We start from the raw sequence: 144,179 nt of genomic DNA, 5'->3' as shown, positions 1-144,179 counted from the left end.
TGTTTGGAATGTAATAAAACCGTCAAATTTTTACACGAAATCAGCTCTGCAAACAGCAAAACTTAAGTCACTCTTGTGTTTATTCTCTGCCAGTATTAAAACATCAATTGTTGCTTCCAGAGAGAAAATAAAAACAAAGAAGAGAGGCGCCCTCTTGTGGAGAGAACCAACACTACCGCTTCAAAATTGCTAGCTTTCTCCAATTCAGACCATGCCCCCAAATCATGGGTTCATTTTTAAAGGTACTCGCCTTCCTAATTCTTGCTCAAGTGAATAGCTGTGCTACTAAGCAAAGGATTCGTAGTTTCATTTGCTCTGCAATCAGAGGCCTTGCCTCCCAAATTCTAGTTCTTGGGTTAACTTAGCTGACCCACCTGTGAGTTACCATAACCCCATGACCTCACCAAGGGCCTATATACATTGTACCTCCTTTACTGGAACTTCCCTCAACACCTGGGGTCAGCCTGGCCAGGGCAGTGACTCTTGAGGGTCTCACTTCAGGTTCTGCCCCTCTGGGTACATACTGAGGCCTTCTTACTACATGTCTGATGAACTGGTCTTTCTCTGTGTTGTACATTAATTTTATCTTCATTATAAACCTGCTATCAATAAATCTTGCAGTCATTGTCCTAAGAGCAATAATTGTGCTGTTCTTATGTTTCGAGAACAAGCTAGAGCGAGCAGTGTTTCATAGCATTTATTATGATTGACCAAAATTGCTGAGCTATTTCTGTCTCTCCTTAGATGACGAGCACTGGAAAGGCAGAGACCCTTCCCTCCTTTGACTTCCCACCGTCAGGGCCTTGCATGGTTTCTGGTATACAGTGGGTGCTTAATAAGTAGGTGTTGTGCAAATAAATCCCATTTCCATATCCAAATTTGATTTGCTGAAAGCAGCAGCCAAGACAGCCGCACGGGTAGGAACGCGCACAAGGGAGCAGCAGTGCAAAGAGGAACTGTGGCTGAGGTGCCCAGAAGCTCTGCTTTGCAAACCGGGGACTGCAGGGGAGAGAGGACGGAAAGGCCAGGGTGGCTGAACTTCTGAAGCCGAAGTGACACATCCACCTCACTCTGCCGCACCCACACTTCAGTGGGATCAGGCTCCCCTGGAGGGCTTGTTAAATGCAGGGTGCTGGGCTCCACCCCAGAGGCTGTGAGTCAGTGGCTCTGGCATGAAGCCCAGAATGTGCATCTCTACCAAGTTTCCAGGTGATGCTCTTGGTCTGCACAGCACACTTTGAAAACCACTGATGTAAAGCAGTGCTTGATTCACACCCCGACTGCAAAGAAGGAACACCTGGAGACTTCTGAAAATGTGGGTCGGCCACACCACATCCAAGACAACTGAAATCCCTGTGGGGGAGACTCAGGCGGCAGTCATCATCAACTCCACCCCCACCCCACCTGGCAGAAGACGATAGCCAGAAAGTCTTGGCCAAAGTCCAGGGCTCTGTGTATATGTTATTAGTTTCGGGGACAGAAACATACAATAACATGTCACTTGACTGCGAAGATTTCCCCTACGTTGTCTCATTGGCACCTCAAGCAATCCTGGGAGGAAAGGAAAGCAAAAAATTTAGCTCAATTTTAGAGAAAAAGAATGAATAAATGGCAGCCCTTGGACTTAAGTCAGACGATTTCTTTTAAAATACCACCTTTAGAGTTAAGTAAACTTGGAATCGAGGTCAAGGTCCAGGTAGGGAACCAGAAGCCTCTTGGAGAATTTAATAAACAGCTTGGCTACAGAGGGGATGGAAGAGCTGAGCAAAGGAATACAGGGATTAGCAACACCAGGAAACTGCCACCAGCCGGAAGAAAGCGCGGGAGGGGTGAGTGGCCTCCACAGTCACCTGGTGCAGCAGGACCCCTGATAGGCCTAGCAAAGCCATGGCAGACAGAGAATGACAGGGAGAGATTCACTGGCTTCTCCCTTCCTGCCAAGCTCCAACCAGTGTCTCCTTTTAACCCAGCCAATGCAGAAGCCGCCTGACCTGGTGCTTGGGAAATGCAGCCGGGCAGGCTCAGCAGAACTGTGAGGGTCCTAGCACAATCAGGCCCAAAGCTGGCCACATGGACTTGAATCTCAGGTCTGCCCAGGTAAACTGGGTAACCTCGGACAAGTTACCTGACGTCTCAGAAATGGAATTCTTCACTCCATAAAATGGAGATCGTATCTAGATTGAATAATTGACCCTAGCATGTCGCTGGCACTGAGCAGGTGCCTCGTAAACATTAGTTTCCCTCTCTTCTCCCTGCTCCTCTGCTATCAAAGCTGTTGGTCTTCTCTCTATCCCACAATTAAGAAACCACTGGAAATGATGGGTCCACACTTCAGTGATCTCTATGCTACTTCCACAGTGAGAGTTGAGCCTTTCCCAAGGGGCATGGCTGATCCTGCTGAGTAACCGTGGATGTCATTAAACCCCAGAGCTGCTGTTGCTGTCACAGGAAAGCTAGAACAGGACTACAGAACGGTAGCTACCATAAACTACAACAGACAGCATCTGCTAGGGTGCTTATACTAGGGCAATGGTCAATTGAAGAACCTTCTTACAACACAGCCCAGAGAAGCGATGCCTCTGGTGAATAAATTGACACAAAAGTGTGAGGTACAGACTGGCCCCAAAAATATTGTTACCAGGCCATCAGGTTGGTGACCACAAGCTATGGAGCCAATCTCCCAAAGTCTTCCAACAGAATACCCAGGAGGTAAAACGTTTCCTGAAGACATTTTCAGGGACATGTAGGGCATTTATTTTTGTATCACTATTTATCATCAATAAAAGCAGTATTCGGCCGGGCGCGGTGGCTCACGCCTGTAATCCCAGCACTTTGGGAGTCTGAGGCGGGCGTATCACGAGGTCAGGAGATCGAGATCATCCTGGCTAACCCGGTGAAACCCCGTCTCTACTAAAAAAATACAAAAAATTAGCTGGGCGTGGTGGCGGCGCCTGTAGTCCCAGCTACTGGGGAGGCTGAGGCAGGAGAATGGCGGGAACCCGGGAGGCGGAGCTTGCAGTGAGCTGAGATCGGGCCACTGCACTCCAGCCTGGGCGACAGAGCAAGAGTCCGTATCGAAAAAATAAATAAAATAAAATGAAATAAAATTAAAAAGCAATAGACTCACCTTCTTGTCACTTTCCCATTTAAAGAAACTGGATGCACATTTTACAAGAATTAATTAGTAAAGACAGGTAAGAAAAAAGAAAGTGTTGGAGGTAGGAAATATAGCTTCACGATTTTTTGGTAAGAAGTAAACAAGACTTTCATCATTAACATCTAACATGCTAGGCTTTGTTTTTATTAGTCTATCTTAGAGAATGCTAACTTACTGAAGCCTAACAACAATTGGAGTTTTTTTTAAAAAAGTAAAATCTTCACTTAGAAGAAAGTGCGTAACTAGGCGTCAGTAGATCTGGGTTTTATTGCTGGATCCACTGCAAAAAATTCGAGTCTCTGGGTTCGTTTTATTTCCTTTTTAAAATTAAAGTTAATAAATAATCTCAAAGATTTCTCCCAGATCTAAAATTATACAATTCCTTTAAAATTGGAGAAGTAATTTCAAATTTCAAATGTTACCTATTATCCCACTGAAAATTCATTAGTTGGGGTGGGAGGTTAGTTTTAAAAAGAGCGATATATCAATAGTGTAGTTCAATGACTCTCCTTGAGAAGTAGCACAACACTGAGTTGAAAAGGAAGACTGAGCATGGCACGGTGGCTCATGCCTGTAATCCCAGCACTTTGGGAGGCTGAGGCAGGCGGATCACCTAAGGTCGAGAGTTTGAGACCAGCCTGGCCAACATAGTGAAACCTTGTCTCTACTAAAAATACAAAAATTAGCCAGGTGAGGTGACACACTCCTGTAATCCCAGCTACTCAGGAAGCTGAGGCAGGAGAATCACTTGAACCCAGGAGGCGGAGGTTGCAGTGAGCCAAGATTGCGCCACTGCACTCCAGCCTGGGTGATCAAGCAAGACTCTGTCTCAAAAAAAAAAGCCAGGTGAGGTGGCTCACACTTGTAATCCCAGAACTTTGGGAGGCTGAGCCAGGCAGATCACCAGAGGTCAGGAGTTTGAGACCAGCCTGGCCAACATAGTGAAACCCCGTCTCTACTAAAAATACAAAAATTAGCCAGGCGAGGTGGCACATGCCTGTAATCCCAGCTACTCGGGAGACTGAGGCAGGAGAACTGCCTGAACACGGAAGGTGGAGGTTGCAGTGAGCCGAGATCGTGCCATTGCACTCCAGCCTGGGCGACAGAACTCACCTAACTTCTCCGAGCCACCGTCCTCAGCAGTGAAACACGGTGACTTCCTCCTAGGGCTTTCGGATCAGTCAGTGAGCCCAAACATGTCGGGCACTGTATCAGTGCAAAGCATGAGGTATTGCCCATGTTGGCTTTCGTTATACCACAGTGAAGTGCCAACAAAAACCTTTTCCTTTTAATTGGTCATTATTTAAGAAATCTGCAGAATCCTATACCATAATTTACTTTGGGAAAGAATATCTTAAAAATTTGATGTCGATTTTACTAAAAAGTAAAATTAATTTCTAGAAAAGTCAAACGTTCATATAAATGCACATAATGAAAAAGACAAGTCTTTCTCTCTTGTAGTTAGTACGAATGTTAGAACAGTCATACCTTTTCCTCTATTCAGATACCATCTCTTTTCCCAAAGAATTTGATGTATTTTTCGTATTTAAGCATCTTGACTAGAGGATATAATCCCAGTTAAAATATGATGTGCTCGGTGGGCACAGTGGCTCACACCTGTAATCCTAGCACTTTGGGAGGCTGAGCCAGGTGGATCACCTGAGGTCAGGAGTTCGAGACCAGTCTGGCCAACATGGCTAAGCCCTGTTTCTACTAAAAATACAAAAATTAGCCGGGCATGGTGGCAGGCAAATGTAATCCCAACTACTTGGAAGGCTGAGGCAGGAGAATCACTTGAACATGGGAGGCGGAGGTTGCAGTGAGCTGAGATCCCGCCGTTGCACTCTAGCCTGGGAAACAAGAGCGAAACTTCATCTCAAAAAAAAAAAAAATACGATATGCTTTGTTGGAAACAATAATTATGATGTAGTTTTACAATCTTAAACTTTATTGAGGGAAAAATTGTATATACTTTGTCATCTTCAATATTATTTTTTAAAGCACCACATTTTAAGATAGACTTTACTATTAATTATTATTATTATTAGCAATGATAAATTATAATCATTGGCCCTTGGCAGCTGCTCAGACAAAGAAACTAGAGACTCAATAAGCTACTTTGAGCTTAGCATTTTTATGCAACATGTAATTTTAAAATACTGAAAATAGATTTAAACACTAGTAACTCTGTATTTGCTTCCTTAATAGTGTTGTGACATAATAGATTTCTTTCCTGTTTAAGTTGTTTCTTCCAGCTGCATACAGGGCAATTATTCAAAACTCTTTAACTCACATTAGACTTAGAGACAGAGATCCTAATAAGCCTTACTAGAGTTTGGAGTAAAATGTATCAATTAACTTTGTTAATCTTGATGTGTTTTATTGTGCTTCTTAATTTAGCTTATTTCAGAGCCTAGGGAAAAATACATATAAACTTCTATCACAACATGTTTTTTTAAATCAATAAAAGAAGTAGAAATATTAATCATCTTAATAAAAATTAAAAAGAACTAATTCCACTGATACACATCCTTAATGCTCTGGAATTAATGATTTCACCTGAGTACCACTATTGATACTTACCTGAAAGGAATCTGAAAATGCTCAAAAGATAGTGGTGAATTATACATTTTTCCAAAAATTATTTATCTTTCCCACTTTGGTTTAATCCATGTTTTTTTGTTTTTTTGTTTTCTTTTTTGAGACGCTCTGTCGTCCAGGCTGGAGTGCAGTGGTGCGATCTCAGCTCACTGCAAGCTCCGCCTCCTGGGTTCACGCCATTCTCTTGCCTCAGCCTCCCCAGTAGCTGGGACTACAGGCACCAGCTACTCTGTTTTTAGTAAAGACAGGGTTTCACCATGTTAGCCAGGATGGTCTCCATCTCCTGACCTCGTGATCCACCTGCCTCGGCCTCCCAAAGTGCAGTAATTACAGGCATAAGCCACCGTGCCCGGCCTGTTTAATCCACATTTTAAAAAAAAATTCTTCCTTTATATTTATCCAACGTACTCTATTCTGTCTCCGTCCAAACTCATATCTACTAAATTCCATTTATTAAATTTAAAGAGTACAAGTTTTTGCCCTTAGGTAAATAAAATTAGATAATATCTCCTAATTCCACACACCTCAGAAGAACTAGTCAATTAAATTTTTTAAAATCAAAATAGGGCTGGGAGCGGTGGCTCACGACTGTAGTCCCAGCACTTTGGGAGGCCAAGGCAGGCGGATCACAAGGTCAGGAGATCGAGACCATCCTGGCTAACACAGTGAAACCCCGTCTCTACTAAAAATACAAAACAAAATTAGCCGAGCGAGGTGGCGGCGCCCGTAGTCCCAGCTACTCGGGAGGCTGAGGCAGGAGAATGGCGTGAACCCAGGAGGCTGAGCTTGCAGTCAGCCGAGATTGCGCCACTGCACTCCAGCCTGGGCAACAGAGCCAGACTCCATCTCAAAAAAAAAAAAAAATCAAATAGGATTTGCGACACCTATTGCTTCTCAATCTTAGTGCCACATCAGAATAACCTAGGAATTTCCAATCCAGCAGATTGGTAGGCTAGATAGTCTGGTAGGCCCTCTCACTGTGAAACAAATAAATTCTGCATAATATACAATTTTTGCTGCATCTCTAGGCTTATAGTAATTAAGATGTGGCAGGCATTACTAGGGTTCCCTGACACCTAGTTCTTTATTCTGTCTTGGGCACATGGAAAACTGTACTTCTCAGGTCCCCTGCAGAGGGAAGTCACATAACTAGTTCTGTATGGTTAAAAATGAACAGATGGCAAAAACATCACTTTTGAGTTAACAGAGTAAAGGTTGCATGTAGAATTCTCTACACTCTTCCCTATATGCCATGAAGTTGAGGCCTCACCTTAAAATAGTGGAGTCAAAATAACAAAGTAACCTGGGCAGGTAGATCATGGCATGGAAGACAGGTATACTGTAGATGCAGGTACTCTGACCTGGAGCAGACCTTGAATGGCTAAGAATTCAACTTGTATTGTTGTAAATCACTGAGATTTTTCTGATTTATTAAAATCATGCAAACTGTCCTGCTCTAACTGATTCACAATAAAAACCCACAAGAATAAAAAATAAACAGTGAGCTACAAGAATAGGTAGGGCAGCACTGCCCCGGGGATAAACGTTAACATTAACCTAGCCTGCACAAAGGGACGGGAGTCGACTTAAAATACAATGGTTTGGCCAGAGAGTCAACAAGGGCCTCATGAAACCCCTGGCTTCCAGCAGAAACCAACAACCTCAACTTAGGTCCCCAGGTTTTCCACACATTAAGATCAACCAAATATGAGCCCCCAATCAAAAAATCATGAAGTCAAAAAAGAAAAGATAAATCATCAAGAGTGGGAGTCAGCAGAAATAACAAACAACAGAATTGGACACTCAAGAACAATGAAACATTTATAGTTTATAAATAAAAGACAGCAATTGTCAAAATAAAAATCAACATATTAAACGGCAGAAAACATGGTGGAAGAAAAAATCAGTGAACTGGAAGGCTGATCTGAAGAAATTATTCAGAATACAGCATAGAAGGCAAGAAAATTTGAAAAAGGCATTAAGAGATACAAGAGAATGGAAAATAAAAGTCTAATAGAAGGAGGACATAAAATGGAGAAGAGACAGTAGTTGAAAAGATAATGACAAAATTTTCCAGTACTAAAGAAAGACATGACTTCATAGACATTGGAAGCACCACATTATATAAGAAGACAAGAAAAAATTTACATCTAGATACATCTTAGTAAACTACTGATCACTACAGATAGACTTTTTAACAGCAGAAAGACAAATCACTAAGAATCAACACTTGGATAGTGAGTAGATATCTCAGAAGCAATAACGGAAGCAACAATGCAGTCAAATATCTTCAAAATGCTGAGAATAAGTAATTATCAATCTAGAATAACATGTCCAGAAACATTGTCTTTCAAGAGTTCAAAATAAAGAAATATTCTGATAAATTAAAAACTGGGAATGTTTACCACCAATAGACTATACTAGAGGAACTTCTAAAGGATGTATTCAGAAAAAAGAAAACATTATCTCAGAAGGAGGAACTGAAATACAGGAAGAAATGGTGGGCAAATAAGTTGTTTAAATTGTGGGAAAATCCAAGGAAGTATTTGTCTTTTGAATCAACAGCAGTGTCTGATTTGTAATGATAAGCAAAAGGATAAAATGAAATACTGGATGAAAATCACATGTAAGCTGGGAGAAAGTGATCAGTGCTAAAGTGCTCTAAGGACCTGAACTGTTCAAAAGGAGACTAAAATATTAATTGGAAGTGTTGATAAAGTCAGTACAGTCAGCCTTCTGTATCCACAGGTTTCACATTCGTAGATTCAATCAACGACAGATGGAAAATAGACTTCAGCCTACAATGGTTCCATCTATATGGAACATGTACAGACTTTTTTTTTCTTGTCATTATCCCCTAAGCAATATAATGTAACTATTTACATAGCATTAACATTGTAATAGAGATTAAAGCATATGAGAGGATATGTGTAAGTTATAGGCAAATACTGTACTATTTTATACATAAAGGACTTGAGCATCCAAGAATTTTAGTATCCTTAGGGGTCCTAGAACCAATCGCCCATGGATAACAGGGGATGATTGCATGCATAGTAAGATTTCAAGCATGAAAATAGATGTAATGGTTTCCTTTTTTTTTTTAATGTAATAATTTTCAACCAGTAGACTGAGAAGTACTGAATTAAATGAATAAAAATTTTAAAATTAGTATTTAAAAGGCAAGAGGGAAGGGGTAAAAGCATAGGAAAAGCTAGACAAATAGAAAGTACCAAGTGAGATTATTGAAACAAAATGAAATGTATCTATAATCCCAATAAAAGTGGGCCAAATTTTCCAATAAAAAACAGGCAAAAACCCAGCCATATGCAGCTCACAAAAATCAGACCTAAAACATCTGGACTATGGAAAATTTAAAAGCAAAGATACAGAAAAAGAAATTCCAAATCACTGCAATTCTAAAATGTATGTATTTCAAAGTGTATCAAGCAAATGTTGCTAGAACTGCAGGAAGAAACTGAGAAATTACCATCATAAGCTGGGGGCCACGGCGAGTTCAACGCATCTTTCTCAAACAAAGAGAAAAGCCAAGTCAAGGAAACAAACAATAAAAACCAGCAACTATAGCTATAGAGAATTCAAACAACGAGCAAACTTGACTTATTGAACATATTCAGAACACAGCCAATAATTAGAAAATATACATTCTTCTCAAGCACAAATGAGATAGTTACAGGAAGTAAAATAAAGCAAGTCTCTATATTTTAAAGAAATATCACACTGGCCACATTCTCTGAACTTGAGAAACACAGTAACAAAAAGATAAACCAAAGTCTATATTTGGAATCTTTAAACCTTGAAAAAGGGGTAAAAGAAGATATTGTAATGGAAGATTTTGAGTATGTGTAAATGAATGCTAGAAATACTATATTTGAAAACTTGTGAGGATATAGCAAAATCGGTACTTCACAAAAATTTTAAGACATATGCTTATATTAGAAAAGAATAAAGACTAGAATAGGTGTGCCCTTAAGAAGTTAATAACAAATAATGAAATAAATAAAAAGAAAATCAAAAGAAGCAAGCAATCAAGAGAAGTACAAACATTCAATCAATATAAAAACAAAAAGGTTAACAAAGAATCGATGCCCTAAGCACGTCCAATTAAATTAGTGGCTCTCAAACTTTACCTTGCAATAGAATCACTTGGAGTGCTTCTTAAAGCAAGGATTGCTTGGTCCTATCCCTGAAATTCTGATTCAGCAGGTCCAGGACAGGTCCAAGATTCTGCATTGCTAACAAACACCCAGGTGATGCTGATGCTGCTGTCCAAAGACCACACTTTAAGAACCACCTATCTAAGTTAATGTTATGAATAACACAAATAACCGTAAAACTATTTTCAGTTCTAGTTAAAGAAGACAGATTGCACACATGCATTTATCTTCTCTCTTTTCTGATACTCTGTTAAAATGCAAACCTAAGTAATAATGAGATCAGGAGAGACACATCAGCAGGTGAGAAATTACAAAATTCTGGAAGAAAGCAGTTGGAATAGTGGTAGCAGAAGTGCACAACGAAGAAAAATGCAGGTTTCTTACAGATAATAAGCATACTGAATTACTCCTGACAGAACCCCAGACAGGATGAGAATCCATTTAAGATGTGTGATATCAGACTAAGAAGGATTCAAGGATTGGGGAAGACAGAGAAAGTAGAGCAAAAAATTAACAGTGAAATAAGAAAGGAATTTGGCTTCAAATATCTTAGCATCTACTTGGAGAGAGATATATACAAGTAAAGACAATTATCAAACTCAGGCAAGCTGGGTAATTAGGAATGTTAGGAGTGATTTTATGAAAAAAAAAATTTGACCTAATATTTAAAACCACCATATGTTATATGGGTAGTGTATCTTTCTTAAAGTTATTTTTTAGTGCTTCACCTTTCAAAGTATTTTGTATCATTGATGAGTATTAAGGTTAGGTTACAAAACTTATTGAACTGCTAATGAGAATTACTAATTTTAAGTATTCGATTTAAAAAATTAGGATTTGAGATCTAATCATAGCTTCCATAGGCAAGCAAGAAAAGCAGATAATAGAAGAAATATTTTATTAGCAAAAGATATTGAAGTAATGTGCATATATTCAAAGCAACATATTTTTATTCCAAAGACCGTAAAGTCCAAAAACCACCTCAGCCATTCTATACCCCTGCAGACGTTTGGCATTAGGAAAGATTCAAAATAAATTTGTCAACCTATAACTAGAGGGGAAAAATTCAAAGAATTAACTTTAAAGTATTCATAATAAGATACTTAGTTGTACTTGGGTGTTTGTATTTCCTTAATTCCTGCTCTAAATCATATATCATTCTTATACAAAATGTCATACAACAGTGGAGGAACATTTAAAATATTCCTCCCTTGCATTTCACAAAATAAAGGAGACTCAGAGGTATTAAATTAATCCATTGATTGTTGTGTTCTTATTTCAAGAAAGATTTTAGCTTAAAGAGAAAATGTAAAAGCAATTAGATTTTTACAAAGTGATGTACAATTAAATTTAGCTTATTTAAAAAAGAAACCTTTGTGTAGTGAAGGTTGGCACCACTTTGGTGATAAACACCTAAATTGCATTAATTTCTTGAGAAAAAATTAATAAAAGGGTGGGGCACAGTGGCTCACGCCTGTAATCCCAGCACTTTGGGAGGCCAAGGCAGGCGGATCCCTTGAGGTCAGGAGCTAGAGACCAGCCTGGCCAACATGGTGAAACCCTGTCTCCACTAAAAACACAATAAAATTAGCTAGGTATGGTGGCGGGTGCCTGTAACCCCAGCTACTCGGGAGGCTGAGGCAGGAGAATTGCTTGAACTCAGGAGATGGAGATTGCAGTGAGCCAACCAAGATTGGGCCACTGCACGCCAGCCTAGGCGACAGAGCAAGACTCCGTCTCAAAAACAAAGAAAAAGAGAAAGAAAAAATTAATAAAAGTAAATTTTCACGTGTGCTAGTTTTGCAAATGCAAAACTGTGACGAGAAACGTTGTATAATTGTAATCAATAGTTCATCTTCATGGGTTTTTTTCTCCCCTGAGGACATTTTCTTAGTCATCTACGTGATCAGCATGCTTTTTATACATGTTAGGAAAAAATAAGCAGAAAGTATGTAACACTTTTTTTTTGAAGTTTCAAAGTACTGGGGCATTTGATTATCATCCTATTTTTACCCTTCTTGCTTTTTCTTCCCTACTGTCTCTTGCAGCTTCTACTTCTGTGAGTGTTGCAGTGGGACACACAGGTTCAACCACTGGTGTCCTCTATTCTTCAGAATTTATTTTCAAAAATCAGAAAGATTTTCTGGTTAGACATTTCCCAAGAAAGCTTGTTTTGCTTTTCGTTTTTCTCAATAAAAGACCAAACTACCTCATGTATTTAGGCGCTTACGTCCATGGTTTGAAGCTCCTACCCGCTGTAGTACAACTCTTACTTCACATGGCTCCCCTACATACCAGTTCATCAGAATTGAATTCATTGCTTTCGAGCATTTTGAGTATTTTCTATTTCTCTTCTATCTCTTGGTATTTCTGTTGGGTTAAATACAGATGAGATGCTTGTGTGCTGGTGCCACCTATTGTTAGCAAAGTAGATGTATGATGCTTGCTAACGAGACTACACATTGAACTAATATGAACGCTAAGACTACAAAACGGCAAAACGAGGGAACGACGATCTTATTTTTAATTTATTATAAAAGCACTAATGGAGTAGAGGAAGATACTAAGTAGTTATATTTTATCTTTATTTCATATTTACAAACACTGGCTGGGCATGGTGGCTCACACCTGTAATTCCAGCCCTTTGGAAGGCCAAAACAGCAGGATCACTTGAGCCCAGCAGTTTGAGACCAACCTCGGCAACACAGCAAAACCTCCTTACGATTAAACCGAAAAACCTATTTATAAAATGTTTTTAAAAAGATTCACTAAGGCTGTTTTCAGTTTTTTCCATTTGCACTTGGACTAATTGTAATAGTCAGCATAAATACATATTTCAAACACAGAAAAGCAATTAAAATTCAAATAGGCCTGGCAGGGTGGCTCGCGCCTGTAATCCCAGCACTTTGAGAGGCTGAAGCAGAGGAATTATAAGATCAGGAGATCGAGACCATCCTGGCTAACACGGTGAAACCCCTTCTCTACTAAACATACAAAAAAAAATTAGTCCAGTGTAGTGGTGGGCGCCTGTAGTCCCAGCTACGCGGGAGGCTGGGACGGGAGAATGGCGTGAACCCGAGAAGCGGAGCTTACAGTGAGCAGTAGTGTGTCCAGAGTTTGTTCCCTCAGATGTTCAGACGTGTCTGGAGTTTCTTCATTTTGGTGGGTTGGTAGTTTCGTGGTCTTGCTGACCTCAGAAGCGAAGCTGCAGACCTTCACGGTGAGTGTTACAGCTCATAAGTACAGCAGCAAAATCTACTGCAAAGAGTGAGAGAACAAAGCTTTTACAGCCTAGAAGGTGACGCTGGGGGTTGCCACTGTTAGTTTGGGCAGCCTGCTTTTATTCCCTTATCTGACCCCACCCACATCCTGCTAATGGGTCCATTTTACAGAGAGCTGATTGGCCCGTTTGGACAGGGTGCTGATTGGTATGTTTACAAACTTGAGGTAGACACAGAGCACTGATTGGTGCATTTACAATCCTTCAGCTAGACATAAAAGTTCCCCAAGTCCCCACCCGACTGAGGAGCCGAGCTAGCTTCACCTCATGGATCTTGTGCTTGGGCCACAGGCACAGCTGCCCGCCTGTCCCTCACTGCATGCCCACACTCAGCCCTTGGCGGTGCCCATCTGGGAGGCTCGGGCCGCACAAGAGCAGGGAGGGGGCTCAGGTTCAGAGCACTGCCCTGCGGGGAGGCGGCTGAGGCCTGGCGAGAATTCAAGCCAGGGGCCTGCGGGCAGGCAGTGCTGGAGGATCCGGCAAACCCTCAGCAGCTGCTGGCCCGGGTGCTAAGCCCTTCAGTGCTAGGAGCCGCTGCCCTGCCGCTCTGAGTGTGGGCCGCGGAGCCTGCGCCCACCCACAGCAGCCCTGGTTCCCGCCCATGCCTCTCCCTCCACACCTCCCTGTAAGCAGAGGGAGCCGGCTCCTGCTTCGGCCAGCCCAGAGAGGGGCTCCCACAGTGCAGTGGCAGGCTGAAGGGCTCCTCCAGTGCTGCCAGAGTAGACACCGAGACCAAGGAGGTGCCGAGAGGGAGGGCTGCTAGCACGTTGTCACCCTCTCAGTGCTACTCACAGCAGGGCAGAAAGTTGAAGGCAAAGCAGACACATACCAAAGGGGAAATGCACTTTCAAAGATACCGTTTAAAAATAAATGTTCTCTTTATGGCCCCTTTCAAAATTTAAACAAAATAAAACAACCATTAAAACATGTTTTCATTCTTACTGTTCACACCCAGGAACTGAAAACGTTAAAAGGTTAGAAAATAAGAATTGGCCGGGCGCAGTGGCTCAAGCCTGTAATCCCAGCACTTTGGGAGGCCCAGGCAGGCAGATCCCGATGTCAAGAGATCGAGACCATCCTGGCCAACCTGGTGAAACCCCGTCTCTACTAAAAATACAAAAATTAGCCAGGTGTGGTGGCAGCTGCCCATAGTCCTAGCTACACAGGTGGCTGAGGCTGGAGTATCACTTAAACCCGGGAGGCAGAGCTTTCAGTGAGCCCAGATTGCACCACTGCACTCCAGCCTGGGAAACAGAGCAAGACTGCATCTCAAAAAAACAGAAATAAACAAACAAAAAAAAACTTCAGATACCACTGGACCAAAATGAAATTGTCACTATCCCTTCTTCACCCCATCTCTTTTCCTTTCATAAAGCTGCTCCTCCCTGGGCTCTTCCTCGTTCGTGGCAATGCAATGCCAAGATTCTAATTGCTCCATGTTTCCCCTTATCTTCAACATCCTATCACCTGCCAGGATCTTTTGATTCCACCTCTACCTTATGCTTCTAGCCTCCCCATTCACCACATCCTCTGCTCCTGTCCTCAGTCAACTCTTCATTTCTGGACTCTTAGACCATTTCAACAGCCTTCTAAGTGATCTCCTAATCCTCCAATTAGAAACTTTGGTGATTCGCCACTAAACATAGAATTCAAAGCAAAACGCTTCACTCTTGGATCTTTAAACTTCTTTTCAGCCTTATTTTGCATGAAGCTTCTCTTGAACCACACTCAACAGTTGTTGGTGTTCTCCCAGAATATAGTCTATTGTGTCCTTCCTCGGCAACCTTGCTCAAGTAGCTCTAGTGGTAACGTCTTTTGAGGAACGTCTACTACTGGTGTACTTGCCACTTTTGAATTCGCAACACAAACTCTATTACCTCTTCTAAGAGCACTCCCAGTCATAATCCCTTCTTTCTCAAATACACCCCAAACACTTTGAACCTTTATTGCAGCATTTATCCCATTTTACCTTATATAAGAGTTGTTTATATGTATCTTTCTCCCAAAACTGCAAACTTCTTGAAAGCAGGGACTGTCTTATTTATTTCTGTATCATCCACTCACGGTAGCAAAATCCTTTGTTCATAGTGGGCACATTATAAATATTTGTAATAGGAATGACCAAAAGTCTCATTGAAATCAGGGTAGATTAACCAATAACATGAGCCAACCCTTTAAGAAATGTTAAGAGATGTCCTTCCTGTTTTCTTAATTTGTTTCTATGTCTATATATTGATTAATAAGATACTGTACATTGCTACCAGGTGCTCTGAAAATGAGTAAGACAGGATGGAAGATTTAAGAAAATTGGCTCAAGCAAACCTTGGTTAACATCAGGCACAAATAACTTCACAAACCTGCTCTACAGTTTGTCCTCAAAATGCTGCATTTGAGTTGTTTTGTTCATAAATGATGAAATTTCATAAAATACTGATAATCAAATGGGGAAACGTAAATGTCCTTTGGAAGTTCTTTGATCACATAATATATTTCTTCCTCGCTTTGGGGCTCAAAGAATGAGGATGACAGAGAGACTGAATGGAAAATGGAATGGTGAGGGCAGAGAGAGAAGAAGCAAGTGGTAGGAAAGAGCAGAGGGAGAAAATAAAAGGCACAAAAAGCAACTTAAAAGGCACAAAAAGCAACAGAAGTGATTTATGATCCATTTGGTGTCTAGCGTGCTCATCACTCTGCCCTCTGGTCCCAGACTGTCTTTGATCTTCCTCACGGCTCATCCCATCTGCTGCCTGGAGGAGCTGGAAGGACCAAGGGTCAGAGTAATGTTATTTCTTCTCTTGTTAAACCTCACACTCTCCTCTCTCTGCTGTCCTGCTTCCTTACTACTTGTATTAGGGCTGAAGTCAATGACCTGCATGTATAGTCTATGTATATATATTTGAGGGAACTGTCATGGGTTGAACTGTGTCCTCCAAAAACATATGCTCAAGTTATAACCCCTGGTACCAGTGATGTCATCCAGTTTGCTGATGCAATCAAGCCAAGATGAGGTCCTACTGGATTAGAATGGACCTTAATCCAGCGATTGGCATTTTTTTCTTTTTAATCTTTTTTTGAATCTTTTTCTTTTTTTAATTTCAACTTACGTGTTAGATACAGGAGGCCATGTGCAGGTTTTTTACATGCGTATGTTGCACCCACATAGTGATGATAGTACCCGATAGGTAGTTTTTCAACCCACGCCTCCCTCCCTCCCTTCTGGTGGTCTACAGTGTCTGTCGTTCCCATGTTTATGTCCATTTGTGCTAAATGTTTAGCTCCCACTTATAAGTGAGAACATGTGGTATTTGGTTTTCTGTTCCTGTGTTGATTCACTTACAATTATAGCCTCCAGCTTCATTCAGCGACGGGTATCTTTTTAAGAGAAAGGAGAAGGAGACTGGGCACAGACACACAAAGAAAGCAGCCCTGTGGTGAGGGAGGCAGGGACTGGAGCGATGCAGCTGCAGGCCAGGTGAGAGTCAAGGAGGGCCAGTAATCTGCAGAGCTGGGAAGAGGCAGGGAGGTAAGCGTCCCTCGAGCCCTTAGAGAGCCCTGCTGGCACTTTGACTTCAGACTTCTAGCCTCCAGCACTGTGAGACAATGCATATCTGTCACTTTAAGCCCCCCGGGGTGCAGTGATTTGTATGGCAACTCCAGGAAACTGATACAGGGACTTAAGGATGTTGAGTAATCAAAAGAGATCTTAGACCAGAGCATAAAGCTATAAAAGTTTCTCAGCTCCTGAGATAGATGTTAATCCATTTGGCCCAGATCTCTAAACAATGTGGTTTGCTCTACTTAGAACATATTTTGTAATATTAAGTTCTGGCTTTGCAATTTCATTTTATTAATGTTTAAAATCTCAACCAGAACAATGAAGCTGTCACCAAAGAAGAGAAGAAAATAGAAGAGTCAGCAAATGTCTGGTATCTAGTAGGTGTTTAATAAAAATACTTGTTGAATGAATGAATGGAAACAATTATCAGAAAATGTCATAAGACATAAAAGCAGAACCTCTGATCCTGATTCCTGAGCACCAGACTAAGATTTCACAGGCTGAGCTGAGTAACTAAAGAGCTGCTGTCTACCACAGGCAGAGCCACAAAATCTAAGAGTAGAGCACCCACCATAAAAGGTATATAAAGTAGACTAGACTACAGCACCGCAGAAAGCACTATATGCTCAGGTGGATAGAATGTTTTCCTGAGAGGCTGGATTCTAGGACGAATTGGTGGGGTAATGTGGTGTGTACCCACTGCTCATAGAAAATATGAGTCAAAATGTGAACAAGTAATGTTTCATCTTTCTTTGTTTTTCCCCCGTACTTTACCTTTTCATCATTTGTGTGTTGCCTTTCTTTCGAGACAGAGTGTCCCTCTGTTGTCCAGATTGGAGAAGAGTGGCGTGATCTCCAGCCTCAGCCTCCCAAGTAGCTGGGATTACAGGTGTGCACCACCAAGCCCAGATAATTTTTTTGTATTTTTAGTAGAGATGGGGTTTCACCATGTTGCCCAGGCTGGTCTTGAACTCCACCCGCTTTGGCCTCCCAAAGTGCTGGGATTACAGGTGTGAGCCACCGCACCCAGCCATAAGTTGCCTTTCAATAGATAGAAGATGTATTATTGTCAGAGGCTCTGAGGTACTGAGCCATTCATTATCCCTGGCTGACTATGAGAACCTCTCCCTCCCCTGTACACAAATACCCTTACTGCCCAGTCTAAACCTGCCCATTCCATTAGCTTCCTACTCCAGTTTACATGCTGTCATGAGAGCAACCACTGCCTAGTTAAACATTCTTCAGAACTTCCAGCCACCACTCAAATCAAGCTTTCATTCTTTCTATCTCCCTGAGTAGCAGCGCTGTCCAGTAGAACTTTCTGTGGTGATAGAAATGTTCTGCATCATACTTACCTGGCAGGGGAGATACCATGATCACAAGAAATGTTCTGCATCTGTGCCGTCCAGTGCAGTAGGCACTGGCCACATGTGGTCATTGATCACTTAAAATGTAGCTAGTGAGACTATTGAACTTGATTTAAGCTTTCTATTTAATTTTAATGAATTAGAATTTTAAAAGCCACAAGTGGCTAGTGCCTACTATACTGGACAGTGCAGCTCTTAACTATTTTTGAGAAAACCCCAGTCTTTTTCATTGCTTCCTTACCCTCAGACTCTGGTCTAACCAGAGACAGTTCACAGCCATTCATCTACAGACACTCTGTCCATTGGCCTTGAAATCTGCAGAATCTCCCAGGCATCAAAGAGATTGCCTGCCTCTATGCTGCCTCTGAAGTGGCAAATACTTGGGGAATTAGTGAAGTTGCAAAGAAACCCACAACCCAGTCGTTTGGATAATCCATTGCTGAAAGGAATTTTATCACAAGAATGAATTAACCAGGCTCCACCTGGAATTTTCATCTGATATTTCCAGTGATCTATGATCACGTCAGTCAGGTGGCATTTATTAACAGGGGTTTCTACACACCCTGTAAAAAGTGAAAAAGGTATTGACTGGGAGGGGCTTCCATCTAATTGGGAAAAAAACCATCATTCACAAAGAAATAATTTACATGTAAGAATCAGATGTTTAGGATATATTTATGTGTCATCTTACTTTTGCTTACTTGTTTTGTCGCCTACTGTATATGTCACCTGCCTAAGGTGAAAACCACACCTTTCCTAGAGCACATAGACTTTTCCATTTCCTCCATTCTCAGTGTAAACTTTTGCTACTTGAAGTGGTCCTCAGACCAGCAGCATCAGAAACTCTTCAGAGCTTCTTAGAAATGCCAGCTCTACTTTATTCCTACAGAACCTGAAATTACATTTGAACACGGTGCCCAAGTTATTTTGCTTGCACGTTACAGTATTGAAAAGCACTAATCTAGTCAGAATTTTCCACACTGATTCCAGTAAATATCTGTGCTTATTAGAAAGAGAGTAATAGGCTGGTCTTCAGCTGTACTGTATTTTATGGAAAGTTTTAGTCATTTGTAAAAAGCTCATCAGCTAATTAGTTGTAACTTGAATTTGAAAAGTAGTATGTTGTTGTGGGAAGGGTGCTAAATTGATACGAGGAAACCTGAATTTTCTGTTTTTGACTCTATTTTTGTTCAGTTTCAGTTATTTTGGTTTTAAGTACTATTCATTTAAATCTATAAAATGAGGTTTTTCTACTAGTTGCTCCCAAACTGGGCTTCGCAGCTCTTTAGAATTTTTTTTTTTTTTTTTTTTTTTTTTTTTTTTTTTTTTTTTTTTGAGACGGAGTCTCGCTCTGTCGCCCAAGCTGGAGTGCAGTGGTGTGATCCTGGCTCACTGAAAGCTCCGCCTCCTGGGTTCACGCCATTCTCCTGCCTCAGCCTCCCGAGTAGCTGGGACTACAGGTGCCCGCCACCGCGCCCGGCTCATTTTTTTGCATTTTTAGTAGAGACGGGGTTTCACCGTGGTCTCGATCTCCTGACCTTGTGATCCGCCCGCCTCGGCCTCCCAAAGTGCTGGGATTACAGGCGTGAGCCACCGCGCCCGGCCATGCTCTTTAGAATTTTACAAAACAGAAATGATAAGACCTCAAACAACTTTTTGTATATAAAAAAAGCCTGACATTGGAATTCTGCCTTTAAGCATGATAAGGTTACCCAGAATTTGCACTTTAGCTACCACATCTTCCTTGCTGCCCCAGATTAAAGTCAAGATTTAAGCTGTCTCAGACATGTGAGAAGTTCTCTCATTTTTAAAGACTTCCAGAATTCACATGGAACTGATATTTAACAGTCTTGAGTGTAAATGAACCTAAACCCCTCAATCTTTAAGCTGTCTTTTCAGCCTGTGTCCCTGCAGTCAGCGGAAGTTAGGGACGGCAAGTCACCCTTTTCTGAAAAGAGCCTTTTATATAGACCTTACCAGGGATTAGCTGTCAGCTCCGGGCCAGACCCTCCAGGAACGGTACACAGGCTCGTTGTTGGGGGATGTCATGAAAGGAGGAAGTAAAATATGACAAAGGACAAAAGTATTCGCTGCACAGTATTGCCTAGGGTCAAAGGCCTTTCCAGTCAAATACAAACAAAAAAGACGGACACGTTTTTTTTCCTTTGCTCACACTTTTGTTTGGCTTATTTCTTTCTTGGCCTTTACTTTCAACGTGAAGCCTTTTTTTCTTTTCTTTTCTTTTTTTTTTTCTTTTTTTCCGTTTGGTTTCAGTGACTCCATACAGTCACTCTTTTGTAAAATCGAAAGCAGATCTATCCCCGACAGGGATTCCTGAAAATTTTCCAGTCCCTGAATGTTCTAGGGACATAGTAAAGGTTGTATTTAGATGCCACACTACATTTCAGAGAAAACGTGATTTTCCTTTAAGGGTTTGCTTCCACATCTCCCACCTACACCAAATACACTTTCAAGTTAATAAAAGCTCTTCCTGCTGAGGCAGCAAATCAGGCTATAATTAAAAGGGAAGAAACATTTTACACATGAAAGTGTGTGGTTTGGTTTAAGCATAAATATGAAAAAAAGGCATGAAAGCTGATAACAAGATATAATTTGTATTCATTGTTTTTATTTATTGAACAAACTGTTAGAAGAAAACTTGTTTTAACTATTAACTTACTATATTCTAATACATCTTTAATGTTTCACATAGCTACTGCATTGGAGCTTGTAAAAATAACTTCAAATTCCAGTGTCAAGTGGAGCATAAGGTTTGGTTTCATTTTCAAAACTGCTTTGCTGAGAAATATATCCTAAAAAGCAATTCTCATTTTACTTCCTTACAGCTCCAACAGCTGCAGGACGAATTATAAAATGTATTTAACCCAATCTGAAAGTTAGAATTTTGATCTCTGAAGAAAGTAGTTTTGAAAGTCTCGCACATGCCAGAAAAAGGATTTAGAACTTTGATAAGGCTTCAGAAAGTAAGAAGCACTGTGAAATTTTGACAAAGAGCTACCTTCTTTTTTTTCCTTTTTTTTTTTTTCCCAAGAATGCTTCAGATCTATACTATACGATTTAATACTGTATTATACATGGATGAGTAGTACTTCACTTTATTCTTGAATTTTTCATCCTTCTGGGCACATCGTATTACCACGGACAAAAAGATCTTTTAGACAAACAAATTCAAATGAGCATTTATTTGTTCTCAAATAAGCAAGTGTTACACACATACATATACATCAGCATATATATTTATGTTTTCTGAATATTCATTCAGAATGATTATGCTTTCAAACACTGTGTATCTTTCTGAAGCTGCAGACAGCTCTTTGAGGAGTGGCTGGTTAATAAGGACCCAGAGCCATGGTGATTTTTCAAAGCCTGTCCCAGGGGAACACCACAAATCTCTAGGGAAGGATGGAAATGGTTTACAACACCTTCTGTATGGACTGGTTGCCTTTAGGATGCAGAGCTGCCTTCCTATCCAATACTGGCAGCCTTAAGATAGGACTAATGCCATGTCCTTATCTGCACTTACAGTGCTGTGTCATTCATCATTGCCATCATCTTTGGAAAAAAGTCACAATACAGTGTGACAGTATGTGTTTCTCTGCAGCTATGATAATTTTGGTATCTGCACTAGGGGAAAATATACTTAGACAATCCTTATAATAAAAAATGTCCCATACGCACATATGCTATCTCACTGCTTTTCTCCTTTTACTTTATTAAAAGATTTTTAATGAAATTTGTGAGCACTATGTTCTGCCTAAATAGTATCTTAGGTTATTATGCTTCTCAATATATACATTTGAATGACAAATTAAATGTTTCTTACAAAATGATTGCAATACATTCTGAGATCCTTTGAACTGAAATATAGAAAATATGTAACAAAAGATGTGTGTACCATCTAAATACAGCTATAGATTTGTTTCTTCTCTCTAATTGTTTAGTATCATAATGTCCCCTTTCCTAAGTTCTCCTGTTCCATTAATCTCATCTAATTCCTTTTTAAATTTAACACTTTAAATCAACACATATACCAATATCTTTATTAATCAATCATCCAATAAATACTTCTTAAAAATTATGAGGAGAGCTACAAAAATCTAGAAAACATGTTGCAAACTATCAAGCAGATAATAGCCTAACTGAAAAATATGACAATCCAAAAATTATTGGCCGGGCGCGGTGGCTCACGCCTATAATCCCAGAACTTTGGGAGGCCGAGGCGGGTGATCACCTGAGGTCAGGAGTTCAAGACCAGCCTGGCCAACATGGTGAAACCCTGTCTCTACTAAAAATACAAAAAACTATCCCAGTGTGGTGGCAGGTACCTGTAATCCCAGCTACTCGGGAGGCTGAGGTAGGAGAATTGCTTGAACCCAGGAGGCAGAGGTTGCAGTGAGCCGAGATCCCCCCATTGTACTCCAGCCTGGGCAACAAGCACAAGACTCCATCTCAAAAAAATAAATACATAAAATAAAATGATAAAAGTTTATATATTTTAAAATATCTTTCTATCACTTTCTTTACCAAAAAACTGTTTGGGGCCGGGCGCGGTGGCTCAAGCCTGTAATCCCAGCACTTTGGGAGGCCGAGACGGGCGGATCACGAGGTCAGGAGATCGAGACCATCCTGGCTAACACGGCGAAACCCCGTCTCTACTAAAAACACAAAAAATTAGCCGGGCGAGGTGGCGGCGCCTGTGGTCCCAGCTACTCGGGAGGCTGAGGCAGGAGAATGGCGGGAACCCGGGAGGCGGAGCTTCCAGTGAGCTGAGATCCGGCCACTGCACTCCAGCCCGGGCGACAGAGCGAGACTCCGTCTCAAAAAAAAAAAAACAAAAAAAAAAAAAAAAAAAAACTGTTTGAGCCATTTGAATAAACGCCTAAAAAGGATTTGTTTGTATTTTTTAGCAAGAAATTGTGGTGTCGCAGGGAAACAAAGCTAGGAAGTCAGAACAATGCAGATCAGAAAGCCTATACAATTACTAGACATAAGCCACAGAGTCAGCACTGAGGAAAACATGATCAATTACAAGACGCAGAGTATCCAAAAGAGCAGGCTGGGTAAAAGGTGAGAGGTCTTTTATTATCACTAGAACTAAGAGAAACTTCCCTATGATTCTTGTCAGGGGATACAATATGGCTTACTGAGCTACAGCCTCAACAGTAGTCTTTTAATAATGTAATATTGAGCTTCATTTTGCTGTACAACGTTCTTCAAAGTGATGGCAATGATAGACAGTAAATAACTGAGAGTCGCATTGGAGAATTTACATAGGGAATATTAATAGATAGCCAGTCACGGTAATCCAGGCCAGCTGCTGTAACAACCAACCACAAAAACCTCAGTCTCTTAACACAAGAAAGTCAGTGAAATGTAGATTGTGTGTTTCTCTCCAGCAGCTCTCCGTCAACAAGTGACCTACCCTAGCTATCCCTGCTGGCATGCATGGCCTGTAAGACCCCTGCAGAAGACGAAGAGGCGGGGCCTGGAGAAAGGTACATTGGCTCTTAGCGACTTGGGCTCAGAATGGACACAGTCAGCTCTCCTCATTGGCCAGAGTGTGAGAATATGGCCACACCTCACTGCAAGGGAAGCTGGGAAATATATCTTCCGTGTGCCCCAGAAAAAAAATAAATAAAATGAGATTTGGTGAATGTATAACATTGCCTCTGCCACAACAGAATGCCAGGCTGAGGAGATTGGATGTCATGTAAAATGCACTAGCCTGGAGTTCTTAAAGGGAAGTGTCAGACCACATGGGATAAACGAATGGTATGAGAACAAAATATTAAAGCTTTTAATCCAACAGTAACAAATATGTATATTATATATTTTATGTATGTATATATATATTAAGAACTATAGGCTGGGCGCAGTGGCTCATGCCTGTAATCCCAGCACTTTGGGAGGCTGAGGCGGGTGCATCGCCTAAGGTCAGGAGTTTGAGACCAGCCTAGCCAACATGATGAAACCCTGTCTCTACTAAAAATACAAAAATTACCTGGGTGTGGTGGCGGTTGCCTGTAATCCCAGCTACTCTGGAGGCTGAGGCAGGAGAATCGCTTGAACCTGGGAGGCATAGGTTGCAGTGAGCCAAGATCGAGCATTGCGCTCTAGCCTGGGTGACAAGAGCGAAACTCCATCTCAAAAAAAAAAAAAAAAGAACTATATCTATATATATTATATAGGCCCTAAGTAAGAAGGCCTCATGTCATGATATGCAAGACAAAAAGAGTATAAGTTCTGTGACCTGAAGCATTCATGAGAGATGTCCTTACCTGACCGTGAGCTTTCAATAAATTGTCAGGGGTGCAGTTTCTGTGCACCCAGTTAGGTGGATTTACTGGTTATATTATCTAGTGTTAATGAAAATAAGCCTGATGAGAATGGATACCTGGATTTTTTTTTTTTCTTTTTTCCGTTTTACAGAGTGCTGATTGGTGAGTTTACAAACCTTTAGCTAGACACAGAGCACTGATTGGTGCGTTTACAATCCTTTAGCTAGACATAAAAGTTCCCCAAGTCCTCACCCAACCCAGGAGCCCAGCCAGCTTCACCTCTCACAAGGACTACGACTGGGGCTGACCCTGTTTGACCCATGGCAGGCCCGCTCCAGTGCCCAGCGCCCACTCTCGGGGTCCTGGTGCTTCCTCATGGCGCACCCCACCAGGGGATCTGGCACAGGTCCGCAGGTCGGGGAGCGGCCCAGCCCTGCCAGCCACTAGCCTGCAGGGCTCAGGCACCCCAGGGGGTCAGGGGACCTCTTGGGCCTGGCGCCCACCCTCAGAGGCCCTGGGTGGAAACAGATCACGCCTCCCGCACATTCTGTGGCTGTCTCCTGGAAGACAGACCTCCATGGTCACTCCTTCCCCCAAGCAGCTCAGAAGGCCCTTCGTTCTACCATGCTGGCGCTTCTACCTAGGGAAGCCCCCAGGCTGAGGTGCCCCCAAACTAGGTACAGCTCTGCACGGACCCCGCTGTCCCGGCATCTGGGCTCCACATGTGAAGGCCCCACAGATGGCAGGAGCTCCTGTGGGACAGCTCTTTGTCTCTGCCAAACATGTCCTGGGCCCTAGATCTTTGCCCCCATCTGAAGCACTCCCAGCAAACTCAACACCCAAAGGTTGCCATGAAGTCCTCACAACTGGAGGAGTTCACCGTGGCCGTGGCCAGAGGAAGTGATGAGGCGAATGAATCAAAGCTGTGGTATCACCTGCCTGCAGGCCAAGCAGGTGGCAGCGATCGCCAACACTCCCCGCCACCAGTCTGCTTGTGTGCCAGGTGCAGGCCTGCCCACCTGGGAGTTCCCTATCACACCTGGCTCCACCCTCCTTGCCAGGTCTCCACTGTCTTTAGCTGGAGACAAGACCTATATAAGGTCGTTGTCTGTCTGTTGAGAGCCACTGAATGGTGACCATCTCAGTGTATTTTTCCGAGTCTCGGAAGCACAAAAAAACTCAGGGCAACCCAGTCAACTGGAGAAAAACCAGATCCTGCTGCCAGATGCCCAGCCTCTTGTCCTGCTGATGGCCTCTGGGTGGTGGTGCTGACACCACGTGTTCACACCATGCCATAGACTAAAGACAGCTAACTAGCAGACTGGCTTTGGGGAAAAGGAATGAATGATGAAATTGAAATTTTTATTTGGGTTTTTAAGAAACAAATAAAAATGTCAAAGCATTTGCATTTACTCAGTGGCTTGGTCTTCTGCACAGTTAAGGACAGGCTATGATATTCTGGATGTCTCAGTGCACAAGAATACATATCACAGGCTTGAACATTTCTGTGGAAATCTTGCGATCAAGGAATATTTCATGAAATTATTTAGATCTTGTCCCTTGCTCCTCTGGACATGCTGTATTTCTTAATTCTTCTCTGTCACCATCTTTGATGTGCGTGAGATGTACATTTTACAGCTGAGAAGGAGCAAAGGAAAGAAAGTGTGAATTGTCTCCTTTGGTGGGCTACACCAAACTTTGGAGATATTATAATGGACTTGAAAATACCAATTAAATTCTTCTGACATACACTATGTGTTCCATAAATGTATTTCCAGAAAAAATCTTTTTTTGCAACCTCAAATGTTGTGCTGTCACTAATTTTCATAAGTGTCCTTTATGACAACACAGACCTCTCTCTCTGAGATGTGGAAGTGTTACACAACACTCATAAAACAGACTTCTTAATCTTCTTTCTGTTGGTGTCCCCCCAACCTCCTAGCATTTTAAGCAATTTATGCTACTTTTTTTTTTCAGTAAATGTTTGTGTCCATTGGATTATAAGCGTTATTAAGAAATACAAAGACAAAATATTGGTGTTGGGTTTTCTTTTTATGAGTGCTCATCTTTTAAAAATACATAATGAGCTGGGCACAGTGACTCATGTCTGTAAACCCAGCCCTTTGGGAGGCCGAGGAGGGAGGATCACTTAAGGCCAAGAGTTAGAGACCAGCCTGATCAACATGGTGAAACCCCATCTCTACAAAAAATACAAAAATTAACCTGGCATAATGGTGCACGCCTGTAATCCCAGCTACTCAGGAGGCAGAGGCACGGGAACTGCTTGAACCTCGGAGGCAGAGGTTGCAGTGAGCTGATATCACGCCACTACACTCCAGCCTGGACAACATAGTAAGACTCTGTCTCAAATACACACACAGACACACACACAAAATAAAAATAAAAACACATAATAAAGTATGTAGAATAAAATTGTGTGAGCCTAGGGGCTATGCCAACATAATCTAATTGAGGGAAAAGGAGAAGGTGGCGATGAACTAAGACTGGCCATGAGTTGGTAATTGTGGAAGTCCAGCTCTATGTACATGGAGACTCATCATTTTAGTCTCTCTAATTTCATATATATATGAATTTTTCATAAGAAAAAGCTAAAAAAAGACAAGTATCATGGTTTCATTACCTCAACTAATAGTACAGTCACTCCTTCCATTCCGATTAATATATTTTTGTGAGGTACCTGTTTGAGCTATGACAGTCATCAAAAACTAATGTATAAATTAACTCAGCATAATACCAAACCTTGTATCTCATAAAACCTAAATCAGCATTTTCCAAGTTAATGAAGCCAATTTAATCACATAGACCTCACTAAAATACTAACAGTTTTAGAACAAAACATTCATTGCATCTTTAATAATAAAAATACAATTTTATTTTGTAAATACTAGTTCATCTTTACATCACCATTTACATTCTTACTATGCGGCTTTTAACATTTAGTTGTAAATGTGTAGATTTAAGAAATAAACATACATAAATGGGGGGTTACATACCTTTAAAATTTTTCAGCATAGAGGGCACAGGTCAATGTGTGAGAGCACAGCCCGTCCCCGGGAAGCTGTATCCTATTTGTCCTTGCTGTCGTCAACGTGTGGTTCCATGCCTGGCACACATTTCACATTCGATACAGTTTGTCAACTAAGGAGAAAAAAAAGACACTTTGGAGTGGCATACAATAAGAATTTTAGAAGTGTAAAAATAAACTGAAACCCATCTCCTCATTTTCCAACAGGGAGACAGAGGCTTAGGAAGGGTAAATCACAGAGCTAATGGATGTATGGTGAAAGAAATGTTTTAGGAAGGTTAATCTAACATAGACCTGTAGGATGCTTCAGAGAAGAAAAAGACGAAGCAAAGGCACACGTTAAGAGATAGCCACAATCATTATAGTGCAAGGTAATGGGAGCTGCACTGGGAGGGAGGGAAGGTAATGAGATGCAGAGGAGGATCTGAAAGACACACAAAACGTTCCTCTGGGCACTGCTTTCTCACTGTCAGTAAGATTTCACTTTAACCTATTTCCACACATGCTGGTATCAATCATGATACCCAGATATTTTTACTCATGGCCCCAAACTGCACAAAAACACATAATTAGCAGTTCTTTTGACTCATCTGGGGCCTCTGAGAGTGATTCATACCCTCCGCTACACAATTATCCACCATAAATATAGTTCAACCTCTGTCTATTCTAAGCAATGGTTCTTTATAATGTCCATTCGTATGCTTTTTACTTCATCCCTATAGGAGTCCCACCTCTTTAACTAGTCTTTTGAGATCTCCCATATTTTTTCTCCTCCACCTAAGATAATCTGTCTCAGTGCACATTATTCTGGAATAGAGCAGTAAACAATCTTTCAGAATCCAATGGCAATTTTTGTTTTTCTCCCCCACACGTGCTAAGATCAAAGATGTGTTCAAGTTAATAATTTCTCTTAAAATGGAAATATGAAGGAGTAAATATCTTCAGTGAGAAAAACTAGTTGACCTCTTTTGTTCAAGACCAGTAACCCAGAGGGAATCGAAGTTTTGATTGTCCGTAAAAAGGAAGATAATTTGAAGAAGCGTGTGGATAGTGGCTAAGAAAGGCCAGGATAAAGTCTGGGCAAGCAGAAGAAATACATTGGTGAAGCATCTGAGATTCAGAAGAGGAGCTCAGCCTCAAGGTGGGTGGGGACGCTGGAATGGGTGGGTGGGGAAGCAAGAATACCCCAGTGACAAATGTACAGAGGGACAAGGGGGCTGCCAACTGTTCCATAGACTGGAGATCATTGTGTGGCCCCTGCCTGGCCCCCAAGACACTCCAAGCCAGTCCTCAGCTAGCCCTTCTGCTCCAAGCCTGTCAGCACACACTGTATGCAGCCTTCCCCAGGCTTTCACCCTACCTCAGACCCCAGCAAGTTCCAGATCAAGTCTTCTCTCTTCCCTAGATGCTTTTCTGCCTGTGCCAGCCCACTACACCCTTGCCTCTCTGTACAGGATAACCGTCAGAGACAATTGTTTTGAAATTCAAGCCTAGCATCTCCAGTGAAAATAAAGCTCGTTAAGAGCAGTGTTTCTGACATACCATTTTTGTTCTTCCTTCAGAAAAAAGAGCAGGAGTAAATGAATTAAGAATGATACTTTAAAACAATCAGTATTTCCATCCTGGTTTTGTCCAGCTATTTAAAACAGTATACAATGTACAGCTTTAGAAGCAGCCTCTTATTTGAGGGTTGGTTTATAAACTGCATGGTTGAAAATACATCCCAGCCCAGGACTTTACAGCTGATGATCAAGAAATGAACAAAGCCGGAGCCCAAAAAGACCAATATAGTCAATGTCCTTGGACAAATGTCAGCAGCTGCCAAGGAAGATTTCATACTTAGAATGGTTATTCGACTAGAGATTAGTTCTATTATAAGAATTTGTTTCCTCTGCATAAGAAAAGTTTGAATACATTAAATAAGTGAGAGTTCTAGATGCCTGGGCACATAATGAAAGTTTTAAAAATAACTAATTACACTGTTTTCCAAGTGGCTTCAAAGATTTTCAGCAAAATAAAAAGAAGTTTTGTTTTTAAAATAAAGTACACCAAAGGAATAACATACTTCTGTATTTCGGATGGCTAAAGCTTAGAAATATGAACCCCAGAGTTTCATTTGTGCCATTTATTTATTCACTTATATACTCACTCATTGAATGTCTATTACATGCTGGGCATTGTACTAGGTGCTAGAGAAGCAGGGAAAAGGAAGACATCTCACCCACAAGGATGTCAAATTGTGGGAGAAAGACATTGTTCTTAAATATGCCACGTTTTAATAGGAATCTAAACTTATCTTGGGCTTGAGGCAATAACTGAGTAATAGATGCCAGGTTTCATAAAATACCTAGAGGAACTGTGTGAATTAGGCAGTTAGAATTATACAAGTAAAGACTGTGGTTTCTGGAAATCAAGAATAAGCTACAAGATAAGACATCCAGGGTGTCCAAACCTATCCTAGAAGTCCTATAATCACCAGGAAACAAGCTAGATGCCAATAGTCCAGAAAAGCAGGACATGTGCCAAGAGCTACCAGAGTTAGCAGAGGTGAAAGACAGTCCAGAGGTTGACAAAGTCAGGCTAGATTCGAAAAAGCAGGAAAGTCTCGGCTTAAGATGGGCTAGTGATCTAGAATCATGGACATTCAGTCAAGCTCATTTGTGTTCACAGGGCAGAAGTAAACCAAACCTTGACCACAGTAAACGCATATCTGTCATAAGCCTACCACGTGCCAGGCATTTGGCTAGTCACTTTATATAAAATATCTCATTTAGCTCCCCCACCCCAAACTGTAAGAGGGTTGTTCACAGATGAGAAAATTGAGACTCAAAGAGATGAAATACCTTACCCCAAATAGCAATGATCACCTGCCGAATCGTGAGTTATTTACAAATGAGAAAATGGAGACTCAGAAAGATTAAATAATTTGCCCCAAACCACAGTGATCATCCTGGTAGAGCTAGGATTCAAACCTTGAGGTCTGGCTCACAAGTCTGTGAAGTGAGGCTTATCTCTCTACTTCCTGCCTGGGAAAGCACACTGAAAGTGAGTCCAGAAGCTGAGGGAAAAGTGAGGAACCTCTGACTGCAGATGAATGTAGACAAGCCAGCTAAGAGAAAGGGAGCAAGGATTAAGGGCAGATAATAACAAAGTGATCCACGGGACTTCTATTGAATGATCAAATTAGATTTCATGTGACAGGTTTTTGTTTTTGTTTCTTGAAGTTTTGTTTTGTGCAAAATTTCAAGACAGCAGTGATTATGTGATTAGGTGTCTTGGCCCCTTTGATGTTGGCTCCGTTACTGCATGCCCAACTAAAGCTTCTAATAGCTGGGGACATTTCAGAGGCTGAACAAAGAGTTTATTAAAGAGAGTTACTCAGGAAAAGTGAAGACCAAAGAATGGAAGATTGGAGGCTGTTAAATAAAACCAAGTAGTCTGCCTCCGCTACACCACGTATCACCAATGGAACAGCCAGGACTAAGCCTGCACCAGGGAAAACCTCTGGGTCCCTGCTGATAGACACATGGGGCTGGTGTGCGGCTCTGTCTCCATGACTTTTAGTTCTAGGTAGGATGCGCGCTACTATCAAACCCTCTGTTGAAACTGAATTTAAATTCAACATTAGCAAATAGTGAGTGACTGAAATAACGAGAATGCCTTGTCTGAGAGTTCTTTTAGCAGAAATTAAAGAATAGTCAAGACTATGAGCATAGGAAGACATGAACACAGATGCAGAAGAGGCTATTTCAAAAAACGTTTCACAGTTTCACAAGATGAAAAAATGAAAAGGAGAAAGAAACCTGCCCACACAACCGAGGGCACTATCTTGTTTTGGACTAGGAAGCCATATTATACTGTCTTCCTACTCTTCCTATCATCCCATCTCCACAGCCTTAGAAGGCAGCCCCGGAACCAAAGGCCACCTCCCGCGGTTCCGAGCGTCGCCTCAGCAGCCGCACCCACGGCGCAGGCTCGGTAGGCGGGGCTGAAGCCTGTCGAATGTCGCGAGAGTTCCCAGCGCTGGCGGTGGCGCCAGGAGACAAGCGCCGTGTAGCTGCGCTTCCGCAAAGATGGCGGCGGCTGCGGGGAGCTGCGCTCGGCTGGCGGCTTGGGGCGGAAGACTGCGACGGGGGCTCGCTGCCAGCCGACGGGCTCTGCCGAGTCCCGGCCCCTTGGCTGCGGCAGTGGCCGGCGCCGCCCTGGCAGGAGTAGGAGCGGCCTGGCACCACAGCCGCGTGAATGTCGCGGCGCGCGACGGCAGCCTCACAATCTCAGCACAGGTACTGGACGAACTCCTTCTGCTATAGCCCCAGTCAAGCTCCTCCCTCCCCTGACGCCCTTGGCGGGGAGTGGTTTGGCGCTGGGCGGCTGTCCCGGAGCCGTGGGTGGGGGCGCCGCTGCGGGTCGGGGCGTCCTGCGACTGGTGGGACTCGCTCCTTCCTGGACTGGCCCCCGCCCTGAGCCCCCGAGGGCCTTCGATGCCGGTGACGGGAGATTCCGCCTCCCTTGGGAGAACCCCGCGGACGCTGAACACCACAACCCGCAAACTGGCCGCACTAATTTCGTGGCGATGAGTGTGGGCGGGTCTTAATTCAAGCCTCCTAATTCAGAATCTCACTGCGCCTCGCCCCTTCCTCCTCTATGGTCTTTGAAGTGGCGTTCACATCCACAGGTGTTTTGCGTCCAGTTACCCCGCTGGGATCTACCTTTGTTAACCTTTGTAAGTTTTACGACCTCCTCTTTGCATAGCATGAAGAAGTTCTGTCGATTGCTTTTTTAAGTCACGAAGGTGTCAGCCATAAAAATTAACCAGTTGATTTCCAGATTTTATTATCAACTTTAAGGAACATTATTGCATGATTATAAACCTTAATATCTTAGTGGACCATTATAAGTTCTAAGCAAAAATTGCTCCTAAAACCTCCATCTATTAAAGATAAGAGTCGGCCGGGCGCAGTGGCACACGCCTTTAACCGCAGGACTTTGGGAGTCCGAGGCGGGTGGATCACCTGGGGTCAGGAGTTCGAGACCAGCCTGGCCAACATGGTGAAACCGCCCCGCCTCCCCACGTCTCTATTAAAAATACAAAAAAATTAGCTGGGCATGGTGGCGGGAGGCTGAAGTGGGAGAACCGCTTGGGCCCGGGAGGCGGAGGTTGCAGTGAGCTGAGATCAACCCATTGCACTCCAGTCTGAGCTACAAGAGCGAAACTCCGTCTCAAAAAAAAAAAACAACAGATTCAAGTTCCATGTTTCAAGATAAATAATGTAACGCATTTGAAAATTTGAATGAGTAGTACTTTAAAATTTTTGTAGACCTAATAAGTTTTTACGTATGAGCTTTTTTGAAAATTGAAAGTAGTGTTTTATTATTTTCTTTTTTAGATTTACATTATGCCTTTCTAGCGAAAAACTCAAGGAACATTCAGATACAACAAAAAAGAGAGGAAAGAAGGCCTTATGAATTAAAATTAAGTATTGGCAAGTGATATTCCTTATTTGTATTAATAACAAATTATTATAATATAAATTATATTAATGTAAACATAATAGATATAATGGAAAGGTCTATCATCTAGTGTTTTTATAGCATTTTTGTGAATCTTGTACCAAGGAGTTCAGTGTATTCATCGTTAGTTTCTCTCTCTCTCCCCTTGATTCATCCTGTTTTTAAGACCCTTAGATTAATCTTCTGTGGAGTATCACTTTAACCACACAGTGTACCCTTCTTCAGAAACCATTAGTGTCTCATTTTGCTGACAGTAAAATGCACTTTTTTTTTTTTCTGAGACGGAGCCTCCTCTCTCTGTCGCCAGGCTGAAGTGCAGTGGCGCGATCCCGACTCACTGCAACCTCTGACTCCCCAATTCAAGTGATTCTCCTGCCTCAGTCTCGCGAGTAGCTAGGATTACAAGCATAGGCCACCACGTCCAGCTATTTATTTTTATTTTTTTGTATTTTTAATAGCGCCGGGGTTTCACCATGTTGGCCAGGATGGTCTCGATCTCCTGACCTCATGATCCGCCCGCCTTGGCCTCCCGAAGTGTTGGTATTACAGGCGTGAACCACCGGGCCCGGCCAAAATGCACATATTAAAACTTTGTCCTTCAGAGCCCTTTGAGTCACCCTCTGACCTGACACTACTCAGGCACCGTCCCACTAAAGTGATTCACTCACTATCCCTAGAACAAGACTTAAATACCACTCACCCCCCAGCAGCAATTTGTAGACTCTTGATTTCACTTACACATCTAACTGGTTTTTTTCTGGCCCACTTCTAGTCTTTCTCCTTTTAAATCCCTAACTTGACTCTGAAAACTTCACACTAGTGTAGTTATTTTGGATTCTCTTCCCAACTCTCAGTTCTCCTTCCCTGCAGCTTTGTAAGTTTAATCTTAGCTAAAGTAATACAGAAACGATTTTATTATCAATTGTTTAATAAAGTCTGTTGGCATAGCATTTGCCTGATCTACTGTTGGACCGAGACAGTGGTTCTCATCCTTTTGCCACCACGGTGGACATTCCTTTCAGCATCAGTGGCTGAATACAGTAAGGATTGAGAGGACTCGTAGCTTGAAAACTTTGCCTTCACCTCAGCGATTTTGATACATTTCCCTAAGATTTGGGCCTGTTAATTCTCCTCTGCCACCACTACTTTGGGGACAGGTGTGCATAGTTGAACTAGATACGTACTAGAATTTTGATTTGTGATGAATCTTCCATCGCCATACAGTTTTATGCATTAATACGATTATGTTGGTATTCCAAGTTGGTAAAGTCTTCCTGACGTGGCCCTATAATGATAGTGAACACGTCTGGCTGGGCGCGGTGGCTCACGCCTGTAATCCCAGCACTTTGGGAGGCCGAGGCGGGCGGATCACGAGGTCAGGAGATCGAGACCATCCTGGCTAACACGGTGAAACCCCATCTCTACTAAAAATACAAAAAATCAGCCGGGCGTGGTGGCGGCGCCTGTATTCCCAGCTGCTCGGGAGGCTGAGGCAGGAGAATGGCGTGAACTTGGGAGGTGGAGCTTGCAGTGAGCTGAGATCCGGCCACTGCACCCCAGCCTGGGCGGCAGAGCGAGACTCTGACTCAAAAAAATAATAATAATAATAGTAGTGAATATGCCCTTCATTTTCAGTCGTTATACTAAGTGCTTTTTTCCAATAAAAATATAAATTTATATTAATGAAGTCCTACACTTTTCTAGTTCCCATTGTGACCAACAGCCTGCGTTTTTGAGGGTCAGTCAGGAATTAAGGGTAGAGTTTCATGTCGTGAAACAGTAGATAAATTGGGACCTTCCTTTTTTCTTTACTTTCTTCCTTTCACAAGTATTGAAATCTTACTCGGTCCTTGACAATATGCCAGGAGCAGGGACTGGAGACACAGTGTGTGTGCTTACAGTTTAATGGGGAAGGGCAGTTTTAATACAGTGTGATCAGTGCTGTGGTCGGGTTAAATGCTGGCTGCTGTGGAAGCATAGTGGAGGAGTATTTCACACAGTCTTGGTTTCCTGAAGGAATCATGTGTAGGTTGACACCTGGAGGGTGATTGCAAGTTTGCTAGGCAAAGAGAAGGGGAAGAGTTTCGTTGGCAAAGGAAATAGCTTTACAGAGGTCTGAAAGTAAGAGTTTGACTCAGCAGAGTAAGAGCTGCGAAAGATGGGGTTCAAAACTGGGTTTGAGCAGTGGCTGGGAATCAGATCATTAAGTGTCTCATAAGCCATGTGACGTTAATTTTTATCTTGAGGACAGCAGGAAGCCGTTGCAGGATTTCTTAACCCTCATGGAGCCCCATATGTCCATGCATAGAATTTAGGGGATCTGTGAACTTAGAAAAAATACTACATTTTTGTTTTCATTGACAAAATTTCATTGACAAAAATTTTGTTTCATTTTTGTTTTCATAAATTGTTTGATGTTTTCTTCAATTCATTTAATGAATGTAGGGAACAAGCTATAGTAATATTACAGTAACTGCCTTTGTCATCAACAGGAATCTCAGATATTTTCCTACTATATTAGAGTTGTTATGGGTATTTCAGAGTATCACTTCTTCAAAATGAAAGTGCTTTTTAAAACTGCCACCATATCAATTTAATGCGTAAATAAGTCCATGTAATACTGTATCACAACTTTGTTTGTGACCTTTGGAAAGAGTATTGGGACTTTAGTAAAGAGAGTGAATTGAAAATTAGATTTAGGGAGCTGTTGCAGTAATTCAGGAGAGAGTTGATGATAGCTAAATTAGTGGATGAATTTAAAATACATTTAAAAGATAAATTAGTAAAGACTCTGAATTGCAAGTCTATGTATTGTATTGTTACACCTGGCCAACAAAATAGTGCCTCCAACAAAGAAATTCTTAGTGGAACTTGTTTTAGATCATGTCAGCACATCAGTTACTTCTATGTAAACTGCTGCTTTTGAAATAACATTTGAAAACTTTTTTAAGCTTTTAGTATTACTCCCATTACAATGTTATATTTGATTCAGACATGTAAAATCAGAAACCATAGGAGGAGATAGATTTATTCTCTTGTTCCAGTCCATTCTGCTGTAAAAGGATAGCTGCATTCTTAAGCCTTGATACATTTTATGAAATTATAAAAAGTTATTTCAATGGAGAAAGGAGGTTTAGGAACAAGAGAGTTTTAGAGTTGCAAGGGTGAAAGTATTTCTTTCCTGTAGGAATTTAAATAATAAGTGTTATGGCAGTGGTCCTCAACCTTTTTGGCACCAGGGACTAGTTTCATGGAAGACAATTTTTCCACTGACGGAGATGGGGGTGGTTGCGGGATGTAACGGCTGCACCTCAGATCATCAGGCGTTAGTTCGATTCTCGTAGGAGTGCAGCTCACAATAGGTTTTGCGCTCCTGTCAGAATCTAATGCTACTGATCTGACAGGAGGGGGAGCTCATGCGGTAAGCTCTTTTCACCCACCACGGACCTTCTGTTGTGTGGTCTGGTTCCTAACAGACCATGGACCCTTACTGGTCCATGGCCCATGGGTTGGGGACCCCTGTGTTGTGGTTACTATTGTATTTTGTTATTAGAAGCTAGAATCATATATTGGCAAATCCGAACTGATTAAAACAAACCTCCATTTCACTAAGTAGATATTCAACAGTAGATGATGAGACTAAAAGTAAAGCTTTCTGAATCATTACTTCTTTTTGTTTGTTTGTTTTTGGAGATGGAATCTTGCTCAATCACTCAGGCTGGAATGCAGTGGTGCAATCTCGGCTCACTGCAACCTCCGCCTCCCGGGTTCAAGCAATTCTCCTGTCTCAGCGTCCCGAGTAGCTGGGACTACAGGTGCATGCCACCACGCCCAGCTAATTTTTGTATTTTTAGTAGAGATGGGGTTTCACCATATGGGTCAGGCTGGTCTCGAACTCTTCACCTCAGTTGATCCATCCACCTCAGCTTCCCAGAGTGCTGGGATTACAGGCATGAGCCACCGCACCTGGTACCATTACTATTTTAAGTCATTGTAATAATGCCCTAAACTGGGGAAGAAAAGTAAAAACAGCAGAGCCAAAGTAAAATACAATATAGTTCACAGTTGACAACAGTGATGTTTTATTTGTTATTATTCACTTGTTAATTGCATGAATATTTCATTTACTCCCTAAATTTTCTTTCCAAATTATGCATAATATTGGTTAGTTTAGGTTTTTTTTTACTTCATAACAGATTTTTGTTGTTGCTGTTTGCTTTTCAATAGAAAATTTTTCCACTACTGTTTGAAAAGTAAAATTATTTTGCATAACATTGTCTATAATGCTGTATTTTTTATTCTAAATAAATACAAATTCTTTATACAAATTCATTGATATTTTCTTGAATATGTTTATTTACATTCATATTTATAAATACATAAAACTCTCCTCTGTTATCATTTTTTTTTCTTTCATAGTGCTTATCGCTGTTTGAAATTTTTTTTTAATTATTATTATTTTGAGACAGAGTCTCGCTCTGTCACCCAGGCTGGAGCGCGCGATCTCACTTGGCTCACTGCAAGTTCCACCTCCCGGGTTCATGCCATTCTCCTGCCTCAGCCTCCTGAGTAGCTGGGACTACAGGTGCTGGCCACCACGTCCAGCTATTTTTTTTGTATTTTTAGTAGAGACAGGGTTTCACTGTGTTAGCCAGGATGGTCTCGATCTCCTGATCTCGTGATCTTCCCGTCTCGGTCCCCCAAAGTGCTGGGATTACAGGCGTGAGCCACCGCACCCGACCCTGACATTTTTTTATATGCTTGTTTATTTTGTCTTCCCTTGCTAGAATGGCCTCTTGTCTTTTTCATCTCTGTATTCTTAGTACCTAGAATAATCACAGTCACATAATGGCACATCGTCAATGTTTATCTAGGGTGAATGAACTGAAACGCATTAGATAACAAAGTGACCTTCTCTAACTTTGGTTTGATTGGCGTTTATAGAAATATTAGACAACCGATATCTAGAAGTGGTTAGAATCAGCTAAGTTATAACTGTCCCAGATATATTCAGTTACACACTTAGAGCCATGGAGACATGTCATGCCATATTCCCCTTAGAAAACGTAAGTAAATAAGAGACTTTGCTCTTACCTGCTGTGTCCCAAGGGCCTAGAAAAAAGTCTGGCACATAGTAGGTGCAGTAAATATTTATTGAATGGGTGAATTAATTGATGACATCTATAATGTTTTAATAATAGATATACCTTTGTCCCTGAAGTTTAAAGATGGGTCCATTTAACCTGTTACTACATATAAGATTGCATTTTTAATATATATTATTAACATTTATATTTGTCTTTATATAGCAAGCTTTTGTCCTTTGCTATCACATTAAAATATCAAATATTCATTTTAGAATTTAAGTAAGATTATATTTTCATTTCAGTTATTGAGACGCTTCAACTGGTAAACCTCAAGCCAATTAAATTAGTTTTAAATTTGGAAAATAATCCTGACATGGCAAAAACCAACTATATTAATAAACTATTTCTTTTTTTTTTTTTTTTTTTTTTTTTTTTGAGACGGAGTCTCGCTCTGTCACCCAGGCTGGAGTGCAGTGGCCGGATCTCAGCTCACTGCAAGCTCCGCCTCCCGGGTTCCCGCCATTCTCCTGCCTCAGCCTCCCGAGTAGCTGGGACCACAGGCGCCGCCACCTCGCCCGGCTAATTTTTTGTGTTTTTAGTAGAGACGGGGTTTCACCGTGTTAGCCAGGATGGTCTCGATCTCCTGACCTTGTGATCCGCCCGTCTCGGCCTCCCAAAGTGCTGGGATTACAGGCTTGAGCCACCGCGCCCGGCTTAATAAACTATTTCTACAGCTTAGTTGAGTGCATGTTACACATTTTACACCAACTGAAGATATAACAAGCTCTGTATCTTAACAATTGGCTGAAAATCCTGTTAGCAAGAGAATGGCTTTGGTTTACATACTCTGTGTTTGAGGTAGAGAGTAAGCCCTGTAAGAACCTGAATGTGAGGCCGGGTGCAGTGGCTCATGCTTGTAATCCCAGCATTTTGGGAGGCCGAGGCGGGTGTATCGCTTGAGGTCAGGGGCTCAAGACCAGCCTGGCCAACATGACAAAACCCCATCTCTACCAAAAATACAAAAATTAGCCAGGCATGGTGGTGTGTGCCTGTAGTCCCAGTTACTTGGAAGGCTGAGGCAGGAGAATCACACTGCACTCTAGCCTGGGTGACAGAGCCAGACTCTGTCTCCAAAAAACAAAAAAACAAAAAAAAGAACCTGAATGTGGCTGACTTAGGCTTCAGGGGTGAGAGAAAGCTACTTTGCATAATACAAGCAGAAGAATTTGGAGCATATAAGGGAAATGTGGGGGGAAGTGAGTACTAAGAGTGGAGATGGAGGGAGAAGGAAGGACAGGATTGGAAAGGCATTAGTCTTAAGATCTCTCTAGTCTTAAGAAACTCTGTAGTCTTAAGATGTCCCCTTCTTTCATCCCATCATAAGTAAAGTCTGGCAAATGCACAAGTGCTTGGATAGAGTTGCACAAGGCTCCCGTGGTTTTAAGCAGAAGTAGCGCTGGATGGAAGTGATAAAAGAGGAGACATGGAGAATGTAAGTACCTCCACTGCCCCAGTTCTTAGCAACAGTCCTGGAAGGATTTTGAATATTCCTAGATTGTAAAATTACAGGTAGGATTGATCTCTGTCAGAGTCCAATAAGGAGACAGAAATCAAACCAGTAATCTGAAGAAGGAAATTTAATGTAAAAAAGTAGTAGAAGGTAATTGACTACTAAGGGAGTAATACTCACAGAGGTCCAGAAGTAGCAGGTGTCAAAAAGTAGCTCCTGCCTCTAGGCTGAAGAAGAGTGGACCGTGAAGGAACTAAAGACTTAGGAGAGGTATCCTCCTCCACCCCAAAGCGGAGATTCAGCCTTTTTCAAGAGGCTGTGCCTATCACAAGAGTATAAAGCCTGCTGCAGCTGAAGAAGCTTGTCACATGGTGACACAGCACCTGACAAGAATAAGTACACCCATTAATGGCTGTGGGGGAAGTAAGAATTGAGGCTATCATTCCTTTCCATTTACGAAAAGACTTTTCCAGCCATCCTGTAAAGGGGTCATTTACCCCGAGTTGCTGGCTAACTCATTGGACAGAGCAGTCAGACCTTGCAATGCCTTTGTTATAGTTCCATTAGGGGCAGTGTTGTTTGGGACGAAGGTGTAACATTGAGTTTTAATCATGATGCAAACTCCTCCTCTTTTTGCTAATATCATGTCTAAGGCTATCTGATTTTCCGAAGCCATCTGGCTAGTAGCCCTTAATTGTTCAGCTATTCCTTTAATAGCATTTTTAGTGTAGTTAATAAATTGCTGTTGGTTGTAGTAGATGTGGGTTATCTAATCTACATTTTTATTGTTACCTATCAAATAGTGACATAAATCCTGCAGCTATTTGATTTTGGGCTTTAAATTGATCTGGAATTCCCTGTGGGATTCTAATTGTGTCTAAATAGATCTAAGAGTCTAAAGACCCATAAGGGGCTTCTCTCACTTTACGATGTCTTATTTTTCCTTCCTGTGGTTGACGAAATGCCAGGGTGAAAGGGATAGCCAGTTGGACTAAAGCACAAGTGCCACTCCAGTTATTCAGCAGAGTGCCCAGTAAAGGTCCACCACAATACCACCACACATCCGCTCAGGGATGAACAAGGGCTGACTGATTGATAAGCTCTTGAAAATTCTTAAGGTCACTGCATCCCTTCAGGTCTCCAAAGAACGCTAAGTTTCCTCCCTGTCATGAGAGACATGAAGTGAACTTAGTGTTGGGAGATGGAAGCTGGAGGGCCCTTGGGGGCTGACCCACAAGGTGCTGGACTTCGGAATATAGCAGAGAGAGAGCTTGGCATGACTTATTACTCCCGGCTATAGAATCCTGGAAAAGAACTACCATGCCGCCCACACCTGGTCAACTGGAGGACCACCTTAGTGGAAAGGGGACAGTTTGGGCCTCTGACCTGCCATGTGCACAAGCATAATAGTTGCTTTTGTTTAACGTTGTGGATGGAATATTTGAGCCATTCCAACCAGGCATTTGCATCTTGGTATCCTATTTTAATTGCCAAAGTTTGTTTTAAGTCTTTAACTCCTGTGATCCTCTAGTAAAATGAATGTGTGGTTTTAGGAAATTACAAAAACCAGTTGGGGCAGTCCGTCCTTGCTCTTTAGTGGTCCACAGAACGTTGGACCAACTACGGCATAAAAGCTCTACATCGTGGGGCAAGACTCCTGTTTGACACTGGGGTCTGTATTGAAATGCTGAATTTGATATTATTTACTTAATAAAATTTAAGTTGGATGTCTTTTATGTTCAGAGAAAGCAGAATGCCTCCACCTGTGCAGTTCAAAGTCTGACTTCTTTGAATCTATCAAAAAAGAAAAATCAAGATTCAGTGTTCACTGAAATTTCATCTACTTTAAGTGCACATTTAGTGTTTAGTATCTTATAACTACCATTCTAAAGTACTTATACCTATTTAGCTTTTATTCATCATTTTACTAATACTTAGTGTAGTCTTTAATTCATGATAGGTACTAATAACTGTTAGTGAATAAGTGAGTGAATGAATGAATGGTAAGAGTGTCCAGCTAAAGCTGTGCTTAAAATGGCTAAATTCAGTTCAAAGTCAGCATGCTTTTCCTCCGATCTACAGTCCATTCATATTGTTCCTATACCTACTTGCATTTGCAGTTTTAAAGCATTTTCACCTATCACTGAGTAGTGGCTACTCTCCAGAATGTTCCTTAATTTAGGTTTAGTTGATGTTTCCTCATGATTCTTGCACTTTTTTCACAAATGCCACTAAAGCCGTGCTGTGCTCTTTTCAACGCATCGTATTAGGAGGTACACAAATTAGATTTCTACTGGTGATAATTACGATTACTTTTATCATTTGGTAAGAAGACATCTGCCAGGTTTCTTCATTAAAAATTTAATAAGTTCTTTATACTCATTAATAAGTATTTTGAGGGGAGATAATTTTGTGGCTTCATAAGGCTTTGTCCTCTCCAGTGTTTACTCATTTATTCATTTATTTATGTATACGGACTCATGGATTCCCATTTTACTCAAAGAGTTTCCATTTATTTTGATACTCAGTCGCCCCATATGTAACCAGTCTCCTGAAAGCCGGTGCCTTGAATACTCGGTTCTCTCCTCCCCTCGTCCCTGGCAAAGGGGAGGAAGGAAGAGAGAGTGCAGCCAAGTCTTGATTAACCCATCTGAGAGAGGAGAGCTTTTAGCTTTGATGTACAAAATGACAGTTAATTTTCCTAAGATATAGTAGATTATACTCTCTGAAATGTCAGACAAATAATGTTCATAATGGGAAAGGGAAGAAGATGCCTGGGAGAGCAGCTTCTAGGAAAATAAAATTAAGCATCTTTTCTCACCAACTTTAATGCATCATTTTTATATGCTATATTTAAATGTTTGTGTATATATGCTGACCTTGGTACTGGAAAGATTTAAAGTGACTTAAGAAAATGCTGCTGCAAGTTAGAATTTTTAAATGGAGAGAAAAATGAGAGTAATAAACATAAGCCATAAAGAAGACTAAAATATATGCTGTAACACACCAGGTGTGTTGGCTCCTGCCTATAATCCCAGTGCTTTGGAGGCCGAGGCGGGAGGATTGCTTGACCAGGAGTTTGAGGCCAGCCTGGGCAATACAGCAAGACCTCGTCTCTACAAAAAAAAATAGAAAAAAAAAAGGGCCAGAATTGGTGGTGCGCGTCTGTAGTCCCAGCTCTTTGGGAGGCTGAGGTGGAGGGATCTCTTGAGCCTGGGAGGCTGAGGCTACAGCGAACCATGATCACACCACTACAATCCAGCCTGGATGGCGGAGCAAGACCCTATCTTTAAAACAAACAAACAAACAAACAAAAGACACAAGTAGAAAAGTTGGATTTTCATAGCAGCAAGGATATTTTTTCCGTTCCAACAGGAATGAAAACAGAGGGTATGGTAAATCCTAGAAGCTGATTATAGACTAATTCCACATTTTCCTGCTGGAAAAAAAAGGCTTAAAAAAAAAACTGATGTTGAACTGCTCTGAAAAATAAAGAAGTAGATTCAGGGATCTGTAATCGTCAGAGGGATCTGTAATCTGCTACTGGAGTGGGTAACCCAGATGGTTAGGGGGAGAGGGAATAGTTTACAGAGCTGTGAAACTGAACCGTGAGAGCGGAGATGCAACAGTTTTGCTGAATATAGGACCAGTTGCCACAGACTTCTAATGGCTTTCTTCTAGTGAGTCCACTAATTCGGGTTTCTTAATGTTGCTGTAAAGTATTATCTAAAAAATGTTTTTTCATAAACCTTGCTATTTGACTTTAATACAAGTAATATATTGGGCATTAAATTTAAAAATTGTTAAAATTCTAAAATGAGAATACCAGGTGGTTTGCTTTTGATATTATGTAAATTCATATTTTGAACTCATTTTTTATTTTGTGAGTACAATCTGACTAAAAGATGGTTACAAATTTTAAATAAAAGCAAGAAATGTGGACCATTATGTTTAAATAAGCAAAACTATGTTATAACTTAGGAAGTGAATTTGCAGTTTCATTAGATGTAGAATCTCTTTTTCTATTCCATGTCAGTGAATATTTGAAACACTCAATGTAGTTAATAAGATTAATCTCTTTTAATTTGCTCTAAGAGCCATAATCATAAAATTAAATTGGCTTTCTTTTATTTCAAGCTGTCTGACCATAGATTTGTGGTGATTATTTTTGTGAAAAAGAAAAAAAAATATGCTAATAGGACATTAACAATAGGTAAAACTGGAACTTATTGGAGTATACCGTTAGTATATTTGTGTGCAGTGCATTGGTTTAATAACAGTACATGTAAAATTGATATGCCAAGAGCAGTAAACTTTATAGCAACATACAGAAGTTTAATAACCGTGAAACATTGTAATCCCAGTGAAAACTAAAGCTTTCTTGCAACAGTAAAGGAAGAATGCAAAGAAGTTTTTATACTTTATTGCCTCAGGTAAAAAATGTCTATAGAAACAGGTAAGTGATGACAAAGCTTTGATGTTAGTAAACCCAAATGGAAGTAAAAAATCAAAGTGTGTAAATGGCTACATTATGAAAAGAGAGATGACAAAGTTATACCCTGTAATTAGATGTAATTTGTGCTTTTGGCATAGCTGTTTGTCCTGCATGAATGAGAGGTTGTCTTACTTTCCTTCCTTGTATAATAGGACAGTAGTTAACGATCCTGCTGTAAATCTGTGGAGTGACTTTTCTGGGGGAAAGAACAACAAATTGTAATATCAAAACAAAGTATATTTAACCTTTTCTTTTGCATTTATATTGTTTAGTGGAATCCAAGTAAATATTACTGTTTGTTCTTGTTCTATAAACCATGTGTGTTTTATTAGCTAATATATACAAATTCTGCTTCTGTTACTGTGAATTTTGGAGTTTTATGAATTACAACAGTGCATAAACATACCAAAAGCCACTAATAGTAGCAGTATATGAATCTAAATGTTTTATTTATAGTTTAAAAAGCAGTAAATATTTGGTAGAGTAAATTAGTAGTAAATATATTCTCAATAATTCTTCATAAATAACATTGTTAAATGTTTTCAGAGTATAAGTAATTTCAATATAAAAATAATATTTAATGAGTCATATTTTTTAAGTATAGCCTGGCCTTAAAATCCTCATAGATATCTGTGAAACCTACATAGATATGTGGTTCCATAGATAGTTCCATAGATATTTCTAAGGAAATAAGATGTTATAAAATCTTAAATTTATCCACATGGATATCATTTGTTTTGTGTGTTGTGTACTAGAAACTTGATACCTTAAGATCGCAGGCATCTTTGTCCTCAGTCCCTCATCACTTAGCTGTATGTACCCTGCTCACTGCCAGCTCCGCCTCCCAAGCCATTCTCCTGCCTCAGCCTCCCAAATAGCTGGGACTACAGGTGCCCGCCACCACGCCCGGCTAATTTTTTGTATTTTTACTAGAGATGGAGTTTCACCGTGTTAGCCAGGGTGGTCTCGGTCTCCTGACCTCATGATCCGCCCGCCTCGGCCTCCCAAACTGCTGAGATTACAGGCGTGAGCCACCACTCCCGGCCAATGCAAACCATTTTAAAATTAGGCAAGATGAACCTTAAATATGAAAGCACAATGTGTTTCCACAAACTGTTCCAGATATTTCAAAGGAAAATACGGATAATGCAGCATATCTACTGTTTGGAATTGCATCATTTTTCTCATTCACTAGTATATACAATTAGACAATTATATACAGTAAGAAGCTATAAATGGGTTGATTTCTGCATTTCTTGAATGTCAGGAGATTAAATGACACTGTTGAGTGTTTTATGGACAAAACCTTTTTCATTTTAACTTGGTCATAATTGCCCAATTAAGAAACCAGCTCAAATCAGCACATTTTCAATATGGCTCTGCCTCCATTCAGACCCAGTCCTGGGAAGTTCTGGAATGCTTGGAATGCTCCAGGATTGAATTCCAGGTCAGAGAACTGCTCTTTCAGTGGTGGTGGTGGTACTGCTTTGACTGTTGCTTTAGCGGGAGCCTGGTGAATGGAACTGTGACTGCCCTACTGCAAAGAGAAAACAGGAAAACAGCTGAGCATTTCCCAAAGGCTCATTTAATTATCAGATGATAACTGATCCAGCTGCCTACATATGTTGAAGTATATATGGAAGACTTATCTGTCCTAGTAGTTCCTAATCTCAGACATATGAAGTGTAAGATACTTTAATGGCAAGCCAGAAAATAATGATAATGAGGAAACATTGGGGTTTAACCAGGAAACCATTGCAATACCAAGAAGACAATCAGTAGCGTATGTAGTAGTGTATGTTACAGAGACACACTTCTAATTGTTAAACCTAATACTGATCACTTTTTATCAGTGATTGAAGCATGTTTATTTATTTAATACTGGAACTTTTTTGTTTTGTTTTCTACTTGTAGAGACAAGGTCTCGCTCTGTCACCCAGGCCAGAGCATAGTGGTGCGATCATAGCTCAAGGCAAACTCCTAGACCCATGCAGGCCTCCCCTCCTCAGTCTCTCAAGTAGCTAGGACAGGCATGAATGAGCTAGTCCAGCCTTTTTGTTTTTAAACTAGTACTTTGTATTTCATTAGTAGACTTGACCCATAAGGCAGTGCTTAAATCCATCTTAAATTATAGTCGTGAAAAGATTGCTTCCTGAAACACTGAAGAAATTGTTATAAATGAAGTTTCGGTGCCACAAAAGAAATAGCACTCGAAAATAAACTTTTCTTTTTACTTCTCAGCGAGGCAATGTACTTCTATAGAAGAGCGCGCCCTTACAGATAGAGCAATGGTGAGCGCACACCTGGACAAGGGAGGGGAAGGGGTTCTTATCCCTGACGCATGTGGCCCCTGCTGCTGTGGTGTTCCCCTATTGGCTAGGGTTAGACCGCACAGGCTAAACTAATTCCCATTGGCTAATTTGAAGAGAGTTGGGGTGAGTGCTTTGGTGGGAAATATGCTTATGGCAGAGCAGGAAATTGGAATGAGTCAAGGTGGAGAATGAGCAGGTAGGTAATCGGAATGAGTCAGGGTGGAGCCGGTAACTGGAATGAGTCAGGGTGGAGCAGGTAATCGAAAAAGGTTTCTTTAGAAAGAAGTTAAGGCCGGGCGCGGTGGCTCACGCGTGTAATCCCAGCACTTTGGGAGGCCGAGGCGGGCGGATCACGAGGTCAGGAGATCGAGACTATCCTGGCTAACACGGTGAAACCCCGTCTGTACTAAAAATTGGAAAAAACTAGCCGGGCGTGTTAGCGGGCGCCTGTAGTCCCAGCTACTCGGGAGGCTGAGGCAGGAGAATGGCGGGAACCCAGGAGGCGGAGCTTGCAGTGAGCCGAAATCACGCCACTCACTCCAGCCTGGGAGACAGAGCGAGACTCCGTCTCAAACAAAAGAAAAAAAGGAGCACCGGAAACCCAGCAGAGGACAAGAGCCGAACCCCGGCCTCCTCATTAAAATAAATGTCACTGGCTAAGGAGACAAGATGCTATGTACAAGGCGGTATCCTGGATTAGATCCTGTAACACAAAAAGGGACCCCAGTGGAAACTTGGGGAATCCGATTAAATTCGGCCATTCAGTTAATAGTATTGTACCAATGTTAATCTGTTAGTTTTGGATAAATGTACCATGATGTTAACATCATGTAATGTAAGATGTTAACATCGAATGAAGCTGGCTGAAGGGCATATGGGAACTTCGTGTACCATCTTTGCAACTCTCTGGAAATCGAAAATGGTTGATTTCAATTGAAGTTTAAAAACAAATAAAAATTTAAAAAAAAAAGAAGTTTAAAAGTAGAAAGCAAATAATTGAACGTACATATTGATTCTTTGAAGAGAAATTTAGAACTCATATCTAACAATAATATTATGATTACTGAAATTCTTTGATATATATCAGGAAGGAGGCTAGAACTGTTGCTTGTTTCTCAATTCTTTTTTAAAAATTACTTACGTTGGCTTTTTTTCTTATTGAAATACGTGTATATTATAGAAAAATTAGGGAAAAAGTCAAAGGACACTTGTAAAAACCATCCTTTTCCTATGATGACTTGAGAAGACTAGTTACTATTAAAGTTTTGGCTGTTGTATCTTGAGTAGATAGATTTTTTATTGGAAATAAAGCTATTGGTGCTGAAGCTGAGAAATGATTATTGTAGTTCCACATCGTGTCGTTAGAGGGAAACTGAGCTGTCCAGGCCCTTTTGGAGACTAGCCCTTGCCCTGTCTCCTTGCTCTCCAGTCTCTTGTCACCCATATTTCTCTTTAGTTGTTTCTCTACTAAAAGCTGTAAGTATTTGTCATACTTAATGTGATGGCTGCTTTCTTATATAGAGCAGGAGAAGACACCCCGCAGTGGCTTTGTTGCCACATCCGGGAAAAGGTATAGTGAAAACAAAATTCAGAATTATGCAGATATGCATGTAAGGTTTTGTTAAAGACCAAGCTTTTATTCCAAAATTTTGTGTAGCAATGATTTCTTGTAGTTCCTTGCTTTATTTGTGCTAGATAGCAGTTGTGTGTATTCTTTATTTTAATTAATCTGCTTTAGCTGGTGACATTTTTAGATGACCTGGAATTAATAGATTTTACATTTCATACTTAGTCATGTTGGGGAAGCTCTTTTCATTTAAATTTTAAAAGAGACCTTTACTGCTAGATATCAAAAAGGGATTGAGTCAAATATTCATCTCAGCTGTTTAAACTTCATTAACTATATACATTATTCTAACATGCATACTTAAAATAGGGAAATTTTATTTTACTAATCATTGTATTTTACCGTTTATCATTCATCTTTGTCATTTTTCCTGAACTTTGAATAGGGTGTGAATCTGATTATGTGGTAAGTTACATACGCTCTTTCCCAAAAAGAATGCACATGCATGTTTCACACAGATTTCAGGGAGTTATGAACCCCAGAAGTGTGATTATGTCATGTGAGGTTAAGAACCTCTGCTATAGGCAGAGCAGTGGCTCACATCTGTAATCCCAGCATTTTGGGAGGCCGAGGTGGGTGGATCACTTGAGGCCTGGAGTTTGAGACCAACCTGGTCAACCCGGTGAAACCCTGTCTCTATTAAAATACAAAAGTTAGCCTGGCGTAGTGGTGCATTCCTGTAATCCCAGCTACTCAAGAGGCTGAGGCACAAGAATTGCTTGAACCCAGGAGGTGGAGGTTGCAGAACTTCTGCTCTAAATTTTCAGGTTACGTCCTTGTCCCTTCCTGGTTCTTAATATTTATCCTTCACATTATAAAATGTTTCAAAGGCTAGATCTAAAATTTTTTTCCACTTCACTGCTTTGATTATGTCATTGTATTGCTCTAACTTTTACATGCTGTTACCTTCAGATCAGGGAATTGATGATGTTTGCCTCTTGCTCTTCACCAGTACATCTCTTTTGTTCTGACTCTGTACATTCTCTATTCTAACCCAGTTAGCCCTGTTTTACTAGCTTATCCTGTTTACACCTTTATAAATGGATCAGACACCTTTGTTGCCACTAGCCTTCATTGTTCAAGGGAGCTTCTTCAAGTTTATTGGTCCTCCAGCCTGTAAGTAAGTTGGGGTATTCAAGTTCTCACAGCCTGAGGAGTTTACCCATAATTTCAGGAATACTGGTAATAATATTTGTTACTTACATGAAGTTTTATAAAGTTATAAGTTAAGAGACTAAACAATAGCCCATACATATTTAGAAACTAATTTTAGACTAAACAGAGTGACAAAATTCATTCGAGTTTTCAGATATTTAAGAGTTACTCTTTCGTACTTCCCAAGCAATTCAAGGTTGGAGATTTAGGTTGCCTGGATCATTGTAGAATATCAGGCCCTGTCTATTCTAGTCTACAAATATCTGCTCCACTCTCTTCCCAAGATCTAACTAGGATTATTCTTGGTTATAAAGACACAGGAGTAGATTCGCCAACAAGTTTTAAAAGGGAAAGATTACCCAAATGCTAGTTCTGTCCATGCCTACCCTTAAAAGTATGTATATAACAGCTTATAAACTGCAAGTTTTCACTAGTTTTGTTTCTCATATAAGATTCCAAAATTCTTGGGGATCAAGGTAAAGATTTTTCTTTAACCTGCACCAGAGAACCTTATATTTGCTATAGACCTCACTGCTGCCTGGGCAAATGCTAACAATTTTACTTAGTATATGATTCGCTGGCATAATTTTATACTGCTTCCTGTGCTTGAGGTTAAGATGTAGCACTCACATTTCTCCATTTGACACCAACTGTTGTAAAAGAAAAATGGGTAGAGGCGGTTGAAGGGAAAAGTGACCCTGATTCTAGTAGTGGTGGCAATTGAAATAGTAAAGTGAGAAATGATTTTCTACGTATTTAGTAGTAGTTTTACTTTAGTTATGCTTGGTGCTACTGTAAAGCAAAACAGAAAAATAACCAAAAAACCCCACAAAACTTGTTTGGTTTTTCAGTCGTTATACTGCAGATTCTGCAATGACATTTTTTAGAATCTTCACTGTTAAAGTATCCTCAGATATTACTGAGAGCATGGATTTTTTTTTTCAGTTAATAATGATGTATTTTATTGGATCGTATATTTAATGTATCTGTTTTTTGAGACCATGGATATCTTATGAAATATTTCAAAAAGAATAAGGTGAAAGCGGAAAGGGAGACTTTGGCAAATTTGTTCTAGATCTTCAATGATTTGCTCTATATTTGTTCATAACTGATATAAAGCAGAGCTTTGAGCCGGGCGCGGTGGCTCATGCCTGTAATCCCAGCACTTTGGGAGGCTGAGGCAGGTGGATCACCTGAGGTCAGGAGTTCAAGACCAGCCTGGCCAATATAGTGAAACCTGTTCTCTATTAAAAATACAAAAAATTAGCTGGGCGTGGTGGCGGGAGCCTGTAATCCCAGCTACTCAGGAGGCTGAGGCAGGAGAATCTCTTGAACCTGCGAGGCAAAGGTCTCAGTGAGCCAAGATTGGACCATTGCACTCCAGTCTGGGCAGCAAGAATGAAACTCCATCTCAAAAAACAAAAAAAGCAGAACTTTGCTTAAATAATACATTAATTTTCCAGAATATTATATAATCATATCTGTATTACTTTATTTTTGTATTGTGCAATTTATATGTTTATTTACTGGTGATTTAATTTATAAACATGAACAGAAATATGAATTGCATGTGTCTTTGTACCTTTGCTAGTAAACTACCTGTTTTGATATAATATCTGGCTCATTCTCTGCTCATTTCCTGTAAGTACATTTTATTAGCAGAATTTTATCTTAGAAATATTTCATTACAGTCTGTCAATGTACTCCAAGATGAAGCTGAAAAACTCCACTAAAACCTTAATCCACCATGGTATAAGGCCTGAAATCCATCAAGTCATTCATTCAGATTTACAGAAGGAGAATGTGAAGCAGCTGGTGTAATCCAGTTTCAGAGCATTCTGTTTCTAAGATTCCATGATTTCTATGCTAAGCAAAAATTAAGGCAGTATCCTTTGGTACAATTAACACTGCCACCACCTGTCAGTGGCTTTACTTCTTTCCTCTTGTTACAAAGGCATTTTTAAAATCTAAAGTAATTAGCAATATACAGTAATTTACAGTTAAAGGGAAACAGAAGGGCCCCTATTTGTGTGTATCTTTAGTGAGGTTGCACATAGCAGAGTATATACCTGGCTGTCTAAAGATATTTTAATAAATTATTAATAAGGCTTTAAAATACATCAGCATACCCACTTTTGCATATTGGTTCACAGACTAAACATTTTTTTTTTTTGAGATGGGATCTCAGTCTGTCACCTAGACTGGAGTCCAGTGGCACAATCATGGCTCACTGGCTCACTGCAGTCTTGACCTCCCAGGCTCAAGTGATCCTCCCACTTCAGCCTCCTGAGTAGCTGGGACCACGGGCATGTGCTACCATCCCTGAGTTAATTTTTTAAATTTTTTGTAGAGATGGGGTCTCCTTGTGTTCCCTAGACTAGTCTCAAACTCCTGGGCTCAAGTAGTCTTCCTGCCTCAGCCTCCCAGAGTGCTGGGATTACAGGCGTGGGCCACCAAGCCCAGCTCTAAAATTATTACTTTTTTTTTTTTTTTTTTTGAGACGGAGTCTCACTCTCTTGCTCAGGCTGTAGTGCAATGGCGCGATCTCGGCTCACTGCAACCTCTGCCTCCCAGGTTCAAGCCATTCTCCTGCCTCAACCTCCCGAGTAGCTGGGATTACAGGTGTCACCACCATGCCCTGCTAATTTTTTGTATTTTTAGTAGAGACAGGGTTTCACTGTGTTGGCCAGGCTGGTCTCGAACTCCTGACCTCGTGATCCACCCGCCTCGCCTCGGCCTCCCAAAGTGCTGGGATTACAGGCGTGGGCCACCGCGCCTGGAAGCTCAGCTCTAAGATTATTTTTTAAGGACACATTTTGAGTTTGGAATTGATTCCCATTCATAAAAACCCATGAATGTTACCATGTTAGCCATGCACTAGGCACTGGAGATACAGAATAAAAAAAAAGATACTTTCTATTCTTGAGGACTTCAATGTAGTAAACAGGCAATTTCAGTGCAGGGTTACTAGAGCTTTGATAAAAAACTTACTCAGGGTTCTATATGCCCACAAGGGAGGACACCTAACCCAAAATAGGTACTTCTGGAAGGACTCCTAGAGGAGATAACTACTGGAGTTTTTTTCTTTTAATTAATTTATTTTATTTTATTTTTTTAGAGACAAAATCTATCACCCAGGCTGGAGTGCAGTGGCACAATTATAGCTCCTGGTTACCTTGAACTTGTGAGCTCAAGTGATCCTCCTACCTCAGCCTCCTCAGTAGCTAGGACTATAGGTGTGTGCCACCACATCTGGGTAGTTTTTTTTTTGAGACAGAGTCTCGCTGTGTCATCCAGGCTGGAATGCAATGGCATGATCCTGGCTCACTGCAACCTCTGTCTCCTGGGTTCAAGCGATTCTGCCACCTCAGCCTCCCGAATAGCTGGGATTACAGGTGCACACCACCACACCCAGCTAATTTTTTTGTATTTTTGTAGAGACAGGGTTTTACCATGTTGGCCACTGGTCTTGAGTGCCTGACTTTGTGATCCACCACGCCCGGCCTCATCTGGGTGATTTTTTTATTTGTTAAATTTTTGTAGAAACAGGGTCTTGCTATGTTGCCCAGGCTGGTCTACAACTCCTGGCCTGATCTGATCCTTTCCCCTCAGCCTCTCAAAGTCCTGGGATTATAGACATGAGCCACCAAGCCCAGCCCAAAATTAACTGTTAACAAGTAAGTTAGCCAGATTAAAAAGGGGGCTATATTACATGCTTAGCTTCGTAAGGTGTTTTAATTAGTCAGAGGCAAGTACGTTGTTATTAACTCTGTCTTTTGGAAAGGTTTACTGAAGTTAATATAAGTCAGTCAAGTGAATACTGAAGCTCTAAGGACACCCCAGCAAGTCAAATCTGTTTTAGGACAATCTTGTTAACAGTGATCAAAACTGAGATTGACATTGAAGAGAGCTAGTACAATATTTGTTTTACACACGTTTTGTTTTCTGAATTGTACAAAGACCAATTCAGAAAAAAATACTATCAATGGAATTTTTTTAAAAGAAATATAATTTTTAAAGTAAGAAATTTGCAAATCTGCTGAATTCAAACCTTCGTTATTCCATTTACCTGAAAGTTTTAAAATTTTTTGTTCAATTTTTGTTTTGGATAAAATTGTTCTGTTTGTAGAGCAAAACTCCGTCTCAAAAAAAAATCTATTTGTATGCAATCAACATACATTGCAGGGCTTTATAAAAAATAATTTCAGTATTTAAGCAAATTTTGTATAGGGTTGAGGTGGGGCGTGAGAGATTTGATGATAGGCAAACTGCTCTCAGTCAGTGTTCAGCCATGAGCTTTAAGAATCCTCACTGTCAGTTTCCTATAAGCTGGGGAAGCACATGGAGGTGACAGCCATTTGCTGAGGACTGGGATATGGAAGTCTGAGTGGGTCACAGAAAATGTGGGAGCAGGGCAAAATACTATATGAATGAATCACTTTTCTACTGCAGTCACAAACTGTAAAATACAGCTACAGACTGCAGCTGTTCCCCAAGAAGGGCTAGAAGGAAGAAGAGAGGGATCCTTTAATCCATCTCCTCTTTGCTTCATACTGTGTCATATATTATAGGATATAATATCCTAAATGTTGTTATCCCTAGTGGTAGCCTCTGTTTATGACTCAGCCCCCCGACAGCACCACTTACTTGAAGGTCTCAGTTTCCAGGAAACCTTTTTGCATGGGTACATAAGATTCCTGAAATTAGAGCTCATATCACAGAAGTTCCTTGTTACTGCTCTGCATCTACTTCTCAGCTGCCCAGAAAAGAGAGCTCACAGTCAAGATAAATCAAGATACCAGACCTGTTGCTAGTTTTCTATTCAGATTTATTTATATAACATTAAAAAATGTTAGTCTGGTGCATATCTCATTGTGAAAAGTAAGAAATCAAAATATCATGGTTAAGAAATAATGTGTGAAAAATACTTAAATTTATCCTTGTGGAACATACACATTTGCTAAATGCGTGTTGTTCCTTTCATACTTCTGCTGTAACATCACCTGTTATGCCTTCCCCACTAGGGAGTGAGTGCCTCTTCACCCACCATTTTGTTTCTGTAAGATGTTTGGTCATGGGAGACAGTTTTATTAAATAAGGTGATAAGGTTGAGTAGTTGTAGAGAGTTCACAAGTAGTATTTTACCTTCTCCTGTGGAGGAAAATAAACTAAAGTAGCTCATTCAATTCTTAAGAAAAATTTAGTTGTAGTTGCCATAAATGAGACTGATGATACCTTGGTGGGAGTATTGAGATTTTAAATTAAGGCCTTTTTTTTTTTTTTGAGACAGAGTCTCATTTTTTCACTAAGGCTGGAGTGCAGTGGTGCGATCTCAGCTCACTGGAGCCTTGACCTCCGAGGCTCAAGCGATCCGCCCACCTCCACCTCAGCCTCCGAAGTAGCTGGGACCACACGTGTGAGCCAGCATGACCAGCTAATCTGTGTGTTTTTTTGTAGATACGATGTTTTGCCATGTTGCCCAGGCTGGTCTCGAACTCCTGGGCTCAAGGGATCCTCCTCTTGGCCTCCCAACATGCTGGGATTACAGACGTGAGCCATCCTACCTGGCCTAGTCTTTTTTTTTTTTTTTAATTCGGAACCTAGTTTAAACTTTTTTAGTTTAAACTTTTTGTTTCGAACAGAAACAGAAATATATGTAGTTATGATGTACCTCTTGGAAGGTAATTATGGAAGAAGCAAAAATGAGTACTCTGTTCAGTTACTTAATCAGGAAAGAGAAAGCACTGGAAGGGAAGATGCTTGTTTCTTTACTCATCAGCATCCCCTGACAGTGGCCACTGTTCTCCAGATAGAAATCTATGGGGTTAAAAAAAAAATTCTGTGTGTCTGTGTGTGTAAGCATATGCCATTTCATCTTACCATCCTCATCTAAAACAAGCCATGCTAGCTTTCTTCAGTCTCTGGGACAAAGTCTAGACTAGACCATCATAGATCAGACGATATTTCAGAAGCCAGAGAGAGTAGTTCCCAGAGCTTCCAGGTTTCCCAGGAATGACAGTTGTCTCATTGGCTGTCATTTTGTAGAATGTATTGTGAGGCACAGCTTATGCAGTGAATATTTTTAATTTAGTCTGGCAGTATTTTGTTTCATATACAATAAAATCTCTCTAATTCAGAACAAAATGGAAAAGTTGTGTCTAATGAAATGAAAATTGCTGATTGTAAACGTTTCTTTAAGAAGGTGGGATAGTCATCCAGTTACACCACAGAAAGTTCAAAGACAACAGAACAATTTTATATTTTATCCAGATTATTACAAATTCCAAAATAAGGGCCCCAAATGAATAGGTCTCACTATATTTTGGCTAATGCTGTGTATATATATTCAAAGCTATAGGGAAGGCCCTTTCTTTTCTCACTTTCTTCCTGAGAAATGTGGAGACCAAAGAATGTTAAACAAAGAACAGAGAACTAACTTTTTCCAATATGTCACTTCATGGATAAAAAGTAGAGACAGAGTGGTGAAGCACCTGTTGCTTTAAAGGCAATAAACTAGTGAAATGTTTTAACAGAAGTCATCAGCTTTCAAAGATCTCTTTTATCCATTTCACATCACTCATTGCTCTTAATTCCTTTGTCACATTTTTTACTGTATTACAAGTAATCCTTGAAATCCATGGAGCATTTTATATCTAACTAGAACCATGTGGATGGTTCTCATGTGTTCAGTATAGCCCCAAATCCCAGCATTTCTTCTGCTCCTCTTTTTCCATATATTTAGTAGTAGATGCAGGTTTGAGAAGCAAATCATGGCAATAGAAGGAATCCATCCCTCCACTCCCACCACTTTCCACCTCAGAAGACTCTAAGTTGCATCTGGGGTAGGGATAGGATGGCAGCCACCAACAGGCCCTCAGCAGCTCTTTGATCTCCACCACTGCATTCCATACCCTTCCTCTCTTCCTGACCAGCTAGTTCCTCAGGCAGCTGCTTCTCCTGCCAGTCCATCGGTTATTTATATGTAACTGTATACACTGCCAACCGAATAGGTTTGTAGAAGCAACTTAGGAAATCTCTTTCAGATAAAGGTTAAGATTAATACTTTTTATTCCACTGCTTTTATTTCTCCACATAATATATGAAGGCAATGTGTGCCTTTTCAGAATAATCTTAATTATGTCTAATCCTCTACTTTTTTTTTTTTTTTTAATAACTCCTTGGACAGCAGTTTTTAAACTGTTGAATCCAGCAATCAAGGCATTATGGTTCTAACCTTATTTACATTTTCTGAGAAACTAAAACAGATCAGTTTCCCCTGAGGTCCTCTAGAATTCTTCATACTTAGTATGCTTAAACATAAGGTGGCGGCAGGCCGGGCGCGGTGGCTCAGGCCTGTAATCCCAGCACTTTGGGAGGCCGAGGCGGGCGGATCACGAGGTCAGGAGATCGAGACCATCCTGGCTAATATGGTGAAACCCCGTCTCTACTAAAAATACAAAAAACTAGCCGGGCGAGGTGGCGGCGCCTGTGGTCCCAGCTACTCGGGAGGCTGAGGCAGGAGAATGGCGGGAACCCGGGAGGCGGAGCTTGCAGTGAGCCAAGATGGCGCCGCTCACTCCAGCCTGGGCGGCAGAGCGAGACTCCGCCTCAAAAAGAAATAAATAAGGTGACAGCAAATAGAGTAGTAAATACAAGTCTTGGTTTCAATAAAGTGTATTTTCCATTATATGTTTCATTTTATTTATTTATTTTTTGAGACAGAGTCTCGCTCTGTCGCCCAGGCTGGGGTGCAGTGGCGCGATCTCGGCTCACCGCAAGCTCCGCCTCACAGGTTCAAGTGATTCTCCTGCCTCAGCCTCCCGAGTAGCTGGGACCACAGGCGCCGCCACAGCACCCGGCTAGTTTTTTGTATTTTTAGTAGAGACAGGGTTTCACTGTGTTAGCCAGGATGGTCTCGATCTCCTGACCTCATGATCCGCCCGCCTCGGCCTCCCAAAGTGCTGGGATTACAGGCGTGAGCCACCGCGCCCGGCCAAGCAATTTACATCTTAAATAAATTGCTTAAAATTATGGTTTGCCTTACGATACTGAGAGGTGAAGCCAGCTGGGCTTCTGGGTCGTGTGGGGACTTGGAAAACTTTTCTGTTTAACTGGAGGATTTTAAATGCACGGGTCAGTGCTCTGTGTCTAGCTAGAGGGATTGTAAATGCACCAATCGGCACTCTGTGAAATGGACCGATGAGCAGGACATGGGTGGGCCCAAATAAAGGAATGAAAGCGGGCCGCGGGAGCCAGCAGCAGCAGCCCCGTGGGATCGCATTCAAGGCCGTGGAAGCTTTGTTCTTTAGCTCTTCATAATAAGTCTTGCTGCTGTTCACTTTTTGGGTCCCCACCAACTTTAAGAGCTGTTAACACTCACCACAAGGGTCGAGGGTCGGGGGCTTCATTCCTGAAGTCAGTGAGACTCCGAACCCACCATGAAGAGCAAATAGCTCCTCCGGCGCCACCTTTAAGAGCTGTTAACACTCAACTCGAGGCCCGCGGCGTGACAAAGAACCCACCAGAAGGAATAAATTCCGGACACAATACTTTTTATCTTTGTAAGGAATTGACTTAGTCCTAGGAGATAGCAGTCCAGTTTCTTTTGACACCCTGAAATCCCTAAACTTGTATGTCAGCATACTGAATTGTTATTCATATAGATGCGTTTCCTGAAAGTGATACCTCATTATGACTACGACTAAACTAGTGGTAAGTTCTTTAAAAAGTGTATGTTAACAGAAAGGTGAAAGCATTTGCATCATGTGGTCTAATTTTATTTGACAGTTAACAGTATTTGACAACCCCAAACTGTCTACCTTTGTTTTTCTGAAAGACAATACAGTTCCACTTACAGCTCTATTTTCAGTTTATGTAGATACAGCCCTGGTATTTTTATATAACATACGTTCTATGAAGTACTTTGAATATATAGTAAAATCAGACAGTAATGTTGAATTTATATGGCATCAGGTGGAGTATGAGGCATGTAGTATATGTGAATCTTCCAGGTAACTAAAATTACCTGTGTAAACAGGAAAACATTTGTTTTTTATTATTTACATTAAAAACAGCTAGAATGTATTTCATATTTTTCTACATTCTAATATTCCCTAATAATAAATTACTCATGGACAGAAGATCATCACCATGTGTAGACCTGGGGCTGTTGATTGCATGTAATAACATTGATTGGTCCAGGAAATTGCAGCTACGTCTACTATAAAGAAAAATTTGAAATCCCAGGACCCCCAAACTTAAGCCTAGAGGCTGAATCATGCAACAGAATACTTTAGCAAGGTCCTCCTGGAAAGGAAAAAAGCCTTAGGCATGTGGGAAGGGCTACCCCACAGACTATTCATAAGGAAATTCTTTGCTAGCCTCCCATAAACAGGGGCATGCCAATTACAACTTTAGGTGTACAGTCTAAGTCTAGCTCCTAAAACTAAAGTCTGTTAAATTCCACACTGATAATGTCGATTACAAATGTATCTCCCCAGGGGAAGAACAAAGAGAAAACTACTTCTGCCTTTGTCTCCACTCACCTTACCTTCTGTAAAATGTAGATTCACTGGGCGCTAACCGAAGTCTCACAGGAATGTAACCATTTGCCTTACCCTTACCTGCCCCTCTTCCTACATGCCTTCCCCCATTTTAAGGAAATGTATAAATGTATAAATACTAAAACTCCTGAAAACCTCCAGAAAAACAGCCACAGATGTGTTTGTAGCTTATGTTTTTCCCGGATACAGCCTACAGCTGGCTTAATAAACCTCAATGATTAAAGCTTATGCTGCAGTCACTCATTTCACTTGTCACTGTTTTGTATTATTTTTGTCTCCTGCCTTACTGTCAGGCTGTTAGGTCTGCCTTCTGCCATTAGCGTACTTTAATCTAGCACTTATAATTTAATGTTTTTAATATGGCAGGGTTTTCAAACTAACCAAGTTTATTAGATTGATAGGTAGATTAAGAGTGCTGAATCATGGTATCAAATATCCAATTCCAAATTTCCATATAGGCTCCAGTGTCTTACATATATGGTGGCTATTTTATAGATTAACAAAAGAAAATGTCAAAATTCATGATGATCTTTGCAGTATTGTATGGCTGCTGTTACTTTCCTCTGTCCGTTATTTGTCACATACCCCATAGATCCTCTGCATCATGAATCTGGCTCCCCAAATGTCAGAGCCAACTTTAGCATAGCTTGCTCTACTATTGTTCCCAGTCTTGGCAAACTCCTGCTCATCCTTTAAGATCCAGTTTAAGTATCTCCTACTCTGTAATACCTTTCTTTTTTTTTTTTTTCCTTTTTTTTTTCTTTTGAGACGGAGTCTTGCTCTGTTGCCCAGGCTGGAGTGCAGTGGCGTGATCTCGGCTTACTGCAAGCTCCGCCTCCCAAGTTCAAGTGATTCTCCTGCCTCAACCTCCTGAGTAACTAGGGTTACCGGCACATGCCACCACACCCAGATAACTTTTGTATTTTTAGTAGAGACGTAGTTTCACCTTAAGTCTACAAGGCAGTCTATTGGCTCTCTGCCTTCTCATAGAATTTATGTGTAGTTCTGTTAGAGCGTTTGTTAAAATTATCTATCATAATACTAATGGCTAACCTTCTAGAACATTTAATGTGTGCTGGGCACTATGCTGAGTTTTATGTGTATTATTTCATTGAAGGCTCATTAAAAAAAAAAAAAACCTTTGAGATAGATACTGTTGTTTTTTGCATTTCGCAGATCAACTGAGGGGTAATGTTGCCCAAGTGACAGAACTAGAATTTAAATCTAGGCAGTTTGAGTCCCCTTTACTCATTTTTCAAATGAGTCAGGTGAGGTGCAGAGAGATAATTTGTCCAAGGTCACATACCTAGTGACATAACTAGAATTTGAATCCCAAGCAGTTTGATTTCAGAGCTAGTACTTTTAACTGTTTATTTGCTATCCAACACTTCCCTTTGTAAACTCCTTAAGGGGGAGACTTCATAGTATCTGTCTATATATTCCCAGAACAGTGACACATAACAGTTTCTTAAATGTTTGAGAATGAATTAATGAACTTTTTCATTGCCTAATACGTAAACAATATTAAGCTAGGTATTTGTATTTGTACTGTTATTAGATATAATTTTTTTTTCTTTTTTTTTTTTTTGGAAGGAGTCTGGCTCTGTCACCCAGGATGGAGTGCAGTGGCGCGATCTCAATCTCGGCTCACTGCAAGCTCCACCTCCCGGGTTCACTGCGTTCTCCTGCCTCAGCCTCCCGAGTAGCTGGGACTACAGCCTCCCGCCACCACGCCTGGCTAATTTTTTTGTATTTTTGGTAGAGACGGTGTGTCACTGTGTTAGCCAGGATGGTCTCGATCTCCTGACCTTGTGATCTGCCCATCTCAGCCTCCCAAAGTGCTGGTATTACAGGTGTGAGCCACCACGCCCAGCCTAATTCTGATTTTTTAAAAAATTGTAATTTCTATTCTTTTTATAGAGACAGAGTCTCACTACATTGCTCAGGCTGGTCTCAAATAACTTTGATATCTTGACGTTTATTATACCTCCTGATCCTCCCCATCTAAACTGATGTGCTAACTGTACTTACTTAAGTCTACAAGCCATTTTCTTTGCCTTAGCTCAGTTTACCAAGCCTAACCTACCACGAATATGCCACAGTGAAAAAGAGACAACAGAGATTAAATGAGTACCCAAAGCAACATGGTTAGTTCAGGGAAAATGAAAATAGCAGCAGCAAAAACAAACAAAAGCAACCTGAAACCTAAGAGGAAAGAGAAACAAAACTGGGAAAAGAGAGAGCACGCACATCTGTTATCAGGAAAACCACACAGATAGAAGGAAGGAAGAGGTGAAGAAAGAAAGGAGAACACAGAGTTAGGAAATAGTTTACATTTTCTGCCAAAGGCTTGTTGTAAACTATGTTTTTAGTTGTTCAAGGTTATTAATAAGGGATAATTTGGCATGCATTACCTTAGGCTATAAATTAGCATTTGGACGTTAGCCACTTGTTCCCAGCATTTATCTGAAGTAGTTAATAAGCAAACTAGTTAACCAAACATGGTGTGGAACTCAAAAGACCTGACTTCTGGTCCTTTGCACAAAAGTGTTGGACTAGATGATCTCTAAGTCCCTTGTAACTCTTAAAATTCTATGTTGTATGTCAGTTATAGTCCCAATATGTATAAGGCACCAGGCCAGATGCTTTCCACAGTACAGTGAAACAAAGATGAAATTTATGCTTCAAGAGTTTAGTTGAAAAAATAGACAAAAAACAGACGACTTGTTTTTTATTACAGTGCATTCGTGGAAATGATATAATAAGGCACCTTTTTTTCTTCTTAGGAACAATATTGTGGTTATTACATTCTTGACCATTAAATCTATCCAGTAAGTCTGAGATTTGATCAGAATTATTATAAAAATGAAGTAAAACAAGCTAAGCCTGACAGATGAATAGAAGGTTAATAATGGCATTGGCAAATTAATCTTCCAAATTCTATGAAATAAGCATAAATATAGAATGCACATTGATTGTATTAGTGATTCTTTAAAATGTACTTTTAAAATTGTACTACTGTATAATAAAGATGACCTAAAAAAAAACTATGTTGGTTCATCAACTTGGAATTAGAAAGGCTCTGGTAATTTCAGAACAATACTTTTTTTTTTTTTTCCTTACATAAATTTTGTTGTAGCAAAGAAACACATTCAGTACATCCTACTTACTTTAAATTTGATTGAACTAGAGAAGTAACACCTACCATTTAGGAAATGGACAACAGTTAGCCCAGGGACTAAAGGATGACTAATTCTAATTCTGTTCTTTGTTATTTTTCTCTGAAGTTTATCTTAAATCCTATTTTTTTCAGAAAAACTTTCTCAGCTACCATTACCCACACTGCTTCTTCTATTTTCCTAATTTATATTATTGTAACAGGAGCTAGTATAGGATCGTGGTTGAGACAGTGGGGTTGATGTCATACTGCCTATGCTATCACTTACAATCTAGGCAAGCTGGTTAACTTTCACAAGCCTTAAGTGTTTCGGTTTTTTTTTTTTTTTTTTTTTTTTGGTAAAATGAAGATGACAAAAATGGTGTCTACTATTAAGGGCATTGTGGAGATTAAGAACAGGTATGTAAAGATATTAGCACCCTGCTCTGCGTATACTACATACTTAATGAACGTTAGATACTATAATACAGAGTATTATATATTAATATATAATACTACAGTATATTATAATACTACAGAGTTGCCCCCTTGATTCTTATGTGTTCTGCCTCTTCCTGGAGTCTCCTCAAATTAGTAAATGCTCAATTCAGTGTTTTCTTCAGAAAAGGTGGGGCTTAGGATGAAGAGAAAGACTCTAATAGTAGGAGATGGTGACTTGGGGGCTTCCTCTGCATATTTCATAAGGGAAATGGTAGGATTACAGTCTGCTGTGGTGATGATCTCCAGATGATAGTTTTGTACTCTATAGGCAGAGTGTGAGAGGTTTACTATGTGTGTATGTGTGTATGTATGTATATTTGCCTCACGTATAAAATGTTCAGAAAGCATCAATAAAATTTAGTTTTCTGATTACTGGGATGGTAAGTGTGGACTTATGTAATTAAAACATTCTCCTTGAGTTATTTTTGTAGTAGTCACTTAAGGGAAAAGAAAAGGAAAGGCAAAGGGGTGGTAAGGGTACAGATCATTACAATATTATTGATGGTCTACATGTGCAATATTCTGGTAGGCACTGACAACACAAAAGAGGTGTAAAACTAGCTGCTCAAGGAAGCCTATTGTCTAATTAAGAGAGAAAATTAATACTGGTCAGAGAACTGAAATCAGCTAAAAAGAAGGGCTTTGAACAGCTTTGAATTTGGAGAGATTTAAGCAACTGGAATTCATGTTTTTCCCATTTCAATTCAGATCGGCAGTCACTGAACATTGCCTGTGTGCCAGGGAGAATTATAGAATCAGTATTAAGTGTGAAAAGTAGGTGATATGTCCAGGAAGGATACTGTGGTCCAGGTTAGAGCAGTGCATCAGGAAAGCAATCCAGGATGAAAGCCTGCTATTGGATTTCACAGATAATACGTTCTTGTATCAAGGTTCATGCATTGACATAGGTGCCTGTTAACTGCTGTGTCATCTTCCTCCAGTCTCCCTAGTTCACAATGCCCAGTCAGGTGTAGGAGGATAGTGTGGTTGTTAAGAGATTAAAACCCTTTGAGTCAGACCTAGCTTTTTAGCCTGCCTCTGCTATTTACTTTTCAGTTTCTCTATCTACTGCTGTATCTACTGTTCAAAGTTATTGTGAGGATTAACTAAATAATCTATGTGAATACTTAATTAGTACAGTGCCTAATATATAGAAAGTGCTCAACGAAAAGTTCTTTATAAAGATTTCAGTACTGTCTTCATTAGCATTTAGTTAGGGTCTAAGTACTACTGCCTGAAGTGCAGACTCTTCCACTACATTCCTATATATTCCACAATATTTTACCCATCCTTCTTCTTCTGGCTCTTTCTACCCATGGTTCTCTCACATTTCTGAAAGCAAAGCTATTTATCTAATATGATATATTTTATCTTTTTGAAAGCACAACTTTGCATATTCTGTTGCCTTCCTGACTTTCTTCTGCCACTTTCTTTCCTCAGTCACTCTGGTACCGTTGGCCTTTCTGCTGTTCCTCGACCAAACTTGTTCCCACCTCATGGACTCTGTGCTTGCTTAGAATGCTTTTCTTCCAGGGACGCCCCCAGGACACACTAACTCCACCTCGTTTAGTCTCTCTAAATGTTACCTCTCTAGAAAGACCTTCTCTGACTATCTTAAGGTATTACCGCCTTATCCCTTTCTTATCCTGCTTTATATTTCTTTGTAGTACTTCTTACCGTTTTGTATTATTTTATACATTTATTCTTTAATTGCCATTCTCCCTTTTTGGAATGTCACTTCCCTCAAGTTAGTCTAATTCACTGTTGTAGCTTCAGTGCAAAGTGGGCACTCAGTTAATATTTGTTAAATGAATGATTTTGAAAGTTTGGGGATTGTCAGATCCAAGCGTGAAAGTTAATTTTTAAAGATTGTCCTAGAAGTGACTGTTTGGGAATAACACTGAAAAAAATCTTAAATTGCAATTTGTTTTTCTTTTAGAAAAATGTTGAACATGGAATGATAGGGAAACTGTCTCTTCGTAAGCAGCGCTTCATGCAGTTTTCTTCACTGGAGCATGAAGGAGAATATTACATGACACCACGAGACTTCCTCTTCTCAGTGATGTTTGAGCAAATGGAACGTGAGTTGGGTCTTTTTTTAATTAAAAAAATTAAACTTCAGGGCTGAAAAACCTGTTTTTCAGGATTGATAACAGCTTTTCTTCATTTTAATTATCATCTTTGTACCATGCATTTGCTTATTTAGACTTTTCTTGTGACACTACTTATACTTTTATATTTATTTTGAAATAGTTGTTTTGTATATAGGTTTCTCTAAAGAGACAGGAAAAATAGTTTAAGTTTTAATTGTCACTAAATATGTTATTAGTAATTACTTCATCCATGTTTTAAATTGGGCCAAAAAAAAAAAATGAAACTAGATTTGAGAAGTTAGGAGAGCAGTCATGATGTCACAGGTAGAAAATCCTGAAAAAAAATGAGAAACAAGTTGAAAAACTATAATTACATAATTTTATTTAATAAGCAGCCAACTTGCATTTGTTTCAGAATTCAGAAATTCTTAGTTTTATTATCTAAATTAGTCCTCACTTTGCATAGAGTGGATTTGGCCCCATCCTCTGTGCCCATGTTGAAGAAGGAGTCTATGAAAACTTGTTGGCGTTCTGACACCTTCCTAAATGTACTGGAACACTCGCTATAAACATGCAGCAGCTGAAATGGGTGAGAGCAAGGTGAGCAGTCATAGTATAGATTGAATTCAAAAAGGCCGAGAGAACTTGGCACAGCATTATAAACATTGAGGGATGACGAACAAAAACAAAATGAGTGATCATGGTGTGTTCTAGGGACAATAAATTCAGTAATCACTGGAACGAAAGGATTACTTTAAGCAGTAGTGAGGGATGAAATTGAAAAACAGATAAGGTCCGGATTATCCAGAAAACTTCAGTGACCCTTTCCAACCACCAGATGAATGGTATTTGGCAGGGATGAATGGCATTGAAGGTTTGTGAGCAGAAAAATAAGGTGGTAAAAATATGTTTAGAGTTTTATTTATTTGAGACAGAGTCTCGCTCTCTCTCCCAGGCTGGAGTGAAATGGCACTATCTCGGCTCACTGCAACCTCTGCCTCCCGGGTTCAAGCAATTCTCCTGCCTCAGCCTCCTGAATAGCTGGGATTACAGGTGCCTGGCTAATTTTTGTTTTTGTTTGTTTGTTTGTTTTTTGAGACGGAGTCTCGCTCTGTCACCCAGGCTGGAGTGCAGTGGCGTGATCTTGGCTCACTGCAACCTCCACCTCTCGGGTTCAAGCAATTCTCCTGCCTCAGCCTCCCAAGTAGCTGGGATTACAGGCATGTGCCACCACGCCCAGCTAATTTTTTGTATTTTTTAGTAGAGACGGGGTTTTACCGTGTTTGCCAGGATGGTCTCAATCCCCTGACCTCGTGATCCGCCCTCCCTGGCCTCCCAAAGTGCTGGGATCACAGGCGTGAGCCACCGCACCTGGCCTTGTATTTTTAGTAGAGACGGAGTTTCACCATGTTGGCCAAGCTGGTCTCAACCTCCTCACCTCAGGTGATCTGCCCCCCTTGGCCTCCCAACGTGCTGATATTGCAGGCATGAGCCACCTCGCCCAGCCTAGGTTATTTTATTACAGCTTTTTTGCAGGGAAGTTTGTGTATATTAGAAACCTTAAAGATATTTACCCATATTAATGCAGTAAGTTCATAATATAAGTAATCAAAGATATGCAGAAAGATTTATCTTAAAAAGTAGTTTAGCCTCTGACATGTGAAACACTTGGACGTCATGAATTCCTGTTAGATTCATCAGAGAATTGAGGTCACACTTGAGCTGGAAACTGAAGGCAAGCAGATCCATAGAGTCAGCTTACTGCCGACGGAAACCACTAAGAACCCACCACTGGAGCCGGCTTCAGGTAGGAGTATTTGAAGGGTAATTAATTGCTGGAATCTCAGTGTGAACCAGCTTGGGAGATAACAACTACTGAAGAACCAGCCACAGAGAAGCCCATACGCCTTTGTGATTTTTACCTTGCGGAACTCTGCCAGGTTCTCACAGTGAAGAGCTAAGAAAAATGCTCTCCCCTCTCCATCATTGGGAGGGAAAAGTAGCCATTTTTAGACACTCCCAGAGTATTTCATTCTCCTTAAGAAAGGCCTGCATAGAAAACAAACTTTTTTACTGGAGCCCAGCCAACCTAGGGAGATGGAAATCCCCAAATCTAGCCCCCTCTGGCCTTCTTGTCTCACCAAAGGGAGCAGAGAAACAAAAAAACTGAGAACTGCTTTTGAAGGGCATATCCCTTCACAGTCACACAGTCTGACTAAGAGACTGACAGCTGATCATAGGACTGTACAATACCTACCTCCCTTTTCACCTCACCACCACATCGACAGAGCAGGCCCCTGTACAATAATAAGGCAGGACTGAAAGAACTTACCTCTTAGATTTTATTTAAGGAGACCTGCCTGCCTTTTCACCTCACCACCACATCGACAGCAGTCTCCTGTACAATAATAAGGCAGGACTGAAAGAACTTACCTCTTAGATTTTATTTAAGGAGAGAAAAGACAACAGGAGAGAAAAAAAAAAAAGGCACCAGAGGAAATTTTAGCCTCTGTCACCTACAACTACAGCAAACAGTAAACACAACCGATTCCTACCCAGATAAACATAAAAGGCCAGTCTACCTCAGTAACTTTTACCAAATACATCATGCCTGACTTAGAACCAGAAAGTCACAAGGCATGTTAAAAAGAAAAAGCACAATCTGGAAAGACAAAGCAAACATCAGTATCAGATTTATATATAGCAGATATTTGGAATTATCAGACCAGGAATTTAAAGTAACATTAATATGCTAAGGGCTCCAGTGGAAAAAGTGTACAGCACTTAATGTAATGTAAGCAGAGGCAAAGAAATTCTTAGAACAAACCAAAAGGAAATGCTCAAAATCAAAAATAGTGTTACAGAAATGAAGAATGTGGCCGGGCGCGGTGACTCAAGCCTGTAATCCCAGCACTTTGGGAGGGCGAGACGGATGGATCACGAGGTCAGGAGATCGAGACCATCCTGGCTAACACGGTGAAACCCCGTCTCTACTAAAAAATACAAAAAAAAAAAAAAACTAGCTGGGCGAGGTGGCGGGCGCCTGTAGTCCCAGCTACTCAGGAGGCTGAGGCAGGAGAATGGCATAAACCCGGGAGGCAGAGCTTGCAGTGAGCTGAGATCCGGCCACTGCACTCCAGTCTGGGCGACAGAGCGAGACTCTGTCTCAAAAAAAGAAAAATGAAGAATGCGTTTGACATTAGCCAGGTGTGTTGGTACACACCTGTAGTCCTGGCTACTTCAGAGGCTGAGGATCACTTGAGCCCAGGAGTTTGAGGCTACAGCAAACTATGATTGCACCACTACACTCCAGCCTGGGTGACAGAGCAATACCCTGACTCAAAAAAAAAATGCATTTGTTGGGCCCATCAGTGTAATGGATCTGGCGGAGAGAAGAATCAGTGAGCTTGAAAATATGTCAGTAGAAACTTCCCAACTTGAAAAGCAAAGAGGAACAAAAAGACTGAGAAAAACAGAATATTCAAGAACTGTGAGTCAATTACAAAAGATATAACATATAAGTAACAGGAATACCAGAAAAAGAAGAGGAAAAGAAACATTTGAAATAATAATGACTGAGAATTTTCCAAAAGTATTAACAAATGTCAAGCCATAGATTCAAGAAGTTTATGAAAACACCAAGCAGAATAAATACCAAGAAATGTCTAGGTATATCATATTCAAACTGCAGGAATTTTTTTTTCTTTTTTTTTTTTTCTTTTTTTTTTTTTGAGACAAAGTCTCACTCTATCGCCCAGGCTGGAGTGCAGTGGAGCAATCTCAACTCACTGCAAGCTCCGCCTCCCGGGTTCACGCCATTGTCCTGCCTCAGCCTTCCCAGTAGCTGGGACTACAGGCACCCGCTACCACAGCTGGCTAATTTTTTTATTTTTAGTAGAGACAGGGTTTCACTGTGTTAGCCAGGATGGTCTCAATCTCCTGACCTTGTGATCCGCCCTCCTCGGCCTCCCAAAGTGCCGGGATTACAGGCGTGAGCCACTGCACACAGCTAGAAAAATTTTAAAGAACAAAAGAAAGAGAAAAAAATCTTGACAGAAGCCAAAGAAGAAAAACACCTTATCTGTAGAAAAACAATGGTAAGAATTGTATCATATTTCTTTTTAAGCAAGAAGAGGGTGGATAAAATATTTAAAATTTTGAAAGAAAAATTTACCAATGTAGAATTCTGGATCCAGTGAAAATTATCCTTCAAAAGTGAAAAAGAAATACATTCTCAGACAAACCAAATTTGAGAGAATTTGTCACCGGTAGATCTGATTTACAAGAAATGTTCAAAGAAACATTTCTTCTTTCTTTGAAGAAAGATGTTCTTCAAAAAGAAGAAAAATGATATATCAGGAACTTGGCATGAAGAAAGGAAGACAGTTAAGTTAGAAAAGGAATACATGAATATAAAATTAAATCACATTTAAAATATTGATATAATAGATAACAGTTTAATCAAAATAATAGTAACACAATATTGGATGATCAAATTGTATGGATAAGTGAAATGTATGACAGCAATGGTATAAGGGACAGGAGGGAGGAATTGGGAATACTTTTAAGATACTGGTACCACCTATGAAGTGGTATAGTGTTATTTGAACATGCACTTAAATTAGTTGCAAATATATATTGCAAACTTTAGGACCACCACTAAAAAAAATATTTTTAATAAATATAATTGACATTCTAAGAGACGAGAGAAAATCAAGTTATATAAAATACTCAACTAAAACCAGAGAAGGCAAAAAAAGAGTGGAAGACAAAAAAATGAAACAAAACTCAAGTGCAATAGTTAGATATGGTAGATATCAATCCAGATATATCAACAGTCACTGTAGATATGTATTTTATGCATGTTGTTTATAAGAAACCCACTTTAAATGTAAAGGTACAGATAGAATAATTGCTAACACTAATCAAAAGAAGGCTGGAGTAGCTATACTGGTTTCAGATAAACCGGATTTAAGAGTGAGGGAAATTATCAGGAATAGAAAGAGGCATTGCATAATGATTTTTTTTTAATGGGTAAGTACTCCAGGAAGACATAACTATCTATAATGTATGTATACCTAACAACAGGGCATCAAAGCACATGAGGCAGAAACTGATGGAACTGCAAGGAGAAACAGATGTGCTCTTGGATGCTATTATACTTGGAGATTTCAAGAGCCTTCTGTCCTTGATTGACAGATTCAGCAGAAGGAAAACCAATAAGGATATACCTGAATAGAATAGCACCATCAATTAACTGGCTCTAATTGACACTTATAGGATATTTCATCTAATGATAGCAGAATATACATTCTGAAGCTAACCTGGAACCATTCACCAAGATAGACCAGATTTGGGGTCATAAAACACTCTTAAAACATTTACAAGAATAGGAATCATAGAAAGTATGGTCTTAGACCACAGTAGACTTAAACTAGAAATCAGTAACAGAAAGATAGCTGAAACATCCCCAAATATTTGGAGATTAAATGATACATTTTAAAATAACACATGGGTCAAATAAGGAATCTGAGAAGAAATTTTAAAATGTTTTCAACCAATGAAAGTGAAGCTGGGATCTTCAGAAGAGTATTTGGTACTAGAAGAAAACCCTAGGCAAGAATGATTTAGATGACCAAGTGGAAAATGTAAAAACTTATAGGACCAGTCAGAGAAAGAATAGTTTTGAATCGAATCAATGTAATATAGTCGGTGGGATAAGCTATATAGCTAACTAGAGTCTAGATGTTGTTACAGGCACTCAAATTTTTACAGAACATTCTGCTACTTAGATATTTCTACAAGCATAATTGGGCCTGTTGGCCTAGTTCGTAACCCCTAATCTATAAATTCAGTGTAATTGCAATAATCCCAATGGGGTAGGTAAATGTGTGCTCACACATGTATGCACACGTGTGTGTGTATGTTCATGTTTTTTGACAAGCTGATTTGAAAAATTATATGGAAAAACACCGGGCCTGAACTAGCAAAGACATTCTGAAAGAAGGAAAAAAATGGGGAAGTTACTCTATCAAATAATGAGCTTTATTATAAAACCTCAGTAATCAAATGGCATTGGCATAGGGAGAGACAAACTGACCATTGGAACAGAATAAAGGGCCCAGAACAGCAATGGAACTTTCATATATGAGAGAGGTGGCATTATAAATCATTGGAAAAAGAGGGACTGTTCAACGAATGGTACTAGTACAGTTAGATATGCATGTGGAAAACAAGCAAACATTTTTCAAAGATAATTTTAAAATCCATCTCCTTAGGTTAGAGAAATCTTCTTTAAATAAGCCACAAAAAGCACTATCATAAAAGATTGATAAAATTCAACCATATTAAAATTAGAACTTCTATTGATTTGCCTTAGAGAAATTGAAAAGGTAAGCCAAAAACTTGCAAAATTGAAGACAATACTTAGTATATGTAGAAAACTACAAATCAATAAGAAAAAGACAATTTTTTTTTAAAAAAGGGACAGAAGTAATAAATAGGCATTCATAGAAGAGGAAATGTGTACGAAAAATGAACATAAATATGTTTACCCTTGTTAGTGGCTACAATAAGATATAATTTTGTACATATTAGATTAGCAACAATTAAGTTTGTTAATGACAGCGGTAGAAGAGAATGTAGATCAGTTAAGATTTTTATACCCTGTTAGTTGGACATGCCAATTGAAACTACTACTTTGGTCTGGGCACGGTGGCTCACCCCTGTAATCCCAGCACTTTGGGAGGCCAAGGCAGGTGGATCACCTGAGGTCAGGAGTTCAAGAGCAGCCTGGCCAACATGGAGAAACCCTGTCTCTACTAAAAATTAGCCAGGTATGGTGGCGTGCATCTGTAGTCCCAGCTACTCGGGAGGCTGAAGCAGGAGAATCGCTTGAACCCAGAAGGTTGCCATGAGCCAAGATCGCACCACTGCACTTAAGCCTGGGCAACAGAGCAAGACTGTCTCAAAAAAAAAAAGAAAAGAAAAAAGAAAGAAACTACTACTTTGGAAAACAATTTAGAACTGTTTTATAAAGTTAAACATTAGCATAACTTTTGATACACAAATCCCATTCCTGTATATACTCTATATGCAACAGGAATATTTGCACCTGTGCAGTGGGATATATGTATAAGAATGCTTATAGTGTCAGTGTTATATTAGCAAAAAAAGCTGGAAACAACTCAACTCTCCATTAATAACAGACTGGATAAATAAACTGTGCTACAGTATATTCACAAAATGGAATTTTACTGAGTAAAAGTGAATAAGCTTAAACAATTGACTTTCATCATGGCAGCATGAGTAACTCCATTGGCCCACTTCCCACTGAAACTGGTAAAAAATCTTAAGACCTTCCTTCAAAGTCTCTGGAAGTGGTCTTAGAGTCATACAGTACATTAAAAAACATCTCTTTAAGAAAATCTGTAAGAAAAGTAAGAGTCTAGGATGCTTGAACTAAGAACTCCCTCCCTACCCTGTCCCAGTTTGTTGAATGGAAACTTATTTCAAACTGGTGCAGCCAAGAACAGAGTGTTTCCTCTCTCCTCAGTACCCATTCAGAGGGCTTTCTTCCCAGAGAAACAGGGTATCAGCATTTCTCATCCTGCCCCCAGCTACTTGTTGCTGAGGCTAGTTCTGGGGAGTGCAGCTGAGAAGTAGGAGCTCCCTTCTCCCACCCAGCCCTCACCTGTGAAATGGAAGCTCCACCTTGGGCTCTGTGCTACTAAGAATACTGGGACCCTGATTGCTCTTGTCTCAACTTGTAAGACAGGTTCCACACTGAGAGAGGCAAGTCAAGAAGACCTGAAGTTACACCACTGGTCCCACTCCCAGCCCCAGAGCTCAGCCCACAGATTTTGTGGGGTGAGAAGTGGAGGGTGTGGGCAACAGGGAAAACAAATAGCTCCTTATCTCTTCCCAGAGAAACTGACTTCATCGTCAACAGAAAACGGAGAAGTTCAAGCCTAAGAGCCACACTCAGAAACAAGCGGAGGTTGTGGTGAAAGGTAGTTTGGAGGCCGTTGACAAATCCAACTAAGATAACAGGCTAAACTGCAGGCTGGCTGCTCTGCGGAAGACACCTAGGGAAAGAGACAGCTGTAAGGAGCCCTCCCGGGGTCATCACAAATATTAAACACTGACCATGGAAATTATTCCTTCAAAGGACCCCAAATTAGTAGAGCTTAACATCTTGGCATGGTCAAGAAAAAGGAAACTAGAGTGCTGCCCAAATTACTGTCATCCCAGGGTGACTGAAGGCATACCCCAAACTGCCTCCCTGAGGAGCAATGTCAGAGGCTTAACACTGGGGGCGATAGTCTTCATTAAAACAGTCCAGCTTGGCACTAAACAAAGAGCAAATAAGCAAATAGCAATAACAACCCTGGGGAGCAGGGAATTGTTAGTAGTACTCAAGAGTTGCCACAGTGTATTATCTGAAATGTGAGTTTTTATAACAAAATACTATGAAATATGCAAAGAAACAGGAATATATGACCCTACTGGACAAAAGCAGGTAACAGAAACTGCTTGTGATTGCAACCAGATATCAGATAGACCAGAAAAAGACTTCAGAATAGCCATTGTAAATATATTCAAAGAACTAAAGTAAACCATGATTAAAGATTATAATGTTTCCACTTTTATTATTCATTGGAATGCAATTAAACTATCAGAAGGCATTTAGCTAAATCAAGAATTCAGTAATTTTGCAGGCCAAATAATACATCCTTTATGCATATGATGTACTTCATCTTCATTTTTCATCCTGGATAAGAAGAATAATAATCTTGGTTGCATTCCTACCGATCATGGTGAACAGCAAAATAAGGAAAAACAGGGCCAACCCACTGACCCATGATCTCCATGAAGAAACAGAAAGATACAAAACAGTCTAAGATTTATTAGATCCTAAACTGATTTCTACCTGGTATTTATCTTTTTGGATTTTTTGCAAATAATATACTTTATTAATAGTAGTTAATGAGGCTTATGTAAACCATCTCCCCATGCTCCTTTCAAGTAGACACTCATTCTTCCTGGTTCCATGGTAGGCTTGAGGGAAACCGGTGTCATCCTCAGTCCTCCATTGTGCACTCCAAAAACCATCAAATGTGCTGCTTTGAGACCCAGCTTATCTAGCCAGAATGCCATTTCCCTTCTTATATTCTTTTCTGCTGAATTTCTTTAGCCTTATAGTTCTTTAGTTCTCATTTCCCGTGGCCTTCATTCTTACTCACTTCCCATGTCCATTACCTGGAATTGCTCCAGTTTTAAAATCTCAAATTGCAGAATCCCATTCTCTGGCAACAACTTGCTGTTGTCCCCACCCTGCCCATTTTCTAATACCCAATGTACCCATTCTCAGATTTAATAAAAGCTTCTAGTCTCAACTATCCCATTATTCCCAAGCTCTCCACTATTCCTGGGTATTTTTCCTCCCCTGTAGCTACAGGTTTGTCATTTTGTCACTGTTTAATAACTACTTGCAAATATCTTTCCCCTTTGTTGTTCTTGTCGGACTTAGCCTGCTATCAACTTTGGGAGAAAATCATGTGATTGTGTAGACCGGAGCCACTAATTTCATAGTCTTCACCTTCACCTAGAGTTTTCAAATCATTTTACACATGAATTAGCTTTCTCCTATTTCCTTCGTCAGCTCTTCTCAACTCTTGCTTCTTTTTTCAGACTTTTTATCACATCCTTTTTTCACATTTATAGTATTATTTCTCCTATTTTTAACTGAGCAAATTAAGGCCATAAGCTAGGGAGTTCTTCAGATCACCCCTTCCTGCCCGAGAAGTTGTCTACATGCTTTCTGGCCATTTAAACTGGAAGTAGTGCTCTTGCCCTGCTAAGGCTGATTCCTCCGCCCTCCTCCTCTAGTTCCATCACTTTTTCTCTCCACTGTCTCATTCTTTAAAACTTCCAAATAGTCTCATGTCTTCACTATCCTGAAAACTCCCTAGACATTAGAGATGTAAATTTAAGAATCTTCAATATATACGTGCTATTTAAAGCTAAAATACTTGATGAGATCTCAAAAATGAGTTTAGGTAGAAAAGATAAGTCAAAGGACGGAGCGGTGAGTTATACCAATGCTTGGAGGTGGAGAGATGAGGAAAACCAGAGAAGGACCAGCTAAAAGGTAGGAAGAAAACCAGGAAAGCAGAGTGTTGTGAAATTTAAGTAAAGAAAGCATTTCAGCCGGGCGCGGTGGCTCACGCCTGTAATCCCAGCACTTTGGGAGGCCGAGGTGGGTGGATCACGAGGTCAGGAGTTCGAGACCATCCTGGCTAACACGGTGAAACCCCGTCTCTACTAAAAATACAAAAAAATAGCCAGGCATGGTGGCGGTGCCTGTGGTCCCGGCTACTCGGGAGGCTGAGGCAGGAGAATGGTGTGAACCCGGGAGGCGGAGCTTGCAGTGAGCTGAGAAAAAAAAAAAAAAAAAAGAAAGCATTTCAAGGACGGAGTAATCAACTATGAAAGATGCTGTTGAGGCCGGGCGCGGTGGCTCAAGCCTGTAATCCCAGCACTTTGGGAGGCCGAGACGGGCGGATCACGAGTTCAGGAGATCGAGACCATCCTGGCTAACACGGTGAAACCCCGTCTCTACTAAAATACAAAAAAAATTAGCCGGGTGAGGTGGCGGGCGCCTGTACTCCCAGCTACTCAGGAGGCTGAGGCAGGAGAATGGCGTGAACCCGGGAGGCGGGGCTTGCAGTGAGCTGAGATCCGGCCATTGCACTCCAGCCTGGGCAACAGAGCTAGACTCCGTCTCAAAAAAAAAAAAAAAAAGATGCTGTTGAGAAGTCAAGTCAGATGAGGACTAAGAATTGACCATTGGATTTGGCAATATGTGGGTTACTGGTGACCTTTATAAGAACAGTTTTGGTGCATTGTTGTAAACACGAAAACCTGACTAGAGTGAGTTTAGGGAAAAAATGGGAAAAACAAAAAATAAACCCCAGAGTGGCTTGCCATAAAGAGAAAGAGAGAGATGAAGCAGTAGACGGAGGCGGAAATGCGATTAAGAGGATCTTTCAATGTGTGTTGGTAGATGAGACAGGAAAACTGGGCAGTGCAGGAAGAAGGAACAATTTCTAAAACAAAGTCCTTGTGAAGACGAGAGGGAAAAGAGTGTGAGAGCACAGTGGAAGCTTGGATTAGGTAGGAGCACAGAGTTCCTTCGTAATGGTGGGAGAAAAGGCACACACACCACATGACAGCTAATGGGAGCTGGTCAAGTTGTTTATCATCTTTCTTTCTTTTTTTCTCAGTGAATTAGGAAGCCAGGTCATCAGCTGAGAGTGAAGAGGGGGGAAGGTATTGAGGTTTGCAGAAATAGCCTTATAAAAGAGTGAGAGTTGATGAATTGAGAAATACTATATGATCGGCAGTCGCCTTATTAAAGTCCCCACTTGAGGTTATTAATTTTGAAGTTAAGTCTATTTATATGCTTGCTTTGGCAGCACGTATGCCAAAATTGGAAAAATAAGAGATGATTAGCATGGCCCCTGTGCAAGGATGACACATAAATTCGTGAAGCATTCCATATATTTTTTAAAAGGTATTAAAAAAATATAAGTCTGTTTAGCATGATTGTGGTTCTTTTTCTCCACTGTGTTCAACTGTAAAAGTGCTGGTATGGACTAGGCAGAGAGTTGGATCTAGCCAGCATCGGGATTAGCCAAGAGCATACGACAAAGTGAAAGAGAAGCAAGGGAGTCAATGTGTGCACAAGGGAACAGGTCTGATGGTTGACTGTGGAAGCTGAGCCAGGTGGCGTGTTAGGACATGAATGAGGAGGTGAGAAATAGTGAAAAGGTCATAGATTCAAATAGATTGTAGGGCCCAATGAGATGAAAGGATAGTTGGAGTCCACACACATAAGTGAAGAACAAAAGAAGAATGGGCATTATTGTGTAGTTGAGAGTACAGGTCCTAGAATAGGACAGAAAGTGAGTTTGAGTACTGGCTCCACCACTTAGTAGTATTGTGTCTGTGGGCAAGGTTGTGTAAGCTCTTAGCCTTGGTTTCCTCATCAGTAAAATGGGAATGCTAATAGTACCTACCTCAAAGTGTTGTTGTTTATTTTGCTTTGTTTTGTTTAAGAGATAGGGTCTTGCTCCATGGTCCAGGCTGGGGCGCAATAGTGCAATCATAGCTCCCTGCAGCCTCAACCTCCTGGGTTCAAGCAACTCCCCCGTCTCAGTCTCCAAAGTAGCTGGGACTACAGGCACATGCCACTGTGCTCAGCTAATTTTTTAATTTTTGTGGAGACAGAGGTTTTGCTTGGTTGCCCAGGCTGCTCTTGAACTCCTGACTTCAAGTGATCCTCCCGTCTTGGCCTCCCAAAGCACTGGATTATAGGTGTGAGCCACCATACCTGGCAGTAAGTATTTTCAAGTGTAATTCAGCCTAAGTTGAAACTGAAAACTGAATATTAATAAATTTATGTAGCTTTGGAATACCGAAAGTATCTGGAATGAGATGATAGAGTGGATTTTGCCTGAAGTCTTTACTAAGTTAAAGCAAGCAGATATTTGTAGCTCCTGTGTGTGCAGCTAGACCTTACAGTCATTTTCAGTAATAATATTTAAGGGAAAACTAAAATGGTGCTACCCCTACCCTTTAAAAATATCGATTCTACCACCTGTTAGACCATGATTTTAGCTTAAATTCCCTGAAGGTTTTTTTCACACGTCCACGAGCCCGAGGTCACAGCTTAAACTTAACGTCTTCATAACTGGTCAAGTGTAAGCAAAAATGGGTCACAGAACAGATGCCACTATTAAAGTCCCACTTGAGGTTATTATTCTAAAGTTGAAGTAAGTTTGTTCTGCATAATTGTGGTTCTATTTCTCCAGCATGTTCAGCTGCACAGTTGCTGAACTGGGAAGAGAGAAATCAGGCCTTGAGGAAGATGCCGCAGCAGTTTTGCCCTATGCCGGTTTTGACTGTTCCTTATACCAGTATATGTTATGCCCTTATTTAACTTACAACATGAGATTTTTTTGCAAATAAATACGTAAATAATAAACAGACGAATGAACAGCCAACTCAGACCCCCAAATTCAGATTAACCAGTTGCTTACTCTGAAAGGGTTATGATTAGGGTGACCATAGAATGTATTATGGTGCACGTGCCAGAGTTGCTCATGTGACCCCGTATCTTTGCAAATTTATCTTGGACTTTGAAATTCCACAGATGAGTCTTAAATTTGAAAATCAATTGCAGTTGAACTAGGTAGTTTTTGTCTTTGCCACCATGTACTGTAGCTTAATCTGATTTGGGGCTCATCTCTTAATCTCTCTGAGATTGATTACTGCTCCCTAAAACTGAGTATCAGTTATCTAATGTGATAATAGAATTTCACGGACTTGCCTGACAGTAAATTCACTTAGGGCCCTTGTTTAAAAACTCTCATGCTTGTCGGCAGGGCGCAGTGGCCCACGCCTGTAATCCCAGCACTTTGGGAAGCCGAGGTGAGTGGATCACGAGGTCAGGAGATCGAGACCATCCTGACGGTGAAACCCCGTCTCTACTAAAAATACAAAAAAAAAAAAATTAGCCAGACGTGATGATGGGCGCCTGTAGTCCCAGCTACTCAGGAGACTGAGGCAGGAGAATGGTGTAACCCAGGAGGCGGAGATTGCAGTGAGCCGAGATCATGCCACGGCACTCCAGCCTGGGCCACAGAGCGAGACTCTGTCTCAAGAGAAAAAAAAAAAATCTCAAGCTTGTTTTCTCTCCTCCCCCACCCTGGGAAATTTTTATTCAGAAAGTCTGAGATACGGTGATAGAATCCTTGTATAACCCCCCCACTTTCTATCTACTTATCTCTCTTAGATTCCTGTATGCTTAGCAAGCACCCTCCAAGTGATTGTTTTGGTCAAACAAGTTTGAGAAATATAACCTATGTGAAGGTGTCTTGGGATGCCGGGTGTCAGTTGTGGTAAAGGGTGGCATATTGGAGTCAAACAGGACCTGGTCCTCTTTCCACAGCTTCACTAGTGCCGTTGTAACCTTGGGTAAACTACCTGACCTGACCTGTTTCCAGATCTATAAAATAATAGTGTCTACCATATAGTGTTGTTGGCATGATTAAATTAGAGAATGTGAGAAGACCTGTAGCTACTATAGGTTAAAATCAATAATTCTAAATTAAAAGTCTAAAATTTTAAAAGATTAAAACCTTCTATCCACAAAATCTGTGTTCAGATCTTAACCACACTCATCAGGTAAACATTAGCAGCTACGTATTTTAGATTAAGAAATAACACTTTTTTGTAATAAAACCTATGTTCATGTTAGAAACTAAGACGTTACAAAGTATAGAGCAGAAAATAAAGTCAACCAGATTGTCACCACCATTCAGAAATAACCAACATTAGCACATTTCTTTTGACAAATTTGAGACCATGCTTTATATGCTGTTTTTATACCCTTACTTTTTCTGTATAATAGATCATGAGTTATTTTCCTTGTCAATAAATATTTTTTCTAAAATACTATTTTTGTGACTGCACAACACTATTTTATTAATATGCCATAATTTATTTAGTTGATTCCCTAGTGGTAGAACATTTGTGTATAATTTTTTCACTTTTATAAATAATGCTATAGTGAATATACTTTTTCATATATCTTTGATTCTTCTTCCTTGATGATCTTATCCACATCAGTGATTGATCTGTTCCCTGAACACTGATTTTCATACCTGTATCTCCAGATCAGACCTCTCACCTGACCACAAGACCCATAATATTCCTTGTTTCTTGAACATTCTAAGAAGTACCAGAGGCATCTCAGGTAAAGAACTCTATATGCACTGCAGATGCTCTGCCCCCACCCCACCCCCAAGTACACAAAGACACCTGTGCCTACCCTGTCCGCAGTTCTGTTAACAGCATCAGGGTCTGTCTTACTTGACATCGTATTCCCAGCCTAGCACAGTGCCTGGCACAGATGTTAGATAGATTCATAAATACGTAGCACAGTGCCTGGCACAGATGTTAGATAGATTCATAAATACATCAATCAGTACAGACTCTTACATAATGAAATGAGTTATAATCCATACATTTCTTTAAATTTTTATTTGATTTACCCTATGTAACAGGTACTGTGTTAGGCCTTGGGGATATAATGGTGAATAAAACATACTATTATTCCATTAACAAAATTCATGATAACAGTGTAAGAGTTTCAGTAATAGACTAAAGTCTGATAACATTTCAGCAGAGAGATCAGTGAGGGCTGGAATAATCAGATATTTCACAGAGGATATGAGAAGCATGGATAGAATTCCCCTAGGTAAAGCAGGAAAAGGGAGAATATGCCATATGAGGAGATACATCATTAAGATGCTGTAGCATTTGTATTTTCAAAATTGAAAAGTCTATTTCTGGTCTCACATGCTCATCCAGAACCTTATCATTCCCTATTCAAAAGTGGAGCCTTTGTCCCTCCCCTTGTAACTTTGTGGCTGCCTCAACTCATAGAACATGTGCGGTAGAGACGCTATGAGACTTCTAAGACTAGGCAATAAAAGGCAGTAAGTACATAAAGCCAGTTGCCAATATTCTTAATGATGAAAGATTGAATGCTTTGCCCCTAAGATCAGGAACTAGGCAAGGCTGTCCCTTCTTACTGCTTGTCTTCAACATTGTGCTGGAAGGTCTAGCCAATGCGAAAAGGGAAGAAAAAGAAATGAGACCTCCACGTTTAAAAGGGAGAAATAAAGCTGTCTTTGTTTATGCACAGGATGATGACCTATGTAGAACACGCCAAAGAATCAATATTAAAGCTCTTAGAGCTAATAGTAAGTTTATCAGGGTCGCAGGATAGAGCAGCACTATATAAAAATCAATTGTATTTTTTTATACTAGCAATCTCAGGTGTATCATGCTGAGTTTCTATGAGCCTCTAGCTATCCTTAACACCTTCCCCTGTACGCTTTAGCAAATTACCCGACCACCTAGCTACAGAGAAAATAGAAATCATTAGATAGGAACCACCTCAGCCTGCTCTGCCAAAACTACTAGCCTTGGCACTTAGCTTCTCCTGCCTTCTCATCACAATAGAGGAGACTGGCAGGACCTGCCGTCTGGTCCTAGAACACTACAACACATACCCATCTCAGAACCTACACATAGGATGTGTATAATGCTTTTAACCTCACTTTTCTGAGCTAATTCATCCACTTAAGATCTTCGCTTAAGCAACTCATTTGGAGAAGCTTTCCCTTACCTCCCCCTCCCCCACGTTACATAATCTCTTAGCTGCTGTATTTCCCCTTTAGATCATTTTTAAACTAAATAATTTGTTGTGTATGATGCTCCTATAATTTCACAACGCTTGAGGTTGTAAAAAAAAAAGTCTTTTTATCCCTTCCCAAATCAATGTATTTGAAGACCATACTTTGGAAATTGGCAAGGAAGCCAGTTTTAGGCATTTTAGGGAATAACCATTTGTCTCCCTTTAGAAAAAATACAACCAGAGACCATCTTTGCATTCACTATTTAAATATTCCAGCAAACATAAACAAGCCATATACTTTGTTGAAGGAAAATAGCACCACTGAATTTGTCCTCTTTTTTCTTCAATTACCACTTAAAATGTTTTATTTATTGATTTTTATTTTTTTAATTGACCCATAATTGTACATAGTTACAGGGTACATAGTGATGTTGCAATACATGTAATGTGTAGTGATCATATCAGGGTGATTAGTATATGCATCTCAAACATTTATCATTTCTTTGTGTTGAGAACATTCAGTTTCCTCCTCCTAGATCTTTAAAACTATGTATTACTGCTAATTGTAGTCATCCTACAGTGGTATATAGAACACTAGAACTTTGCCCTCCAGTCTCGTTGTAATTTTGTATCCTTTAACAAATCTCTTCCTATCCCACTCTTCCTCCCACTCTTCCCAACCCCTAGTATACTCTGTCCTACTTTCTACTTCTATGAGATCAACTTTTTTTTGTTTAAATGGAGTTTCTCTCTTGCTGGAGTGCAGTGGTGTGGTCTTGGCTCACTGCAACCTCTGTCTCCCGGGTTTAAGTGATTCTCCTGCATCAGCCTTCAGAGTAGCTGGGATTACAGGCACCCACCACAACACCCATCAATTTTTGTATTTTTTAGTAGAGATGGAGTTTCACCATGTTGGTCAGGCTGGTCTTGAACTCCTTACCTCAGGTGATCAGTCCGCCTCGGCCTCCCAAAGTGCTGGGATTATAGGCGTGAGCCACTGCGCCCAGCTGACATAAACTTTTTTTTAGCTTCCACATATCAGTGAGAATATTGGGTGTTTAACTTTTGATTCTTGGCTTGATTTCACGTAGCATAATGTCCTCCAGTTCCATCCATGTTGCTGTTAATGACAGGATTTCATTTTTTTAATGGCTGAATAGTATTCCACTGTATGCATGTACCACATTTTCATTATCTGTTCTTCATCTGTCATTGGACCCTTAGGTTGATTCCATGTCTTGGCTGTTGTGAATAGCGCTGCAGTAAGCATGCTGGGGGGATGCAGATGCCTCTTTGATATATTGATTGTTTTTTCCTTTGGATGAATGCCCTGTAGTGGGGTTGCTGGATCATATGGTAATTCTTAGTTTTGTGAGGAACTCCAAACTGTTGTCCATAGTAGCATATGTTCTAGTTTACATTCTCACCAGCAGTGTATTAGAGTTCCTTTCCTGACCGGTGCAGTGGCTCACGAGTGTAATCCCAGCACTTTGGGAGGCTGAGGTGAGAGGATTGCTTGAGTTCAGGAATTTGAAATCAACCTGGACAACATAGCAAGACCTCATCTCTATTAAAAATCAAAAAATTAGCCAGGCCTGGTGGTGCACATCCATAGTCCCAGCCAGTTGTGAGGTTGAGCAAGAGGACTACCTGAGCCCGGGAAGTTGAGGATTCCGTGAGCTATGGCCACGCCCCTGCACTCTAGCCCGGGCAGCAGAGCAAGACCCTGTCTCAGAAAAGAGTTCCTTGTCTCTGCATCCTTGCCAGAGTTTATTTTTTGTCTTTTTGATAATAGCCATCCTAGCTGGGATGAGACGATACCTCATTATAGTTTTGATTTGCATTTCCCTGATGATCAGTGATGTTGAGCTTTTTTTTTTTTTTTTTCCCATGTATTTATTGGTCATTTTGTATGTGTTCTTTTTTGAAGTGTCTATTCAGGCTCTTTGCCCGTTTTTCGTTGAAGTATTTTGTGATTTTTTTGCTGTTGAGATGTTTGCACTTGTTCATTCTATATGTGAATCCCCTGTCAGATGAATAGTTTTGCAGATATTTTCTCCCATTCTATAGGTTGTCTTTTTACCCTTGTTTGTTTCCTTTGCTGTACAGAAGCATTTTCGTTTGGTATCATCTCACTAATATATTTTTTGCTTTTGTTGCCTGTGCTTTTGAGGTCTTATTCATAAAATCGTTTCCCAAACCAATGTCCTGAAGTATTTCACCTGTTCTCTTGTAGTGGTTTTGTAGTGTCAGGTCTTACGTTTAGGTCTTTGATCCATTTTGAGTTGGTTTTTATATAAGGTGAGAGGGTCAGGTCCAGTGTCATTCTTCTGCATGTGAGTATCTAGCTTTCCCACTACCATTTATTGAAGAGACTGTTCTTTCCCCAACTTAGGTTCTTGGTACTTTTAACTAAAATCAGTTGGCTGTAGATACATCATGTATTTCTAGGTTCTCTGTTCTGTTGATCTGTGTTTCTGTTTTTATGCCATACCATGCTGTTTTTTGGTTACTACAGCTTTGTAGTGTATTTGGAAGTCTGGTAGTTTGATGCCTCCAGCTTTGTTCCTTTTGCTGAGGATTGTTGTGGCTACTAAGGGTCTTTTATGGTTCCGTAGAAGTTTTAGGATTTTTTTTTCTACTTCGTGAAGAGTGTCGTTGTTACTTTGATAAGGATTACATTGGATCTGTTCATTGCTTTGGGTAGTGTGGTCCTTTTAACAATATTAATTCTCTGATCCACGAGCAGGGGATGTTTTTCCATTTGTCTGTATCCTCCTCAGTTTCTTTCATCAGTGTTTTGTAGTTATTTTTGTGAAGGTTTTCACCTCCTCAGTTAAATTTATTCCCAGTTGTTTTGTGTGTGTGTGTGTGTGTGTGTGTGTGTGTGTTTGTACCTATTGCAAATGGGATTCCCTTCTTGATTTCTTAGTTCTTTGCTTGCATATAGAAAATGCTACTGATTTTTCTATGTTGATTTTATATCTGCAACTTTACTGGATTCATTTATTCTAAGAGTTTTTTTTGGTAGAGTCTTTAGGTTTTTCTGTATGTAAGATCATGTTGTCTGCAAATAGGAACAGTTTGACTTCTTCCTTTCCAATTTGGATGCCCTTTATTTTTCTTTGTCTTGCCTAATTTCTCTGACTAGGACTTCCAGTTCTATGTTGAATAGAAGGGGTGAGAGTGATCATCCTTGTCTCATTTCAGTTCTTAGAAGAAAAGCTGAGAGCTTTTAGTATGATGTTAGCTGTGGCACTTAACACTCTTATTAGTGATATGAGGAAGGTTAGTTTTGCTAATGCATCATTTTCTGCCTTGGTTTCCATTATAGCTGTGACTGAATAAAAGCATTTATTAGAGTATAATCAGCTCTGTCTTAGGTTGATTCTAATATTGATATCAAGTTGTCACATATATTTATGAAAAAGTTATAAAATGAAGGAAATATGTCTATTGTCTAACTTTTATGTATTAGAAGACTACTGACCTCTACAAAATGAAATTAAGTTATATAGTACTGGTATTGTTTTTGTAATTATGTTTATCAAATAACTTTATTTTGGCCAGAGGCAGATTTATTTGATCTGTAAGAACACTTAATGTGTATAAATGCAGGTTTACTATTTTAAGTATTAGAAGGTCTGCTTACCTATAACAGGATATGCTGTATCTGGATTTTACTTCATAAATCCTTTGTAAATAGTGAAAACCACATGGTGGAATCTCTACTATAGGTGGAATCCTTTTAAAACATTTTACTTCCTGAGCCAAAATTCTGTCCTGGTGCTTCAAGATCTATGCCACCTCCTGCAAAAAAACCAAACCAAACCAAACCAAACCAATGTGTTTTTCTTGTTTTCATATTCATACAATGAAACATTACAACCTCAAGTCTAGATCTACCTTTTTTCCTGTGTTTTGCCCCATTCTGTTATTTTCATACATAAGTGTGTGAATACATATAAAATAGCTGTGAAAATAATGCGACTGAATTTTTTTATTTGTGTGAATGTGGAAATAGCCAAAGAAAGAGAGACAGGAGTGCCCCCCTACGCCACATTGAAAAAAAAAAAACTGAAACAAAAACAGAAGGAAAAATTAGATTTGCCAAATGGGTTTTATCCTTAAATAGAAAAATATTGTCCAGAAATACTTAGGTGTATGTAATACGGCCTTGCCTTGTTACTGCTGTCAGGAGAAATGAGGTCATGGCTCCTGCTGTGCAGGTCAGACCATGGACCTCTTATTGTGCTGCTCAGCCTGTGAACAAGCAGTATAGAGGAAGCAGCCTGGGTGAGACGGCTGTCTACCGAGAAAACCCTACAGAGTGTTCTGGGTTTGAAACACCACAGCTTCTCATAATGCTCAGTGAAAGGTGCATTAACTGAAGAGAAAGAGGAAGCAGGAGAGAACAGGTGTTCACTCCTATTATCTCTGCCTTGTCTTTTTTTTTTTTTTTAATCTAAAAATGAGTTTTTTGTAAGAGAATAGTAGCTTCTAAACTTTTCACCAAAAAGTTAATTTCTTCATTATTTTCTAATTACTTATTCCATTTGAATTAAAAAAATTTAAAAAGATGTTTTTACAACTTAAACTACATTAAGTACCTGGTTTTCTCATTTTTTGATGATCAAATATTTATATACATATCAAATAGAACTTGTAATCTACATGAAATAATGAAAAGCAGCAAAACTGCCTCTATAATCGTACCATGCATAATTATTCAGTTTTGTTAAGTGTTGAAAGTAGGCCGCAGGTTCTTTTTACTACTATTATGGAATTCAAAGAGTCTAACACCTGTTTTTGAAAAATCTATATGAGATATGAAAATAAATCCTTCAATGCCCATATTGTTACCTAATTCCTCTTGCCAATTTGTTTTACATGTAAAGTGGGGATATAATAATTTATCCAAAAGACAGGGACCTGGATGAGAAGACATTGTGAAATCTTTTCTGGTTTGTTTATTCAACAAATATTTAAATGTTTAGCACTGACCTGCATAAAAGTAAGACAGGTATGAAATCTGCCTCCACAGATTTTATAATTTACTTTTTATCTGTAATTCTGGTGTTATATTATTCAGTTAGTTCATGGCTTTATTGTGGTATTTCATTCACACAGTATTGAATTTTATTGGTTTAGCTGTTTGGCAGCCAGACTTCGAGCTGGCGGGAAGCAAACATTACCTTCTTTACTCACTCAGTTTCAAGTAGAAGGATTTTTTTTTAAACGATTTTTGAAAGACCAAAAAGGAATCTAGCCTTCAAACAGATAACACCCCTTAGAAATAATCTGATTTCTAAGAAACTGTTAGACACCATCCATTTTGCTACCCTGAACTCTTGGTCCTCTTCTGCCTTCAAAATGTTAATAATTGCTTTCTAGAATACTTGAAGTTGGATATAAGGATTAATCCCCTTTTTAAAAACAGATAAAATTGTCTAAAAATAAAAGGGCATATGGTAATGAGTATTTGTGGCATAACTTTAGGAAAAGCAGAGAAATAAGGATCAGTTTATTTTTTAAGTTAATTGACTATGTAAAGATAAGTAAATACATGTATTACACAGTTTTTTGGAGTTCATTACCAGCATTATAGGACTACATATTATATACACATTCACTCACTTAGATTCGTACAATACATGGTAATTTTTGTCTGTTTGATGATCTGATACTATAACACCACCTAACAGTAGAATCTGGGGCTCTTTGGCTGGGACATAATAGTTTCTCCAGTGAATTAAAATTACCCCAAAATATCAACACCTAAGCTTACGAACATAGTCATAGATGTTTCTAAAAAGTACGTAGTCATATTCACAACTAATGTTTTGATTAATAATGTAAAAATAAAATCCTGACAGTTTACTAATACCAAATAATAGAATTTGCCCTTGTAGATTAATCGTCCAAATTAAACAACCCAAACTACAGAAAAGTCACATCTAAAAGCACTCTTTTTTAATGTGCCACCTGAATTTTCACAGACCATGTAATTGTACTGAAGGAACTTCATAGACAAGATAATTTTGAGAGCAGTAAGTAAAGTTAGTGCTGTATATTGCTTACGTAAGAGACAAAAGTAAAACATTTTTCAGTTTTGTTCTAGATGTTTAAAATGACTTGAGGCTATCATCAGAATAAGTCCTAAAAAAAAAGAAACAATGTAATGGCTTTAGAATTATGGTGGATATTAGGAAAATGATGTAGGCAGTAAAGAGGGTGGCTGAATACCTGGAAGAATTTTGAATCTCTGTTATCCAATAGGAAATTATTAAAAGTTAACTACTTTAGAATGGATGGTTATGTTGGCTAGACTTTTACATTTGACTGGAGAGTTACAAGCCTAAGAGGTCTTTCCAGAGTTCAAAAAAAGGAAGCTTTCTAAATTATGAGTGTTTTTTCCTAAATCAATGAAAGTAAAAAGAGAGTGATTTTAATAATCACGTGAACAAATTATGTTTGATGAGAATTAATAATATGATTCAGACAACTAGGATAACTCATAGATGGTTATATACGATTTCATATGTATGAAATAGGGTGAGTGAAATTGAAAATGGATCTTGTATAAAACTATAGTGTCTTTGTGTTTAGTCTTAGAATTCTCTAACTCATAATTATGGCTTAAGAATATTAGCTAAAATCACAAGCCTTTGCTTTTTTAATAAATATTTAGTTATTTGTTTTGTCTTTTAAATAATTTTCTTTCTTAGTGCAAGCTGAATTTTACCAAAGAATATGGATACTAAATAATGTTTCTTCTTTGTTGTAGGTAAAACTTCAGTCAGGAAGCTGACAAAAAAGGTAAGCAACATGTGGGAGGGGGCGGGGTTTGTTTTTGGTAAGATAGAAAATGAACTTTTGGCCGGGTACGGCGGCTCATGCCTGTAATCCCAGTACTTTGGGAGGCCAAGGCGGGCGGATAGTGAGGTCAGGAGATCACCATCTTGGCTAACAGGGTGAAACCTTCTCTCTACTAAAAATACACACAAAAAAATTAGCTGGGCGTGGAGGCGGGCGTCTGTAGTCCCAGCTACAAAGGAAATGGACTTTTAGAAGTTAAATTTTAATATGTGTATTCAAAGGACATCGAGGATACACTGTCAGGAATCCAAACAGCTGGCTGTGGATCAACTTTTTTCAGAGACCTTGGCGATAAAGGTAATTTTGATTTCTGTTAAATTTTCAGTTATGTGTTTAACTGAAGTATTATTAAGGTATTAAGGTATGAGATTTGCACCATGTTATTTAATAGGTGTTTTTAAAACATAATGACATAGTAAGTAGGAGGTAACTTTGTCAAAGTCTTTGAGCAATTACAGATAAATTATTAAACCATCAATGTTAATTAAAGCCGGGAGAGGGTATGAGGCAGAGTATCTGAAATAAAACAGGAGAAGCCTGCAGGGCGTCCAGAGGAGCACCAGCACGTAAGGGAGGGGACGGAAGGCGTCCAGAGGAGCACCAGCACGTAAGGGAGGGGACGGAAGGCGTCCAGAGGAGCACCAGCACGTAAGGGAGGGGACGGAAGGCGTCCAGAGGAGCACCAGCACGTAAGGGAGGGGACGGAAGGCGTCCAGAGGAGCACCAGCACGTAAGGGAGGGGACGGAGAGAGAGAGATGGTGGCAGAGTGGTCAGAGAGGCGGAGGAACGCCAGGGAAGTGTTAGCACAGAAACCAGGCAGAGAAAGTGTTAAAAGAAAAAAGGAACGTATCAAATGTGAAAACCAAGTAAACTTAGGGAGTTGAGTGAGCTAAGGACTGAGAAGTATCCGCTGTATGTAGCAGCTGGAAGTGTTTGACTTTTTAACAAGTACAGTGGTGCTTTGTTATCCACGGGGTATTGGTTCCAGGGCCCCCCTTGGATACCAAAATCCGAGAATGCTCAAGACCCTCCTATAAAATGGCATCATATTTGTGTATAGCCTACAAACATCCTCCCATGTAGTTCAAATCATCTCTAGATTACTTGTAATACATAATACAATGTAAATGCTATGTATATAGTTGTTGTATTCTGTAACTCTGTTGTTTTTTTATTTGTAGTGGTATGGGTTGTTTTGGGGTTTTTTTGTTTTTTTTTTTTTTTTGAGACAAGGTCTTGCTCTGTTGCTGGGTTGGAGTGCAGTGGCACAGTCATAGCTCACGACAGCGTCAAACTCTGGGGCTCAAGCAATCCTTCTGCTGCAGCCTGCTGGGACTACAGGTGTGCACCACCATACATGGCTAATTTTTTTGAATTTTAGTATAGACGGGGATCTCACTATGTTGCTCAGGCTGGCCTCAAACTCCTGGACTCAAGCAGTCCTCCTGACTTGGCCATTGAAAGTGATGGGATTACAGGCATGAGCCACCACACCAGACCTATTAATATTTTTGATCCATGGTTGGTTGAATGCATGGATGCAGAGGGCCAACTACTATACAGGTCAGTGATGGGATGAGATCTGAAGCCAAGTTGCAGAACACTGAGAAGTGATGGGAGATACGAGAAAAGTAAACACAGGCCTCTTGAGAGATGTGGTCATGAACAGAGGAGTTAGAGGGTAGTAGCTAAGGATAGAGAAAAAAGGCCAAGAGAATATTGGTTTATTGTAGGTGGTGAACATGTTTCTAGCTGATGAGAAGGAGAGGTGGAAAATACAAAGGAAGTATGAATAGGACAAAATCCTGGAAAATAGGAAAGAAGGGATTATCTTCAGAACAGGAGTGGAAGGATCAGCATTCCACAGGGAGGATGTCTTTCCCATTGTGTCAGGAGAAAAGGATGAACAAATGAGCATTTTATGCAGACATTTGCAAATTACTGGCAAGCAAATGAGGGCGGTGTTTTGGAGTAGCCTCGATTTTCTTTATAAAATAGGATTTAGGGCCCGGTGCAGTGGCTCACACCTGTAATCCCAGCACTTTGGGAGGCCAGAGTTCGAGACCAGCCTGGCCAACATGGTGAAACCCTGTCTCTACTAAAAACACAAAAAATTAGCCAGGCGTGGTGGCAGGTGCCTGTAATCCCAGCTACTCAGGAGGCTGAGGCAGGAGAATCGCTTGAACCTGGGAGGCAGAGGTTGCAGTGAGCTGAGATTGTGCCATTGCACTCCATCCTGCGCAACAAGAGTGCAACTCCATCTCAAAAAAAAAAAAAAAATTGGATATAGTAGGGCTGAGCTTTATGGAGAAAGAAGGTTTGAAGTAGCTTCTGGGATATGGAAAAAGAACTGATGAGAGAAACAGAAGGACTTCTGGGAATCCTTCAAGGACTAGAAGAGAACATACATTATGAAAGAATAGAGTCATTGATCAGTGTAGTTGCAGAATAGAATAGATGGACAGTTAGGATTTGCTAGGCAGAGGAATGGAGGAAGTCATGGCCTAGGGAGTTAACAATGTTAGGAGCAAGAGAGGTTTTAACTAATGAGCCATGGAGTCTAAGCAGAGACAATAGAGAAGAAAGTAAAATAGGAAGAAAAATTTAAAAAGAAAGTAGGAAAGTCAAGAGGGGGGAAAAAAAAAAATCCCATTTCATGATAAACTCCAGGAAGAGGAAAAAAGCCTGGAGAGAAGGCTGCCAGTGAGGTTGAAAACAGATGTGGTGGGTGTCCAAGAGCAGAAAGGAACCGTGGTCGTAGAGTAGGTGTCTGAATTTACAGTTTCTAAGCTGAAGCACTTGTAGGTGATTTCAGGATTCAGGGAGTGATCGTAGAAATAGATATTTAAAATAGAAGTAGTTGGCATAGTTAATTTAGTGAAAGTTATCAAGGACCTGAGAGATGGACTACTCTATTTTATAAGTGTAGAAAAAGTGTTCACCTGAAGTAGGTGGTAAATTAATTATTCTTTCCTGTTATCTAAAGAAGGAATTGGAGAATTAAGAAACAAATGTGATTTCTAAATCAGTGGTTTATAACCTTTCATTGAATGCAGCAGAGCTTTTATAGTTATCTCAAGAGATTTACAACATTCTCAAATCAACATTAATTTTACGGCTGAGTGCATTGGCTCACACCTGTAATCCCAGCACTTTGAGAGGCCAAAGCAAGAGGATAGCTTGAGCCCAGGAGTTCAAGACCAGTCTGGGCAGTGTAGCAAGTCTCCATCTCTACAAACAATATAGAAGAAAAATTAGCCAGGTGTGGTGATGCACACCTGTAGTCCCAACTACTTGGGAGGGTGAGGTGAGAGGATCGCTTGAGCTCGGGAGGTCGAGGTTGCAATTGCAGTGAGCTGTGTGTGGTCACGTGGGCAACAGAGCAAGACCGTGTCTCAAAAAAAAAAAATTAGTTTCAAATTGAGAATAAGTTTATCACATAACACTCCATGGAAAAGAAAAATATGACAAAGGTATAATAACTCCATAAAATCAATATTAATCACTTATTGTTTATTTTTGATAAATATCTATTTCTGCACATTCCTCAGTGTATCAATATTTAGTAGACTTTCATTATATTCTACGAGTATTAGTCCCTTATACTAAACTGTCTACTTATCTTTACACCCACTTCACCCCACCCCTTACCAATTCCTTCCAGTCCTAGCCAGAACATCCCTATATACTTTGAGGTTAACAAGCTCCTAAATTTTTTATAGTGGGAATTTACTGGAATGTAGTATATGGTTAGTGAACAAAAGTGCGTGTTTTGAAGTTGACAGACTTAAATTCAAATTTTTCCTAGTTTTATTACCTGAGGAAATTACTTAATCTCTTTCATCCTCACTTTCATCACCTTTTAAAATAAGATAATAATGCCTTCCTTATGGGATTGTTGAAAGAATTTAATAAAATAAGATGTTTTAAACATTTATGGTATCTCGTATGTAGCCTTAAAAAATATTAAGAACATGGGTTTTAAGCCTGGTTTAGATTCCTAGCTCTATTAGTTACCTGTGTAACCTTGGGCAAGTTGGTTTTAGTTTTCTTACTATGTGTCTGGTACATTTTAAGTTTATAATTGGTAATACTGCTATATGTTTTTTGTAAGATTTAATATTAACTGGGCCTTAGCCTCTTGTTAATGAGTTTGTAAATAAATGGTATTTTAAAAATCAAAGTTAATAAATATCTTGTAAGGTTTTACTTTAGGAAATTACTAATTTGGCATTTTAAAGTAGATTTTAAGCAAAATGTTTAAAGTTCAAGTACCGATATTTAGATCAGAGCTTTTTCCATGATGTAGACTTTTCTGGAAGCATTTTGAGATTTTTAAGAAAGATGTTTACCAGTTGCGAAAACTCAGATAATCTCTGTGGATATAAACTGAACTATCTTATGATTATGTGATGTGTTTTTCCTGAAATAAGGCTGAGGAGGGTTCTATAGTAATTTTGACCTAAAGGCAGAATATGAGAACCAGAGTAGATTAATTCAGCTTTTGTGTAAAACTCTCCATAAATATAATGTGATTTTAGAAATTCTATTAAAAACTGTTTTCAAGAAAAATGCATAAAATAAAAACTGAAAAGAGAAAATTTAAGTCATCTTAAGAAAAAAAATTAAGGGATAAGAGATTAATCTTTAAAAACTGAAAAGAGAAACTCATTTCAAGACCTTAGAAGCATACTGTGCTTCTGAAAAGAAGTACCCGTACAGCTTCATCACTGCATTCATGTTCCAGACTCCTGGTAGCGCCTCAAGTGCTGCCTATGACCTTTATATGGAATACCATACTCCTGCTACCTGCTAAACAGCTCCCACTTCTCAGCTCCCCTACTCTATGAAGTCATCTGTGAAACTAGTAAACAGAGTCTTATGCTTTCTCATTTTTTATATTTTGTTATACTGTACTCTCTGGTTTCTAATCTTTCTTAATTAAACCGTAAGTTCTCAAAGTGGAAAAATATGTGTGGTTATTTTTATATCCCCAATTGCTTGGTATGTTGTCTAAAAACATTCTCTGACACATAATAGATGCTCATCTAAAATTAACTACATGCTAATTACAAATTATCCTGATCTATTTCAGTGAGTCCCTTGAGTATTTTTGCTATATAGTTTTAGCCTTTCCGTGTATTGAAAATATGAAGACTACATGTTTTTAAAATATTTCTCAGTTAAAACTTTCAATAATTTATGTTGGTCTTCTTCCCAATTAGTATTAATTGGGGCCAGGCATGGTGGCTCATGCCTGTAACCCCAGCACTTTGGGAGGCCAAGGCAGGAGGATCACTTGAGCCCAGAAGTTCAAGACCAACCTAGGCAACATAGGGAGACCCCGTCTCCACAACAAATATAAACATTAGCTGCACATGGTGGCTCACGCCTGTAATACCCTCTACTCGGGAGGCTGAGGTAGGAGAGAATCACTTGATCCTAAGAAGTTGGCTTCAGTGAACCATGATTGTACCACTATAATCTAGCCTGGGTGACAGAGTAAGACCTTGTCTCAAAAAAAAGAAAAGGAACAGAAAATATTTAAAAATTTAAAAAGGATTAATTGGTATTATTTTGTCAACAAAATTAGATCCATTTTGTAGTACTGCTTTCATACATTTTAGAAATAATGCATCAACTCTTTTTTTTTTTTTGAGACAGAGTCTGATGCCCAGGCTAGAGCGCAGTGGCGCTATCTCAGCTCACTGCAACCTCCGCCTCCCGGGTTCAAGTAATTTTCATGCCTCAGCCTCCTCTTTATCAAATATCTTAATAAAAACATGAAATTATCTAATTTTTATTTCTTCTTTATCAAAATACTTCATTTGGATGTGAATTATTTCTAAGATATACTAGAAGAAAATTCTGCCTCCTAATGAGCAGTGTTTTGTCAGCTTAATAGTTAATGACCTGCAACTGTAGTAGGATATTTTTTCTTTTCCCAAGCTAGATATTTTTTTTTTAATTAGGGCTATTTCATGTATTACCATATTTAATGTGGTATACAGTTATTTCAAAGTGTATTAGTCACAAAATGCAGTCACTTAATTGAAGAAAAATCTGATTGTGGCAGTATTAAACACAAATAGAATTTTTAAAAATTGCACTGCCTTACTATTGATTACAAAAATATATATCTAAAATCATTCTATACTCAGAATCATAAAGATAATTATTAAAATTAATTGAATTCATTATGAAGTATATCCTATACACCGTGGAATTTAATAAACTTTTTAAGGCATTTTTTCCTTTACATAAAGGGAAAAAAGAACTCACCTCCAAATCTGCTGTTGCTTCTGCCTCTTACAGCTGCATCTATCTTGTCTGTCTGCGCTCTCTTTATGGAAGATCTAGTCCTTGCACCATCAGCCCATGTCTCTGTATTTGCTCTAGGCCTCTTTTCTTGCCCTTTCAAGACCTTTCTACTTTGATATTTTTCCCTATTTTACTACATCACCAGTCTGTTTCTCTCTACCTTATTCCTACCTTATGTAAACTTAAAAGTGTGTCCCATTTTTTAGGGGAAAACATTTTCCTTTACTCCCATATCTCCCCAGTGTGTTGTGTTCACTTCCTAACCTCTCATTCGTTCTTCCGCTCATTTCAGCCTGGTACCCACCCCACTGTGGACGCTTTTGTCATGATCACCAGTGAACTCGTTGGTTTAATGAGGACATTTTGTAGTCCCAGCTTACGTGACCCCGGCAGTATTTGATCTATAATCTACATCAGAACAGCCCCTCGTTTTGGCTTCTATGACCCCAGACTTTGTTGTGTTGCTTTTCTCTCCATCCTAGTTGTTTCCTCTCTGTCTCTTTTGACGAAATTCAACAAGAACCACCTAAGCTGGGGAAGCAAATAATTAGATCATTCTAGTGGGTGAGTTTGAAGGAAGGGGCCCACTGGTCAGTCCTGAAAGAGCACTGAGAAATTCTCTGTCTCGTGGGAGATAGTGAAGATTTGAATGAGATTTAACAAACTTTGGAGAAAATTGGGAGAGTACTTGGCAAATGAAAAGTAATTTTTTTTATTGACGTAATATTTTTGAGGCATAAGTATGAAAAGAGTTGGAATTTCAAAGAGCAGTAAGCAAACATTTTATTTTCTTGGTATGAAGAAGATAGCAGATTGTAGTCGAGATTATATGAAATGGGTTAATGGAAGTTTTGAAAGTGACAATGAGATTTGAAGACAAGGTAGAAAGTTATTGCAGTTTAATTACAGTTTTGATTCTTCAGATAGAAGGAAAACCTGCAGATGTTCTTTAGTCTCTTCCTGAAATTGAGATCAGTGTTCTCTTCATTCAGCCTCTATGTACAGGGGCAAGAGTTGTGGAGCAGTTTTTCATATTGGCAGAGGAAGACTTGGGAGGGCTGTTCATCCCTCCTGCCAGTCTGCATCAGAGAATCCTGTTAGATTGTAGTCACATCTGGAAGTCAGGGTTCTGGTCTCCAGAAGGATTGTAGTATTTCTTTACCAACTTTGCTGCTTCTGTGCCGTAAGAAAGAAAACATAGGTACTTGTTTTCAGAGGATACTGAGAAAGAATATCAGTAACTTCTTTTTTTGTTTGTTGTTGTTTTTAGATACAACTATAATTTTATTACAAAACCATTCTTTTGGCATTAGTTGGTTACAGTGATAGCAAGATAATGTGAGTGTGCAGACCAGCTCTGATGGAACCACTATATTCCCTGCTTACTGAACCAAACTTCAGCTACCTCATATCCATTACATACAAATGACCTGCAGTTATTACTGCTACAAATCTTGACGCGTGTACCACTGAGGGAGGAGTTGATGCTAAGGGATTAGATTACATGTTGATAAGACTACAAAAGTTCCCTTATGGGACTTTTTCTTCCTCCTCCCATCCAATGACTTTGCTTTAGAAGAATCACATTACTTAGAGCTAGTCTGAGTAGCAGCAGCACCCAAGGAGCATCAGTTCTTGTTAAAAAGCAACACCTGTGTGATGCACTTTTACACCACAGGCAAAGGGAAGGATCACTCTCGTTTTAAACTCCTGCAGAGTCCCTTAATAAAAAATAAAAGCATTCCATCAAGTTCTTCTGGATGGTGTTATTGCTGTACATTTGTTGGTGAGTCATTTTCTATGCTGTGTTTGCTTTGAGGGGATCTCCCAGTATATCTCCAATATTCCTTTTTTATAGGGTCCTTTTCTTGAGCTAGGATTTCACGTAACTCTAATGCTTTATTAAGAATGTTTTCCTTATTGTCACACTGGCTTTCTAGCATGTCTTCATAGATAGCCACGAGAAAGGCAATTAGGTAGGGGGAACTATGACTTGGTTGTAAATCAAGTAATTGACCTAACAGATCAGGATATTTGGAAAGACCACGATCCTGCAAAATCCCTTTCAAATAGTTCCATGCACTTTCATTGTGTGGTACTAGTTTAATCATTTCCAGAGTGTGTATTTGTCACTATAAATGATCTGGACCATGGGATTGGGGCCATCATTCTGCAGTACTGAATCTGTATCAGCCCATTCTGCTCTGTCGCTGTACAGGACGTCAGAGGGCGAGTCCAGGCTCAGAAACCCATCGTCCATGGGGGACACCACGGCTTCCCTGGCCTCGGCCGCCATCTCTTCCTCGTGCTGCAGCTGGGACAGGGGCCACTCTGGCTGCCCGGGCTCGCCACCTTGCACAGCCTCCCCGACCCCCTCAGTGGCCGCCCCAGCAACTTCTTTTTATTTTTATTTATTTTTTATTTTTATTTTTTTTTTTGAGACAGAGTCTCGCTCTGTCGCCCAGGCTGGAGTGCAGTGGCCGGATCTCAGCTCACTGCAACCTCCGCCTCCCGGGTTCACGCCATTCTCCTGCCTCAGTCTCCCGAGTAGCTGGGACTACAGGGGCCTGCCACCTCGCCTGGCTAGTTTTTTGTATTTTTTTAGTAGAGACGGAGTTTCCCCGTGTTAGCCAGGATGGTCTCGATCTCCTGACCTTGTGATCCGCCCGTCTCGGCCTCCCAAAGTGCTAGGATTACAGGCATGAGCCACCGCGCCCAGCCTTATTTTTATTTTTTTTAACTTTCAGAGAGAGAGACGTAGATAATCTTTCTAACTATCAAGGAGATAAATTCATCAGCCTGCACACACATTTTTCTCATCTAGATAATTTTCTTTCTTTGTTATTTACATAGCTGGAGTACTTTTTATGTTCTCAGAATGAACAAGAGCATTAATCATATATTTCCAGGATTTTTTTTTTTTTTTGAAGGAGAATTAAGACCCAGTATTTCCTATGACTGGGAGAAAGACCTTAGTGATGAACTGTCAGGAAAATAAATAGGAAGGATTTTCCCCCTTAGGCGAAGTCCATGAAGATGTTCATGCGATAAATAGAGAAATGAGCATGATGAGAGGGGAAGGGATGAGGGAAGGAGGCTTTAAGAGGAACCAGAAACAGTAAATGGCTGATAGAGAATATAGGATAGAGATGAAGATATATAGATAGAGAATAGATAGGATAGAGAATATGGATAGCGTTCATTACAAAGTCAAAGATAAGTTTTTAAAATGTACATGCAGTGACTGTGGGAGGAAAATCAGCTTACATTCCTACATTCATAAAGGACTGGCAGGGAAATCAGGACTGGAAGTTGTAGCTTAAGGATGACAAGAAAATTAAGCAATTGGCAGGTAAAAGATGAGGCAGAACTGGAGAGTTACAGAATTAGGAAGAGTTGGAAGTATCATGAAAGGCAAGGTGTAAGATCTGCTCTCTCACCATTCATCTGAATGCTGGCCACCCTTAACTTAGACTCTGAGACCCCACTCTGGTTGGAGTCTCAACCCTGATCCTTCCCCTTCTCCATCCCCCCAACACATCTACTGTACCACATTCTAGCTGGAAGAAGAGTGTCCCTAATTGTGAGAAGCCTTCGCAGGCTGAATATATAGAGAGTCTCCCAGCTCCTGTGTAGCTTGTGGTTTATGAGCTGCTTATTACTTCATCTGTAAAATAGAGATGATAATATCTACTTCAAGGTTACAGTGACTTACGTGAAACTTCTGACACAGTGCCTGAGATCGTGTCAACAAAAGATCTCTTATTAGGCAAATCTTTGTGTCAGAAGTCCTCTTGATTTCTCTGAAACCACACTGTCCTAGTCTCTCTGTCATTGGCCCTCTTCCACCTCCCGCCTATTAAACATTGGCACTTCGTAGAATTTTGTCCTTCACTTACTGCTACTCTTCAGCCTCCTTGGTTTTAGCGTTCATGAGGTGACTCCCAAATCTCTTTCAGTGCCTCTGGCCCAGGCTACACTCCTGAGCCTCAGCCATTTATGTATATACAAACCAGCTGCCAGACACCTGCTTTTGGATATCCCTCAGTTACCTTGGATTCAGAATATGCCAAACTGCACTCACCATCTTCCCCCTAAACCAACACTTCCTGTATTCTTGATCTCATTTGGTAGTAACAGCTTTCATCCAACTCACCCAAACCCAAGAAATAGCTTAGACCCCTTTCTCTCTCTCTTTGCCTGTCCCACCCTTCATATTCAATCAAACACAGTCTTTCCAATTTTACCTAAGTATTTACCGAATTCATCTTCTCTTCTCCCTACCTCTAGAGAATAGGAAACAGATCAAGTGACTTTGTCACTTAATAAAATCTAACTTCCTTAGTTTGGTGTATATAAGCCCTTTGTGGCCTGCGCCCTGCACAAGCTTCCCTGCTGTCCTCTCTTGCCATTCTACACAGTGTGCCATGTCTGTTCACACTTTCATGCTTTTGCACACACTGTTCTCTTTGCCTGTGCCGTTCTCTGTCTTCCCTCTACTCTCTGACTCACCGCCTTCTCCCAGCCTTCTGTTCATTGGAGATTAGCCCAAGCTTCACTTCTTATGGGAGTCGTTTTTAACTTTTTCAGTAGAAAGAATTGTTTCCTCCCCTGCATTCTCATCATTCTTTATATATTCTTTCTCATCATATTTTATTGTAATTGCTTGTTTATGTGTCATCTGCTAACTTCTTAGAATATAAATTCCTTGAGGGAAAAGGCCTTTTCCTTGTAAACTTGTGAGGTCTAAGCACAATAGTTAGCACATGGTATATGTTTAATAAATTGTTTTTGACTAAACAAACAGAAAACAGTAGAATTGTTTATTAAATTGTGAGGAAGCCCAGTACAGTGGAAGGGCTGAGACTTTTGTATATCTTGTCTATAATGTTGATTGTGATCTGATACTATAGGAAAAAAGTGTTTATTAGTGCAATAGGGAAACATCTTGAGGAAAGACTACAGTTACTTTTTAGTTCTCTGAAATACATGAGTTGACGTGTACATTTCTAACTTAAAGAAAAAAACACTAATGTAAATATTTATTTTATAAGAGATTCAGAAGATACACTTTTTAAAGGTATCCTTCACTGTTGCTGTTAATAGTGGTTTGAAGAAAAACAATGTAAAACTTAGTTAAACTTGGGACCCTTTGAAATATTCCATTTTAACACATATAAGAAACTATCAAAATTTATACTCTATCATAACTAGCAAAAGGTAGTACATTCTTAAAATGAGAAAATAATTTACCAACGTGTATTATTATAAGGAAGAATAAGTTGTAAATTATTATATATATATTTTAAACTGAGCATAATTTTAATACCATCCTCAAAAATATACTGAATATAAATTATGAGATATGTTGTAAGATATAAATACATTTTTACAATAGATGGGATAATCCAATCTCTTTGGAAAACAGGATTCACAAAATTGTACTTAACAGCAGATCGTATTTTAGAATGGTTCTATCTTAATATTTCTAGATGAACACTGTTTGACAGAATTTATTCATCTGAGGTGTGATGATTGGGCTTTCACACTCATGAGTGAGATGTGCCTCCCTCAAACCTTGTTACAAGGACAACACATTGGTTGTCTGACGTGAAGAGGGGAAAAATCAGAACTTACTCGTTTCTTCTAGTGCCCCTCTTAAGAGATTCTTTAACAAACTTTTGAACATAAATTATTTAAAATACTGTCCTAATACAGTTTTGAATCATTGCCATTTAACAGCATTTACTTTGCAGTTAGATATAACAAATATATATTAAGCTGTTTCTCCTGTCAATATTCTCGTGTGTCAGTTTTCTTTAAAAACATTTTCAGAGGGCAAATGCCTAGAATGCTGTTGTAGAACTACCTTGTTTATTTATAACCCACCTTGAGAGTGAAAGGTACTGTTTTTATACTGTCTCAACTCTGATTATTCAAGCTTTTTATTTAAGTCAGTATTTCAAAGAAAGACACTGGAATTTTCTTTTTCAAAAAGTTCTGCTTGCATAAAGGATCTGTACCTGTGTCTAAAGAGAAGAAAAGCACGGTCTCCTTTTGGCAACAAGCCCAGTAGAGTCTAGAGGTTTGGCCATTTTTTTTCACATTGCCATATTCCTTTGAAAATGAGAAAAATTCTTGAGACTGCCAAAGAATGAAATACTTTGATCTTTCAGCTGACATTAGAGCACTTCTCCCAGGTACAAGATATGACAAAACACATTTAATTTACTCTCCTTTTATAGAAGATCTAAATAGTTTAAAGCAAAAGAAAATCTGAAAATGTGTTATAGTTTTTTTATTAAAGAAAAGTACACCTGCTCCAAAATAGAAACAACAAAAAGTTGGTAATTCAGTAAAAGGAAGCCATTGAAAACATTTAAAATATTTACTTATAGTTAAAACATGGAATCATCTAATATACCATTTTTGCTTGCCTTGCTCTGAACTACCTTTGGCCCTGAGTCCTTCTTTTATTTGCTTGGGAGCCATTAGGGTATGGTGCCCAGCACAGAAGGGTAAATACATTCCCAATGTCATCACCCTCTGCGGGTCTTTATTCTTCCTGACTGAACTACCATAGTAGTTTTTCCCATTGCTGCTTCCACATGGGCGTTATTTCAGACAATCACTTTGCAGTTTTCATATTCAGCTTCATCTATCTTAAATAGGTTTCCTATTTATACCACATCCACTTAATTAAAATTTTTACCAATCATTCGAAGATGACTGTTAGAATTACTTCCTCTGTGGCACCTTTGATCATCTAAACTCTGGAAATGCTTGCACATTTTTCTAAACTCTTGTAACTCTTACTATTCCTATCTCTCTAAGGTATCTAGTATTTTCTGTAAACATCTGCGTTTTGGCCTCCTAATGGAAGTATACACCATGTGTGAAGAATTCTTGTCAAAACCAAACTTGAATCTTAGCACACATCTGGATTTAAGTACCGTTTGTAGAAAATACAGAAGGTAGAAGAACATATGAAATGTTACCAAGGACATACAGTCATCAGAACTTTATAGACTGTTGGAAATTTTATAGGACAAATGACTTTTTCAACAATTAAATTGAAAGGTAGGGGCAAAAAAGACAAGGGAGAAAACCTATATATTAAGAGAGGCTTAAGAGACGGGAAGGCTGGGCACAGTGGCTCACACCTGCAGTCTCAGCACTTTGGGAGGCCAAGGCAGGAGGATCACTTGAGCCCAGGAGTTCGACACCAGCCAGGGAAACATAGGAAGACCCTGTCTCTGCAAAAAAAAAAAAAAGTATTTTAATTAGCTGGACATGGTGGCACATGCCTGTGGTCCCAGCTACTCAGGAGGCTGAGAGGTGGGAGGATCACTTGAACTTGGGAGGTTAAGGCTGCAGTGAGCCATTACTGTACCACTACACTCTAGCCCGGGCAACAGAGTGAGACTTTGATCAAAAAAAAAAAAAAAAAGAAAATAATAAATAAATTAGACTACATCAAAATTAAGAACATTTGTGAATCGAAGAACACTGTCAAGAGAGTGAAAAAAAGATCCACAAATGGGAGAAAATATTTTCAAATTGTATACGTTTATATTATAAGGGATAATAACCAGCATATATAAAGAACTATACAAAAGTTTTTTAATGGGAAAAGGACTCAAATAGAAATTTCTCAGAATAAGATATACCCATGGCTAATAAGCACATGAAAAGATACTCAACATCACTGATCATCAGGGAAATGCAAATCAAAGCCACAATGAGATAGCACGTTTCATTCATTAGGTTGGCAACTTAAAAAAAAAAAAAAAAGCAGAAAACACAAGTGTTGAGGATGTGGAAAAATTTGGTAGAAATTTGTATTTCCACAGCTGCTGTGGAAAAGGTAGGGTGATTCCTCAAAAATTAAACAGTGTTGGCCGGGCGCGGTGGCTCAAGCCTGTAATCCCAGCACTTTGGGAGGCCGAGGCGGATCACGAGGTCAGGAGATCAAGACCATCCTGGCTAACACGGTGAAACCCCGTCTCTACTAAAAATACAAAAAAATTAGCCAGGCGAGGTGGCGGCGCCTGTGGTCCCAGCTACTCGGGAGACTGAGGCAGGAGAATGACGTGAACCCGGGAGGCGGAGCTTGCAGTGAGCTGAGATCCGGCCACTGCCCTCCAGCCTGGGCGACAGAGCGAGACTCCGTCTCAAAAAAAAAAAAAAAAAAAAAAAATTACAACAGCATTACCGTATGATGCAGCAGTTCTGCTTCTGGGTATATACCCAAAAGAAATGAAAGCAGGAGCTCAGACAAATATTGGTACACCAATATTTGTAGCTGCATTATTCACAGTAGCCACATGGTAGAAACACCCCAAGTGTCCATCAGCAGGTGAACGGATAAACAAAATGTGGTACATACGTGCAATGGAATATTATTCAGCCTTAAAAAGGAAGGAAATTCTGACACATGCTGCAGTATGAATGAACCTTTAAAACATTATGCCAAGTGAAATAAGTCACAAAAGGACAAATATCGTATAATTCATCTTATATGAGGTACCTAGATAGAATAGGCAACTTCACAGAGACGGAAAGTGGAATAGAGTTTACAGGGGCTAGAGGCAGGAATGGGTGGTGGGATTCAGGAGTTAACGTTTAATGTGTACAGTTCTTCTGTTTAGCATGATGAAAAATTTCTGATGATGGTTGTACAACAGTGTGAATGTACTCAATGCTACCAAATTTAACAATGGTTTAAGTGGTGAATTGTATGTTATGTTTATTTTACCACAATATTTAAAAACAGGTGATTTAAGAGATCTACTTACCAAGTGCAATGTAAGGACTTTTCTTTGGATGCTCATCTGAATATACCTGAAAACTTGTCTGAAACAGGAAACTTGATAATGCTGATTTGAATTTGAAAATGTTAAGGAATTATTGATACTTTTTTAGGTGTGGTAACTATTTGGCAGGGAGGTTTTTTTAGATACACAGGCTGAATTTTTTACTATGAAATGATATATATATGTGGGTTTTGTTTCACAATAATCCAGTGGCAGGTAGGGAGTGAAAAGGAATATAGATAAAGCAAGACCTGCCATGAGTTGATAATTATTGGCGCTGAGTTGCATTGTGTTATTTAGTATAATTATATATAATTCATATTATTCTCTCTGTTGTTGCATGTGATTCAAGTTTTCCATGACTAAAAAAGTGTTTTTAATTGTTAATTGTGCATTTTGCTATTATACCAATCTTTTGATCCGGAGGGAGCAATTGTTGTTTAGCTTATCAAGAAGCCATGGTTTTTGAGATATCGTTTTGATATTTAATGTAATTTTTTTCATTGTAAGCAACCTAAAACCTGACACAATATACTTGAGCAAGCAAGAAAGTTTAGTGACTAGACACAGTTAGCTTCAAACCCAACTTCATCCAGGGCTCAAACATCACCATATTCATTTTCTGATCTGGCAGTTAAAGACTGGCTACATTCTCGTGCTCTAAATACTGGCCACTGGCAGTTCCAGGCACTCTCTCCATTGCCTCACATTCCTGAGAATAACATTCTCACATCGCCAAAGCCCAGCACAAAATAAAAATGTGAAAGTCAGTTATCCAGCATTTGCATCAGAAATCCTGCTGTACTACTCTGAGTGGCCCAACTTAGATGTGAGCCCATCCCTGAACCAGTCCCTGGAACCAGACAGCGCAACCTGCTTATTAGCTTGGGCCTGAGCTACTTGCCCATCCCTGCATCAGTTCCACAGAAATGCAGTGATTGGCTTTAGCCAATTAGCATTTACTTGCAGAGGCAAAAGTAGGGTCATCCTACCCAAACTGCATATTTGAAACTGTCTAAGAATGATTTTCCAAAGGAAAAATAAAGTAACTGCTACAAAGAACTAATTACTACATTTTAAATAATGTAATTTGACTCTCAGTATATCCAAGTCTCTGTTATTCTACTGCATTTATAAATTTGCTTCACTTGAGGTGCTGTGAATAGTAAAAATTTAATTAGAAGTTACGTAAAGTGCCATGTAAATAAAACTTGTCGTGGATGCCTGTTATGTGCAAGCCAGCTTCCACTCCTTTTCTGTATTAGTCAATGTTCTCCACAGAAACAGAACCAATAGGAGATACAGATAGATTTGCTGTGAACAATTGGCTCATGCAATTATGGAGGTACAGAAGTCCCGTGATCTGCCATCTGCAAGCTGTAGACCCAGAAAAGCTGGTGGTGTAATTCAGTCCTCGTTTGGAGGCCTGAGAACCAGGGGAGCTAGTGGTGTCAACCCCAGTCTGAGGGTAGAAGATAAAATGTCCCAGCTCAAGAAGTGAGGCAGGAAAAAGGGTGAATTTCTCCTTCCTCCGCTTTTTGTTCAGCAGAGTGGATAATGCTCACCCTCACTGGAGGACAGCCTGCTTTACCAATTTAAATGCTCATCTCACAGACACACCCAGAAACCATGTTTAATCTGGCTGCTCAAGATGTTCAGTCTGACACAGTCAAACTGACACTTAACACCAACCGTCACAACCTCCTTACTAGTAACAGTACCTGATGAACCATAGTTTCTTTTTTTAAGTATTAGGACTCTACTTCAACTATTATAAAAAATGTCCACTGCATCAAAGAGAGGTAATTTCAAGTAAAATTATTTTTTTATTCGGTGAAATTTCAATGTTAATGTCTCTGTATATTCTAAAGCTTATTTTCTGGTATGTTTTTATTTTATCTCTTTCAGGGCTAATTTCATATACTGAGTATCTTTTCTTGCTTACAATCCTCACTAGTAAGTATCCCACAGTTTTTCTCAGAGATCATGTGGAATTCTGTGTTCTTACCAAACAGGATTTTAAAAGCTTGGTATTTGTGTCTTTATCGTTAAAAACATTATTGATACCTTAGTTTCTATATCTACAAAATGATAATGTTGGATTAGGTTATCCCTGTGGGTCTCTCCTACCGCCTATGCACTGTAGCAGCCCGTCGCTCTGTCTCTTTAATAGGAAGTTTGTTGAACAAGAGAATCATAGTGGTAGTCTCGGCTTTAAAAATGCTTATCTGACATTACACAAAATACCTGACCAGTGCTCTTCAAAATGTGAAGGTCACGGAAAACGAGGAGAGACTGGGACACTGATACGGATTAGAGAAGACTCAGGAGACATGACAGATAAATACAACATGGTATCTTATATTTAATCCTGGAATAGGAAAACAGCATTAGTGAAAAAACGTGAAACCCAGATAAAGTCGATAGTGTAGTTCATAATGCTGTGCCATGTTAATTTATTAGTCTTTATAAATGTACTGTGGTTATGTAAGATGTTAACATTGGAGAAAGACCAGGTGCGGTGGCTCACCCCAGCACTTTAGCTTGAGCCCGGGAGTTTGAGACCAGCTTGGGCAACATGGTAAAACCCCATCTCTACAGAAAAATTTAAAAATTTGCGAGGTGTGATGGTGCACACCTGTAGTCCCAACTACTTGTTGGGGCTGAGGTGGGAAGATTGCTTGAGCCCAGCAGGTTGAGGCTGCAGTGAGCTGTGATCATGCTACGGCACTCCAGCCTGGTGGCAGAGTGAGACCCTGTCTCAAAAAAAAAAGAAGAAAAGAAAAATTAGAGGAAGCTGAGGAAAGAGTATATGGGGACTCTCTCGACTCTCTGTACTATTTTACAAAATTTCTGTAAGTCTAAAATGATTGCAAAATACATTGGTTTTTTTTTTTTTTAGGTACTCTGAGAAAGGGAAATAAAAAGTAATAATTAATTTGAAAATAACCAAGGTCCTGTAAGAATATAGAAAAGCCCCTACTAGAGCTAAAGAAATAAATTAAGCCTACAAACTAATTTTGCATTGAAAGGCAGAACACTTACTGGCAGAGCAACAGCGCCTGTGGAAAGGGTGTTGGAGAAGCAGGGAACAAAGCCATGACACCAAATATCAGCCTTTGGAATTGGTATAAGAAATCATTATTTTTCTGAGTAGGCACTTACTTATACAGTTTCTGCTAGTTTATGTCAAATTTGAAGATCTCTCCAACTTGCTTTTCATCAACATTTAAATATTCATTTTTCACTTCACTGCAGAACCCCATTCTGGATTTCACGTTGCTTTTAAAATGCTGGATACAGATGGTAATGAGATGATTGAAAAAAGGGAATTTTTTAAGGTAAGTAGATGCTAATTATTTTAGGTTTATCATAAAATACCTGGATGTTTGTGTGATGATTTTACATTTCCATTAAAATCAAAATTGTATTCATTGTTTGCATATGAACTATCAGGAAATTATTTGGACATTCAGAAATACTAAATTTTCTGTAATACAGCCGTGAAGACACCAATAAGTGAACTGTATAAGATTCCAAAAAGAGAAGTAAGCTGAAGCATCTGTTTTTTAGGGTTATATTTTTATGATTTCAGCAAATAATATGGTAAGAGTTCCATAGGATATATATTTTTTAAAGAATATATGTTGAAGATATGCTAAAATACTAAAAATTATTAAAGAAATACAAAAATAATAGACATAATAAAAACTTAAGCCTTCATAAAGAATTGGAAAAAAGTGAAAATGCCGCAATAGTTATAAATTGGTACAAATTTTCCAGGAATTTGCTCTAAGGCTAATATTTGAAGAGCTGAAAACGTGTTTAAATGGTATTTTCTAAGATGTAACTGTAGAACACCCAACAAGTAAATTTTACTCTGTTCCCAAAAATTTGGTGGTAATACAAAAAAATAAAAATAAAAAATACCTCAATGCACATCAACAGTTTGGTATGTGCCAGTTAGGGTTAAGTGTCTTTAATCTATTGCAGTGCTTTATGGAGAAAAGAAAACATAGATAAATATATAGCATAGTGCTTAGCACATACTAGCTATCATTGAGGAATTAATGAGTGCTTATGTAAATAACAAATTAGGCGTGTACATAAATGGCTTACGACATTTTTTTAAAAGCCTTTGTGATATGAAGCAAATGAACCTCTTACATTGCTGGTGGGAATAAAATGATACACAAATGTTAGAAAACAAAACATGGCAGCTTCTTTTAAAGTAAAATATATCCTTGGCATATGACCTAGCAATTCCACTCTTATTTAGTCAAGGAAAACGTATTCACCCAAGACTGTATTCATGATAGCCAAAACTAGAAACAACCAAAATGTTCATCAAGTGAGTAGATAAACGAATAGGATCCATACAATAGAATACTTAACAGTAAAAAGGAACAAACCACTGATAAATGCAGCAACATGGACGAGTACATACTATATGATTACATCTATGTGAAGTTTCAGAAAAGGGGACTTGCCTAATAAAAGCAGATCACTGGTTGCCTGAGGCCAGGAGGGAGTGAGGAATTGACTGCAAAGAAAAACGAGAGAACTTTTGGAGTACTAGAAATATCTTAAATCTTCTTTGGAGTGGTGGTTACATTGGTATATAAATTTGTCAAAACTCATCCGGTTGCATGATCCTGAAAGCAAAAAATGCATTTTAAAGGGGTACAGTTGCCGGGCGCGGTGGCTCACGTCTATAATCCCAGCACTTTGGGAAGCCGAGGTGGGTGGATCACGAGGTCAGGAGATCGAGACCATCCTGGCTAACATGGTGAAACCCTGTCTCTAATAAAAATACAAAAATGTAGCCGGGCGTTGTGGCGAGCGCCAGTAGTCCCAGCTACTTGGGAGGCTGAGGCAGGAGAATGGCATGAACCCGGGATGCAGAGCTTGCAGTGAACCGAGATCCCGCCACTGCACTCCAGCCTGGGCAACAGAGCGAGACTCCGTCTCAAAATAAAGGGGGGGGGTACATTTTACTGTATGCAAATTGATTCAAAATCCATCTTGTTCTAGAGCCCGTGCTCTTTCCTCAGTGTCAGCCCTCCTCATTTGAAGAATTCTTAGGAGGCCTGAGTTGAGAAAGATCCTGACTCTGAGCTTGGAAATGTTGGGCTTGAGCAATTGAATGGACGTTCCTACAGATGGACAAGTATAGCAAGCAACTGGAGATCAGTAATGTGGCCAGGATTGGGGAACATCCTCATAGGGGGGATAATTAAGTCCTGAAAATGTAAGACCCCAAAGGGGAAGAATATAGAGTGAAAAGGGTTAAGACCAGAGACCTGGGGGAGCAGTGTTTCGTTTACGAGCTCAAACTGAGGTTGAGAAGCCAAAGAATGCACCAGAGAAGGAGCAGAACAGTCATCAGAATACCAGAGAGCCCAGAGAGTGCAGGATAATGGAGTCTGAGGAAGACAAGAGCAACTGGAGAGGGAGTGTTCAAAGACACCGAACTCGGGGCCAGGCACGGTAGCTCACGCCTGTAATCTCAGCACTTGGGGAGGCTGAGGCGGGCGGATCACCTGAGGGCGGCAGTTTAAGACCAGCCTGACCAACATGGAGAAACCCCGTCTCTACTAAAAAGACAAAAAATTAGCCGGGTGTGGTGGTGCATGCCCGTAATCCCAGCGACTCAGGAGGCTGAGACAGGAGAATCGCTTGAACCCAGGAAGCGGAGGTTGCGGTAAGCCAAGATCACACCATCACTCTGCAGCCTGGGCAACAGGAGCGAAACTGTCTCAAAAATAACAATAAAAATAGTAAAAAAAAAATAAAGACACCGAACTCTTAACAATGAAAAGTGGGCAGCTAGTTGGGGACTGAGTAGAGAGCCCCTGAAATTGTGTCAGTCAGTAGGAACCATTACAGAGCAGTTTCAAAAGAGTCGTGGGGACTGATACCACAGAGCAAAAGGCTGAAGAGGAGTGAATAGAACTTCAAAAACTGGTAGCAGTAGATAAAAATATTCATTTGAGATTATTTAAGGACTTAATCAAATACCTCAAATAAATATTTGAAGGAAACATGTTTGCACAAGTAGGACCTGAAATACCAGTGCCATAAGTCACAAGGGACCATCCAGTTACTTCTCTCTACCTTGAGGACAAGAATTGGATAGATTTAAAACTATTGTTATTCATAGGGGGGTAATTTGTATGAAAAGGCCATGTACCTAAATCAGTGAAATTCTATTAGGTTAGCTAAACTGTGAGGATTTGCACTTACCATAATCCTGTCAGACCTGGGAGGATTTTATTTCTGTTTTTATTCCTGGGAGTCACCAGGCACACAGAGCCAAATCTTGGGAGTACTGGACCCACTGTACACACATCCGAGAATAGGAAAGCTGGAGGCGATTTTAAAAAGTGGGCTAGCGGAGCCCCCGATAATAATAGTGGGCGTCATACTCATGAGCACCAAAGTTTTGATACACTGGTAATGTTTAGTGATGTGTGGCCAGATCGCAAAGTCTGCAGACAAAGGAGATCCTGAGCATGAAACTGAACATGAAAAAAGGCAATAGAAGGCATATTGTTGTTGTTTTCACGGGGCTACATTGATGTGCCTTTTACTGTACAGTCCTTATTGTACCTACAGCCTCTACACCTGAAATTGTTCTGCATACCTACTTTAAAATTCTTTCCGATACATTTTTCACACAGTAGCTTAACATGCTGAATCTATGGAACAATTTCTGAATACCACAGATATCTCCATAAATGTTGGAAAATTGTTTTATGATCACCTCATGAATTAAGAAAATATCAAAAAGAATATGTAAAGATAAATCATTGGCTTTGTTTTTAAGTATATAAAGGTCACCATTGTAAACATGAAAGAAGATTCTTTGTGCTCATCGTAGAAATGAGCCACTAAACTTGATTACCCATAGAGCTGATACAGCATGTCATTTAAAAAAAAAAAAAAAAGCATTGAAGAGGAAAAACTACATTTACATTAATTATTTCAATAGTTATTTCACTTCCATGGTCTTTGTATTAGTAAACCTAAGTATGTAGCGTGTGTGTATGTGTGTGTGTGTGTGTGTGTGTAGACGGAGCCTCGCTCTGTCACCCAGGCTGGAGTGGTGCAGTGGCACAATCTCGGCTCACTACAACCTCCGCCTTCCGGATTCAAGCGATTCTCCTGCCTCGGCCTCCCGAGTAGCTGGGATTACAGGCATGTGCCACTGTGCCCGGCTAATTTTTGTATTTTTAGTAGAGACAGGGTTTCACCATGTTGGCCAGGCTGGTCTCGAACTCCTGACCTCAGGTGACCATCCATGTCGGCCTCTCAGAGTGCTGGGATTGCAGGCTTGAGCCACTGTGCCTGGCTGTATGTAGCGTCTTATATTTGAAATTTTCTTCAAAGAACCAAATAGTTGTTTTAACATCAAAAAAGCATATTTAAAAAGCAGGGATTTATCTTAGCTTATCTAAATGTTTTCCTAGTAGACTTTATTTATTGTTTTCCCCACCATATATGTACTAGAAAAGTAATGAGAATCACTTTAATACCTAAAATACAAATGTAACAAAGTGATTTGAGTAGCAAATGTAAAAGTAATAATGAAGTATGGTAATAAAAGCCTTGTGAAGATGTCCTAAAATACAGATTGCCTCACTTTGTTACTTTTGTGTTTTGTGAATGTTCATGTTTTATTAACATTCAGATCTGAAAATTGTGTTAGTGTGTTGCTTACTTCTTTATCCCAAGAACTCATAAAATAGCAACTGTCTGTGTGAGCTGTTCTCTGTCAGCTAATAATAAAAAATACCAACCGTGATCAAAGCCAGTAATGGTTAATCCATTTAATCTTTACCTTGATCAATGGTACATGTGCTTATGTGGGATACATGCCAGGGTTTGAGTGCAATCTCTCTAAACAGTAGATTAATGACAGGTCTGTTTCCTGGTGTCGGTTGCTCTTAGGTGGTCCTTTATTTCACGTTGCTTTCATATTGGTGGGAAGGACTGCACACTTAATATAGTAGCATTATAGTTTTGTCATACTAAATACACCTGCTAGAGTTATTTTTAAATAAATGTAGACACCTTTTACATGAGTTATCAGGGAAATGCAAGTTAAAACCACGACATACTACTACGCTTAAGAGAATGACCAAAATTAAAAAGACTGGTCACATCAAATGTTGGTGAGAATGTGAAGGAACCAGAATTCACTTTGGAAAATAGTTTGGCAGTTTCTTATACAGTTAAACAGATCTGTTATCCAAAAAAACGTTAAAAGTCACATCCACAAAATTGAGTTGTAAAAGATGTTTGTGGCATTTTGATTCACAGTAGTCAAAAACTGGAGCCATGAAAACATCTATCAACAGGTGAATGAATAAATAGTGCTGTATCCATACAATGTAATAAAACGCAACAGTAAATGGCAACAGACTACTGACAGGCAAACAACATGGGTGAATCTCAAGACCATTATGCTGAGTGAAAGCAGGTGGATACAAAAGAATACATACTATTTAATTTGATTTCAGTTTCTAAACTAGGAGAAACTAATTTAGGTGGGGAAAACAGAACTGTCTCTGTGGGAACAAGAATAAAAGAGAAACCAGGATTGACTGGGAAGAGACACAAAGAAACTTTGTCAAAATTGTATGGCTGATATTTGTACATTTTAATATATGTAATTTTTCCTGAAGAGCTGTAAATAATAATTGGGAGGGGGACAGGGAGCAGGCAGAGGTACAGATGAGCCAGGAATGGCAGAATACTGATAATTATTGAAGATAAATAATGTTTATATGGTGACTTATTGTAGAATTATGTTCATTTGACTTATGAAATTTTCTGTAATAAAAATTTTTAAGAGGTTCTAGGGGAATAAGCACAGGGAGAAATGTTTGGATATTGAATTTGGCATTATACCATTTGATTGTCAACTTTTAAAATAAAAGGCAAAATAGATATAAAGCTTTTTAACTTTTTTCCCTAAAATAAATAAGTAGGGGAAAGGGGGGCATTGAAAACTGGCTGAGAGATTTAGAGAACTAGAAATAAACCACTTGCCTAAAACAAACATAATAGAAATAGCTAAATTCGCCGGGCGCGGTGGCTCAAGCCTGTAATCCCAGCACTTTGGGAGGCCGAGACGGACAGATCACGAGGTCAGGAGATCGAGACCATCCTGGCTAACACGGTGAAACCCCGCTTCTAATAAAAAATATAAAAAACTAGCCGGGCGAGGTGGCGGCGCCTGTGGTCCCAGCTACTCGGGAGGCTGAGGCAGGAGAATGGCGTAAACCTGGGAGGCGGAGCTTGCAGTGAGCTGAGGTCCTGCCACTGCACTCCAGCCTGGGAGACAGAGCGAGACTCCATCTCAAAAAAAAAAAAAAAAAAAAAGAAATAGCTAAATTCCAAATAATTAATATGGAATTAATTGCAGCAGTTTTCAAACTGTTAAATAGCCTAGAAAAAAATGGATAGAGATTTGTCTCCTAATTGATTTGAATCCATAGTTTGGGATTTTGTCTATATCTGATTCTTTTAAAATGCTTTCTTTTTTAAATTTGCTTTCCATATGAGGATTGATACAAATGATTCTGAAAGGCAGGTAGGTTTTTTAATGTACTCAATTTCAAAGTACTATTTACAACATCCTAATTAGTAGAAATGTAAGTCTTTAAATTATTTTAATGCTTTTTAAATGCATAAAGGGAAAAGGAAGACTATGTGTATGAAATAAATAGCTTTTTAAAAACTATAGGCCGGGCACAGTGGCTCACACCTGTAATCCCAGCACTTTGGGAGGCTGAGGCGGGTGGATCACGAGGTCAGGAGATCGAAACCATCCTGGCTAACACGGTGAAACACCGTCTCTACTAAAAATACAAAAAATTAGCTGGGCGTGGTGGCAGGTGCCTGTAGTCCCAGCTACTCGGGAGGCTGAGGCAGGAGAATGGCGTGAAGCCGGGAGGCGGAGCTTGCAGTGAGCAGAGATCATGCCACTGCACTCCAGCCTGGGTGACAGAGCGAGACTCTGTCTCAAAAGAAAAAAAAAAAACCTATTTGCTTGAAAATGTTGCCATAAACTAGTGATACAACTAATTATGAATAAAAATTCTCTTGAAAGGACAGCATAATCTTGAAGTTCTTATAGAGTGCTGCCTAAGAACATGTATCTATTAAATAAGCTAGCTTTCTTAGTAGAAAATTGTAGTAATAATACTGTTAATACTTTTGTTATCTCTTTTGTCCTTTGATTCTTACATTGTCTAAGAGAAAAAGATACTAGGAGTTATGATTAGAAAGAATTTAAGTCAATATTTAGCAAACAACTAGTATATATTTTATAACAACAACAAGTTGGCATCTGTTTTTTAGGTTGTTTTGAAAAATCTGGTAGGCACACATGTAAACTCATGTTTGCAATCTTTATAGCTGCAGAAGATCATAAGTAAACAAGATGACATGATGACAGTGAATACTAATGAAACTGGATGTCAGGTATGTACAGATGATTTCCAAACAATTGATATTTATCATAGCTACTCTATTCTGTTTGTTCAGATAGTCCCAGTAGTTACCAATAGATTTGGTATCAGCAATTTAATTTTTTTAATAGTCATGCACTACATAACTTTACAGTCAACAGCAGACTGCATATACGTGGTGGTCTGAACAATAGGCTACACTGTATAGCAGAGGTGTGCAGTGGGGTATGCCATCAAGGTTTGTGTAAGTACACTCTGATGTTCGCACAGTGACAATCACTTGACAATGCATTTCTCAGCAATATATGACTGTATTTTAAATATATGTACATATTTACATGTTCCTGAACTCAGGTGGTGCACAGGAGTGTGTAGGTAGAACAGAATTTCCCTCCCAATCACACAGTTCTCCTCCCTGGGCAATTAGTGCTTTTCAGTTTCTTGTGTATTCTTCAGAGATTTTTATGCATATATAAGTATACATGTAAATAAGTAGATACATCCATATTATTTTTTCTGTTTTAATATAAGCAGTAACATACTATACATTGTTCCACACTCTTCTTTTTTAAGTTAATATATGTAAAAATGTCTTTTTTTTTTTGAGATACAGAGTCTCACTCAGTCTCCCAGGCTAGAGTGCAGTGGCGCGATCTTGGCTCACTGCAACCTTCACCTTCCCAGTTCAAGCGATTCTCCTGCCTCTGCGTCCCAAGAAGCTGGGATTACAGGCGCATGCCACCCACACCCAGCTAATTTTTTGTATTTAGTAGAGACAGGATTTCTCCATGTTGGTCAGGCTGGTCTCAAACTCCTGACCTCACGTGATCCGCCCACCTCGGCCTCCCAGATTGCTGGGATTACAGGTGTGAGCTACTGTGCCCCGCCCGTACTTTTTTAAAAAGCACTCATTAAAACAAGTAGGGCATGGAGGTGGGCATTGAACTTGGCAAAGAGCATCTACAAAAAACCTGCAGGTAACATACTTATTGATGAAAGACCGAATTATTTTCTGCTAACATCAGGAGCAAGGCAAGGATGTTCATTCTTGCTACTCTTGTTCAATACAGTGTTGAAAGTTCTAGCCACTTCAATAAGGCAAGACAAGGAAATAAAAGGCCTACTGACTGAAAAGTTAGAAATGAAACAGTCTCTTTTCATAGATGGCATTGTCTCTGTAGAAGCTCCCAAGGAATCTGCAAAAAAAATCACAAAACAAAACTTCTAGAGCTAATAATTGATTTTAGGAAGGTCATCAGGTACAAGAAAAATGTACAAAAATCAGTCACATGTGTATATACTATCAGTGAACACCGGGGACACTAAAATTTTAAATATAATACCATTTACAATTTTCAAAAAGTAGTGAAAATTTCTTCAGCAAATGTTGCTGGCACAACTGGATATCTATGTGTAAAAGAATAAAGTTGGATTCCTATCTCACACCATATAAAAATTAATTGAAATGGATGTAAGAGCTAAACTTACAGAACTCTTAGAAGAAGACATAAGAGCAAAGCTTCATGGCACTGGATTTGGCAACAGTTTCTTAGGTAATGATTTCTACAATCACAAGCAACAGAAGAAAAAGTAGATATATTGGATGTCATCAAAATTAAAAATTTGTCACTTTGGGAGGCTGAGGGGCAGATCACGAGGTCAGGAGATCGAGACCATCCTGGCTAACACGGTGAAACCCTGTCTCTACTAAAAATACAAAAAATTAGTCGGGCCTGGTGGCGGGCACCTGTAGTCCCAACTACTCAGGAGACTGAGGCAGGAGAATGGCGTGAACCCAGGAGGCGGAGCTCACAGGGAGCCTAGATCAAGCCACTGCACTCCAGCCTGGGTGACAGAGTGAGACTCCATCTCAAAAAAGAAAAAATTAAAAATTTGTGTTCATCAGAGGACACAATCAAGAGTGTGAAAAGATAACGTAATGGAAGAAGATGCTTGCAAATCACATATCTAATAAGGGTCTACTATCAGTATATATAAAGAACTCTTCTTACAGTTCAACAACAAAGTGATTAACAACCCAATTAAAAACAAGACAAAGGACTTCTAACATTTCTCCAAAGAAAATAGGCAAAAACAAGCACATAAAAGGATACTCAGCACCTTTAATCATTAGTGCAATGCAAATCAAAACCATAGAGAGATACAACCTTCCAAATGACTAAAAACAAGCCACTGACACACTGAATGGTTGGAAGGATGCAGAGAAACCGAATCACTCGGTGCTAGCGGGAATGTAAAACCACCGCTCTGGCAAATGTGACTGTGCTCCTGGGATTGTACCGCAGAGAGATTAAAACCTGTGTTCGTACACAGATGTTCTTAGCAGCTCAATTTGGCAGCATCCAGCCCAAACTGGAAACAATCTAGATACCTTTTGGTGAATAAACTGTGGGACTCCATTCCCATGAAACACTGCTCTGCAATAAGAAGAAACACAATTGATATGGCAAAAGATACAGCAACCTGAATGAGTCTCCAGAGAATTATGCTGAGGAAAAAAAAAAATGCCAGTACTTAAAAGTTACAAACTGTATGATTCTATTTATATAATAAGTTTGAAATGACAACATTATGGAAATGGAGAATTAATTAATAGTTGTCAGAGGGTGGGAGTTACAAACTGATTAAAAGTTACAAACTGTATGATTCTATTTATATAACATGTTTGAAATGACAACATTATGGAAATGGAGAATTAATTAATAGTTGTCAGAGGGTGGGAGTTACAAACTGATTAAAAGTTACAAACTGTATGATTCTATTTATATAACATGTTTGAAATGACAACATTATGGAAATGGAGAATTCATTAATAGTTGTCAGAGGGTGGGAGCTGCAGGAAAGCTGATGTGGCTATAAAAGCAACCTGAGGGATCCTTGTGGTGAAGGAATATTCTGTATGTTGACTGTGAAGTTGTGATATTTTATCATAGTTGTGTAAGATGCTTCCATTGGAGGATCCTGAGCAAAGGCAGAGGATCTTTTTGTATTGTTTCTTACTTAGCATTGCATGTGTGAAATCTGTGGTTATCTCAACATAAAAAGGTAGTTTCTTTAAAGGTCTCGTGAGGAATACTCATTTGTTCCTTGGGTTATCAGTTCTTCTAGACTGGGTTTTTGTGCCTTTTGCCTGATTTGTTCTTTTGCTATTTCTTGCTACAGTGTCTTTGTATAGTTGTCATGCCTTACATTTTCCTCATGCTCATGCTCTGTCCAGAGCCTCTCTGCTCTGGTAGAGCACGAATGAGAGTCTCCTTAATACTCTTCCCACCCTAGCTAGAACTAACTTATCTTTTCCCCTGAGCTGCGGGGGATGCATTTTGCTCCACCATTTTGCATACTAAAGGAGAGAAGGAAGTTCCCTGGTCTAAATGTAACCCTTACTAGAGCACCTAGACTCCACTGTCTCTCTGTGATTCTGTTAAAATGTCCCAGACCACAGCCCACTCCACCCTCCTAGGTATACCCCATTCTGATGATTCCCTCAGTTTAACATAGTGCCCTGAAAGATAGAAGCCCTGGAAGCCCTTCTTCACTCTGCTCAAGTCCCACCAAGCTCCAGGGAGGAGCTTCTTCTGAAGAGTTTGCCATGACTTGTCTCAGGGTTGTCTTCTCACCCTGTTCATCTACTTATCACAGAATTGAAGGTTTTGATGAATTCCTCCTAAGGCAGTAATCTGACATCCCCCTTCTACTTCTGAGAAGCAGGGTTGGGGGTGGTGGTAGGATTAGGAGACACACTAGACTGTCCCACACCTGAGTCTAGTGTTTCTCTGACTGCTCTTTTTCAAAATTTGTGGCTTAAGCTTGTACCCGCTTTTATTATTTGGTTGCCAATGGTTTTTTTGTTTGTTTTTTTAGCAGTTTTGTTATTTTATTAAAGAATTAAGAATGTGGCTGGGCGCAGTGGCTCAAGCCTGTAATCCCAGCACTTTGGGAGGCCGAGACGGGAGGATCACGAGGTCAGGAGATCGAGACCATCCTGGCGAACATGGTGAAACCCCGTCTCTACTAAAAATATAAAAAAAAAAAACTAGGCCGGGCGCGGTGGCTCAAGCCTGTAATCCCAGCACTTTGGGAGGCCGAGGCGGGCGGATCACGAGGTCAGGAGATCGAGACCATCCTGGCTGACACGGTGAAACCCCGTCTCTACTAAAAAATACAAAAAACTAGCCGGGCGAGGTGGCGGCGCCTGTAGTCCCAGCTACTGGGGAGGCTGAGGCAGGAGAATTGCGTGAACCCGGGAGGCGGAGCCTGCAGTGAGCTGAGATCCGGCCACTGCACTCCAGCCTGGGCGGCAGAGCGAGACTCCGTCTCAAAAAAAAAAAAAAAAAAAAAGAATTAAGAATGTACGAATCTGCCTCACTTACTAAGTTTAATGAAATTCTCACCTGTTAATTTTATAATTAGGAAAAGCGTTTTGTTTCTTGTATTTTGTATTCTTCAGAGATTTTTATGCATATATAAGTATACATGTAAATAAGTAAATCGATACATCTATGTTATTTTTTCTATGCTTATATGTTTTAATATAAGCAATAACATGCTATACATTGTTCCACACTCCTCTTTTTTAAGTTAATATATGTAAAAATGTCTTTTTTTTTTTTTTTGAGACAGAGCCTCACTCAGTCTCCCAGGCTAGAGTGCAGTGGCGCTCTGAAGAATAAAAAAGAAAAGCGAAGTGTTTTGCAAGTATTTCCAACATTCAACAAAAGCTCAAAGACTTTCTTGCTTTAACTCTCTCAGTCCTGCTTCATTAGTAAAGGCCTAGAGATCATATTTTGAATTAACATTTATTTCACTATTGTAAACTTACTTTTTGGCCTGATCTAAGATCTTGTCTCATGCTGAAGTCCACCTTGAGTATTTTAGCCCTTACTGTTTCTTGCCTATTTAGCAACGATGGTTATGGAGTGTTATGCAAAATAACAGAAGAAATGGCTCTATCCCTCTTTTATAAATTTTGTTGTTGGTGTTGGTGGTGTTGTAAGAAGAATCCTTTCTGGGTATTATTCTAAGAGTTCTAAAATATTACTCTACAGATTCTATTTCTCTTATTTATAATTATTTTAAATTATTGTAACTTTTTAATAGGAAGCAACAGTGAAAGAACCTGAAATTAACACAACTCTTCAGATGCGTTTCTTTGGAAAAAGAGGACAAAGAAAACTTCATTATAAAGAATTTCGAAGGTAAATGCAAATATTTACATTCATTTAGGGAAATTTTATGAGTAAGAAATAAAGAGAAACAGAATATATTCATTTCCCAGAACTGCAGATCATAAAACTAAAATACTGTTTGTGGATTTTGTGGATCTGTATAGTATTTATCTCTGAGAACTAAACCTATGAAATAAAAATTAAAATTAGTATGCACAAAATATTCTAACTTATTATAGAAAGTAATATCTGTTTCATAGAATACAGTAATTCTTTTTAGTAACTTATTGTCTGCAGCAAAGAACCATGCCCCTAGCAATGAGTTGTTCGTTAGGCAAAACAAACCAACCCAGCTAAAACAACAACCATTTGTCATTTTCATGAGTCTTTGAGTTGGTTGGGCAGTTCTCCCGATTGGAACAGGATTGGCTGATCTTGACTGTACTCTTGCATTTGCAGTCTGCTAATGGGTTCGCTGGCTGCTGGCTTTTCTAAGATGGTCTCAACTGAGACACCTCAGCTCTGCTTCATGTAGTCTCTCATTCTCTAGCACAAGGGTTGGCAAACATTTTCTGCAAAGGCCTAAAGAGTAAATATGGTCTCTGTCACAACTACACAGCTCCATGGTTGCAGTGTGAGAGCAGCCATAAACAGTACATTAAGAAATAGACATGACATGTTCCAGTAAAGCTTTATACTAACATTAGTTTTAAGTACTTATTTAACCTCCCTAAGCTCATTTCTTTATCTAAAAAGTGGACATAACAATGCTTACCTTATATGATTATTGTAAACATTAAAATACAGTGTCCTGTCTACTGTCTTCCCAATGCTAATAATTCCATGCACAGTGAGACAGTGCGCCTCCCTGTGCTACTCCACTAACCACAGTCTTAAAACAAATACCAAAAAGCAGTACAGAACAGTGGGGAAAACACTGACTTGGGAGGCAGGAGACCTGCGTCTTATTCAGCTGAATCTAGTTCAGTAAAGATTTATGGAATGTGATATATGTTGTTATGTGTCAAATTACCCCTCAAACACTAGGATAGTACCTTCTGGAAACTAGTAGCCATGCAGAAAAACATGTAAACACATTGTGGTCAGTGCTTTCTTCGGTAAATAGGGTATCTGGGTAGCACGGAGTCACTTAGTGTGCCCTGTGGTGAAGGTGGGGCTCGGTGATCAGGGAAGGCTTTCCGGAAGAAACACGAAGCTGAATCTTGACAAACTAGCAGCGATTAACAGGCAGAAGTGGTTTGGGCAGGGAGGCATTTGAGGGAATGGGAATGATAACACAGCAGGAGCAAAGACGTAGAGGCGTGAAAGTGTGTGGTTTGTAAAGGGAGTGAGAAGCAGTAGAGTTGATAAAGCAGTAAGCGTAAGGTGAGGAGAACGGAGGCTGGGAAGTACGTGCTTACCTGTGTGACGGTTTTATACACCATAAGATAGAGGTAGCTTGTTGATTAACTCAGTGATGAGGGGCCCTGAAGAAGGCTACGTGAAGGATATTTGGTCAGATGTGCTCATCACTCTGGCAGCATAGTAAAGGATAGGTTTTATGAGAGAGAAGACCATTCAGATATTCCAGAAAAGAAGTAAGAGCCTCGGGATGGGCGCAGTGGCTCACGCCTGTAATTCCAGCACTTTGGAAGGCCGAGGTGGCGGATCACGAGGTCAGGAGATGAGACCATCCTGGCTAACACGGTGAAACTCCATCTCTACTAAAAATACAAAAATAAATTAGCCGGGCATGGTGGCGGCGCCTGTAGTCCCAGCTACTCGGGAGGCTGAGGCAGGAGAAGACGTGAACCCGGGAGGCAGAGTTTGCAGTGAGCCGAGATCGTGCCACTGCACTCCAGCCTGGGTGACAGAGCAAAACTCTGTCTCAAAAAAAAAGAAAAGAAAAGAAAGAAGAGCCTTGAACTAGTGTAGTGGCAATAAGGATTTTGAAGTGGAAAAGATTTCCAGACACAGTTAGGAGATAAAATTGTAGGGCTCAGTGATTGATTAGATTTAATGAATGAAGAAGAATGCATGAAAATCCAAGTGCCTCCTGCACTTCAGCCTGGGTGACACAGTGAGACTCTCTCGAGAAAAAAAAAAAAAAAAGAGAGAGAGAGAAAGAGAAAAGAACATTAAATCTGGCCGGGCGCGGTGGCTCGTACCTGTATCCCAGCACTTTGGGAGGCCGAGACGGGTGGATCACGAGGTCAGGAGTTCAAGGCCAGCCTGGCCAGCATGGTGAAACCCCATCTCTACTAAAAATACAAAAATTAGCCAGGTGAGGTGGCAGGCACCTGTAATCCCAACTACTTGGGAGGCCGAGTTAAGAGAAGTGCTTGAACCCAGGCAGCAGAGGTTGCAGTGAGCCGAGATTGCGCCACTGCACTCCAGCCTGGGCAATAGGGTGAGACTCTGTCTCAAAAAAAAAAAACCAAAAAACCAAAATCTAAGTTTCTGAATTATATCCTAATCCCACTAATCCCAGTTTACCTGATAGCTACACTGAGTCGTTTAAGCTCTCTAGAACAATTTTTTTCAACAAAATTTTAAACCGTACTTCTTCTTGTATATTTAAAATACCCCTCTCTCAGTGTTTTTTAAAGTTCCAAAAATATCATAATTTAAAACAAGGAAAGCTATTATAATACTGATATTGTCATATTACTGATAATTTTTCAAACTATATTCACAGAGATATATCACTCTTTACTTTACGATTCCCTAACTAGTTAACTTTTAAGGTTGCTTCTCACCTTACTTTTCTTCAGTGGGAATGATTTTATTTAGAATTCTTACTTTAAATTTTTTTAAATGAGTTCTTCTATAAATTATGGGCCCTGTGAAATTTGTCATACCATCACGCAATTTTTTAAATCCAATTAAGTTAACAAAAACTTGAAACATGAAAATTTTCAGGAGCTTTCTTAGATATTGCAAAGTGTCCCTAAAGTTAAAATTGTAATTATGCTAGGCTGGAATTTATGGCAATCATAAGATATCTTTTACATTTTGCTAAGTCATAAAATAACAGAAAATGGCTTCTAATAATATTTCCAAAAGCTTGCACCAACGTACTAGCCAAATTAATCATTGATATTCCACATTTTTTCATATGTATTATTTCGAGCTTATACTTTTGTGTTTCTGGGAGTATAATGTTACAACATGTTTAACTGACGAAGTAAGGAGGCCAAGGCTGAAAATACAGGAGTGACAGGGAATTGCTAGAGGAGCAAGGTCCCTGAAGGGAAGGAAGTACAGGAATATAGGTGGGATTCAGAGTGCAGCATGGACAGGAAAAGGGACTCCCCGTCCATTGTGACAGGAAGGAGAGGGTGGGGAAAAGGATGCATGTGGATGCTGTTACAATTTTTAGTGACAATAAGAAAATGAATGAATTTATTAAACAATGAATTCTAGTTTCTGTAGGAAGCAGGGGCAAAGTCGTATGCTGAGGATAAACAGGAAAGAGTGTGAAAGTGAAATAGCCTCTATGTGAAATCGAGAAGACACATTTCCAGGCTAGCAGAAGAGTGTCTGTAAGGGTCAAGGACCCAGTTGAAAAGGTGCACCGTGAATTTGTGCAAATACCACTACATACAGTTAGTTATAGTATGGTTTTCTTTAAGCCATACTTGAAGAAGGCCTTTTGCAGCCCATTAGAGCTGAGGTTGTGGGTGAGAAAGTGGAAAGCGATTAAGAGCGGAGTCTGGAGCTGGGCGCGGCGACTCACACCTGTAATCCCAGCACTTTGGGAGGCCGAGGCAGGCAGATTGCTTGAGCCCAGGACTTCGACAGCAGCCTGGGCAACATGGCGAAACCTCATCTTTACAAAAGAGATGGTTGTGGTGGTGTGCACCCGTAGGCCAAGTTACTTAGGAGGCTGACGTGGGGAGGATCACCAGAGTCCAGGGAGGTCAAAGCTGCAGTGAGTCGTGATCACACCACTGCACTCCAGCGTAGGCAACAGTGAGACCCTGTCTTTAAAAAAAGAAAGAAAGAAAAAGTGAAGTCTGGGCACGAAGAATGAAAATGAAAAGATAGTTACATATCAAGATTTCCCAGCTGAAATATCACTTAACCATTTAAGTAAAAACCACAGTGTAATTTAATTCTGTCTCCCAGAATTTTGGTGTGCTTTTATTGTTATGAAAGCAGCAGATAATTTAAATTGTGAAAATTGAGTTTTCTGTCAACCTACGTATTATTCTGGGGGAAAGCATTGACTCTTGGGCTGCTCAGGCAGCTCCTGACAGCATTTTCCCTCTCTGCATCAGTGCCTTTTGATTTTGTTGTGTTTTTCCGGTCTTTTTTACTCTTCTCTCCTACTCTCTTTGGTGATTTTTCTTCTGCATTTCTTTTCTCTTCTTTTAAGCTCCATGATTAGCCTTAAACATAGTGACCAGAAATAATCCCTGAGTTTATTTCTAGTCTGGCATACTTGACCTCATTTTTTATTCCAATGAATTTTTTAAACTGAAAATAAACCTGTGACTTAAGATATATAATGGTTAGAGGGAAGAAAATTGGCCTCAAGTCTTCTCATCAGGAAAAATTGGGGAGGATATTGATACTGATGTACTTTTTAGGACTGGAATTGTTAAAAGTTCTGAAATGCCAATTATTAGTTGAGGATTTCTGAGTTTCATGAAGCGTTTTTATAAATTCAGAGGTGTCTAGAAGCAGTGGTGTGCTAGTAAATATGTTTAACAATCATTGTCTCAGGAAAAACAGCCTTGATTTGTAGTGTTTGCCAATTAGTAGTATAAATAAATGCCAATGTCAAGCTCCCCAGCATAAAGCAGAGACGGGAAGACGTGCACGAAAGACTCACAGCCTGTACGCCACTGTACAGCCGCTCCAGTACACCACTGCCTAAACAATTCCAGTAAGGAAAAACAGATCTCGCCCATTGCTTCCAATTAACCCACTGATTTATAAAGTATGTAATTTGTTCACACTGTGTCTGGCAGCCTTATCTACTATAAATTTTCCAATTCATATATGCATGTTCAGATCATGTTCCAGGCTTTCATGTCATAACAAGATAATATGATTTTAGGCTTAAAGGGAAAAGATTATCATCATAACTGGACTTATATTCATTAAAAGTAGATAATTAGGTAAGATTAAAGTAGCTTGATCCAGACAATCTATAGTTTAACAGCAATTAAGTTTATAATATTTCAGCCTCTGGTAGAGGCTCGGATAGAGCCTAAAGAAAAAGCAAAGGGAAGGGAACAAGTTAGTGATGTTTTTATACCCTATCTTCTGCTTGCCTCATTCAGTGTACATTCATTTGCAAGTAAAGCATAGATTTAACAGTTCTAATAAAATCAGTGGAATGTCATTAGAGTATACAGGGCAGGAAAACTCAACAAAATAAAAGGCAAAGTATATCAGTAAAATATTTTGTTGATCTATTAGTCCAAACTCGAAGTGCTTCAAATTTTAGATAAAGTTCTGCTTTGACCCAGAAAGAACATGGCATTGATGAATCCGTGTATTCAGTACATTCAGAAAATGTTTTAAGTAACAAACTCTTGCCTACCATGTAGACAGAAGTCTAAGATCAAACTCCTCCTTCATGCTTTTAAGATTTATGGGATAAATATAGAACTTCAAGCAAGTAATTTTTTATTTTTTTTATTTATTTTATTTATTTATTTTTTTTTGAGACGGAGTCTTGCTCTGTCACCCAGGCTGGAGTGCAGTGGCCGGATCTCAGCTCACTGCAAGCTCCGCCTCCCGGGTTCCCGCCATTCTCCTGCCTCAGCCTCCCGAGTAGCTGGGACTACAGGCGCCGCCACCTCGCTCGGCTAGTTTTTTGTATTTTTTTTAGTAGAGACGGTGTTTCACCGTGTTAGCCAGGATGGTCTCGATCTCCTGACCTCGTGATCCGCCCGTCTCGGCCTCCCAAAGTGCTGGGATTACAGGCTTGAGCCACCGCGCCCGGCCTAAGTAATTTTTTAAGTGATGATTTTTCTCCCACTGAACTGGAATGTCCCTCTTCTATCAACCCATGTATATTTTCATTTGAATTTGACATGACAGTACCGATCTTTTAACATGTGGAAAAGTGAATAAAGGGATCTGTAACATATTAAAATTTGTGGAGATGATAATACTTTTCACATGATTTAGGTTATAAATAAAGTGCAACATTTCTGGGTTCTTGTTCAAAGAAGATATATTTTAATCTGATATCTTTTCAACTTGTCCCTTTCCTGGGAAGCCATTGGTGACAGTTTGATCAAAGTGCCATGTTGTTTTTATAAGAAAGGAATGTTGAGTCATATCGACATGTATTATTGTCAAAAAGATTGTGTTTTTAGATAGAGTAAGCTTTTGATGCCAAGCCATTGATTACACTGATTAACTTTGGTATTTGAAAAATATTAGGAAGTAGTAATTATGATTAACATTCTAAAAGCAGTGTGCCACCTCAATTTTAACTTTATCTGATTATTGATAATTTTTCTGTATTGGAAAAAAACTAGTTTCCATGGAATAGTATTTTCTCTGGATGTATCAAAGCAACATTTTACATATTTTTTTAAGTCTTTAGGTTTATCAAAATGTAGGTTGCCAGGCATGACTTACACAAACAAATTGAGTATGGTGAGTTACTGATTAAGCCAGTGTTGGACTTAATCAATTTCTCTGCATCCTCCCTCTCCCCACAATCCTTGCACAACACTAATGCTTCATCCTGCTCACTATCAGGAGGCCGCCACCCAGTAGGTAATAGTGAAGGTACTTTGCAGACCCATTTACAATATTTAAGGTTGAATGCCACTAGTTACTTTACTAATTTCGTATTTTAACATTTAGATTTATGGAAAATTTACAAACAGAGATTCAAGAAATGGAATTCCTTCAGTTTTCTAAAGGTTTGAGTTTCATGAGAAAAGAAGACTTTGCAGAGTGGCTACTTTTTTTCACTAACACTGAAAATAAAGATATTTATTGGAAAAATGTGAGAGAGAAGTTGTCAGCAGGAGAGGTTGGTATACCCTTTTATTATTGCATGTGATAAAGATGAAATAATAAGTTAGACATGTTTACATAAATAAACTTCTGAATTAACCAAGACTGTGCTACTCTCGATGGTATGTAAAATCAACTTGAGGAATGTTCTCTACATGCTCTTTTCCTGTGAAGGAAAACTACTGCCTAAGACAGAATCAGTCTAGCAATTAACAGGTTTTCCATTTCCAGTAAAGTCAAGAATAAGACAAGTATCACCACTATTATTTAATATCATTCTGGAAATCTTAACCAGTCCAAATTAACAAGATTAATTAAAAGAGTATAAAAATGTGAAAGGAGGTAGTAGTTGTCTTTGTTTTTATATGATGCAATTATATGCCTAGAGAACCCAAGAGAATCCAGTAGAAAAACTGTGGAAACAATAAGAATTCAATAAAGTACCTGTTATGATGCTAATATATAAAAAGCAGCAGCTCTCCTATATACAAATTACGTAGAAAATGTAATGACATGCGTGTGTGTGTGTATATAAATATGAGATATATGAAATGATGATTGCCAAGCTATTAATAATTATTCATGTACAGTGGTGAGGTTTCAAATGATTTTTACTTTCTTTCTTTATACCTTTATGTATTGTTCCAAAAAAATGTTTGCAGTGGACATGTATTTTATATAACTTTTTAAAAAGTTACTTCTCTTGTAAGAAAAAAGAAAATGCAATAGAAGAACCCAGTTATAATTGCAAGATAAATATATAACAATTAGAAATAAATGTAACAAAAAAAGAAAACTTAATAGCCTTGATAGATATAAAAAGAAAACTTATCTAATTATAAGACATCCCCTATTATTGAATAGAAAGTCTTAGAATTATAAATACAACAGTTCTGTCTTCAGTTAGTCTATAAGTGTAATGGTTCTATTAGAACAGCCCAAGTTTACTGCAGTTAGAAATTAACCCTGAAATCTCCCTGGCTGACACTGAGTTTCTTACTCAGTCATGCCACATTTCCATTGTGGGCTGATAGGAGTCTCTGTCTGCATAGAGGTCTAGACCCATTTTGGGTGTGGAGGCTGTGCCGTCTTGGAGTTCCATCATCTGGAAGAAGTACCACGCTCAGAGGCTGTGGCAGGAAAAGAAGGAGGGAGTCACAATCCAGCAACTAAATGTTTTGACCTGGAAACATCACCTGACACTTGGCAGTTGGCCAGACTAATCACATAACCCCACCTGAATGCAGGGAGGCAAGGAACTCCAGTCTTTCATATCTGCAGGAATCAGAAAAGAGCCAGATACTGGTGAACACTTGTGGGTTTCAATAAAAATACCATTGAATTATTGGGAAGAAACTAGACAAGCTATAAAACTTTATATGATGACGCCTGTAATACCAGCACTTTGGGAGGCCAAGGCAGGTGGATCATGAGATCAGGAGATCGAGACCATCCTGGTTAACATGGTGAAACCACATCTCTACTAAAAATACGAAAAATTAGCCGGGCGTGGTGGCAGGCGCCTGTAGTCCCATCTATTTCGGAGGCTGAGGCAGGAGAATGGCATGAACCCGAGATCGGGCCACTGCACTCCAGCCTGGGTGACAGTGCGAGACTCTATGTCAAAAAACAAAAAACTTTATATGAAAAGAATGTCAACATGTTAAAATATATTATCAAACCTTGGTAACTAAAACAGTTTGTTACTGACAACGAATTTGACAGACTCCAGGAATAGACTTAAGCATATGGGAAATTTAGTATTTATGAAATAGTATTTTTAATTAGTTGAGTAAAATAATTATTAATAAATGGCATTAGGATAATTCACTGGCCATCTGAGGGAGAAAATGAACATAAATCTCTATACTGTTCATTACTCTAAAATAAATTTTGGATGAATCAAAAAATTAAATGTTGAAGAAAAAAATCAGACTGAATAAGTGTAGAAGAAAACATGGAAACAATGTTTCATCTTAGGTTATATACCTTTCTAAGCAGAACCCAAAACCTTTCAAAGAAAACTTGATGAAATACCTAAAAATTAAAATTCTGTTGCCTCACCTCATCCCCCGCAAAAATTATAATCAGAGTCAAAAGAAAAAGTTATCAACATGAGGAAGGGGGAGATACTGATATGTAAAGACCAATTTTCTTAATTTATAATGGGATCTTTAAAAATCAGTAGGGATTGACTGGGCGTGGTTGATCATTCCTGTAATCCCAGCACTTTGGGAGGCCAAGGAGGTGGCCCTCTCGAGGTCAGGAGTTCGAGACTAGCCAGGCCAACATGGTGAAACCCAATCTCTACCAAAAAATACAAAAAAAAGTAGCTGGCCATGGTGCCACACACCTGTAGTCCCAGCTACTTAGCAGGCTGAGGCAGGAGAATTGGATGAACCTGGAAGACAAAGGTTGCAGTGAGTCAAGATGACGCCTGGGCAACAGAGTAAGACTCTGTCTCAAAAAAAAAAAAAGGTAGATGTCAAGGACTGTTCCTCCTGAGGAGCAGTGTTGTCCACATTTAAAAATGGCCTGAGATTTTTTCCCTATTTAATATATCATGAGAACTTGAAAATCAACATGTGAATAACTGGAAAGTGTCTGAAATTTTATCCCTTTGCAAGTTAGCCTGCACAGTTTCATGGATGCTTGCAGAAGATACAAAACTATCGAGTCAGACACAAAGAATGTTATCATCATGTAGCAACAACATGAGCAACATATTTGTGTCAGTTCCCCCTTGCCTCCCAAGCCCCATGGACATGAAGCTGAGAGGCCCAGGTAGATGCTGCCCACACAGCAGATTCACATCAGGTTGAGGACTCTCATCTTAGTGATCTCAATGTTTTGTTATGGGCAGTAAACAAGCCTTCGTGAGCTTTGCTGCAGTGGGTGGCATTGTGTATTCATGATACCGGACAGTCAGCAAAGCTGTCCTGCGCTCCTGAGGAACAGCGCTGTCCACTATACAGTTCTCCTGCCTCAGCCTCCCGAGTAGCTGGGATTACAGGAGCACGCCACCCTGCCTCGCTAATTTTTGTATGTTTAGTAGAGATGGGTTTCACTGTGTTGGCCAGGCTGGTCTCGAACTCCCAGCCTCAGGTGATCCGCCTCGGCCTCCCAAAGTGCTGGGATTACAGGCGTGAAGTCCTTGAAGATATAATCTGGAACAAAAATGCAGTTGGTGCCTCTTATAGATGTACAGAAACTTGAGACCCAGCTGGGCGTGGTGACTCACACCTGTAATCCCAGCATTTTTGGAGGCCGAGGTGGGCAAATCATGAGGTCAGGAGATTGAGACCATCCTGGCTAACACGGTGAAACCCCATCTCTACCAAAAATACAAAAAATTAGCCGAACGTCATGGCGGGTGCCTGTAGTCCTGGCTACTCGGGAGGCAGAGGCAGGAGAATGGCGTGAACCCAGGAGGTGAAGCTTTCAGTGAGCCGAGATCACACCACTGCACTCCAGCCTGGGCGACAGAGCAAGGCTCCGTCTCAAAAAAAGGGAAAAAAAAAAAAAGGAAATGTGAGACTCATGGAGAATGGTCTCCCACAATAATAAGTTACCTAACAACCCATTAGAAATCTGGACAAAGGACATAAACAGGAAACAATAAGATAAATCCTCAAATGACTAATAAGCATGTGAAAAATGTTTTACTTCATTCACAAAGATATACAAATTCAGGCTGGGCCTGTGGCTCACACCTGTAATTCCAGCACTTTGGGAGGCCCAGGCAGGTGGATCACCGGAGGCCGGGAGTTTGAGACCAGCCTGGCCAACATGGTGAAACCCCGTCTCTTCTAAAAATACAAAAATTAGCGGGGCGTTGTGGCACATGCCTGTAATCGCAGCTGCTTGGGAGGCTGAGGCAGAAGAATCCCTTGAATCAGGGAGGCAGAGGTTCTGGTAAGCCAAGATCACGCCACTGCACTCCAGGCTGGGTGACAGAGCAAGACTCCGTAAGACATACAAATTCAAACATTAATAAAATACTATTTTTCATCTATCAGAAAAGCAGACATCAGAAAAGTTACACCCAGTGCCTACTTTGAGGTCATGATAGAAGCAACCACTCTTTTATTTGTGCTGATAAATACACTGGTTTTTTTCTTTTTCTTTTTTTCCTCTCTGCCTATCATCTTGTAATATACTGTTAAGAAAGTAAAACAAGGTACAGAAATATCTGAAGAGATTGTTCCCATTGTGTAAAACAAGGAGATGTGTATGTACATGTATACACTTTAATAAGAATAGAATATTAGCCAGGCGTGGTGGCTCACGCCTATAATCCCAGCACTTTGGGAGGCTGAGGCAGGTGAATCACCTGAGGTCAGGAGTTTGAGACCAACCTGACCAATATGGTGAAACCCCGTCTCTACTAAAAATACAAAAATTAGCCAGACGTGGTGGCATGCACCTGTAGTCCCAGCTACTCGCGACACTGAGACAGGAGAATTGCTTGAACCTGGGAGGCAGAGATTGCAGTGAGCCGAGATCGCGCCATTGCACTCCAGCCTGGGTGACAGAGTGAGACTCCATCTCAAAAAAAAAAAGAAATTTCTGGATGGAGACACAAGGAATTGGTAACTCATGTCTGGGGAATGGAACTGGGAATCAGAGTGGAAGAACTTTTCATCATTTATCCTTCATGTTTGAATTTTTAACCATGTGCACATACTACTTTTTCAAAAACTTTATTGAAATGTTTAAAAATAAAAATATCATGAAGTCACAAAAGCTCTAAACCAGTGAAGACCACACATTACAGAGGGCGTGATCCTGAACATCCCTACAAAGAGAAACTTTTTTTTTCCGGTAGGGAAGAATTTACTTTCTTTCTTTCTCTTTTTTTTTTTTTTTTTTTTTTTTTTGAGACAGTCTCAGTCTGTCCCCCAGGCTGGGGTGTGGTGGTGTGATCTCAGCTCACTGCCAGCTCTGCCTCCCAGGTTCATGCCATTCTTCTGCCTCAGCCTCCCGAGTAGCTGGGACTACAAGCGTGCACCACCACGCCCGGCTAATTTTTTTGTACTTTTAGTAGAGACGGAGTTTCACCATGTTAGCCAGGATGGTCTCGATCTCCTGACATCGTGATCCACCCGTCTCGGCCTCCCAAAGTGCTGAGATTACAGGCATGAGCCGCCGTGCTGGGCCGAATTTACTTTCAAATAAAGAATTTTGGCCGAGCGCGGTGGCTCAAGCCTGTAATCCCAGCACTTTGGGAGGCCGAGACAGGCGGATCACGAAGTCAGGAGAGCAAGACCATCCTGGCTAACCCGGTGAAACCCTGTCTCTACTAAAAAAATACAAAAAACTAGCCGGGCGAGGTGGCGGGCGCCTGTACTCCCAGCTACTCGGGAGGCTGAGGCAGGAGAATGGTGTAAACCCGGGAGGCGGAGCTTGCAGTGAGCTGAGATCCAGCCACTGCACTCCAGCCTGGGCGACAGAGCGAGACTCCGTCTCAAAAAAAAAAAAAAAAAAAAGAATTTTTGGCTGGACACAATGTCTCACACTTGTAATCCCTGCACTTTCTGAGGCTGAGGTGGGAGGATCACTTGAACCCAGGAGTTTGAAACCAGCCTGAGAAACAGAAATCTCATCTCTACTAAAAATAAAAATATTTGTTGTGCGTGGTGCTGTGTGCCTGTAGTCCCAGCTACTTGGGAGGCTGAGACAGGAAGATAGCTTGAACCCAGAATTTCAAGGTTGCAGTGAGCTGTGATCTGACTCCAGCCTGTGGGGGCAGAGTGAAACAGTATCTCAAAAACAAAATAAAAACTTTAGAGAATTTTCATACTTTGTTTACTTTTGTGTTGTTTTTTGTTTTTTTGTTTTGTTTTTTTGTGTTTTTTTGAGACAGGGTCTTGCTCTGTTGCGCAAGCTGAAGTGCAGTGGTGTGATTAGCTCACTATAACCTCAAACTCCTGTGCTCAGGGGATCCTTCTGCCTAAGCCTCCTCAGTAGCTGGGACCACAGGCACATGCCACCATGCCTGGATAATTTTTGTATTTTTTATAGAGATGGCAGTTTCACCATGTTGCCCAGTCTGGTCTCCAACTCTTGAGCTCAAGCAGTCCGGCCACCTCAGCCTTCCAAAGTGCTGTGATTACAGTCAGGAGCCACCGTACCTGGCTTTTATTTTTTAATAGAAGAAACTGAGTTTTCTTTTAACTTTTTTATTTGTTCGTTTTTAGACGGAGTCTCACTCTGTCACCCAGGCTGGAGTGCAGTGGTGCAATCTTGGCTCACTGTAGCCTCCGCCTCATGGGTTTAAGTGATTCTCCTGCCTCAGGCTCCCAAGTAGCTGGGACTACAGGTGTTCACCACCACACACAGCTAATTTTTTTTTTTTTTCGTATTTTTAGCAGAGACAGGGTTTCACCATGTTGGCCAGACTGGTCTCGAACTGCTGACCTCAGGTGATCCTCCTGTCTTGGCTTCCCAAAGTGCTGGGATTACAGGCATGAGCCACCGCACCCAGCCCATTTGTTTTACTTTTATTTATTTATTTACTTATTTATTTATTTTTTGAGACGGGGTCTCACTCTGCCACCCAGGCTGGAGTGCTGTGGCATGATCTCAGCTCACTACAAGCTCTGCCTCCCAGGTTCATGCCATTCTCCCGCCTTAGCCTCCCGAGTAGCTGGAACTACAGGCGCCCGCCACCACACCCGGCTAATTTTTTTGTTTTTGTATTTTTAGTAGAGAAGGGGTTTCACCGTGTTAGCTAGGATGGTCTCCATCTCCTGACCTCGTGATCCGCCCACCTCAGCCTCCCAAAGTGCTGGGATTACAGGCTTGAGCCACTGTGCACGCCCCGTTTGTTTTATTTGTAAGTGCGCTGATTTTGAAGTCAGATGGACCAAGGTTGAGATCCTGATCGTTCCACTTAGTAGACCTTGGGCAAACTACATAACCCCTGAAGTGTTACTTACCTAAGACTTAGAGAGGCTAAGGTCATACATGTTATAAAGGGCAGAACCAGAATTTCAGCCTAAGTCCATCTAACTCCAAAACCCAGTGCTCTTAGTGCTGTGTCCACTAATAAAACTTAGCAGAAGTGGACCACTTAACAGAGCATGGTAGTCTCTTCAAGCTGCCACCCCAAAACACCACAGGCTAGGCAACTTATACAATAAATTTATTTCTCACAGTTCTGGAGGCCAGGAGTCCAAGATCAAGGCACCAGCAGGGCCAGTTTCTGGTGAGGCCTCTTGCCCAGCCTGCACACGTCGCCTTCTCACCGTGCCCTTTGTGTGGCCATTTCTTTCTGCACACAGAGAGAAAGGGACAGAGAAAGCCCTGTTGTCTCTTCCTCTTAGAACGACACTAGTCTTTACAGTAGAAAAGAAGGTTCACAGTTAACATTTATAACATTATTTAATGTATTTACAAAATTGTAATAAAAACTCTTACTTTATTAGAGCATTAGTTTGGATGAATTCAAGTCATTTTGCCATTTTACGACCCAGTTGGAAGACTTTGCTATTGCCATGCAAATGTTCAGTTTAGCTCATCGTCCTGTCAGACTAGGTAAGTTATATGAAAAACCATTTGATTTTTATCATCTATAAACAGTTTTAGTATATTCTTCAACTAAATGCTATCAGTCAAGGAACAAATTATAAGTAAAAATAATTGATTGACCTTTTAATTCAGTTTGGTTATTCTAGATTTAGAATACCAGTACTCCAATTTAATGGTTACTTTCTATACTTTTATTTTCTCATTCTCCTAAAAAGAAGGCCGGGCGTGGTGGCTCATGCCTGTAATCCCAGCAGTTTGGGAGGCCGAGGCGGGCAGATCACAAGGTCAGGAGTTCAAGATCAGCCTGGCCAACATGGTGAAACCCCATCTCTACTAAAAATACAAAAATTAGCCAGGCGTGGTGGTGGGCGCCTGTAATCCCAGCTACTCGGGAGGCTGAGGCATGAGAATCGCTTGAACTCAGGAGACGGAGGTTGCAGTGAACCAAGATCGCACCATTGCACTCCAACCTGGGCAATGGGCAAGACTTCATCTCAAAAAAAAAAAAAAAAAGAAGGAAGAAATATTTAAATATATGTCTAGAGCACTGATTAAATTAAAATAGCTCACTTATGATGCAGTGACTCTCATGACATTCCTCAACTTATGATTTGAATATTTTCTTCATGGGTATTTTTGTTTTTGTTTTACTTCCCAAATAATAAAAATTTGGATTTGCTTTTACTTCTCAAATAATGAAAATTTAGATTAATTTCATTAGACTATTTCACATAGTTGATAAGTTGTTTTATATGTGTTTGTTTTTTAGCCGAGTTTAAGAGAGCTGTGAAAGTAGCAACAGGACAAGAACTCTCAAACAATATTTTGGACACCGTCTTCAAGATCTTTGATTTGGACGGTGATGAATGTCTTAGTCATGAAGAGTTTCTTGGGGTGTTAAAAAACAGAATGCATCGAGGTTTATGGGTAACAGATTTTTTTACATGATGTTTATATTATATATCATTAACTGAATATTAAACCTAGAATTTTGGCACTTGTACAGTCTTTAAAATGGAGTTTTCATCACTTACAAAAAGATTATAAGCTGTAATTGAAATACAGAAATATATTTTATGTATGAGATTAAACATCTTTGCTTTTTAAAAAATAATCTGAATCTAGTAAGAAATCACAATTTGAAGTTACCATGAGCTATGATTACACTACTACACTCTAGCCTGTGCAACAGAGCAAGCCCTTGTCTCTGAAAAAAAAAAAAAAAAACAATTTTTAAAAAAGGAAATTACTATTCAGAAATGTAGCCTAGCTGGACATGGTGGCTGACATCTGTAATCCCAGCACATTGTGGGAGGCTGAGCCAGGTGGATCACTTGAGGCCAAGAGTTCGAGACCAGCTTGGGTAGCATCACAAGACTCTGTTTCTACAAAAAAAAAGGGGGGGGGAAATCATAGCCTAGGATTTGACTAACTACATATAATTTGTAATTAGATATATGTAAATTCAAATCCCAGCTCTACTGTTTATTAACTGCCTAATCTTGCAAAGCCACTTAATTTTTTTTAGTCTCAGATTCTTTATCCATACCATGAGGAAACTAATGTACCAGAAAGCATTATTGTGAGAATTTAATGTAAAATACTTAGTATAGTGGCTGAGATTATGAAGTAAATTTCACTATTAGCATTATTCACTCAAAGTCACATGTGAATCTGTACTCGTGGGACAAAACAAATTCAGATTTTTGTTCAGATTAGAATGTGCTAGAAGCACTCTCAGAAAAGAAGTCGTCAAGGGGAAGACTAGGGTCCAGAGAGAATCTACATGGTTGATAGGTAGGCAAGAAGAAAGGAAGGAAGAGAGAGAGAGAGAGAGAGAGAGAGAATATGGTACTATTCATGAAAATAAAGCTATTTACAACTTAGAAAAGCAATTCCATTTCCTGCAACAAACATAACAGGGAAAAATAATTAATATGATTTTCATTAGCAAACATATTAATATTTTATAAGCTTATCAGTTACCCAACACCCCATAAATGTATTCCTGGAAATTAAGCCAGTCTTTACAGTTCACAATTGAGTGTACTTGGGAGTCTCTTTGCCCTTTCTCAGAAGACATTAAAAAGAAAAGCTGTAAATCCGTCATAGGAAAAAGAACATATATAATCTGGAGTAGAATTTTGCTTCCACTTGGCTAATTTTCATCAATGCTGTGCTCCTGTGGTCACCCGGATCCAAGTATTTCCAAACCTTTACCTTTTCATTTTGTTGAGAGAAGTAGTAATCCACATGTATTTTTAGCTAACAAAATACTTACATGAATTAGATTATTTCTTGAAGCTTTTCATCAAATATTTTGTGACCTATATATTTTTTTATTTTAGCCAATGTTAAAGCTTTAGGCTTATAATTGTATTCCACATAGCTAAATAAAGTTCACCAGAAAAAAAGGGAAAGATTATAAAACATTATAAAAGGAAAACATTATAATTAAATTTTAAAGCTAGTATGTGAGAGAAGATGGCCCAAAGTCTTCATTACCCTCTTAGAGAAGAAACTCCATTAATGTGTGCTGAGTCTGGTTCTACTCCCTAGTTACCTTAGGCGTAGTCACATTCACTTTTTGTCTTTCACCCTCATTTTACAATTCTGTTGTGATCATCTTTTACAACATAATTCATCCTCAACTACTTTTGGAGGAATGTGCGAAGGAAATAAACAGTAACGTAAAGTACACATGAAATCATGTTTAACCTTGAAGATAATGACCCCTTGATTTTTACTTTCGGTTAACAGGTGCCACAACATCAGAGTATACAAGAATACTGGAAGTGTGTGAAGAAAGAAAGCATTAAAGGAGTAAAAGAAGTCTGGAAACAAGCCGGAAAAGGTCTTTTTTAATAAAAGATATAATAGTATGGCAATTATATTGTTCCAAATGTCAAAATTTGTGATATTTTAGAAGTACTAGCTATTTATCTTCCTAAGTCTTCATTGATATTCTTTGTGATATAAGCATGTCTTGTACTTGCTTTCTGATTCATAATTTTATTAAAGAACTTGGTAGAAAGAAAAGTAAGTATAAAAATAGATACTGGGGCCGGGCGCGGTGGCTCAAGCCTGTAATCCCAGCACTTTGGGAGGCCGAGACGGGCGGATCACGAGGTCAGGAGATCGAGACCATCCTGGCTCACACGGTGAAACCCCGTCTCTACTAAAAAATACAAAAAACTAGCCGGGCGAGGTGGCGGGCGCCTGTAGTCCCAGCTACTCGGGAGGCTGAGGCAGGAGAATGGCGTAAACCTGGGAGGCGGAGCTTGCAGTGAGCTGAGATTCGGCCACTGCACTCCAGCCCGGTCAACAGAGCAAGACTCCGTCTCAAAAAAAAAAAAAAAAATAGATACTGGATTCTGTCAAAAGGCCTAGATTTGAAATGGTGTTTTGTGCTTCGGTAAGATGGAAAGCTTAGTGATTCACTGATTTCTTGGACACTCTAATAATGATATGCTTTCTGGAAGGATAAAACAAATACATACGGGAAAAAGTACTTGAGACCAAGGCCAGCATCAATTCCAGACATCCTCATGTTCCTAATATGCTAAATGAAGTTAAAAACTTATTTGAGATTTTTTTCATCTGTACCTTATATATCTCATAAATTTATTGTGTATTTTATGTCAGTAGCTTAGCTGTTTATTGTCTTTAAAATAACATGTAAATTTCAATGTTCTATCTGGAAGCAGAATAAAATATTTACATAGATATAAAAAATACTGAGGTGCTTTTTATTTTACATGTGTTTTTAAAACTACTTTAAAAAATTGTAAATACTCTCATCCCTTGCCAACTGTAGAGACAATGGAAAAGAAACCTCAGTGGCCACACACAACAAGGAAGATACACTTTGCAAAAATTGTTTGGAAAAGGCACAAATAGGAATGGGTGCAGCCCACAACAAGCAAAAACAAGCAATCCCTGAGGAGTAGAGTTAGATTCCAGAGTTAGTACAATATAATGCTCAGAATAACCAGTTCTCAACAAAAAAATTATAAAACATGTAAAGCAACAGGAAAATATGATCCATTCACAGGATATGAAGAATTTCACAGAAACCATACCTAAAGAAGACCAGACTTTGGAATTATTAGTCAAAGATGTTAAATCAATTGTTGTAAGTATGTTCAATATGTTTTCTAAAGGAAACCATGAATAAACACTAATAGAAATCAGAAAAACAATGTCTGAACAAAATGAAAATATAAAGAGACAGAAATTATAAAAAGGAGCCAAACAAATTCTGGAGCTGAAATCTGCAATAACTGAAATGAAAAATGCAATAAAGGGATTCAGCAGCAAGTTTGAACAAGGAGAAAGACAGGACTGGCAAAATTGAAGATAAGACATTGAAAATTACCCAGTCTAAGGAAAAGAAAGAAAGTGAAGAAAAATGAAGAGAGCATGAGGAACCTATGGGACCTCATCAAGCGTACCAAATACACATTATAGGAATCCCAGAAGGAGAAGACATAGAGAAAGGAGCAGCAAAAAATTTGAAGAAATAATAGCTGTCAAATTCCCAAATCTGATTAAAAATATGAATGTATACGTCTAAGAAGCTCAATGAACTCCAAGCAGGAAAACTTCGAAGAGATCCACACTGAGACATATACTCAAATTATCAACTCCCATAGACAAAAAGATAATTTTGAAAGCATCAAATAGAAGTGACTCATGTGGCCGGGTGTGGTGGCTCACACCTGTAATCCCAGCACTTTGGGAGGCCAAGGCAGGCGGATCATGAGGTCAGGGGATTGAGACCATCCTGGCTAACACAGTGAAACCCCGTCTCTACTGACAAAAAATTAGCCAGGCGTGGTGGCAGGCGCCTGTAGTCCCAGCTGCTTGGGAGGCTGAGGCAGGAGAATGGCCAGAACCTGGGAGGCAGAACTTGCAGTGAGCCAAGATCACACCACTGCACTCCAGCCTGGGTGACAGAGTGAGACTCCGTGTCAAAAAAAAAAAAAAAAATGGCTCATGCATGTATGAGACCTTCAATAAGAATGACAGTTGATCTCCCACCAGAAACCATGGAGGCCAAAGGCACTGGATGACATATTTAAAGTCTTGAAAGAAAAAGACTGTCAGCCAAGAACTCTATATACAGCAAAACTATCCTTCAAAAATGAAGGAGAAATTAAGATATATCCAGATTTAAAAGACTGATCTTATTACCAGTATCTACCCTACAAGAAATGCTAAAGGGAGTGCTTCAGGCTGAAATGAAAGGACAGTAGACAGTAATTCAAAGACAGAAGAAAAAAAATACTACTAAAGGTAACTTCATTAGTATTATAAAAACCACTGGGCCGGGCCGGGCGCGGTGGCTCAAGCCTGTAATCCCAGCACTTTGGGAGGCCGAGACGGGCGGATCACGAGGTCGGGAGATCGAGACCATCCTGGCTAACACGGTGAAACCCCGTCTCTACTAAAAAAAATACAAAAAACTAGCCGGGCGACGTGGTGGGCACCTGTAGTCCCAGCTACTCTGGAGGCTGAGGCAGGAGAATGGCGTAAACCCGGGAGGCGGAGCTTGCAGTGAGCTGAGATCCAGCCACTGCACTCTAGCCTGGGCAGCAGAGTGAGACTCCGTCTCAAAAAATAAAATAAAATAAAATAAAATAAAAAAATAAAAACCACTGGGCCACAAATATGTGGAAATTAACAACACAACCAATGCCTCAAAGAAAAGGGAAGTGAGAACATATTTATTGAGACAAATAAAAATGAAAACACAACAGCAAAACTATGAGATGCAGTGAAAGCAGTGCTAAGAGGGAATTTTTTTTTTTTTTTTTTTTTTGAGACAAAGTCTCACTCTTGTCCCCCAGGCTGGAGTGCAATGTGCGATCTTGGCTCACTGCAACCTCTGCCTCCCAGGTTCAAGCAATTCTCCTGCCTCAGCCTCCTGAGTAGCTGGGATTACAGTCGCCTGCCACCACGCCTGGCTAATTTTTGTATTTTTAGTAGAGACCGGATTTCACCATGTTGGCCAGGCTAGTCTCGAACTCCTGACCTCAGGTGATCCACCCGCCTTGGCCTCCCAAGGCTCTCCCTGAGCCACCGCACCCAGCCTTAAGAGAGAAATAGCTGTAAATGTTTACATTTAAAAAGAACAATAATCTCAAATTAACAACTTAACTTTACACCTTAAGGAACCAAAAAAAGAGGAAATGAAATCCAAAGATAGGAGGAAAGAAATAAATAAAACCTAAACTGTGGTGTAATGTATTGACAAAGGCTCCTTATGGAGAAGTTTGAGAATTAAAAACTCCAGGCTGGGTGCAGTGGCTCACGCTTGTAATCCCAGAATTTTGGGAGGCCAAGGCGGGTGGATCACCTGAGGTGGGGAGTTCAAGACCAGCCTGACCAACATGGAGAAACCTTGTCTCTACTAAAAGTACAAAATTAGCCAGGCGTGGTGGCACATGCCTGTAATCCCAGCTATTTGGGAGGATGAGGCAGAAGAATCGCTTGAACCCGGGAGGCGGAGGTTGCGGTTAGCAGAGATTGTGCCATTGCACTCCAGCCTGGGCAACAAGAGCAACACTCTGTCTCAAAAAAATAAAAAAATAAAAAAATCCAGAAGGCCCCAACATGGTAGCTCACACCTGTAATCCCAGCACTTTGGGCAGCTGAGGCGGGAGTATCACTTGAGGTCAGGAGTTCAAGACCAGCCTGGCCAACATGGGGAAACACCCCGTCTCTACTAAAAATACAGAAATTAGCTGGGCGTGATGGCTTATAGCCTGTAATCCCAGCTACTCAGGAGGCCGAGGCAGGAAAATCTCTTGAACCCATGAGGTAGATGTTGCAGTGAGCTGAGATCACACCACTGCACTCCAGCCTGGGTGCCAGAGTGAAACTCCGTCTCAGAAAGAAACAAAGCAAACAACAACAAAACTCTACAGGAAGCCATGCTTGGTGTATGAACCTATAGTCCCAGCTACTCAGGAGGCTGATGTGGGATGGTCCCTTGAGCCTTGGCATTCAAGGCTGCAGTATGCTTTGATAGTACCTGTGATAGCCACTGCACCCTAGCGAGGGCAATATAGCAAGAGCCAATCTCTAAAAAAATAATAATAAAGGAATAAAAGACCAGGTGCGATGGTTCATGCCTCTAATCCTAGCACTTGGGAGGCCGAGGTGGACAGATCAGTTAAGGCTGGGAGTTCGAGACCAGCCTATTAAATTAATGGTAAACACCAAACCACAGATCCAGGAAGCTCAGGGAACACCAAACAATAAATACCATAAAATCTATGCTCAGGCATATTATATTCAAGCTTCAGAAAATCCAAGACAATGGGCAACTCTTGAAAAAAGCCAGAGGGGAGAGAAATAACCTCTAGGGGAACAAGCTTAAGAATAAATTACATTGAATAGTTGCAGTGAGCTGAGATCAAACCACTGCTCTCCAGCCTGGGTGACAGAGCCAGAGTCTCAAAAAAAAAAAAAGAAAAGAAAAGAAAAAGAGACAGAAAAGAAAAGAGAGAATTATAAAGTAGCTGTATACCCTTGAAGTGGTATAGTGTTATTTGAAGGAGGCCATGAACCCCCATCTCTACAAAAAATTAAAGTAGCCAGGCATGGTGATGCATACCTACAGCCCTAGTCACCCAAGAGGCTGAGGCAGGAGGATCGCTTGAGCCCAGGAGTTTAAGGCTGCAGTGAGCTGTGATTGCAGTACTGCACTCCAGCCTGGGTGACAGAAACCCTGTCCCCCCCCCCCACCCACCCTCACCAAAAAAAAAAAACAAAAGACAAGACATGGGTTAGTTTTAAATTTATATTGCAAACTCGAGGGCAACCACCAAAACAGTAAATAACTTATTTAAGTTATTTTCAAAGGTTCCCATAATAATAAAATACAGCCGGGCGCGGTGGCTCAAGCCTGTAATCCCAGCACTTTGGGAGGCCGAGACGGGCGGATCACGAGGTCAGGAGATCGAGACCATCCTGGCTAACACGGTGAAACCCCGTCTCTACTAAAAATACAAAAAAAATTAGCCGGGCGAGGTGGCGGGCGCCTGTACTCCCAGCTACTCGGGAGGCTGAGGCAGGAGAATGGCGAGAACCCGGGAGGCGGAGCTTGCAGTGAGCTGAGATCCGGCCACTGCACTCCAGCCTGGGCAACAGAGCCAGACTCCGTCTCAAAAAATAATAATAATAATAATAATAAAATACAAACCATCACCAAGGTCTCAAGGTTCTTCCTGCCCCTGCCCGTGACTCTCCCAACCTCACCTTCTCTCCTTCCCCTTCTTGTTCAACCACTATGGCCATCTTGTTTCCCCTGGAACCCCTCAAGCTCTCTCCTGCCTCAAAGTCTTTGCCTTGCTATTCACCTGGCCTATAATCTTCCAACTCTGGGTCTTTCACAGGACTCACCCCTCTGCATCATTCAGGTCTTTACTCAGTTATCCTTAATGAAAAAGACCATCACGGACACACTTCTGGTGTTTCAAGAGGCCTGAGCCAGCCAAGTCCGCTCCCTCCCTGAAGAAGGGGTCCAAGAAGGCGGTGACCAAGGCGCAGAAGGATGGCAAGAAGCACAAGCGCAGCTGCAAGGAGAGCTACTCTGTGTATGTGTACAAGGTGTCGAAGCAGGTTCACCCCGACAGCCACATCTCTTCCAAGGCCATTCGTTAGTGACATCGTTGAGCGCATCACGGGCGAGGCTTCCCGCCTGGCGCATTACAACAAGCGCTCGATCGTCACCTCCAGGGAGATCCAGTCGGCTGTGTGCCTGCTGCTGCCCGGCGAGCTGGCCAACCACGCTGTGTCCGAGAGCACCAAGGCCATCACCAAGTACACCAGCTCCGAGTAAACTTGCCAAGAGGAGACAACAGCCTTTAGACATATATTTTCCAACAGTCGTCACTGCTGGACAGTGCTTCATCTTACAAATAAACCAATGAAAATGAGTGATCCTAGAAGAAGATAAACGGATGTATTTTAAACAAGGAAGGACCAGTATACACCTGGCTAAGAAAAATTAGCTCGTTTTTTTCTGGGCATAAAACAAAATGTTCTTCATAGAAATTTATAAAAAGACAAAATTAAAATAACTCCTGTATCACCTATTATTTTTATATGTATATCATGTATATTCATATTCATGTATACATATATCTCACATCATGTATCATATATGTAAAATAAATTTGGGTGTCATGTGATATATATTTAGATAACTATGCTTAGAAACAATTTTAATGGATGCATAATTTATGAATATATTGATATGTAATTAGTTCTTCATCATTGACTATTTCAATTGATTCCCATTTCTATGCATTATAGATCATACAGCTCACACATCTTTGTACATAAATCTTTGTTCAAATATTTCCTAAGGATAGACTACATGAAGTGGAAATACTAAATCAAAAGTGAAAAACATTTTCTAAGGTCCTTAACATACACATTGCCAAATTGCTATTCAGGATCATGCCAATTTATAATCCCAAATTAATATGGAAATTCCTGTTTTATAACACTCATATTTACAATAAATTTTTAAAAGCATTGTTAACCTAATAGGCTGCCAAAAAGAAAAAATTTGAAATTACATTTCCTTATTTTAATTAATGACTATTAGTGAGGTCATTTTCCCATGTTTTTTTTTTAGCCATGACCCTATAAGAAATAAACTGTGCTGCAAAATAATAAACATGATTTTAATCATTTCGTGGGAAGGCACTATATAAAGAATAATACCTTAGGTTGAGGCCAAATAAATAATATTTATTAGGTAACTCTTCTGCAGAGGACTGTAAAGGGATAATAAACTGCATTTAGCTGCATGTAACTGAAACTACTTTTACCTACATTGTCTCTTATAAACATTGTTTCTACTCTTTGAGAAAGTGTTTACCATGGATTGAATTGTCTCCCCATGCCCCCAAATTCGTATACTGAAGCCCAAAACCCCAATATGACTGTATTCCTAGACAGGACTTGTAAGAGGTAATTAAGGTTAAATGAGGTCATTAGAATGAGTTCCTAATTGGATAGGATTGGTGGCCTTATAAGAAGAGGAAGATTCTGCACTTGGTCCTCCAAATTAAATAATTTATTTAAAAAAAAAAACAAGGAAGAGAGAGAGCTCTGCACACATACTGAGGAAAGGCTATGTGAGCTCACAGTGAGAAGGCAACACTTACAGACAAGAAAACTAACACTAGGAGATATAAAGCTAAACTTGTCCAAGGTCACAAAAGCCAGAAACCAGTGAGGTGGGAAGTTGACCTTGTTCTCCTCAATCCAAGGCCAGGACTCCTCCACTCCACACGTAGATAGCCACCTCTCAGTCAACAGCCAAGCGTCCCCAGAGTCAGCATTAGACCAAGATGTCTCACCAGGAGACAAATGCCTCATCTTGGATAAATATGTCCTAACATATTTATTGTTGACCCATGGAAAACAGTGAACCTCAGGAGAAACAAAATGCAAATTATGTACAAAACTATGTTTAGTACCTGACAGTAATATAAAGCTAAATGATATCCTCAGAGTCTTGGAGGGGTTTGTCTATGTGGTGAAACAGGTGCTCACACACTGCTGATAGACTGTAAACTGGTCTTAGAGAGAAAAATAAATAAACTGGAAGGAGAAAAAAAAAAAAAGACCGTGACAAACCAATCCCCACTGTGCTCCACCCTCTTTCCCTGTGTTGTTTTCTTACTAGAACTTGATCATCAACTTAAAGTGTGTATATACACATATACGTGTATATGTTTATATCTGCTTATCCTATTAGAATGTAAGTTCCATAAAAGCAGGGATTTTTTTTTTCCTTTTTAGAGACAGGATCTCACTACGTTGTCCAGGCTAGTCCAGACCTCCTGGGCTCAAGCAATCCTCCTGGCTCAGCTTCCCGAGTAGCTGGGACTATAGCAGCAGGAATTTTTCTTTATTCACCATTGTGTTCTTGAACCTTGAAACAACACCTGTCATAGAGTAGATGTCCAATAAATATTTTTGAATCCATGAACAAATAAATCACAAAGAGCATTGAGTCAGTCATGCAAGCATAGAAAAGAGGCCACAGAAACAAGCAATGCAGTGGTCATCCAAGAGCTTTCCAAATAAAGGGAGCCCTAGCAACGAAGCATTCTCCTTTCATGACAGATCTATTTCTATTTAAAGATGAGCACATTAGATTAGCAGGGCCT

General features: G+C 39.9%; 1 protein-coding gene, 1 non-coding gene and 2 pseudogenes across 6 annotated transcripts; all 4 read left to right on the top strand.

Annotated features, from left to right (window-relative positions):
* Positions 1 to 31,534: 31,534 nt before the first annotated feature.
* Positions 31,535 to 136,713, top strand: MICU2 (mitochondrial calcium uptake 2). 5 transcript variants are annotated; one of them, XM_005585466.3, is made up of 12 exons: positions 31,535 to 31,764; positions 64,339 to 64,480; positions 87,553 to 87,584; positions 87,866 to 87,941; positions 104,691 to 104,738; positions 106,041 to 106,123; positions 113,211 to 113,276; positions 118,382 to 118,479; positions 125,290 to 125,461; positions 132,876 to 132,984; positions 133,748 to 133,905; positions 135,739 to 136,713. In XM_005585466.3, exons 1-12 carry the CDS (start codon positions 31,555 to 31,557, stop codon positions 135,841 to 135,843), a joined length of 1,299 nt encoding a protein of 432 aa, XP_005585523.3. In that variant the 5' UTR covers positions 31,535 to 31,554; the 3' UTR covers positions 135,844 to 136,713. The 5 variants fall into 5 exon arrangements, with proteins under 5 accessions (XP_005585523.3, XP_045233278.1, XP_045233276.2 ...); XM_045377343.3 differs by having other exon boundaries at positions 31,535 to 32,204; XM_045377341.2 differs by lacking the exon at positions 104,691 to 104,738.
* Positions 75,961 to 76,062, top strand: LOC123569941 (U6 spliceosomal RNA). Its single transcript, XR_006693813.2, has one exon. It is a non-coding gene; the product is annotated as a U6 spliceosomal RNA (small nuclear RNA).
* LOC123569919 (small nucleolar RNA U13) lies at positions 99,482 to 99,577 on the top strand (annotated as a pseudogene).
* Positions 136,714 to 137,096: 383 nt separating the features above from the next.
* Positions 137,097 to 143,607, top strand: LOC102143602 (histone H2B type 2-E-like; annotated as a pseudogene).
* Positions 143,608 to 144,179: the final 572 nt, after the last annotated feature.

Source organism: Macaca fascicularis, chromosome 17, assembly GCF_037993035.2.
Source record: "Macaca fascicularis isolate 582-1 chromosome 17, T2T-MFA8v1.1".
Taxonomy (NCBI): Eukaryota; Metazoa; Chordata; class Mammalia; order Primates; family Cercopithecidae; genus Macaca; species Macaca fascicularis.
This window is presented reverse-complemented; position numbering and strand designations above follow the sequence as displayed.

Bases quoted from the DNA above. Each gene is read 5' to 3' on its own strand.
- MICU2 (XM_005585466.3), top strand. From the start codon at position 31,555: ATGGCGGCGGCTGCGGGGAGCTGCGCTCGGCTGGCGGCTTGGGGCGGA. The intron at 87,942-104,690 runs GTAATTTTGATT...TATCTCTTTCAG, and splicing joins CAGAGACCTTGGCGATAAAG to GGCTAATTTCATATACTGAG. The intron at 113,277-118,381 runs GTATGTACAGAT...ACTTTTTAATAG, and splicing joins CTAATGAAACTGGATGTCAG to GAAGCAACAGTGAAAGAACC.